The 121,896-nt window shown below is 44.2% G+C and overlaps 3 protein-coding genes across 6 annotated transcripts; 2 read left to right on the forward strand and 1 right to left on the reverse strand.

The window, feature by feature from the left end:
- The first annotated feature begins 35,200 nt into the window (after positions 1–35,200).
- On the forward strand, positions 35,201–56,864 carry ALDH18A1 (aldehyde dehydrogenase 18 family member A1). 2 transcript variants are annotated; one of them, XM_075843103.1, is made up of 18 exons: positions 35,201–35,325; positions 38,301–38,398; positions 39,930–40,147; positions 40,666–40,815; positions 40,905–41,009; positions 43,148–43,306; positions 44,338–44,428; positions 46,097–46,221; positions 47,960–48,104; positions 48,457–48,530; positions 49,418–49,517; positions 49,998–50,218; positions 50,523–50,660; positions 51,909–52,104; positions 52,542–52,663; positions 54,050–54,236; positions 54,363–54,458; positions 56,071–56,864. In XM_075843103.1, exons 2-18 carry the CDS (start codon positions 38,305–38,307, stop codon positions 56,250–56,252), a joined length of 2,403 nt encoding a protein of 800 aa, XP_075699218.1. In that variant the 5' UTR covers positions 35,201–35,325; positions 38,301–38,304; the 3' UTR covers positions 56,253–56,864. The 2 variants fall into 2 exon arrangements, with proteins under 2 accessions (XP_075699218.1, XP_075699219.1); XM_075843104.1 differs by having other exon boundaries at positions 43,148–43,300.
- Positions 56,865–57,746: 882 nt separating this feature from the next.
- TEX36 (testis expressed 36) lies at positions 57,747–63,381 on the reverse strand. Its single transcript, XM_075843105.1, has 4 exons — positions 62,925–63,381; positions 62,051–62,173; positions 59,357–59,437; positions 57,747–58,135 (listed from the first exon to the last, which is right to left on the reverse strand). The coding sequence occupies exons 1-4, from the start codon at positions 62,973–62,975 to the stop codon at positions 57,872–57,874; spliced, it is 519 nt and encodes a 172-aa protein (XP_075699220.1). The 5' UTR covers positions 62,976–63,381; the 3' UTR covers positions 57,747–57,871.
- On the forward strand, positions 63,379–121,345 carry EDRF1 (erythroid differentiation regulatory factor 1). Of its 3 annotated transcripts, none has more exons than XM_075843101.1 (25): positions 63,379–63,586; positions 65,664–65,863; positions 66,451–66,517; positions 67,509–67,634; positions 69,171–69,295; positions 69,375–69,534; positions 76,663–76,764; positions 77,025–77,146; positions 81,062–81,173; positions 83,404–83,551; positions 83,656–83,764; positions 86,052–86,163; positions 87,292–87,564; positions 89,480–89,551; positions 89,641–89,791; positions 91,928–92,113; positions 97,217–97,417; positions 98,155–98,373; positions 99,025–99,251; positions 100,747–100,905; positions 104,528–104,677; positions 105,381–105,534; positions 109,288–109,403; positions 112,544–112,695; positions 114,607–115,658. In XM_075843101.1, the coding sequence occupies exons 1-25, from the start codon at positions 63,518–63,520 to the stop codon at positions 114,716–114,718; spliced, it is 3,624 nt and encodes a 1,207-aa protein (XP_075699216.1). In that variant the 5' UTR covers positions 63,379–63,517; the 3' UTR covers positions 114,719–115,658. The 3 variants fall into 3 exon arrangements, with proteins under 3 accessions (XP_075699216.1, XP_075699215.1, XP_075699217.1); XM_075843100.1 differs by lacking the exon at positions 114,607–115,658 and adding an exon at positions 118,236–121,345 and having other exon boundaries at positions 63,381–63,586; XM_075843102.1 differs by lacking the exons at positions 76,663–76,764; positions 114,607–115,658 and adding an exon at positions 118,236–121,345 and having other exon boundaries at positions 63,383–63,586.
- Positions 121,346–121,896: the final 551 nt, after the last annotated feature.

Raw genomic sequence — 121,896 nt, forward strand, 5'->3', positions numbered from 1 at the left:
ACAGAGAGCCTCTGACGCTGACCTATCAGTGTGAGGCTGTTTGCTTCAGACATTCCTAGGCCAGCGTCATCGTGTGAGTCTCACACAACGACGCTGGCCTAGGAGTGTTTGGAGGAAACAGCGTCACGCTGATAGGTCAGCGTCAGAGGCTCTCGCGATGTTGCTTGCATGGGTTTCCTCTGGGTACTCTTTTTTTTTTTTTTTACTTCCACACTCCAATAAGTACCCTGGTAAGTTAATTAATGGTGTGTTCACGTCAGCGTTTGGTTTCCGTTAATGAGTTCCGTCAGACATTTCCATCGGAGGAACACATCAACGGAAAGGCCAACGGAAACCATAGCTTCCGTTTGTATTACCATTTGCAAATGGTTTCCGTTTGTCTCCGTTCTGTAAAGTTTCTGTAATTTTTGGCGGAATTAATAGCGCAGCCGAATTGCGGAACGGAGACAAACGGAAACCATTTGCAACTGAAGCATTACCATCTAAATCAATTTCCATTTGCCTTTCCGTTGATGGGTTCCTCCGACGTAAAGGTTTAACGGAACCCATCAACAGGAACCAAACGCTGATGTGAACAGGCCCTAACTCCTATGAAACTGACCCAATATGTTAGTTCTATATAAGTAACAGGAATATTTTTTTTTTGCAATTGATATTTGCCCAATTTATATAGGTTCAGTGGTTCTATTACTAAAGCTAAGGCTGCCAATCAGTGTATATATATTAAAGGGGCATGCTTAGCAAAAAATGTATACATTTTGTTATTTCTAGTACAGGGCCTGAGGGGGCGGTGCCTGACACAAGAAATCAAAGAGCAGCATGGAGAGGATCTCTGTGTCATGCTCCGCCCCATCAGGCCCCGCACTAGGTATAACACAGTGTATCAGATTCATTTACATTTGGCAAGTACTAGGGAATCACTGTTCACTTGACTTGTGTTTTAGTTCATAGAAACTTGTGGTTGCTAGAACATGAAAGTTACCAGACTTGGAAACAAGGTGTGCCTATTTATTTGTCAGCTCGGACGAACCGAAACACAATTATGGCATTATTTTTACTATGACAGCATGTTTAACTCATGTTACTTCCTGGCCCAAATCCTCATTGCAGGAGGATATAATTAATGATAATTAATACTTTGCATATATTATGTTACTGTGATTGCAAAATGATAAGAGGAACTAGTTGAAGCTGGGCTAATGAGGGGTTTATCACTGTCATTAAAGGGAACCTATCATCCGTAAGTGACGGATTGTTTATATAAAGTGTTTATGGTAATCATTTAATAAAAATAAAAAAAAGATTTTTTTTCTTTTCCATTATAGTAAAATACACTCCTCAACATTCAAATTTCTACACCAAGAAAGACGAACCGTAAGGTTATGCAAATCGAGGTGTCGCTAAGATCTGCAAATGATCACATTTTCAAGCACCGAGCTCCAACCGGTGGCATGTGGGAGGGACATAAAAGCCAGATTGCATGCAAAGTTTTTTAGCCACTGTAAACCTCAAAAATCGGATCAAGTGCTGTGGGATAATTGTGCGATGCCTCCTGTTCGTCTACGTGCCAGGTATCACCACTTGTTTCAAATGGAGAGGGGCAGAATCCTTGAACTGGGAGATGTTGGCTTATCACTGCGGCAGATCGCTACACGCCTAGGTCAAGATGTCAGCACAGTTTACTATTGTGTGTCCCGGAGGTTGGGAGAACAACAAATGGAAATTACCGCAAGAGGTGCGCAGAGGTGAACCTCTGCAAGGACCGATCGTCTGATTGGAAGAATGGTGCGTAGTGATCCATTCTGTACTGCAAGTGAAATTGGCCGTCACATCCCAAGCCTAGGGCGACACAAACCATCAGAAGGCGTTTGCACGACATTGGGCTACGAGTCAGACGTCCAGCTACAGGTGTTCTATTGACCACACGCCACCGGTCTCAAAGGCTATCATGGTCCACAGCAAGATGGCAATGGAGGCTGGAATGGAGGTCTATCCTCTTCAGCGATGAGTCACGATTTTGTCTCGGACGCAATAATAGACGGAGATTAGTCTAGCGATCACATGGGCAACACCATGAAAAGGCCTTTACAAGGGAACGTCACACCAGTCCTACTCCCTGAATTATGGTGTGGGGTGGCCTAATGTATGATAGCCGGACCCGTCTAGTCTTTATTTCAGGTACACTAACAGCTCGGCGTTACATTGATTTGGTCGTGGAACCAGTGGTACGGCCATTTCTCCAAAGTGTCCCAGAAGCCGTTTTTTAACAGTACAACGCCAGGCCACATGACGCTCGTTCTACTGTGAGCAGGCTGCATGGTCTAAATCTACTACCATGGCCTGCAGTGTCCCTGGACTTGTCTACCATCGAGCACATCTGGGACGTCATTGGTCTGCAAAGAGAGCTACCAGAAGCCAAGCTTGATGATTTGCGTGCCCAAGTGCATTCAGCGTGGCATAACATTCTTCAGACAACTAATAATAACCTCATTGATAGCATGCCATTGATAGCGTGTAAGTGTGTGGATTTCTGCGCCTGGCGCTAATACCCCATACTGAATAAATCAAGATGTTTGGAATATTTTGTTTCCATTTTTTTATCATTCGCATAACATTAACACGTCTATAGATCCTGTGGTTTCCACAATTCCAAAACTTTTTCTTCTTGGTGTTGCAATTTCACTGTTGAGGAGTGTAAATTCTGAAGGCTGACAACTCAGTTGCTCCTCTCTCCTCCCCTTCTCTGCATATCTCACAGAGCATGCTCACTACACTCTCCAATAGAGAGCCAACGTCTCCAACTTCTTACTGTATAAATCGGTAAGGCGACCATTTACACCATCATTTAAACACATATAAACTATTCTGATTATTAAGAAGTTGTCATAATGTACACAATACACTATATTTTTATTTGGTAACCAGTCATTAGACAACTATTTACATGAACCATTAAACGTTAACGACAAAATTTCAAGCAGCAACGATTTCAATGACAATGAATTAATCAACTGTTATTCAATATATTAAAGGAAGACTCTAGGAAAAACGTATACACAATGTAATGATAAGTTCAGGGCCAGAAGGGGCGGTGCATGGCACAGGGATACTCTATTTGATGTTCTTGTGTCATGCACCGCCCCCTGGGGCCCTGCCACAGGTATAACACAATCCGTTCTGTTCGGAGTGTTCCTTTAAAGGTGTTTTCTAATTTCAGCAAATAAAACTCATTCATTGTATATTTGCTGAAATCAATAAATCTGCACATTTTTCCCTTACATTAATTTTTATGAAATAAATAAAATGAATAAATAAATTATTACTAACACTTTCCTGGGAGCTTTGCATCTAGGCAGGTCTAGTAAGGACATTGCATGTGGATTATACTGAGCCGTCATAGGATTACCAATCATGAGTCATTAATGATATCAGCCGCTAATTAAATGTGCTGATATAAAGCAGTCGCATCATATTATATTATATTTAATCTCAGAAATATGAGATATGGGACTCATTAAAGTGAGTCCTATGATTGAAGAATTGGAATAGGATTAGGGGGTCTCCAACTTGTGGCTCTCCAGCTGTTGCAAAACTACAACTCCCAACATGTCCTAACAAACTATGGCTATATGGGCATGTTGGGAGTTGTAGTTTTGCAGCAGCTGGAGAGCCACAGTTTGTAGATCACAATCTTCTATGATCTTTGGGAGGACACAGAACATGTGCATATTATTTATGCCTTGAGGAAGACCTATCATCAGTGGTGCCCAATATTATGGTGGCAGGTTTTGCCACCAAGGACAGAAGAGCCTTATGCTTGTCCCCCCCCCCCCCCCACCCCACCCTTTCCATGACACTTCTCTACCCCCTCGATAACTAACAATACGGTTTCTCTGTAGAGGGGAGTCCTGCACAGATGCTGGCCACCCAATAGCAAAGGGCATGGGACCAATCAGGTTTGGTTCTCTCTTTAAAGACCCCATTGCAGCCGCATGGTCTGTCTCTGTGATTTCCAGTAAAGTAATCCAGAGTCCTTTTAGAAAATTTTGCATAACTGAATGCACATGTGCAGCTTATATGCAGCCCCCTATAGCTCGCCAACTTCAAAAGGCATGGTCGGTCTTATACTACACAACTTGAAGTCCTGCTAGTTATACTTTGCATATGAATTCCTTCTTATGGTTTTCAATAACTCTGCTAGTTATCCTTGAATGGAGACATTCAGTTTTTTTTTCTAGTGGATGATAATCCGTCCTGACCACAGGTACATGGCTTATTACAGTACTGTCTTAACCTGGACATAGCTCTATACAAGAGTCGTCCTAACAAACAAATTTTTCTTCGTGTGACTCAAAAATTATCCAAATCCTCTATCAGATCTAGCGACATGCTGTGAAAGTTTCACCAATAACATTTCATGTAAGGGTATGTTCACACGCAGTGGTTTCAGACGTAATTCGGGCGTTTTATGCCTCAAATTACGCCTGAAAAAACGCCCCTAATACGCCTACAAACATCTGCCCATTGCCTTCAATGGGAATTACGATGTTCTGTTCCCACGAGCCTTTATTTTACGCGTCGCTGTCAAAATACGGCGCGTAAAATGACGGCTCATCGAAAGAAGTGCAGGACACTTCTTGGGACGTTTTTGGAGGCGTTTTTCAATGACTCCATTGAAAAACAGCTCCAAAAACGTCCGTAAAATACGGAGCGAAAAATGTGAGTTGTTAAAAAAACGTCTGAAAATCAGGAGCTGTTTTCGCCTGAAAACAGCTCCGTATTTTCAGACATTTCTGGTCACTGCGTGTGAACATACCCTAATTGTGTCAGAAGATCTGGTAAGAGTGTGACCTTGATCATCTCGATTGCAGTGCCCTCTAGTGGCAGAGCTTGTGCAGTGCTAAGTACCAGTTTAATAGGACTGGTTTATACTTTTGTAGTATAATGTCCCGATTTACTAAGACTGGCTTTTTATATGCCAGTCTTAAACAGGAGCCCGCTTAATTTATCAAGAGACGCTTGCCATCTTGGACAGTCCGTGTGGCACAAACTGAAATCTACGACAGCTGGAAGTGCTGGGGTGGCGCTTGTTTTGTGCATGTATAACTGAACCGGGCACTATCTTTATCGACAAGCTGAGGGGTGCAGTGATCACATTACCTTGGTACCACCTCCTACCATGACCGCTGTTGGATCATATGCGTACTATCTGGTCTCATGGTTGGAGGGCACCAAAGTACATGTTCACACAGGGTGCCGTGTAAAATTCACCCATAGAGCTTCAAAATGTCTTTTAGATTTATTCTGTTCCAAAATTAGGTTTATGATGTGACCGTTATTATATTTATAGTAAATGTGATGACGCAGCACGATTAAAGGGGTTTTCCAGGCAGTAAAAATTGATGCACTATCCTCAGGATAGGCCATCAATAGCTGATGGGTCGGGGTCTGACTTTCCGGAACCCCACCGATCAGCTGTTTTGAAGGGGCCGCAGCACTCGTACGATCATACGATTTAGCGCATCGCCGCTAAATGTGTGTCAACGACTCACTGTGAGTAAGAAGAAATGAAGTGGAAGCAGCGCTCGTACAAGCGCTGCCGCCCCTTCAAAACAGTTAAAAGTCGGATCCCGACCCATCAGCTATTGATGGCCTATCCTGGGAATAGGACATCAATTTTCAGTGGCTGGAAAGCCCCTTTAACATTGCCTCATTCCCCTTAGGACGTGGTTAATATGCTGTTTAGAGTAACAAGGACTTACAGGTCTTACCAAGCTTAGATCAAAGAGCGTGCTTGTCATTGCTGATGTGCACTGAAGAACAAGATGAAAATCTAGAAAGATCGCAACGTGTTAAAATAAATGCATGTTCAGCTTCATAATTCCTTGTGCGTCTTTTCTACATGTACATTACCTTTTCTCTAAATGAGATCTGGGTCTTGCAGCTGGAAACCTCGGGCATCAATTGGCAGTCACACAGGAGAAATGTGCTATTACTGTACACGGCACTCATTCAAATGATTGGGCGACTGCGTAATAGATGGTTGCGCGGAGTCCTGCAGGGCTGGAGCTGCACTTTGCAGGGTGGTGGCGAGCAGGGGACCCCCTTCTATTATATTCATATGTCCTAATACAGCATCTGGACAGGGACTGTCCCAATATTTTAAGTGCCAGAGTAAATTTCTAAACATGATCTGAGGTACAGCACCCTTTGAAAATAGTTTTCAAAGTAAATTTTTGCTACGATCGCACACAACGTAAACATTTTGGATTTTCCACAACAAATTTAATTGGGAAAAATCTGTAGCATATTACAGTAGCAGCAGAGCGGATGAGATTTTAACAAAATTCCTGCACACGCTGCGGAAAAAATCAGCTAAGAAACCGTTTATAAATTGACCTGCGGTGCGTTTTTCAATCCGCTACATGTCAATTTATGCTGCTGAGTCACTGCTTTTTTTTCTTGTGGTTTGTCCCCTTTGAATTTAATGGGGAGGTAATACCCGCAACAAATACCCGATGTTGCGTTTTTTGTGGTGGAAAAATCACAAAAATTGCAAATCAGAATAAAAAAACAAAACTTTTTGGGGTTCAAAATTTATTTTACAAAAAGCAATGCGTTCCACTGTTCTCCGTCCAGCCCGACCTCCTGGGATGACGTTTCATCCCATGTGACTACTGCAGGGAATCACAGGCTGCAGCGGTCACATGGACTGCAGAGTCGCTATGACAACACCCGGGTGATATTAACTTTTTTTTCCAGCAGTGTTTGTGCAGCGGAGATTCCACACCACAATAAAGTGCAGTTTGTCAGATAGAATTCCCTTAGGGTTCCATGACAGAAATGCTGTGTACGTTTACGCAGGGTATCCGCCCCGTGTGAACATACCCTAAGGCTATGTTCACACGGAGCAGATACGCTGTGTAAAAGTACACGGCTGGAAAACCGCACCAAGTTGTGATGCAGTTTTTCGGCGGGAATGTCCACTGCGGAAAACTGCACATAGAAAAAAAAAGGTTGATACTTACACATGGCAACGCGTCCCTCTGCCGTCCTGCAGCCTGAACTCCTGGGATGACGTTTCATCTCATGTGGCCGCTGCAGACTGTGATTGGCTGCAGCGGTCACATGGCATGAAATAGATGAAGTGACACAGAATTCTGAGTAAGTATGAGATTTTTTTTTTCTAAATTTTTCTAAATTTTTTCTACATTTTTCGCTGCTTTTCCGCCGCAAAAAATGCAACATCAAATATTTGTTGCGGGTTTTACCTCCCCATTGAAATCAATGAGGAAAACCCGCAACAAATAAGAGTCGATTACGCAAATACAATTGATCTGCCCAACAGGTCAATTTCTGAACGTTTTTTCCGCTTAGCATTTGCGCAGCATGTGGATGAGATTTGTTCAAATCTCATCCACTTTGCTGCTACTGTATTATGCTGCGGATTTTCCGTAACTAAATCCGTTGCGGAAAATCTGCAGTATTTACGCTACGTGTGAACCTAATAGTGTGAGCTGCAGTAAAAATACACGTTGGCTCAGTGGTATTAGATTTAAGATTGTGAGCCCCAGTAGAACCCAGGGACTGATGGTCATGATGATCATTTATGTACAGTGCTACAGAATTTGTTGGCACTATATAAACAACACTACTGCATGAAAATGCCTGGCCCTGTTATATGGGTTGTCACAGCCCTGTTAGAAAATGTAAACGCCATAGAAGCTGACGTCTCCTGCTCGGGGGCCTCCTTTTTTTAAGCTAGAGTAGAGAACCTGTCACGGTTCTGGGGTATGTGGACCCATTAGGCCGCTCCACCGTAGCAGAATGGCAGCTGGTGAACAACAGTCATTGGAAAGTGTAGCACAAGAGTACCTGTATGAGAATCCAGACATACACGAGTTGTACCAGACACTTTGGTACAGATGGTTTGTGGCTCAGATGACCCTTGGCGTGGTAGATGACACTGGACGTGGCAGATGACGCAAACATGACTCCAACACTAGACTTCAGCTCAGGAACAAACACAGTTACAGAATACAGGAAGCAGGATACGGGAACACTGGGAACAAGATACAACTAAGGGACCATTTGCTACAACAACGCTCAGGCACGGAGAGGAAGGGCAGAGCCCTTTTTATAGTCCAGAGAGAAAGGAGATTGGGTAGGGAGCACCCTAGCGGATACAAAGGAACAGTGCAGCCGCGTGTGCTGGCGTGGCATCTCCAAGGACGGAGACGCCGGAAAGCTCTCAGTGTCCTGCGGTCGCGGCTGCCGGTAAGTGTAACGTGCCGACAGTCAGCGACTGCGGGCACAACAGAACCTATGGAAAACGTGGCTCCATTGCGACAGAACATGTGCAACCATGTGATAGAAGTGAATGGACACCTTGCAATATTATATTTCCTGGGGGGGGGGCTCATTTTAAGGAGGGGTCCCTGTGCATTTACATTTTAATGGGTGTATATGAAAATAAAAAAGGGTCTGCTTTTCCCCCCAAAAAAATATGGCCTCCCTTTTCCATGGGCTATATCTAGTATTGCAGTATTCAAGAAAATGGGGTTGAGTTGCAATACCAGAAACAGCCTGTGCGCGATAGTGGCACTGTTTCTGAAGAAGTAGAAAAAAGCAGACCTTTGTTCTAATGCCATACAAACGCTTTATTAAGTTTGGAGGTGAATAGAGTAACATTTTGTAAATTAAGGTACCATATTTGCCAAAATATTTAACTTTTTATGTAGATTCTAATATAAAAACGTATAATTAGCATTGCTATAGGGGGTGTAGAAGTACATGGGGGGGGGGCTATTACAGATTTTGCATTGGGGTCCCGGTGTTTCATGTTACACCTCTGATGCAGTAGCCAAGAACGGAAAGCACTAATGCAGTATTATACAGTGCAACATTTCAAAACCTTACCGGCCTCAGTGGGCAAAATGAAGAACAATGTCTGATTATACCTATTGGAAAATGAATTGCAAACTGTGATTCCCACTGAAATGACTGACTCCGGTGCGGGGCAGGCTTCCAACGTGAGGATACCGCTGACTCATATTTCGTATACTTGAAAGCCTCCAGTAGCTCCAGTGACAGGATTAATACAATCTTTTTTACACAATGAACGAGGTCTCTAATGTTTCAACATCCCACTAAATGCCTTATTATTTTTAATTAACTAAGCAAAACCACAAGAAAGCTTCATGTGGGATAAAGGCCGGCTCCTTTGAAGTGTCATCTTTGTCTCCTCTTTTACACCATACCCGAATAGTGTGTGTTAAATATGATGCTTACTCCATGACACAATGTTTAAAGGACAAACCAGCCGAAAAGCAGATTCCAGGCAGGAATGATGATTTTCTCCATTTGGTCTTAGTGCTAAGGACATTTTGGAGAGGAAACAATGGAAATGGAATGACGTATAATAAATAGTTGGAAGTCAAGACGACGTGTAACCAAGGTCTGTAAGGAATGGAACGTCTTTAATATGCAGCCAAAGAGAAAGGGCTGCTGTCATGCCAAAATACTGTCATATACACACAATTATAGTTATTGTGACATGGTTCAGGCCAAAAATGAAGGTCATGGAGTACATAGAGGATAGAGGGTCCCAAAGCAAGAACCAAAATAGCACCCCCCTCCTAGGAAAGGATGAATGGCAAAAGGCAGAACCCACAGGATGGTTCTCTCCTATCCTAACATACGTGCCAAGAGTCACGATATTCTGGAGATTGTCCCATGAATCGGACTAGAAAATGGGTGGCATTTATGCTAATATGTATTAAAAGGGGCATTTCTGTGTATTTTTGGGGGCGTTCCTGAGGATGACAGGGTGTGGTGTAAAGGATTCAGATTCAATTGTTGGTAAGTATGTCCTGGATGCAAATGTTCTTGTGTCTACAGGGTTGTCCAAAGTAGTTTCATACCAACAAGGCTAAGACAAGGGGAAAGCAGAGTAGGCAGCCGCCTAGGGTGCGATTGAGATAGGGGGTGCAACTTATAGGGGTGCAGTAGGAAGGGGGTGGCACTGTGAGGGGATTCTAGGAATCTTGCCTTGGACGCCAAGAATACTTGTCCCATCCCTGCTTACTACCAATGAGAAGAAGACACCTAGACTTTAAGCTCAAAGGGATGCTTGGGTGGCAGCCTAGACAGACGCCAGAGCACAGATCGGTTTCCATAAACTTTGGCAAGGGGTGGCCACTTGTCCTTTACCTTTGCAGGTCTTTCTGGCACAGATGGTTGAGGAATGGGTTAAGTGTCCTTTCTTCTTGCAAAGAGGGTTTGTAATAGACCGTTTCCTGGTGACCAATATTTTGTGTGGCACCGCACGCTACATTTTTATGGCACTTGAAGGCATGCTCTCCTCCATTTTGGAAAATGTCAACTAGAAGTGCAGCCATATTGGTTGTCAATTTCTAATTAACTTCTAAAACTGATGGTAGAACTGTCACTTTGTTATTGAAAGAGCATGCTATTAAGATAAAAAGGTGACCTTCAGTTTCTGAGAAGCTTATGACAAAGATGACAACCAATATGGCTGCACTTCCTGTTGATATGGCTGCACTTCCTGTTGATATGGCTGCACTTCCTGTTGATATGGCTGCACTTCCTGTTGATATGGCTGCACTTCCTGGTGCTGTGGCTGCACTTCCTGTTGATATGGCTGCACTTCCTGTTGATATAGCTGCACTTCCTGTTGATGTGGCTGCACTTCCTATTGAAACTTTTGCAAAGACCACTGCAACAAAAAAGAAAAATGTCAATATCTCTGTAACAAAAAAAATATAATGACTAAACTTTGGCTGATGATGTATCTTATGATTTACTAATATATGGATAATTTGATGTTTAAGGTGGAAATTCACTTTCGCTGAAATTTTCTTTTGAGTGTTGAAAACATTTGCTATGACTATGGGATCTTTGCAGGAATAGGTGAAGGTGTAAGTAAAGTTGTTTATATTCCACTTCTGAAGAAACGTGCGATAATCCTCACAGATCATTACCACAATATACAGAGAGCCATTAAAAGGATTCATAAGTCATATTGTTATGGTCTGGATGTCATGAGAGTGTTTAACTTTTCCGTTTTAAAGGTTTAACTGGGGATAGAAATGAATGCGCTATTAGTCACAGGTAAGAAAAAGACCAGAGCAATTACAAAATGTGAATGGATTTACTGAAACATAACATGCTTAATGCTAAAATACCATTTGCATTTATTAATGTGCGTCAATTAATTGCAGCAGTAAAGCCGAATGCCCACAATGCAGAGTACATGTGATTTGCCACGCAGATTTTCCCACGGCAAATCCGCAGCATAATACAGGACCAGCGAAGTAAATGAAATTTCAAGAAATCTACTCTACATGTTGCAGATTTTTTCTTCTGTGCGTAAGTTGACCTGCGGTGCATATTTTAAAATCCGCAGCATGTCATTTTATCTTGCGTTTCCACTTGCGAATTATATCTGTCTAGTGCTGAGCAAAATTGCACCAAAACTCGCAGCAGGAAAGCACACCGATTTACGCATCGAAACATAAAAACCTCACCGAAAAAAAACGTGCGATTAGGTGCGGTTTTTAGCTGAGAATTTCTTGGATATTGCTGCGGTTTTTGTGTGCGTATTTTACGCTGCAAAATATGCGACGTGTGCATGTAGCCATAGTGAGGAAAACGTAGCAGTCGCACCCATATTCATATAAAAAACAAAAATCGACACATGCTCCACGTCCCTTCCTTCTGTCAAACACCTTAGGGGGAGGGGGAAGACATCTAAGGGGTAAAACGGACAGGATCAGAGGTTTCTCTAATCCCGGCCCTTAAAGCGGAAGCCCGGCTGTCATATACCGCTCCTGCTGTTGCGATCTCAATGACATAGATGTATGTTAGTTTGTCTTAAATAAAGGTATTCTATGAGGTAGGTGTACGTCATTACGCAGGAAGGGGTTAATAAAAGAAAATGGTATTCGGGGATTTACTTTTAGGACGAAACACATTGGCTGTTAGGGTATGTTCACACGGCAGCGTCCGTTACGGCTGAAATTACGGGGCTGTTTTCAGGAGAAAACAGCTCCGTAATTTCAGCCGTCATGGCATGTTGAGGCGCTTTTTCGCTGCGTCAATTACGGACGTAAATGGAGCTGTTTTTCCATGGAGTCAATGGAAAACGGCTCCATTTAACGTCTGAAGAAGTGACAGGCACTTCTTTGACGCGGGCATCTATTTACGCCCCGCTTTTTGACAGCGGGGCGTAAAAAAAATGACCGTCGGAACAGAACATCGTAAGACCTATTCAAATGAATGGGCAGATGTTTGCTGACGCTATCGAGCCGCATTTTCGGACATAAATCGAGGCGGAAAATGCCCGAATTACGTCCGTAAATAAGCCGTGTGAACATACCCTTAAGGGGGATAGTTCCCATTAATGCACAGAGGTCTCCTGAACTCGTCATCTCCAGCATTTGTGTCCATATCACTACATTGCAAAGAACACATAATCTAGTCCCTGATAGGTCTAGGGTAGGTACGCCACTGTCAACTCTTATTAACATGTCAACTTAGATGTGATCGGGATTAGGGTTATCATGTGATCAGTATTAGGGTTAGATTGTGTGTCAGAAACACACAGGATCCGTTGTCAGCCGAGCCGTCAGTTCCGCCAGACTGACGGATTCAGTTTACAGTGGTGCTATGCAGCTTCTATGTATAGTGCATACATAGAAGCTGCAGCACAAAAAAGAAATAACATTAACACATACATTTCATTAAAAAGAAAGCTGCAAAGGTTCACATAGGCTTTCAAGCCACCCTCCAGTCTCAGGACAAAATGATAATTGTGATGGGGTATATGGAGTATTATTGCCTGGTGCCCTCCAGTTGCCTCCCTCTGCCGTGGATCCGCTGTTTATGGGTCCCCAATGTGTTGTCTCAAAATGGCTACAATGCTTCTCAGACGGAGTCTAAGACACTCCCTCTGTTCACGGATTGGACAGAACTGCTCACGTGAGCAATTCTGGCCAACCCGAGAACAGTGGGAGTGTCTCAGACTCATATTCTAAGAAGCACTGCAGCTATTTTGGGACAACACAGAGGGGACCCTAAAACAGAGGATCCATGGCAGAGGGGCACAACTGGAGGGCATCAGATATTATTGCTCCATATATACCATCATATTTAAAATGTTGTCCCTTGACTAGCAGGTCGCTGCAATTTTGGTTTTATTTTTGTAGGTGTGAACCCACTGCGGTAAAGTAAAGATTTTATTAAGGTATAGCATTTAGGCATGGCTGTTCCGGTTCTATATGTGCACCTCAATGTCATCAGAAGGGAGATTATTTTTCATTAGATGTTTGACTGCCTTACCTGCTCCGTATAGTGAAGAGCTACGTTCTGGGACAACAGCTTAGCTGCACTGCTTAATGGAAACTGAAGTGGACTGAAACCCCAAACATGTCTTATCAGTGGCTAAGGATGTTGATCTATCCCTCTCACATGCTTTAGGGCAGGGGTCTCAAACTCGGCCGGATAAGTGGGCCGCATATAGAAAAAATGGGAAGTTGACGGGCCGCATTACTTTCAAATTTGATACAATACAAAATTATTGTTAATCAACTAGTTATTTGAACTACTATAACACTATATTACTAGAATAATAATAGTACATTACTATAATAATACCGCTAGGTTTAAAATTTGAAATATTTCTCCAAGTGCTTATTTCAACAATCCAGCTTTCCAGTTTAAGTGTCGCTAAATGCAGTCCGGCGGCTCAGTTAGCACACATGTCAAGATTGGGCAGCCCCTTTTTAGATAGTGCCGCAGTGCCCTCTGTGGATGCTGCCGCAATGCCCTCTGTGGATGCTGCCGCAGTGCCCTCTGTGGATGCAGCCGCAGTGCCCTCTGTGGATAATGCAACACACCCCTAGATAAGGCCACAGTGCCCTCTGTAGATAAGGCCACAGTGCCCTCTGTAGATAAGGCCACAGTGCCCTCTGTAGATAAGGCCACAGTGCCCTCTGTAGATAAGGCCACAGTGCCCTCTGTAGATAAGGCCACAGTGCCCTCTGTAGATAAGGCCACAGTGCCCTCTGTAGATAAGGCCACAGTGCCCTCTGTAGATAAGACCACAGTGCCCTCTGTAGATAAGGCCACAGTGCCCTCTGTAGATAAGGCCACAGTGCCCTCTGTAGATAAGGCCACAGTGCCCTCTGTAGATAAGGCCACAGTGCCCTCTGTAGATAAGGCCACAGTGCCCTCTGTAGATACTGTCACACACCCACTTGTAGATAACGCCACAGTGCCCTCTGTAGAGGCTGCCACAGTGCCCTCTGTAGAGTCTGGCACAGTGCCCTCTGTAGAGGCTGCCACAGTGCCCTCTGTAGAGGCTGCCACAGTGCCTTCTGTAGAGGCTGCCCCAGTGCCCTCTGTAGAGGCTGCCCCAGTGCCCTCTGTAGAGGCTGCCCCAGTGATGTCAGGGGCTTGCCCAGAGCTGGAGTCCCAGGCAGAGCGCTAGTAGGCTCTTCCTGCGACTCCAACTGTGCTGCTGACATCACTGGGACACCTGCTCTGGGGAAGCCCCTGACATCATTGTCGATGTATGGACAGCGATGTCAGAGGCTTCCCCAGAGTCCCGGAGCAGAGCCGATAATAGCGCTCTGCCCGGGACTCCGCTCTGGGGAAGACCCTGACACACTGTCCATATATGGACAGCGATGTCAGGGAATTCCACAGAGTCCCGGAGCAGAGCCGACACCAGCGCTCTGCTCGGGACTCCGGCTCTGGGGAAGCTCCAGACATCGCTGTTCATATGTGGACAGCGATGTCAGGGAATTCCACAGAGTCCCGGAGCAGAGCTGACACCAGCGCTCTGCTCGGGACTCCGGCTCTGGGGAAGCCCTAGACATCGCTGTTCATATGTGGACAGCGATGTCAGGGAATTCCACAGAGACCAGGAGCAGAGCCGACACCAGCGCTCTGCTCCGCTCTGGGCAAGACCCTGACACACTGTCCATATATGGGCAGCGATGTCAGGGAATTCCACAGAGTCCCGGAGCAGAGCCGACACCAGCGCTCTGCTCGGGACTCCGGCTCTGGGGAAGCCCCAGACATCCCTGTTCATATGTGGACAGCGATGTCAGGGAATTCCACAGAGTCCAGGAGCAGAGCCGACACCAGCGCTCTGCTCCGCTCTGGGCAAGACCCTGACACACTGTCCATATATGGGCAGCGATGTCAGGGAATTCCACAGAGTCCCGGAGCAGAGCCGACACCAGCGCTCTGCTCGGGACTCCGGCTCTGGGGAAGCCCCAGACATCCCTGTTCATATGTGGACAGCGATGTCAGGGAATTCCACAGAGTCCAGGAGCAGAGCCGAAACCAGCGCTCTGCTCCGCTCTGGGAAAGACCCTGACACACTGTCCATATATGGGCAGCGATGTCAGGGAATTCCACAGAGTCCCGGAGCAGAGCCGACACCAGCGCTCTGCTCGGGACTCCGGCTCTGGGGAAGCCCCAGACATCCCTGTTCATATGTGGACAGCGATGTCAGAGAATTCCACAGAGTCCAGGAGCAGAGCCGACACCAGCGCTTTGCTCCGCTCTGGGAAAGACCCTGACACACTGTCCATATATGGGCAGCGATGTCAGGGAATTCCACAGAGTCCCGGAGCAGAGCCGACACCAGCGCTCTGCTCGGGACTCCGGCTCTGGGGAAGCCCCAGACATCGCTGTTCATATGTGGACAGCGATGTCAGGGAATTCCACAGAGTCCCGGAGCAGAGCCGACACCAGCGCTCTGCTCGGGACTCCGGCTCTGGGGAAGCACCAGACATCGCTGTTCATATGTGGACAGCGATGTCAGGGAATTCCAGAGTCTCGGAGCAGAGCCGATACTAGCGGCTCTGTGTCCCGCGGGCCGTAGATGACAGCCCCAGGAGCCGCATGCGGCCCGCGGGCCGCGTGCTTGAGACCCCTGCTTTAGGGTATGTTCACACGGCAGCGTCCGTAACGTCTGAAATTACGGGGCTGTTTTCAGGAGAAAACAGCTCCGTAATTTCAGCCGTAATGGCATGTTGAGGCGCTGTTCGCTGCGTCAATTACGGACGTTAAATGGAGCTGGTTTTCCATGGAGTCCATGGAAAACGGCTCCATTTACGTCTGAAGAAGTGACAGGCACTTCTTTGACGCGGGCGTCTTTTTTACGCCCCGCCTTTTGACAGCGGGGCGTAAAAAAAATGCCCGTGTGCACAGAACATCGTAAGACCCATTCAAATGAATGGGCAGATGTTTGCCAACGCTATCGAGGCGCATTTTCGGACGTAAATCGAGGCGTAAAACGCCCGAATTACGTCCGTAAATAAGCCGTGTGAACATACCCTGAGGGTATGTTCACACGTAGTCAACAAAAACGTCTGAAAATCCAGAGCTGTTTTCAAGGGAAAACAGACCCTGCTTTTCAGACGTTTTTTTACCAACTCGCATTTTTCGCGGCGTATTCACGCCATTTTCGCGGCGTTTTTTACGTCCGTTTTTGGAGCTGTTTTCATTGGAGTCTATGAGAAAACAGCTCCAAAAACGTCCAAAGAAGTGTCCTGCACTTCTTTTGACGAGGCTGTATTTTTACGCGTCGTCGTTTGACAGCTGTCAAACGACGATGCGTAAATAACAGGTCGTCTGCACAGTACGTCGGCAAACCCATTCAAATGAATGGGCAGATGTATTTTCAGACGTAAAACGAGGCATAATACGCCTCGTATACGTCTGAAATTTGGCCGTGTGAACATACCCTCACAAATGATAAACTCACTCAGTCTTCCACATTCCACACTAGTTTTGTGAGTTTTGAGATTATCAGATAGTTCTGTACCATAAAGAAAGGCTGGACTATCTGCTGCTGGAATACAAAGTCATTGTTTGCTATTATTGCAAAATCACTTTCACTAAACAATGGGACAAAACCTGGCATCAGTCCTGTGTTAAATACTTAATGGGAAGGAAAACAAAATCTCGTTTTAGCATGACATAGTAAAAGTGGAGCGTACAGCAGAAGACATAAGAATTGGCAAATCTAATGTAGCTGAATTACCAAAAGTGCAGGGAACGGCGAGCATTATTCTTAAGGGGTTGTCTCACAAAGACGACCGTAGTTGGCCCAGGGGAAATGTAGTATTACATACCCGACATTCAAACTAATGACTGGGTCCACAAGAGCTCTTTTTGAGGATGGGGAGTCTGGCTCATAGATGGTGGCCCGCATGGGTCATATGGAAAAGGGTTGTCATCCTAAGACAACCTCTTCTGTGCGCACAGACTCGTTGGCATTCTGCGTAGTGCCATATAATGCCTCCATGAGCATAGTTGCCAATATTTGAATTTTTTTTCCATGGAGACTGGTGTGGCGGCTTTGGTGGATGTGTCTTATGGGGTGTGGCTTATCTGGTGGGTGTGGCTAGTGGGCGTCACTTTCTTTCCAGAATTTCTGAATACAAATAAACGAACAAAAATGTCTGCAATAGTTTGGCTGACAACTACTATGGTGGCCGGTATCTCTATCTGGTTATCTGGTTGTTTACAGTTAGTTGATGTCTCACTTTATCATTAGGACAAGGTGATATGTGCTGACCACTACTGGCAGCGTAAAAACCAGCGTAGATAGTGCCACACACAGTGCCCCTTGTAGATGGTGCTCCACACTGCCCCCAGTAGATAGTGCCACACACTGCTTCCTGTAGATAATGCCACATGGCCCCCCTGTCGATAATGTTACAGTGCCCTCTGTAGATAGTGCCACACATCCCATTTTTAGATAGTTCCACAGTGCCCTCTGTAGATAGTGCCACACAGCCCACTCTGTAGCTGGTGCACACAGCCCCCCTCTGAAGATGGTGCCACACCGCCCCCTCTGTAGCTGGTGCCACACAGCCCCCTATGTAGCTGGTACAACACAACCCCCTCTGTAGCTGGTGCCACGCACTCCCCTCCCTTGTAGATGGTGCCACACACCCTTTCCCCTCCCCTGTAGATAGAGCCATTGCCGATGCTCTATTCGTGTATTCCTCTTCTGGAGGAGCCACTGACGTCACTGTCCATTGTCACTGTCCATGTATAGTGAGGTCGTCAGGGGTTTCCTCTATGAGCGGAATCCCCGGCCAGAGCTTAGTTTCTGATCGGCTTTCCTCGGGAAGCCCAGCGAACGTTGTACGGACTCATAGACTTTCTATTGAGCCCATGCACCGCTCCAAGGAAAGCCGATCAGAAAGAAGCGGCATAGTGCCCAACTTTTCATATGTCAATGACATGTCAAAAGTTTTTTGAAAGTTTAGTTACCCTTTAATATTGATGGCCTATATTTAGAATAGGCCATCAAAGTTTGATTGGTGTCCAACCTCCCTACCCATCAGCATAATGAAGGATCCTCACCCACATCCACTTCATTGTTTACATAGGCATGGTGACTTGTCCGTACGAGCAGCTGAGTCTGGTGCTGCAGCTCGTCCCATTCACTTGACCTTGTCATTCTTCCCCAAGCCAGACAAAGTGATTGGCAGCTTTTACTGTATGGTTTTGTGTATATATAGAGTTGTAAATTACTGTGTGCGAATGGGGGAAACAGGTATCGGATCAAATCAAAGAAACCTATATATCCCTGATCTCACAAAATAACATAGCACATATACAGAGCAAAGGTAAATACACTAAAATGGAAGCTTCTACGAGTCCAATCTCTGATGTCACTTATCCAGATGTATACAGTATGTAAATGGGTTCAGAGCTATGAAGCGTTTACACTCCGATACCACACATAAAAATGTTTAAAAGTTTTGTTCCATGAACCTCTCACCACTCCACATGTATGGTAGGTATAGTCCCTTTTTTTCCCCTTTTCGAGGAGTTCCCAATAAGGAAAGCGTACTCTCCCACTGTTGTCTAAGAATCCCCTCAAGGGTCAAACTTCAGTTATCCTTTGATGTTATTCATCGCAGTTGATGCGTCTTACAATAGGACACTATTACACCTGCAGACAAAAATGTGGTTGTCACAGCACAGGAGAAAGATGTAAAAATACTGGGTGCAAGCCTCAGAGGGACCCAATCCAAAGTCCCACAGCAGGTATCCACAGACAAAATAGAGACAGCACTTCCGAAATACATAGGAATTTATTCACACACCAGTGCGATGTTTCAGTCCAGTCGGACCTTTCTCAAGCTGGTGGACCAACACCAGCAGATGACACGGCTCCCAAACTATCATTGACTGTGGAAACCTCACACTGGACCGCAAGACACTTGGATTGACGCCTCTCCACTCTTCTTCCAGACTCTGGGACCAAGATTTCCAAATTAAATGCAAAATTGACTTTCATCTGAACACAGGACTGTGGACACTGAGCAGCAGTGTTGGTCCACTGTGTTATATCAAGTCCAGAGTCAGCGCAGCGTCTAACAGGACATTTCCCAGCACTTCATGCTTCTCCCTGCTGACAAGCTTTATGGAGATGCTGATTTCATTTTCCAGCAGGACTTGGCACCTGCCCACACTGCCAAAAGTACCAACACCTGGTGTAATAACCACAGTATCACTGCGCTTGATTGGCCAGCAAACTCGCCTGACCTAAACCCCATAGAGAATCTATAGGGTATTGTCAAGAGGAAGATGAGACACCAGACCCAACAATGCAGACGAGCTGAAGGCCGCTATCAAAGCAACCTGGGCTTCCATAACACCTCAGCAGTGTCACGGGCTGATCGGCTGCATGCCACATTGATAACACCTCAGCAGTGCCACAGGATGATCACCTCCATGCCACGCCGCATTGATAACACCTCAGCAATACCACAGGCTGATCGCCTCCATGCCACGCCACATTGATAACACCTCAGCAGTGACACAGGCTGATCGCCTCCATGCCACGCCGCATTGATAACACCTCAGCAGTGCCACAGGCTGATCACCTCCATGCCACGCCGCATTGATAACACCTCAGCAGTGCCACGGGCTGATCGCCCCCATGCCACGCCACATTGATAACACCTCAGCAGTGTCACCGGCTGATCACCTCCATGCCACGCCGCATTGATAACACCTCAGCAGTGTCACCGGCTGATCGCCTCCATGCCACGCCGCATTGATAACACCTCAGCAGTGCCACAGGCTGATCACCTCCATGCCACGCCGCATTGATAACACCTCAGCAGTGCCACGGGCTGATCGCCCCCATGCCACGCCACATTGATAACACCTCAGCAGTGCCACAGGCTGATCACCTCCATGCCACGCCGCATTGATAACACCTCAGCAGTGCCACGGGCTGATCGCCTCCATGTCACGCCGCATTGATAACACCTCAGCAGTGCCACAGGCTGATCGCCTCCATGCCACGCCGCATTGGTAACACCTCAGCAGTGCCACAGGCTGATCGCCTCCATGCCACGCTGCATTGATAGCACCTTAGCAGTGCCACAAAATGATCGCCTCCATGCCACGCCGCATTGATAACACCTCAGCAGTGCCACAGAATGATCGCCTCCATGCCACGCCGCATTGATAACACCTCAGCAGTGCCACAGGCTGATTGCCTCATGCCACGCCGCATTGATAACACCTCAGCAGTGCCGCAGGCTGATCGCCCCCATGCCACGCCACATTGATAACACCTCAGCAGTGCCACAGGCTGATCACCTCCATGCCACACTGCATTGATAGCACCTTAGCAGTGCCACAGGCTGATCGCCTACATGCCACGCCGCATTGATAACACCTCAGTAGTGCCACAGAATGATCGCCTCCATGCCACGCCCCATTGATAACACCTCAGCAGTGCCACAGGCTGATTGCCTCCATGCCACGCCGCATTGATAACACCTCAGCAGTGCCACAGACTGGTCGCCTCCATGCCATGCCACATTGATAACACCTCAGCAGTGCCACAGGCTGATCGCCTCCATGCCATGCTGCATTGATAGCACCTTAGCAGTGCCACAGAATGATCACCTCCATGCCACGCCGCATTGATAACACCTCAGCAGTGCCACAGACTGGTCGCCTCCATGCCATGCCGCATTGATAACACCTCAGCAGTGCCACAGGCTGATCGCCTCCATGCCACGCTGCATTGATAGCACCTTAGCAGTGCCACAGAATGATCGCCTCCATGCCACGCCGCATTGATAACACCTCAGCAGTGCCACAGACTGGTCGCCTCCATGCCATGCCGCATTGATAACACCTCAGCAGTGCCACAGGCTGATCACCTCCATGCCACGCCGCATTGATAACACCTCAGCAATGCCACGGGCTGATCGCCCCCATTCTACGCCACATTGATAACACCTCAGCAGTGTCACCGGCTGATCACCTCCATGCCACGCCGCATTGATAACACCTCAGCAGTGTCACCGGCTGATCGCCTCCATGCCACGCCGCATTGATAACACCTCAGCAGTGCCACAGGCTGATCACCTCCATGCCACGCCGCATTGATAACACCTCAGCAGTGCCACGGGCTGATCGCCCCCATGCCACGCCACATTGATAACACCTCAGCAGTGCCACAGGCTGATCACCTCCATGCCACGCCGCATTGATAACACCTCAGCAGTGCCACGGGCTGATCGCCTCCATGCCACGCCGCATTGATAACACCTCAGCAGTGCCACAGGCTGATCGCCTCCATGCCACACCGCATTGGTAACACCTCAGCAGTGCCACAGGCTGATCGCCTCCATGCCACGCTGCATTGATAGCATCTTAGCAGTGCCACAAAATGATCGCCTCCATGCCACGCCGCATTGATAACACCTCAGCAGTGCCACAGAATGATCGCCTCCATGCCACGCCGCATTGATAACACCTCAGCAGTGCCACAGGCTGATTGCCTCATGCCACGCCGCATTGATAACACCTCAGCAGTGCCGCAGGCTGATCGCCCCCATGCCACGCCACATTGTTAACACCTCAGCAGTGCCACAGGCTGATCACCTCCATGCCACACTGCATTGATAGCACCTTAGCAGTGCCACAGGCTGATCGCCTACATGCCACGCCGCATTGATAACACCTCAGTAGTGCCACAGAATGATCGCCTCCATGCCACGCCCCATTGATAACACCTCAGCAGTGCCACAGGCTGATTGCCTCCATGCCACGCCGCATTGATAACACCTCAGCAGTGCCACAGACTGGTCGCCTCCTTGCCATGCCACATTGATAACACCTCAGCAGTGCCACAGGCTGATCGCCTCCATGCCATGCTGCATTGATAGCACCTTAGCAGTGCCACAGAATGATCGCCTCCATGCCACGCCGCATTGATAACACCTCAGCAGTGCCACAGACTGGTCGCCTCCATGCCATGCCGCATTGATAACACCTCAGCAGTGCCACAGGCTGATCGCCTCCATGCCACGCTGCATTGATAGCACCTTAGCAGTGCCACAGAATGATCGCCTCCATGCCACGCCGCATTGATAACACCTCAGCAGTGCCACAGACTGGTCGCCTCCATGCCATGCCGCATTGATAACACCTCAGCAGTGCCACAGGCTGATCGCCTCCATGCCACGCTGCATTGATGCAGTAATTCATGCAGAAGGAGCCCTGACCAAGTATTGAGGGCAGATACTGTACATACTTTTCAGCAGGCCAACATTTCGGTATTAAAAATCATTTTTGAAATTGAGCTTATATAATATTCTCATTTTCTGAGACTCAAATTTGGGGTTTTCATTAACTGTTACCATAATCATCAACATTAAGAGAAAAAAAATGCTGGAAATAGATCACTCCGTGTGTAATGAATCTATAATATTTATGAGTTTCAGTTTTTGAATTGAATTACTAAAATAAATTAACTTTTTGATGATATTCTAATTCATTGAGAAGGACTAGTAGGTGTACACAAAACAATACAAGATTTTTCATAAAGATTTGTTTTTGCAAAGTTGCTTCATTATTTATTTTAGATGCATTAAAGCAGTAAAATAAAACAACAAGCTGTTGCAAAATGTTTCACATCCTTCAAAACTTTAAGGCCTGATTTACACAAGCGTGTGCGTCTTGCGCGCGCAAAAAACGCTGCGTTTTGCGCACGCAAAAGGCATTTGACAGCTCCGTGTGTCATCCGTGTATGATGCGCGGCTGCGTGATTTTCGCGCAGCCGCCATCATAGAGATGAGGCTAGTCGGCGCCCGTCAATGTCCAAGGTGCTGAAAGAGCTAACTGATCGGCAGTAACTCTTTCAGCACCCTCGACAGTGAATGCCGATCACAATATACAGCAACCTGTGAATAAAAAAAGACGTTCAAACTTACCATGAACTGCCTGCTTCCTCCAGTCCGGTCTCCCGGCCGTTGCCTTGGTGACGCGTCCCTCTCTTGTCATCCGGCCCCACCTCCCAGGATGACGCGGCAGTCCATGAGACCGCTGCAGCCTGTGATTGGCTGCAGCCTGTGCTTGGCCTGTGATTGGCTGCAGCTGTCACTTGGCCTGAATTGTCATCCCGGGAGGTCGGACTGGAGGAAGGAGCCGGGACTTATCGGTAAGTCCGAACTTCTGTTTTTTTTTACACGTATATGTATATTGTGATCGGAAGTCACTGTCCATGGTGCTGAAACAGTTTAAGTCTTTCAGCACCGTGGGCAGTGACTGTCTCCTGACGTCGCGTACCCGAACATTTTTTGCCGGGTTCGGTCAAAACGAGTTCGGCCGAACCCGGTGAAGTTCGGTGCGCTCATCTCTAATTTGACACTCTGTTTGGATGTTTGTAAACAGAAAAGCACGTGGTGCTTTTCTGTTTACATTCATCCTTTTGACAGCTCTTGCGTGATTTTCGCGCATGCAACGCAGTAGCGTCCGTGTGGCATGCGTTGTTTTCACGCACCCATTGACTTCAATGGGTGCGTGTTGCGTGAAAAACGCACGATTATAGAACATGTCGTGAGTTTTACGCAACGCACTCACGCTGCGCAAAATTCACGCATCGTCTAAACTGCCCCTAAGAGTAATATAGGTGCGTACGACACGCGTGAAAAGCACGCGCGTCGCACGCGCGTATATTACGCTCGTGTAAATGAGGCCTAAAACTGAGTCCTTTCTAGTATGTGAAATTAATTCTCATTCCTGTGAGAACCAACATTTTTTTTGCTTATTTATATATTTGACGTTTTGTCTTTGCTTACACGGTCTCCATGCCAATGTAGAAATAGTTTACAGGGTTCTGTTCTGAAACCTCAGCATTGTTTTTACAGAAACAAAAAAACTGAATTTAATTTTTTCTTTTTTTCCCTGTAAATATTTTGTATAGCAATGATGTTGAAAATTCTTTAAATAAAACACACATGATCTTTCTCTAGCTGTGATGATTGTGCAGATTCAATGCCACTTTTATCTACAGAACTTTTTTTTATAATTTTTTCCAGGCACTGCAAAATACCAAATATAATCACGATATCTTCATGTTCTAAAGAGCAGATGTAACTTTTAGAGTTTGTTTAGAGTTTCTTTTATATAATAGGTCGTATGTAAATGTGTATATTTCATGTTTTCATTGTATTTTTTTAATATATGCAGACAATATGTATATATAAAATACAATGCAAACATGAATAATATACATTTACATACGACCTATTATATAAAATAATTTTTCTTAATTTGAGATACAACATAATGTACCGTAAAATTCTGATAATCCGCCATCCTCAGAGCCACCAAGGAGCCGGATTATCCAATATGACAGACTATTAGAATATAAGGGTGTTTGGACAGTCCGGTAGGTTCTAATAATTTAAAATAAGAGATTTGCATAAAACGAATGTAATTATTTACGTAGTTGCCATGCTGGAGCCAACATTAAATTCTACAGGGTTCCTATGGGGTACAGAAATGTCCGCTGAAAACCCCCCTTTCTTAGCCAAAGTAGAGAGCTGCTAACAAAAAGTAACTCGGACGTCCATCTATTACATGGTCAGCCATAAAGGTAACATACCTACTATACTTTTGTCTTTTTTGACATATGGTCAGCCATTCATTTGAATGGCCGGCATGTAATACTACATATACCCTGCAGCAGGAAATGTTTGCTGGGGGTTTCAGACACCGCAGTCAGCTGTTCGTCAGACCAGATTAAATTGAAAAAGGGGTCATCATGAGATAATCACTTTACGGGGATAAGGACCACAACAACTGAAGTGAGAAGGTTAATTGTAATATATACATTGACCTGGCTGAGATAGACAGCAGGGCAGTAGTGGCTTCAGCATGCAGGACCAACTCTAATACAATGAGTATTCTTTTTGTACTACACAATTTACATCAATGATTGAATACTCAGCCGTATAGGCTAGCATCAGGCTGCAGCTTTTTCTGGGGTTTAGTAATTACAGATAGGCTATGTTCACACAGGGCAGATACGCTGCGTAAAAGCACATGGCATATTGTGGTGCAGTTTTTCGGCTGGAATGTTCATTGCGGAAAACTGCACGGAAAGTTTCATACTTACGAAGCCATGGCGACGCGTCCATCTTCTGTCCTGCAGTCCGACCTCCTGGGATGACATTTCATCCCATGTGACTGCTGCAGCGGTCACATGGGATGGAACATCATCCCAGGTGGCTGTTCTGGACGAAGAAGCACAGAAGAGTTGCATTTTTTGCGCTAGAGCCGCAGCTTTTCCGCCACAAAAAAAGGCAACATTTGCTATTTGTTGCGAGTTTTACCTCCCCATTGTATTCAATGGAGAGAACTCGCAACACAAAAGCAGCGATTACGCAAATACAATTTACATACTGCAGATTTAAAAACGCACCGCAGGTCAATTTCTGAGCGTTTTTTCTACTCATCATTTACGCATCGTTTGGATGAGATTTGTTCAAATCTCATCCACTCTGCTGCTGCTGTAGTATTATGCTGAGGATTTTCCGCAACAAAATCCGTTGCGGAAATTCCACAGTATTTACACTACATGTGAACTCACCCAAATGATAGCCCTGCTATAGTGGAAATGATGCACAATTGCTACTTTTATTGAAACATAGGGACAAGAGCAAGCCATTTACAAAAATAAAAAGATTTCCTATGTCTCCATCCAGTGGTAGAAATAGAATTAGCAAGTGATATGGTAGAATCCTGCATAATGGAAACACCAAAAAGCCATTTAACCCCTTGGAGACGCAGCCTTTTTTGGCCTTGTGGCACAGCCGATTTTGTGTTACTTTATGTGGTAATAACTTTGGAATGCTTTTACCTATCCAATCGATTCTGAGATAGTTTTCTCATGACATATTGTACTTTATGTTAGTGGAAAAATTTGGTCAATAAATTCAATATTTATTCGTGAAAAACATCAACATTAAGAGAACATTTGCAAAAATTAGCATTTTTCTAAATTTAAATGTATCTGCTTGTAAAACAGATACTAATATCACGCAAAATAGTTACTAGTTTACATTTCCCATATGTCTACTCTATGTTTGCATCGTTTTTTGAACATCGTTTTATTTTTCTTAGAACTTTAGCAGCAATTTCTCACATTTGCAAATTTCAAAAGACTATTTTTTCAGGGACCAGTTCAGTTGTGAAGTGGCCTTGAGGGCCTTATATATTAGAAAGTCCCAATGAATCACCCCATTTTAAAAACTGCACCCCTCAAAGTATTCAAAACAGCAGTTAGAAAGTTTCTTAACCCTTTCACAGGAAATAAAGCAAAGTAGAGGGGAAATTTACAAATTTAATTTTTTTTGCCGAAATTCATTTGTAATACATTATGTTCTGTATCACAGAAGGTTTTACCAGAGAAACGCAACTCAATATTTATTGCCCAGATTCTGCAGTTAGAAATATCTCACATGTGGCCCTAGTGGATTTTGGGGCCTCCTTTTTTTTAGGAATATTTTTTAGGCACCATGTCAGGTTTGTCTTGTGGTGTCAAAACAGTGGAAACCCGCCAAAAGTGACCCCATTTTGGAAACTACACCCCTCAAGGAATTTATCTAGGGGTATAGTGGGCATTTGACCCCACAGGTTTTTTGCTAAATTTATTGGAATTAGCCTATGAAAATGAAAATCTACTTATTTTCCTGAAAAAACGTAGACCTTTTTCCTCAAAATTTTTAAAGCATCTTCTCCCGATTACATAATACCTAATATGTGGTAATAAACTGCTATTTGGACCCACTGCAGGGCTCAGAAGGGAAGGAGCGTGATTTAGATTTTGGAGCGCAGATTTTGCTGGAATGGTTTACAGTGCCATGTTGGGTTTGCAATGCCCTGGTGGGATCAAAACAGTGGAAACCCCCCAAAAGTGACCCCATTTTGGAAACCACATCCTCAAGGAATTTTTCTAGGGGTATAGTTAGCATTTTGACCCCACAGGTTTTTTGCAGAGTTTAATGGATTCAGGCCGTCAAAATGAATATCAACATTATTGTCCACTAAAATGTTGAATGTTTTCATTTTCACAAGGGATAAAGGAAAAGGCCGCCCAACATTTGTAAAGCAATTTCTCCCAAGTACGGCATTACCCCAAATATGGTAATACATGTTTTTTTTATAAAAAATTAATTAACCCTTTTAGGACTGATCCTTTTTTTGCTTTTTCATTTTCGTTTTTCACTCCCCATCTTCCAAGAGCCATAAGTTTTTTATTTTTCCCGTCAATAGTGGTGCGAGGGCTTATTTTTTGCAAGAGGAGTTGTAGTCTCTATTGACACCATTTAAAGTACCATAAAACGTACTGGGAAACGGAAAAAAAATTATTTGCGGGCTAAAATTGGAAAAAAAACGGTGATTCCTCCATTGTTTTTTGGGTTTTGTTTTTACGTCAACGACAACGGTAAAAACTACAACTTAACTTTATTCTGCGTCTCAATACGATTATGGCGATACCAAATTTATATAGTTTTTTTTATATATTTTAGTACTTTTACAAAGAAAAAACTATTTGTTAAAAAACAAAAATGTTTTGCTTCACCACATTCTGAGAGCTGTAACTTTTTTATTTTTCGGTAGATTGAGAGGAGTGAGGGACTTTTTTTGTCAGGACGAGCTTTAGTTTTTATTAGTAGCATTTTTTGGTACATACAACTTTTTGATCACTTTTTATTACATTATTTTTAGAGCTAAGTTGACCAAAAAACAGCAATTTTGGCGTTTTAAATTCTTTATTTCTTACAGCGCTCACCGTGCACTATAAATGACATTTTACTTTATTCTGCGGGTCGGTACGATTACGGCAATACCATATGTATATAGTTTTTTTTGTTTTGAAACGTTTGCACAATAAAATCACTTTTTTATAAAATATTTTATTTTCTGTGTCACCATATTCTGAGAGCCGTAACATTTTTTTTTTCAGTCAAAAAAGCTGTGATGGGGCTTGTTTTTTGCGGGACGGGTTGTAGTTTTTATTGGTACTATTTTGGGGTACAAGCGAATTTTTGATCATTTTTATTCTATATTTTGAGAGGGGGTGACAAAACAATAGCGATTCTGGCATTGTTTTTCGTTGTTTGTTTTTGCGGCGTTCACCGTGCGGGAAAAATAACATTATAGTTTTATATTTTGGGACATTACAAATGCGGTGATACCAAATATGTGTACAGTTTTAATTTTTTTCCTATAATAAATGACTTAAAGGGAAAAAAGGCAGTGTTTATTTTTTTAACGTTTAACTTTTATTTTTACGTTGGTCTGTTCCCACAAGGCGTAAATTTACGCGTCGTTGTCAAAAGACGGCGAGTAAATAGACGCCCGCGTCAAAGAAGTGGCTGTCACTTCTTCAGACGTAAATGTAGCCGTTTTCCATTGACTCCATGGAAAACCAGCTTCAATTACGTCCGTAATAGACGCAGCGAAAAAGTGCCTCAACATGCCATAACGGCTGAAATTACGGAGCTGTTTTCTCCTGAAAACAGTTTGAGGTGTTAGTGGTATATTTGAAGCCTTCTCCTGAAAACAGCCCCGTAATTTCAGCCGTTACGGACGCTGCCGTGTGAACATACCCTTAGTATGACGTCACAGTCACTCTGACCGTAAGCCTATGAAGACCAGCCAAAGGCTGGTCCCTCTAGGCTTTCGTGCATGGCAGACCCAGAGGCCATTGCCATGACAACCATCGCCAACCCCCACAATTTCATGGGGGCTGCCGATGTGCTACAAACGCCCTAAATGTGGCGTTTGCAATCGATTGCCGCATTTAAGGGGCAGCGATGAACCGCTGATCGGCAATAGTGGAGTGTCAACTGTCGGGGACAGCTGACCTCCCGATTCCCGATGCCACCACGGAACAGAAGACAAGGAGAAGAAAATCTATACAAACCTGTAAGTGAGCAGATCTTCTTCACTTCGTCTTCTGTTCTGTGGCGGCGGGAGTATCATCGGGAGATGCGCGCGCTTTCTGCAGAACGACAAGACTGTGTGACCTTGCGAGAGAGATCACACAGCACAAGCCGCCCTGACACTGTGCGGAGCTAATTGGACAGTGTCAGAGAAATAAGTTACACGCCCCCATGCGATTTAGAAATAAAGAAACGCCCCATTGACAGTTCAGGGGGTTATTTACTTATCGGGCGCCAAATATAACGGTACCGATATCTAAATAACGGAGGATAGTTTTTTTTTTAAGTGAGACAAGTTTCGTGCAGCACTGCCTATTACATGCTGCACTCAGCTGCACACGTATGGGCAGGTGAAAGGTTCTCTTTAACCTTTTATTGACCGCTGTTGACGCAATTATGGGCCAAAATATATTAGACTGAAATTTGTAATGAGTATGTCAACCGATACCCTCCAGTGATTTATCCAGTTTCAAATAATCTTTTATCGATATATCGGAGAGGAATAACACACAGACGCTGCTGCTATGCTCATAATGCTCCAGTGAGGTTTATTGCCAAACTCAATTACAATAATATCATTCAAAACGGGTGTGGGCTTGAGGAAAACCAATCAGAGGCAATGTGACAAGATTTCAAATTCAGCCAATTACACACATACGATACATTACAGAGACATTATAATTCTTCACACATCAGGGTTTGCAGGTGCCTTATCTTTCTTGGCAAGAATACAATAGATCGTTCTTTTAGGCCCCATGCACAAAATGGACCGCAAAAAATGGAACATGCCCTATTTTCGGCCGTTCTCCCGGACGCCCGACTCCCATAGAAGTCTATGGGGCCGGGTAATACACGGCCATCACTTGAATGTGCTCAAAGTGACGGCCGTGTCTTCCGTCGCTCGCTCTCTCCTTCTCACAGTGCGAAGTGCATGTGAGGAGGAAGAGGAGGTTTTGTCTTTTGCTCCCTGTAGGAGTTTCGGCAATGCTGTGACCGGGGATTGGGGATTCTGCTCCAGCAGAAGTCCCTGACTTCACTGTGTCCATATATGGACACACAGTGACGTCAGCGACTTCTGAAGCGGAATCCCCGGCGATATGGCCGGTGTCTCCGCTCCAGGAGAAGTCCCTGACTTCACTGTCTTCATATATGGACATTGAAGTTAGGGACTTCTCCTGGAACGGTGGCGCTATCTACAGACCGGTAAGGGGAGGGGTGCCATCTATGGGGGGGGGGGTGCTGTGTATAACTACCTGCAGGGGACTGTGTGGCATTACCTATGGGGGGGCTGTGTGGCATTACCTACAGGGGGCTGTGGGGCATTACCTACAGAGGGCTGTGTGGCATTACCAACAGGGGGCGGTGTTCCACTACCTACAGGGGGCTGTGTGCCACTACCTACAGGGGGCTGTGTGCCACTACCTACAGGGGGCTGTGTGCCACTACCTACAGGGGGCTGTGTGGCATTACAGGGGGCTGTGTGGCACTGCCTACAGGGGGCTGTGTGGCACTACCTAGAGGGGGCTGTGTGGCACTACCTACAGGGGGCTGTGTGGCACTACCTACAGGGGGGCTGTGGCAGTATATACAGAGAGCAGTGTGTGCCATTATCTACAAAGGAAAGTGTGTGGCAAAAATGTACAAATGAAATTCATCCGATTTTAAAACGGACAGGGAAAAAAACGGATGCAAAATGGGTCAAAATCGGCCATTAAAAACGGCAACACGGCCCGGAACGGAACGGATGCAAACCGGCCGGGAAAAATGGCTGATTTTATTGGCCGACACTCGGACCCTGTCGTGTGAATAAGGCAGGGTTCACACGACCGGGTCCCGCCCGAGCCCGAGTGTCGGCCGGTAAAATCGGCCATTTTGCCCGGCCGGTTTGCATAAAGTTTTGCATCCGTTTCGGGCTGGGCATATCTGGACAGTGACATCAGCGGCAACTCCTGAAGGGGAATCCCCATGTGTTCGGGGATTCCGCTTCAGGAGTTTCCCCTGATGTCACTGCCCAGATATGGACAGAGACATCAAGTGCTTTCGGGGATTCCGCTCCTTCAAGGAGCTAAAGTGGGGCTAGCACATAGCAGAGCGGGGAGATACCTCCCTGCTCTGCTATAGTGGCGTCTCTACAGTAGTAGCAGCCGCAGCAGCAGCAGCTGCTAGCGGTGCCATGGAAGGTGTCGCCGGGCCAGGGCGCTTTTAAAACAAGCAGGGGAAGGGAGCCAGCGCAGTGCTCCCTCCACCTGCTGTACACCCCGGCCCTGCCACACAGTGTACAGCGTACAACCATTCATCCGAATGGCATCAACTCCTCCTCCTCACATGCACTCTGCGCTGTGAGGAGGAGGAGATAGAGCGCAAGCGACGGAAAACCCGGCCATCACTCGGGACACATTCCGGTGATGGCCGTGTATTACCCGGCCCCATAGACGTCTATGGGAGCTGGGCGGCCGGGCACCCGGCCGAAAATAGAGCATTTCCCATTTTTTGACGGCCGGTTTAACCGGCTGTCAAAAAATCGGTCGTGTGAATAGCCCCATTAGGGGTCTATTATTCCTAATGCAGCCGGGTGCCGGCCGATTTATGCACGGCCGGCACCCGGCCGGGAAACCCCGGCCATAGAGTCAGGGATTCCGCTACAGAAGTGAGTGACTTCGCTGTGTCCATATATGGACAGTGTAGTCACTCACTTCTCCTGTAGCGGAATCCCTGGCCATAGAGTCGGGGATTCCGCTGCAGAAGTGAGTGACTTCGCTGTGTCCATATATGGACAGTGTAGTCACTCACTTCTCCTGTAGCGGCATCCCCAGCCATAGAGTTGGGGATTCCGCTGCAGAAGTGAGTGACTTCGCTGTGTCCATATATGGACAGTGCAGTCACGCACTTCTCCTGTAGCGGAATCCCCAATCCCCGGCCGGGGATTGGGGATTCCGACTCCTACAGGGAGCAAAAAAAGACCCTCCTCCTCACATGCACTCTGCACTGTGAGGAGGAGGAGAGAGAGCGCGCGAGCGACGGAATACATGGCCGTCACTCGGGACACATTCCGGAGATGGCCGTGTATTACCCGGCCCCATAGACTTCTATGGGAGCCGGGCGGCCGGGTACCCGGCCGAAAATAGGGCATGTCCCAATTTTTAACGGCCGGTTTTCCCGGCCCGTCAAAAAATCGGTCATGTGAATAGCCCCATTAGGGGTCTATTATTCCTAATGCAGCCGGGTGCCGGCCGATTTATGAATGGCCGGCACCCGGCCGGGAAACCCTGTCGTGTGAATCCTGCCTTAGAGTTTGTGTTGTGCCGTTCCTCTGTTGTTTCTACTGGAAATGTATGAATAAATTGACAACTGAGCATCACCACTCCGCTTGTCAATATGGCTGGGTTCACACGACCTATTTTCAGGCGTAAACGAGGCGTATTATGCCTCGTTTTACGTCTGAAAATAGGGCTACAATACGTCGGCAAACATCTGCCCATTCATTTGAATGAGGTTGCCGACGTACTGTGCAGACGACCTGTCATTTACGCGTCGTCGTTTGACAGCTGTCAAACGACGACGCGTAAATTGACTGCCTCGGCAAAGAAGTGCAGGACACTTCTTTGCCACGTAATTTGAGCCGTTCTTCATTGAACTCAATGAAGAGCAGCTCAAGATATACGAGCGTCACAGACGCCTCGTATATTACGAGGAGGAGCATTTACGGCTGAAACGACGCAGCTGTTTTCTTCTGAAAACAGGCTGTCATTTCAGCCGTAAATGACAGCTAGCGTGTGAACATACCCTAAGGTATGTCCTTACAGAGTCTGACACTGTAAGTACTGGTTGAACAGTATATTTCCAGGAGGAACAACAGTGGAACGGCACAAGCAAAGACACACCGGCATTGTTTTTTTTTAAGGTGGAATGCAAATTTTAGGCAAAATTAGTGGTTTTATTTGCATTTTGGCCACAATCAACATCAGTAGCAAACCTGCAGGACAGCAAAGAGATATGCGCTGCTGGTATATTTGTTTTCCTGAAGTAATATTCTGTTGTAACATTGTAAAGTTGAAGCAAAGTCCATCTAATCAACCTATTCTCCTGCAAAGTTTTAGGTCTGTATGTGGTTGCAGTCTCTGGATGTAAACAAAAATGTTTCCATTTGCTGACAGCAAGCAGAGAGCCCTTTCACGCCGCAGCCCTTTTTCAGATTTTCATTTTCGTTTTTCCCTCCCCACCTTCCAAAGGCCATAACGCCTTTATTTTTCCGTCGATATAGTACTATGAGGGCTTGATTTTTGCGGGACAAGTTGCAGTTTTTCGTAGCACCATTTATTTTGTCGTATAATGTACTGGGAAACGGGAAAAAAAATATTTGTGGGGTAGAAAATGAAAAAAACAGCGATTCCGCCATGGTTTTTTGCGCGCCATTTTTACGGAATTCACTGTACAATTAAAACAACATGTTAATTTTATTCTATGGCTCAATACGATTATGGCGATACCAAATATGTGTGGGTTTTTCTATATTTTACTACTTTTACAAGTAAAAACCTAAGTGTAAAAAAGAACATTTATTTTGTTTAAGCAAAATTCCGAGAGCCGTAACGTCTTTATTTTTCCGTCGATTAAGTGATATGAGGGCTTATTTTTTGCGGGATAAGCTGTAGTTTTTAATAATACCATTTTGGTGTAAATGTGATGGTTTGATCACTTTTTATTTCATTTTTTGCGGGAGATTAGGTGAACAAAAAATAGAGATTCTGGCGTTTACAATGGGTTTTTTTTTACGGCGTTCACCGTGCGGTTTAAATAATGATATATTGTGATAGTTCAGACTTTTACGGACGCGGCGATACCAATTATGTTTATTTATTTAATTTTTTACTATGCTCTAGGGGGAAAATGGGAAAAGGGGGGTTTTTTGAACTTTTAATTTTTTTTTTACACAAAAAAAAAACTTTATTTAACTTCAACCAGCGATCGTTAGATCGCTTGCACGATATACTGCAATACTAATGTATTGCAGTATATCGTGATTCTGACAGTCTCCTATGAAGCCCTCATAACCCGGAAGTGTCGGCTGTAACACACAGCCGACACACTCGCTCTATGGAGCGGACTCAGCCCGTTCCATATTCCCCCACCTGGCGTGCGCCGTATATATAAGGCAGATGTCGGGAAGGGGTTAAGGCTATGTTCACACAGAGTTTTTTGACGATTTTCTTTACGTGGAAACCGCGCCGCAAAACTTGTCAAAAACCGGCTGAAAATGCGGAAAAGGCGGAGGCGTCTTTTTCCTGCGAGCGGTAAAACCGTATCGCGGGAGAAAGAAGGAACATGTCCAATCTTCGGCCGTTTACGCCTCTGACCTCCGATTGACATCAATGGGAGGCAGAGAAAGCGTATTTCGCGGCGTTTTATGCCTGCTGCGCTCAATGGCCGTGGGCGAAAAACTCAGCGAAAATCGGAGTACAGGGAGAGGAAAATCTGCCTCAAACTTCCAAACGGAAAACGCGTGTGGTGCAAAACCACTTAAAAAAACCGGAGCTGATTTTTGCAGGCAGAGTGTGAACATAACGTAAAAATTAAAACATTACCGATTTCAGAATGCGAAGATGAAAAAAGAAAACAAAAAAAATCGCTGGATAACTCCGGACTATATTTATTGTTTTGTTTGGCAACTAAAAAATAAACAGAAAACGTTTAAAAATTGCCATGACCACGTGCCTGCGCTCATATACACTGACTGACACGTTTACACGACCGCAACCAAGGAACTCCCCTCCAAGTCGCACAGCCAGTCACACAAGTGCGTCACCACGCCGCGCATGCTCAGTGAGCGGAACTTGGCAGGCGTGGAGGAAATTGGCCGCGCATGCGCGTCTGGTTTTACGTGTGCACCCTGCGCATGTGCAGTGGGCCATGCCAGCCGGGACAATATTTTGAGCTGGATAAATTGTAGTAAATCCGCGGTTTTGCGGGAGATCTTGGAGTTCGCGGGCAGTGAGGGGTAAGGACGAGCGCACAGACGCGGATTGACTTGCGCCTTTTGCCTATTCATAAATTAATTTGCGCCGTCAGCAAGCGTGCGCCAGATTGTGCTGCGTGTGTTTGGTATTGTCTGCTCTAGTTTGATTGGTCTGCAGAAGTTTATTTTGTGATTTATTTGCGTGCACCTGATCTGTATATATGTATCTAGTATATAGGAAGTTTGTAACATTGTTGCAATTTGGGTATAGATACAACCCCTCTCCTGTCATCTCATGGACAACGTGGCAATAATGTCAGGTCACTGTCATCCGGAATCTTCCGAAATACACCGCTTCATTTAAAGGGGCAGTCCAAGAGAATTTTTATTTATTTAGAAAAACCTACTTCGAAATTAATGGATCCTTCTTTGCAATTTTTTGCTTTCCAAACGCTATGTTACGTGTAGACGCCATGCAAAGAGAAACTTGCCGTCCATGTGATGCTAAACACCCGTTCACATATGCCCCAAACCATGTATAATGCAGTCAGGCGACTGTCACATGTAAGGCCACAAATACTGCGTGTGTGATTTCCAGGATTAGGGTACGTTCACACGTTGCGGTTGAGAAACACATCAAAACCGGTTTAAGAACCAAATGCGTTTTAGTGCGGATTGCGCTGGTTTTGCAATGTGGTCATTGTCCGGGTGGCGTTTAACCTGCGAAAACCGTGCGGCCAATGACCACATTGCAAAATACTGCACACTACCATCACATGTGAACGAAGCCTTAGTCTGTCAGAACATTCCCTTGTGACGAGTAGTGCACCTGTGCCAGCTGTACGTGATCAGACATTCAATCTCTGTTATGTCTCCATTCAGTGAGAGCAAGCAGAGATCTTGACAATAGTGAATAATTAAAGTACAAAGTCTATTAGAAAGTTGCAGAACTTTTCATAAATTTATCTCTACTTCTATAAAACTGGGTTGCACATCACTTGATGATTGTTTAAAACTTTTTCAAGGTCTGACCTGTCCTTTCACTCCACTTTTATTTTCTTCGATGTTGTAGTTGGGGCATGCTGGGAGTTGTAGTTGTATAACCGCTGTAGCCTGTAAGTTATTTGCATCCTTGCAGTTGTATATTTGTGTGTGTGTTGTGTCCAGCACGTTCCACTTTTTCCCATTGTTATTCTTTGTGACCTGCAATCCTGCACGAGGGTTTCATCATCTTCTGTGTTCATCGTCCCTGCTCATTGGTTGCTGCTGAAATCCACGAGACCAGTCACTAGACTGGGGGCAGGGCTCTCTGTTGTGGGTAGCAGGGCACGGTGTGAGAGACTGGCAGGACATGCACATATTTGTAGTTCTACGGCGAGTATTGAGCCACAGACTGGTGTGTGATGTGTTCAGCTTTCTTGGTACATATTTGATTATTTCGTTATTGTCTTTCTCGTTCTAATAATTGTACTTTTTATTTCTTTAAGATCCAAGACCTAAATAATAAAAAAATGACTTTGTTAAAACCTCTGTTCGGGCTTGTCCAGATTTGTTAAATCCTACCCACTATGCTGCTACTGTATTTTCCATTCGCAATTCTAGACGGAAAATACTCCGCAATTCCGTTACGTGTGGACAAGTGACAGCGAGTGACAGCCAATATGGACTTTCTGCAACAAATCTGCCTTATGTGAATTAACCCTTAGGCAGTGAATTGGGACTAGGAGATTTATCATTCTAGGCAGGTTGGCCATCCCCATGGCAGACCTAGTGGCGTCCTCACTGCTGTCCTAGAAACAACTGCGCAGAAGAGCAACATTTTTCTTGTAATCTAATAAATTGTAATCATACGTTTGCTATTTAAAGAGGCTCTGTCACCAGATTTTGCAACCCCTATCTGCTATTGCAGCAGATCGGCGCTGCAATGTAGATTACAGTAACGTTTTTATTTTTAAAAAACGAGCATTTTTGGCCAAGTTATGACCATTTTTGTATTTATGCAAATGAGGCTTGCAAAAGTCCAAGTGGGTGTGTTTAAAAGTAAAAGTCCAACTGGGCGTGTATTATGTGCGTACATCGGGGCGTTTTTACTACTTTTACTAGCTGGGCGCTCTGACGAGAAGTATCATCCACTTCTCTTCAGAACGCCCAGCTTCTGGCAGTGCAGACACAGCGTGTTCTCGAGAGATCACGCTGTGACGTCACTCACAGGTCCTGCATCGTGTCAGACGAGCGAGGACATCGGCACCAGAGGCTACAGATGATTCTGCAGCAGCATCGGCGTTAGCAGGTAAGTCGATGTAGCTACTTACCTGCAAACGCTGATGCTGCTGCAGAATTAACTGTAGCCTCTGGTGCCGATGTGTCCTCGCTCGTCTGACACGATGCAGGACCTGTGAGTGACGACACAGTGTGATCTCTCGAGAACATGCTGTGCACTGCCAGAAGCTGGGCGTTCTGAAGAGAAGTGGATGATACTTCTCATCAGAGCGCCCAGCTAGTAAAAGTAGTAAACACGCCCCGATGTACGCACATAATACACGCCCCGATGTACGCACATAATACACACCCAGTTGGACTTTTACTTTTAAACACACCCACTTGGACTTTTGCAAGCCTCATTTGCATAACTACAAAAATGGTCATAACTTGGCCAAAAATGCTCGTTTTTTAAAAATAAAAACGTTACTGTAATCTACATTGCAGCGCCGATCTGCTGTAATAGCAGATAGGGGCTGCAAAATCTGGTGACAGCCTCTTTAATGTTGTAAACCACCAGGGGTTAGTTTTGCACTGGGGACATAGCTATACGATAACCCTTTATGGACCCCTGTTAAACAAAACTTGACACAAAATTTCCATGTGATCAATGGTGACATTCTGTCAACAGAAAATTCACCCGATTTCCTGTCTACGGGGGGCTGGTGGTTTCTGATGGCCAGTACTTTTATAGACTTTAAGGGTGTGTTGTTGTGTAAAACTCTGTGACTACTAATGCTGCTTCCATTCTACCTTAGCAAAATGTTGTGCCGGGCTGCGCTGAGTTGTCGGGGCCACACCCATGGGCGATCGCTTTTTTCCCGCGTTCGGACTACAGTATCTTCTCATTTGAAATGTAAGTAGCTTTTTGCTTTTTTACTACTTTGGCTGTAGATTTTGTTTTCCTGTTCTTTATGTGGAGCAGTGAATGAAGTTGCACATTAAATATTACCGGCACCCCAATTCTCGAGACATCAGAGCTGCTGGATTCGATCACTAAGATCAGTTCTCCCTGTAGTTAGTTGTTGTAGTGCCCCCACCCTTAAAGGAATTTTACTTTAGGACAAGCCAACAATTTTTTTTATAGTTTGTGGGTTTCGACCGATGGGGCCCCCACAATCCTCGGCGCATCGACTTAATTGTTTGCACAGGCACAGCGGGTCCTACATACTTGTGGGTGGGCCTGGTCCTGCAGCTTCTTCCCGTTCACTTATATAAAAATTGATGCCGAACGTTTACAATTAACACCGTTTTTTGGGTATAACCGATTCATTTTAATTTACAATACTTTTATTGTTGAGCAGTTTGTGTGTTTTATACCTGGTGTACACTGAATATGCCATAAATGTCTGATAGGTCCCCCACCTATTGGAAGAATGTGACTTCCATAAACTGTGTGGCCATCCCCTCTATTCAGTCTACAGATGCATGTGGCCGCTGCCTTGTCTGGCCGATCAGGGGTCAGGGTACCTCCATTTTCCCCATAGGTCAATCACCTGTCTCCTCCCCTGACAAATCTGTGTTGGTAAATCCCTGTATTCCTCATGAAATAACATTTCTGGAGCATCTTTTCTTACAACTCAGTATTGTGCCATTTCCTCTGTTACTCTTACTGGAATTGTATGAATAAATTGATAACTTGGTGTCACCATTCCCCTTGTCAAATGGGCGTGTCCCTACACAGTCTCACTCTGTCAGCACTGATTGGACAGTGGCAGTCTGTGTAGGGACACACCCCCAACTGGTCACACCCAGTTCTCAATTTATTTATACATTTTTAGGAGGAATAAGAGAGGAATGGCACAAAGCAAAGTTAAGAAAAGATGCTCCAGAATTGCTATATTATGAGGGATGTAAGTATTTACTAAATCAGACGTGTCGGGAGAGGTGACAGGTTCTCTTTAAGGCTCATTTACAGTTAATCACAATGGTTACACTTTGTAGATTTCCAAGCTTTAGGAAACCCCTGTAAGACCTGCTGTCTATTACTAAAGTGACAGTCCGGCTGCACGCCTATGACAGCTTACCAAATAGATGTAGAATGGGGAGAGCGATCTGATCACCAGGGCCGCTTTTTTTAGTCGCCATGTAGGGTTGCCACCTCTTCCACCGAATAATACTGGTTGGATAAAAAGAGGATGTGATCTCGGCGGTGCGGCTTCACACGCCGACTATTATCTAATATCTTTGGGGTTCAGGGTCGTGAAGGGGTTAATACCAACATCTCTGGTGGTCTAGGACAGTTAGGAGTTAATGTCCGCGTCGCTGCTGGGATTTGTTCCTAATCTTTATGGATCAACTATTATTTGACTGTACAATAAGTGATATAGGGAAGAAGTTGCTGGTTGGCTGATGGGTGTTGTAGTTCTAATTGGTTCTTATTGCAGATGTTCCAGCCTCCGTCACTGCTCAACATCATGCAAGACAATGGAGCAACATTCCTTTTATGACCATGCCGCTTATCCGCTCGCATGGGAAGCCGTTTGTGCACCGCAGCGAGCTAAAGCATGCCAAGCGTATTGTGGTAAAGCTTGGCAGCGCCGTGGTGACGCGAGGCGATGAGTGTGGGTTAGCACTGGGTCGGTTGGCATCCATCGTGGAGCAGGTGAGTAACGTTGGCACTGTGTGTGACCTGTCTGGATGTCTTACATGGAGAGTGGTTGAAGAAAGTTGATTTGGACTTGCTGCAGATTTTGACTAATCGATCATAAAACTTATATCATGATAACCAGAGCAAATACTAAAGATTATAATATAAAAGGTGACATCATTTTGGGGTGTAGGCAATGTAGACTATAGATGGCCACCCATATTGTGTCATTGTCGGGTTACATAGGGGCAGACCAGCTGTCTACCCAACGTCAGGCGTCCTATTAGGTCTGTAAAGCTCGATCATCAAATCTCCAGCCCAAGCCAAAGCGTCACAGCACCTCTTCTCATATCTTAATATCTGTGGGGGGATTTTGCTCAAGTGCCAGGTACAATACGTGTCTTACCATCACTCTGCAGAGGTGCTGTGTACACAATAGTGAAAATTAAATGGTCTTGTCATATATTCTGAACATGCATCACAACTCTGGTGTGAACAGAGCCTTACCTGGATGTACTATTCTTCTCTTGCAGGTGTCCGTACTACAGAACCAAGGTCGGGAAATGATGATTGTGACCAGTGGGGCTGTGGCATTTGGGAAACAGCGTCTTCGCCATGAAATCCTTTTGTCGCAGAGTGTGAGGCAAGCGTTGCATTCCGGGCAAAACCAGCTTAAAGACATGGTGAGCGAAACAGTCCTGTATCCATTCATGGCAAATAAAGCAAATGTGAGTTCTAATTGCCATTTTTTTAATCTTTTTCATCTGTTCAGCAAGTTCCGGTCCTGGAGGCGCGAGCCTGTGCGGCGGCTGGCCAGAGCGGACTTATGGCACTCTATGAAGCCATGTTTACCCAGTACAGCATTTGTGCGGCCCAGGTAAGTGGTGTCAGAGTTAGGGGTAGTTAACAGAGTATTTCGGCATTTTTTTTTTACGTGGAAACCGCGTCGGAAACGGCACCAAAGAATGCCCGAAATTGCTTCCCATTGATTTCAATGAGAGGCGGAGGCGTTTTTTTTTCCCGCTCGCAGGATAAAGAAGAGACATGCCCTCTCTTCGGGCGTTTCCGTCTCTGACCTCCCAACGACATCAATGAGGGGCAGAGATCGCGTTTTCCGCGGCGGTTTTTGCCCACGGCGCTCAATGGCAGCGGGTGAAAAATGCCTGTGAAAAACTTGGCAAATGTTCTGTCGGCAGGTCGATATTATAAATTCCTCACTCCTCACAGTGATTGATGGCTGCCTTGTATACAGCCAGATACACAGCAGCCTGGTGAGGGGAACGGGGGTGCTCTTTAACTATGAGAGTGCTCTATTATTTTCCAGTTTTAAGTCGTTTGGATTATTAGTGCAGCGGGCCCATCTCCATACTCTACTGTCCCCACTTTCAGGAATTGCATAAAAACTCAATCAGACCCCGAACAAGTGGGATGGATCCAGTACATGCAGGGAATTCAGCTGTTGTCTTGTCAGTCTGTCAGCAGGATGCTGTTTGCAGCAGCCTGTATTCAGCTTAAGATACAGACAGTCTTCTATAATCATGTGGCTACTGTACTGTTTGGGAAGCAGTTTCTCTGTTATTGGATTGCTTCCTTTTGTATATGGAGAATTGTTCTAATAGAATTATTGTAGGGAATTGTTCTACGTGCATGTGTTGGTTCACTGACCGTCACCTTAGTTAAAGACAGTTTAAAAAATTTAGACTATATTTAATTTTTAACTTTGCTCTTATTGTTGCACTTGTGCAGACCTTGTCCTTATTGGAAAGCCGACTTCTCAAGCATCATAATCAGACCTTTGTTTTATTACCCTCCTCTACTGCAGACGAATATGTGATATTTATATTACCATTCTGGCCATGTGATTTCACCTGAAAAGACCCGTTGGCGAGGGAGGTGACTTGGCTCGGTAAATAGAATGGTGTGAAATTTAAGCCTGGGCTTATTGCCATCAGTTGGGTCATGTGTGCTAGGGTATAGTTCACTGACTTAACTACTTAAGGTCAGACTAAGCCAATTTTGGCCTTGAGGGCCCGAGTCATTTTTGGAATTTTTTTCTTCTCTTTGCATCCCAGCGTTCAGAACTTCAATTCTTTTTTGTTCGACTTATCTGTATCAGGCTTTGTTATTTTGCGGGACGAGTTTTACTTTAAGTGCCATTTTTTGGGTAGATATACATTAGCGTTTTATTTAACTTTTTATTTGGAAAAAAGTACTAAAAAAAAAAAAGTTCCGCTGCAGCTGTGTTTATTATTATTTTGTTTTTTTTTCCCATAGGACTATTTTATATGTCGGTATAGTAGCTTGGGTACTAGTAGTACCCTAACAGGGAATATGGTCACAGTCCTGGGGTCCTTCAATGGACGCTCAGCTGTCTGTCCTTATTTGGTATGTCCCTTGATCGCGGCAGAGGGAATCCCTGTGACACGATCAAAGGGGTTCCCTCCTCAGTTTTTTCTTTTGAATGTCATGATCCGCATTGATCGCTGCATTCAAAGGGTTAACAGCAGCAATCAGAGGTTTCTTTGATCTAAGCCGTTATATCAGGGTTGCAGCTGTGTTACAGCCGTTGCCCCGCTCCCGATTGCATGGGCACATTTGCTGCGCCGGCGCGATCAGCATGAGTATGCTAGTCATGAAGCGGTATTGTCCTGCCGCTCATGACGAGCATACTCTTCCACCGTCCTCAACCAGTTAAAGGGATCCTAAAACTTTTTTTTTATAAGTAATGATTTTTAGTCCTAAAATTTGAAGTCCCTTTCTAATATAAATCTGCTTGCTATTTTGCACCGTTCTCCATTCTTCTAAATATATCGAGCAATGTAAACTATAGATTTTTTTCATTCTGATTGTCATGGTTACGTCTTCTCCTCCAGTATATACTAATAAGTAAATAGACTATATTATGTGCGAAGGTTTGCAAGTATGCAGATGTCAGGACCTATCAACCAGAATGAAAACATCCATTGTCTATACTTCTATCTGCAGTTTATACCTGATTTTGTTATTTTCTCTTAGATCTTGGTCACAAACCTGGATTTTCATGATGAGCAGAAAAGACGGAATTTAAATGGCACCTTACATGAGTTACTAAGGATGAACATTGTGCCAATTATTAATACCAACGATGCTGTTGTTCCTCCTCCAGAACCAAACAGTGATCTGCAGGGGGTAAATGTGGGTGAAGTATTTCTGTGGGTTGCGGCTGCATTCAGATTTGCTGTAGTGCTAGTGCATGGCTGACTAACACGTGAGTGCTGAAGACTGGGAACGTAGGTGATGTATACATACAGCCAAGGGCCATTATATAATACAGTATAATGTACAGGACGTGTCTGGCATAAAACGCCATTCTCCTGATCGCACGTTGATGGCGTAGCCTTGTAATATCCATCAATGCAAGGCTGGCTATACATGGGAATTTGCTGCATTGGCAGACCGTTGTCCGCTTTGTGCTGCCAGGAAGATTTACTGGATCTTGGCAGTAGAATCTAATCTGCAAACTAACTACTATGCTTCATGTGTACGATTCATTCTTCAAAGGAGATGCTCACGGATCGATAGTACAGCGATCATGGAAAAGTATGGGCACATGCTGGACCTCTGTGTGCTTTGGATTCTATACATTGCTCGGAGGAATCTCTAGGGGCCTCCGTCACAGATCCGGCCGAGATTACCGGAGATTATAGCGCATAATGCTGCGCTATTGTCTCCGGTAAAACCACGGACACCCTGAAGGAAAGCTGACGGAACCCATTAAAGTCAATGGGTTCCGTCGGCCGCAGGTGGTGTTTATCGTGCACGTTCCTTCCGGCATTCCGTTGTGCTCCTCTGAGCAGAACGGAATGTAACAACGCAAGTGTGAACATAGCCCAATACGTAGCTATATGGATCCTGTGCACCACTGTACAGGGACTTTGTGAGGCCTTATATCTAAAGTCAAAAATTAATACTCAACATCTTACTAAAGAATTTATACATGCAAATCAATGGCGGTATTTCAGCTTGACCCTCTTGATCGCAAATGATCGTGTATTGCCTGTGGGCATCTCCTCTGACCTTCATTTACAAGTTGTGCAATGTTTCTTTTTCAACCATCTTCCACGCTGCTGGCTTCTCGCGCTTCATGTGATCTGTTCCCTCTTTATATCCAGTCTGTTCTCTCATTTGGTACAGGTCGTCTCTGCTGACTTTGGTTTATTTCACAGGTGATCAGTATCAAGGACAATGACAGCCTGGCAGCGCGACTAGCTGTTGAAATGAAAGCGGATTTAATCATCGTCCTGTCCGATGTGGAAGGTAATAGGATTATATAACGGTATTTTGTGCCAACGTTCTACAGTGATAACCGGACTTGACCCCATTTATTTGCCGTAATGTTCTCCTATCGTAAGCCAAGTCATTCTAAAACTTTCTAGGACTAGGAGTCAACCACAACAACTGAGCGTTAGCAATGCTGGTGTTGCGCCATCAGCTGATGAGCTGGTTACAATGGTAGCTGTCGAAGGGTTTGGATATATTCGGCGACAAGTGAACAGTCAGTCCTTGAAGTTGATGTGCTGGAAGCAGGAAAAATGGGCAACTGTAATGATCTGAGCGACTGTGACAAGGGTCAGGGCATCTCTAAATGTTCGGTCTTGTGGGGTGTTCCCGGTATGGAGTGGTTAGTAACTACCAAACGTGGTCCAAGGAAGGACAACTGGCGAAGCAGCAACAGGGTCATGGGCGCCCAAACTCATTGATGTGAATGGGGAGGGATGGCTAGCCCTTCTTGTCCAATCCCGTAATTTTAACTAGCACAAATTGCTAAAAGAGTTACTGCTGGCTATGATTGATAGGTGTCAGAACACGCAGAGCATCGCAGCTTTAATATATTTGGGGCAGTGTAGCGGCACATGGGGCTGGGTAGCTGCAGAGTGCCCATACTGACCCCTGTCCAGAGCCAAAAGTGCTTACAATGGGCATGTGGGCATCAGAACTTGGCCATGCAGCAAGGGAAGGAGGTACCTGGTCTGATCAATCACGTTTTCTTTTACATGTGGACGGCCGGGTGCGTGTGCGTCACTTACCTGGGGAAGAGATGGCACCAGGATGCTCTATGGGAAGAAAACAAGCCGGCGGCGGCAGTGTGATACTCTGGACAATATTCTGCTAGGAAACCTTCAGTCCTGGCATTTATGAGGGTGTGACACCTACCACTTACCCAAACATTGTTGCAGACAAGTATACCCCTTTATGGCAGTGATATTCCCTAATGGTAGCGGCCTCTCTTAGCAGGATAATGCCCCTGCCACACTTGTTCAGGAATGGTTTGAGGAACATGACCAAGAGCTCAAGGTGTTGACTTGGCCTCCAAATTCCCCAGATCTCAATCCGAGATGGCTAAACATTGTCACGTCTCCTGACATGTCTGGTTTTAGTACATAATTATATTCCGTTCCTCTGTTATTCCTCGAAAAAAATTGACAATTGGGTGTTACCATTTGGGGGGGGGGGTGTCCTTGTAAAGATTGACATTGTCCAATCAGTGCTAACAGTGAGGCTGTAGGGACTCACCTCTTTGACAGCAGGAATGGTAATGCCCAGTTGTCCATTTATTTATACATTTCCAGAAGGAATAACAGAGGAATGGCACAACTACGAAAATATGCTCCAGAATTGTAATTTCATGGGGAATACAAATACTTACTAAAATAGACATGTCAGGAGAGGTGAATGGTCCCCTTTTTAGTTATCATTATACCCAAAATCAGTCCATTTACTCTTCTCACATTCAAGAGTTTTGGCTCTCGCCTCCTAGCGCGTGGGTTGATGGCCGTGAGAGAACATTCAGATCCGTCGTTTTTCCTCAGTTGCTTCTAAATTGAGTTTTTTGGATTCTAGATAAAACCAGTCTACTCCATTATGGAAGAAGAGTAGGGCTCGAAAGCATTTTCATTGACCATCGTGGGTTCTCTTTGCTTGCAGGACTTTTTGACAGCCCGCCTGGGTCTGATGATTCCAAACTCATTGACATTTTTTATCCGGGAGACCAGCAGTCGGTGACATTTGGGAACAAATCAAGAGTTGGTATGGGAGGCATGGAGGCCAAGGTACTTTTTATTTTTATTTTTTTTCTTGAGGTATTTTGGTGTTGTGGTCAGAAACATTTGGCAATTTGATCATTTAGCTGAGGTCATGTGGACTGGCAGTGGGTATGAAGAGAAGTAGATGCTCATGGCAACCAATCAGATTCCACCTCTCATTTTTCAGAGGCCCTTTGGAGCATTGACCTGATTGGTTGCCATAAACAACTACTTTTTTTTACTTTGCACAAGTTTTAACCCCTTTAGGACGCAGCCTGTTTTGGCTTTGTGGACACAGATGATTTTTTCAAATCTGACGTGTCGCTTTATGTTGTAATTACTTTGGAATGCTTTTAGCTATCCAAGCGATTCTGAGACTGTTTTCTCGTGACATATTGTACTTTGTTAGGGAAAAAATTTGGTCGATTTAAATTCAATATTTATTTGTGAAAAACTTCAAATTTTAGCAAAAAATTAGCATTTTTCTAAATTTAAATGTATCTACTTGTAAAACAGATAGTAATACCACACAAAATAGTTACTAGTTTACATCCCCCATATGTCTACTTTGTTTACATAATTTTTTTCCACATCCTTTTATTTTTCTAGGACGTTACAAGGCTTAGAACTTTAGCAGCAATTTCTCACATATTCAAGAAAGTTTCAAAAGGCTATTTTTTTCAGGGACCAGTTCAGTTGTGAAGTGGCTTTGAGGGCCTTATATATTAGAAAGTTCCCATAACCCCACTTTGAAAACTGCACCCCTCAAAGTATTCAAAACCGCATTCAGAAAGTATTTGAACCCTTTAGGCGTTTCACAGGAATTGAAGCAATGTAGAGGTAAAATTTACAAATTTCATTTTTTTTGCTGAAATTCATTTGTAATCCATTTTTTTTTCTGTAACACAGAAGGTTTTACCAGAGAAACGCAACTCAATATTTATTGCCCAGATTCTGCAGTTTTTAGAAATATCCCACATGTGGCCCAAGTGTCCTAATGGACTGAAACACAGGCACACAGGCCGCAGAAGCAAAGGAGCACCTAGAGGATTTTGGGGCCTCCTTTTTTTTTTTTTTTTTTTTTTTTTTTTTTTTTTTTTTTTTTTTAGGAATATATTTTAGGCACTATGGCAGGTTTGAAGAGGTCTTGTGGTGCCGAAACAGTCGAAGCCCCCAGATAGTGTCCCCATTTTGGAAACGACATCCCTCAAGGCGTTTTCTAGGGGTATAGTGAGCATTTTGACCACACAGTTGTTGTTTTTTTGCAGAATTTAGTGGAATTAGTCTGTAAAGATTAAAATCTACTTTTTTTTTCTGCTAAAACATAGAATTTTTTCATTTTTAGTAATAAAGGAGAAAAAGCACCACAACATTGGTAAAGCAATTTCTCCCGATTACGGCAATACCCCATATGTGGTCATAAACTGATGTTTGTACCCACGGCAGGGCTCAGAAGGGAAGGAGCGCCTTTTGGATTTTGGAGCGCAGATTTTGCTGGAATAGTTCTCGGTGCCATGTTGCGTTTGCGCCCTGGAGGGACCAAAACAGCGGAAACACCCCCCCCCCCCCCCAAAAGTGACCCCATTTGTCACATTTCCCATGAGGAAAATTTGGGAGGAGACCAATGTGCAAAGTAATTCTGCAGTAATTGTAGGTGCGGGGGAGAGAACTCCTAAAGTTTAGTGACAAAACAAAAAAGTATTTCTATTCATTTCAAGTTGAGTGTCTAGATTATTTTTGTATTTATTTTTTTTTTTTTTTATAGGTGAAGGCTGCACTTTGGGCTCTTCAAGGTGGCACCTCTGTCGTGATTGCCAATGGAACTCATCCAAAAATATCTGGCCATGTAATCAGTGATATTGTAGAAGGGAAAAAAGTTGGAACGTTCTTTTCAGAAGTAAAACCTGCTGGTGAGTTCAATAATATAATAACGTTAAAGGGGTTGCACAGGATTAGAAAAACATAGCTGCTTTCTTCCGAAAACAGCGCCAACACCTGTCCACAGACTGTGTGTAGTATTGCAGCTTAGCCTCAATCACTTCAGTGGAGCTGAGCTGCAATACCAGACCCAGCCCAGGGACAGATGTGGAGCTGTTTCTGGAAGAAAGCATCTAGGTTTTTCTAATCCTGTACAACCCTTTTAATGTGCAAGTCCAGCGTCTGGCATTGCTGTACCGTGTGTGAAATGTATAAGTGTGTCTCTAAAGTATGAACTCCTCTGACTTCTGCCATAAAATTCTGGGTTATTCCTGATCCTTCCAGGGCCGACTGTGGAGCAGCAGGCTGAAATGGCCCGGTCAGGCGGAAGGACTCTGGCAGCACTGGACCCGGAGCAGGTGATGAAAATATAATATTAAAATTCTTTGTACTGTCCCTTTTTAAAAGCGTATTCTATCCTCAGACATGTATGGCATATCCAGCTATGAGACCCGCATCTATTTCTAGAACGGGTCCCCCTAACTCCTGTCCTACCTTGTCCAGCTCCTGCTGCTTCCTGGCCACTGATTGAGGCCCTCCTTGCACACGACCGTGCCTGTAATCATGGTACGTGATTATGGGCGCGGATAGCTGCCAGCAAATGCGTGACGTGCTCCCATTCTAAAGTATGGGAGCACTGTCCGTAAAATTAAAAAATAGGACATGTCCTATCTTTTGCGGAGGCTTTCTACGGCCCGGACACCTTCCCGTAAGTATACGGGAAGGTGTCTGTGGGCAATAGAAGTGAATTACGGTCCAGGTAGTCACGAATATGGAAGCAGCCTAGCACGCTGAGCTATGCCGTTTCCCTAACTCCCATTCACTTCTATGGGAGAACCGGAAACAGCGTATCAAAACGCACTTGGCTGCTCGGATAACCCAGCCACCTCGTAAGTCAGTGGCCAGAGCCCAGCAACAGTGGGAGAAGGCAGGATGGGGGTCAAGGGGCCCCGTTCTAGAGGTAAGTGTGGGACCTGCATCTATCATAAATTTATGGGGATGGGGATAACCCATTTTTAAAAAGTGTGTAAGTAGGACCTGGCTGGGCCATTGGTAACTGGGCAGTAGGCAGTGAATATTCTTACATCAAGCAGTAAGGCCATATTGCTATTATCCTACTTTTTTTTTTTTTTTTTTTTATCTTGACACTATTTTGAGAATACGAAGTTGTTCACGGAGCCGATTGAACTTCATGTTGGATAATATAAAAAAAAATGTGCTAATGTTTTCTCCTTTCCCACAACAGAGGGCAGAAATCATTTATCACCTTGCGGATTTACTGACTGATCACAGAGATGAGATTCTTGCTGCAAACAGGAAGGATATGGAAGAAGCAGAGGAAAAAGGTAAATTATTTCCAAATATCCAATTTTACACTTGATATGTGGAAATGTAGAGCCTAACATTGGTAAGCAAAAAAAATAATTTGAATTTAACATTGAGCAAAAAGGGGTATGCACATACTAAAATAGTAGCATTGGATTTGCATTTAAAGGGGTTGTATGAGATTAGAAGAAAGGTTCTGTTTCTTTCCACAAACAGCGCCACTCTAGCCCATAGGCTGCGTCTGGTATTGCAACTCAGCCATATACAACTTAATGGGACAGAGCTGCAATACCAGACACAGCCCATGGACAAGAGTGGCGCTGTTTCTATGGAAAAATTGCAGACTTTTTTTTTGTTTTTTTTTAAAAAAATCTTTCCTGTGGTGGCTCTTCACTGAGATCTACGGGGTATATTTTCTCTTCTTGATAAAATGTATTAATATTTGTGAAATGGGCTTTTAGTTTTTAATATTGGTTGCATTTATTTTATTTTTTTTGTAGGAAGACTGGCACTTCCGCTATTGAAAAGATTAAGCCTATCAACAGCAAAACTGAACAGCTTGGCCATAGGACTCCGACAGATAGCTGTCTCCTCCCAGGACAGCGTGGGACGCGTTATACGTAGAACACGAATCGCCAAGGAACTAGAGCTGGAACAAATTACTGTTCCTATAGGAGTCCTGCTTGTTATTTTTGAGTCTCGGCCAGACTGCCTTCCCCAGGTACTTTAATGTTCGATGAATTATATATTTCTATCTTGTGAAATTTTATTTGGTCCAAAATTCTGTCATCCTAACATATTTAACAATTGGTGCTCCATTTTTAAGATACAGATCTCAGAATAGACAAAGAGTTAAATGGTAACATTCTCTCTGCCTGCAGCCACCACTAGGGGGAGCTCACTGCATGTTGTGTTATTATTGAGTTTAATGACTGTCCAGTACATACATATCCAGATGCCAGAAGATTTCCCCTATATGTGGTAAATTGTTCTTCTTCTTTCTTGCCTTGTGCCGTTCTTATCAGGTTTCTGCATTGGCTATAGCCAGTGGCAATGGTTTGTTGTTAAAAGGAGGAAAAGAGGCGTTTAATAGCAACCAGATGCTGTACCGGCTCACCCAAGAGGCCCTGTCTATCCACGGAGTAAAGGATGCCATCCAGCTGGTACATTCTCTTCCCTTTTTTTTTTTTTTTCTTTCTTATTAATGTGATGTCATTGAAAATATTTTTGTATAATGTTGAGGATTTAGTTAGGCGGATATACGGCACGTGAGGGTCTGCAGGAGACCCAGGGTGCATAGGAGGGACCAACACTACCGCCTCCTAGTGGCATGGTCCGTTATCCACTAGGGGTTTTTCAGCACTTTAAAGTAGGGTTGTATGGGCCTAAACTCTAAAAATAATAAACGTCAGTCCCTGTTTTGGAATCTTGTGTGATGTCATGTACTGTCGCAGCCCAACGCTGCTGCAAGACGTGACATTACCATAGATTAAATATCATGCAGGATTCCTGGAAAAACCCCCCCCCCCCCCCCCTTTGGGGTAGGGACACACGTAGTGTAAACACTGAATTATTTTATTGCAGAAAATCCCCCATTGAATTCGATGGGATGCTACAACCCGCAACAAAATGGTGCAAAAATCACCCAAAAAATTATACTTACCCAGAGTTGCCTTCTCCAGTCCGGCCTCCTGGGATGATGTTTCATCCCATGTGACCGCTGCAGCCAATCACAGGATGCAGTGGTCACATGGCCTGCAACGTCATCCCAGGACTACGCACAGAAGAGAGGGAAGGGGTAAGTATGAAAGTTTTTGTGTTTGTTTTTTCCTGGCGATGCTTTCCTCAGCGGAAATTGTGGTGCGGTTTTTTGGAACGGCATTCCCTGCGGTGTTCAGGGTGGATACGCTGTGCAGCTCGACGCAAGCGTATACGCCTTGAACACGCTGTGTGCGTGTTCCTACCCTTAAAGTGATCTGCTTTAGACAACTCTTTGTGTAATAGGATATGTTGATGTAATCGAGAAGGTCCATCCCCTTATGAAGTCTACTAGTCTGAGCAGAAAGTGGCTAGAAAGAGAAGCGCTCACTATGGATTACACTGAGAACCAGTTGATTTACAAGATACACGCTGTGTGTAGTGCAGTGCATGAGGGGGTGGAGCATGACACGGATTCAAGGAAACCAAAAAACGAATTCCTTTGTCATGCTCCGCCCCCCCCCCCCCCCCATGCCCTGCATTAAGCAGAACACTATCTGTTATTTCTGGATTGTTCCTTGAAGTCCTGCTTTGAGTACACTTAGGTCAGAGAGTAAAGTCTGTGACCATATTCCTGAGATCTAGATGAACCTGTTTCTTGGTGCGATGTCATTTATTAATGTGCGGTCATTGATCTGTGTGTTGTATTACAGGTGAACACCAGAGAAGAGGTTGAGGATCTGTGCCGCCTAAATAAGATGATTGATCTGATCATCCCACGCGGCTCGTCTCAGCTGGTCAGGGACATTCAGAAAGCCGCTAAGGGAATACCCGTCATGGGCCACAGTGAGGGCATCTGTCACGTCTATGTGGACAGTGAAGCTAGTGTGGAGAAAGTCACAAGGATTGGTAAGTACAGTAGACTTTGAGCCAAAAAAGCTGCCCATACACAATAGATAAAAGTTAGCCGACTACCTGTCTATGGGGGTCTTCCGACTCTCACCCAACTAAAGATGTCGGAGGGGTGGAGAAGGAATGGTGGATTTCAACATACCCGATTCTTTGTAGAGATGGTTCTAGAGCCTTACAGCCGCTTATTCTCACGCATGCTTGGCCTAGCGTGGAGTCGTTCGGCCGATGGCTATTCCTACCGACTCCGCCACAAAACTATACAGCTGACTCAAGTGTGTGGCCAGTTATAACCCACTCCAGGAATTGAATATTTCCATTAATCTAGATGATCTGAAAATCTGGCACCTGTTTGACCCCACTGATATCTGATTAAATAAATGTTACTTTTATTGCCCTTATCTTTCTGGTACTGATGTTATGATTATGATCCTTAGTACGGGATTCAAAGTGCGAGTATCCTGCGGCCTGCAACGCTATGGAGACTCTGCTCATCCACCGCGATGTACTGCGAACTCCGCTGTTTGACCAAATCATTGACATGCTGCGAGTGGAACAGGTGATCTATGGCTCATATACATGTAGATCTATCACACAACGCTCACATATGACTACATCACTATATTTCATGGGGTTATCCAGGATATATATATATATATTCCATAAAAGTCTGGAGTGGAAATACCCCATTATTGCTATACATTTGTGTTTGATACGAAGTTCTTTGATGCATTGACTGTTGGGCCGGATTCACACGAGCATGTTCGGTCTGTGATATGTACAGTCCTCATGTCGGCCGCATTTCCCGGACCGAACACAGTGCAAGGTGTCGGGCTCCTAGCATCATTGTCTATGACGCTAGGAGTCCCTGCCTGTCCGGGAACTACTGTCCTGTACTGAAAACATGATTACAATACAGGACAGCTGTCCTGCAGCGAGGCAGGGACTCCTAGAGTCGTACATAACTATGATGCTAGGAGCCCGGCTCCCTGCACTGTGTTCGGTCCAGGAAATACTGCCGAAATACGGACCGTATATATATCACAGGCTGAACTCACTCGTGTGAATCCGGCCTTAGAAACACCACTGTTTTTGTTTGCAGCAGAGAGCACAGATTTCTCCTATAACTTAAGGGCACATACAAGAGGAGCATTGGCAGCAAACGTTCGCAGCTGTATACACTGAAGCCTATATGAGTTCCGGGCACAAGCACAACCGCGGTTTCCTAACTCCCATAGACTCCAGTAGCGATGGCTGCGCACAAATGTGGCCACATCTACATTTGCTCCTACAACTATTGTGGCTATAGCTTATCCATTTAAACTTTTTTTTAAAAAAGGTTGTCTCTTGAAGACCACCCTTTTTTAAAGGGGTTTGTACAGTCACGGACAACTGATGACCTATCCACAGGATAGGTCATCAGTATATGATCAGTGGGGATTTGACACCCGGGCCCCGCAACAATCAGCTGCTCCGGCTGCCTCCAGGCACCGGATGTCCATACCAGAAGCAGATGTCTCCAGTCACGGGTTAGCGGTGGAGCTCCAGCTCTGTTTCTCTTTAAGTGAATAGGAGCAGAGTTGCAGTTCCGGCAGCTGGAGCAGCAGATCGGTCTGTGTATCAGACCCCCACCGATCATATAATGATGACCTATCCTGTGGCTGGGCAACATCTTTAAAATGAAGCTGGCTGATTTTACCACGTCTGGCTTCTCGTACCCCTCAGTGATCCGCTATTATGGCGTAGAGAGAATCTGAATTTGACTATTCGTTGGAAATGAATGGCCGTCCACATAACGCACCTGTCTGCCAGAGTGCGAGCTGCTCTTCTAGCGGGGGACCCCCTCTGTAATAGAGTACATGGATGGTTTGTTGTTCTAAAACACACCTTTTTATATTATGAAATTTTCATATCTTGTAACTAAATTCAATTCTTATATGTGCAGGTAAAAATCCATGCCGGTCCTAAGTTTGCCTCCTACTTGACCTTTAGCCCCTCCGAGGTAAAATCCCTGAGATCAGAATATGGAGATCTGGAGTGTTGCATTGAAGTGGTGGATGGCGTTCAAGATGCCATTGAACATATCCACAAGTATGGCAGCTCTCACACTGATGCGATCGTTACTGAGAACGGTAAAGCTTCTGCCCTGATACATGCTATATACACAATAAAAATATATATAAAAAGTATATATACACAAACACGTGTTGACCTGATGTGATATAAGAAACCATGATCTCTATCATTTGACTTTACAGAAGCGACCGCAGAATATTTCCTTCAGCATGTGGACAGCGCATGTGTATTCTGGAACACCAGCACTAGATTTTCAGACGGTTACCGCTTTGGACTAGGTACGTTTTTAGATCATTAGACCTTTTATTTGCCACATAGCAGCCAATCAGAGATCCGCTTTAAATTTCTTAAAAAGGTTAGAAAAACATGGCTGCGTTCTTCCAAAAACCGCACCACGGTTGTGTCTGGTATTGCAACTCTGTTCCATTTAAGTGATTGGAGCTGAGCTGCCATACCACAAACAACCTGTGGACAAGTGTGGCACCAGTTTTGGAAGATGGCAGCCATGTTTTTTTTAATCCTAGACAACCCCTTTAAAGAGAACCTTTCACCTGCCCATACATGTTCAGCGCCATTTTTGTGTTCCTAAAGACGTTGCCTTGTTGAATCTAGTAACAAATTGAAGTACAGACAATCTGACAATACACCATAAGCTGTTAATTAGCAGCAAACTGTAAGGCTGTGTTCACACGTCAGTGTATATTTCTTTTTTTTTTTCTACAATGTTTTTAAAAATTTCGTCAAAATGTGTGATTTTGCTAAATTTTCTACAGAAATACTAAAATTGACTGACGTTTGAATACAGCTTTATAATTGTGTTACCACTACATCTAATGGCAACACTTAAAGGCTATGGACACCTTTTGGGGTCTATTGTGTTAAAAATAACGTTTGTAATATTACTTTTATTTTTGCTTTAAATGCACCGTTTCACTTCTGCAGCTTCTATGTATCACAGAACATAGAAGCTGCAGAATCACGTTCTGACGGCTCAGTGTGCAGCGGCTCCTGAGCGATCTTCTAAGTTCAGTTCTGATCAAGTCAACATAGATCCACTGACTGATTCGGCTATGAACGGGATTCTGCAGCTTCGATGTATTATGATATATAGAAGCTGCAAAAGTAAAATACTGCGTTTTCTTAAAAGTAAATGACAAAAGTTTATTTTTAACACACAAAATAAATGCATTTTATTAGAAAATAACCAAAAGGCATCCATACGGAACCCTGAGTAGGGGTAAATACTAATGACACAATGGGATATTCACACAATTAGTGTCCTTTTGGCCTCCCGTCGGGCTGGTATACGGTGGATTCCTTTTTTACCCAACTGTATGGAATAGCGCAGTCTTACACCGACTTACACTGCAAACGCAGCGTGAATAGATTCCTAATGTCAATTGATGGCTGAAGATCTTTAATTTAGTATTTTTTAATAATGATATCTTAACAGGTTTTTACCACAAACACAAGTATCCCCGATCTACATGTGTGATTTCAATGGGTCTGACCGCTGGGACCCCCAGCAATGAGAACTGGGGACTGAAAGTCCACAGAAGTGCCCCATGAGAATGGAGCGCTGGTGTGCATGCTCGACCTGCGCTCTATTCATTTCTATGGGGCTGCCGGAGACAGCGGTCCCGAAAGTCCTATAGAAATGAACGGAGCACTGGCCGAGCATGCACACCAGCGCTCCATTCTCATGGGGCACTTCAGGGAACTTCTGGTCCCCCTTAATCCTCATTGCTGGGGGATACCAGCGGTCAGGCCCACAGCAATCACACATGTAGATAACTTTTGGTCCCCTGACCCCCAGCGATCACACGTGTTTTGTGGGAAAACCTCCTCTTAAGGCTCCCTAAAGATTTTTATGTTCCTCTACTCTCCTAGGAGCGGAAGTTGGCATCAGCACAGCCAGGATTCATGCTCGGGGACCGGTGGGGATAGAGGGACTACTTACCACCAAGTGGTTACTGCGGGGGGAGAATCACGTAGTCTCCGATTTCTCTGAACAAGGCAGTATGACGTATCTACACGAGAATATTCCCGTACCACAGAGGAACAGCAGCTAGAATCCAGACCGACCTCTGCCAGTACAGACCTTATCTAGTGTCAGGGTTAACCGGACAGATCCGCAAAGTCGGAGTCCTCCTACGTGAGAAACTATGCAGAGACCCCCAGTTTATCCAGAACCTTCATCAATGCAGTGAATGTACGTTCCGGCTACCGATGATCTTACGTTCATTCTGCACAATCCTGGTATTGGTCAATGAGTAGCACTTATAATACGGTTCTTGGGAAGTTCGCGGCGTAGAGCTCCTGCTAAGTTTTTAAAGTTAAAAATTGAAGCCCATAGAGATTTCAACTTGAAATTTATTTTACATGTCTCCAAATTCCTATATTAAAATGCATTTAGTTTAACAGCGATCTGTTTATAGACCAGCTAAGAGATTACTGAAAGTCTAAATGAAGGGACAGGCGAATACAAACTAGATCCCTCAGTGCTGTACGGACATCTGAAGATACCATTTCATTGTTTTCAATTCCTAAAGTATTTTTGTTCCTTTTTTTTTTTTTGAAATTTCTAACTTTGTACAGATGGTTCTTGGTGACCGACCGGTTAAGACAGAAAATTATGAAATGTTTAATTCCACTCAATAAATTTGTCAAAAACTTTAAGGAAATGTTCTTTCTTCTATCACTGCCCTGATATATAGTAATAATGTTTGGAAGTAACATTGAAAGTTTCTTATGGGAATATGATAAGAGATGTCGACCTGATAGGGTTGTTTAATCATCTGGAGAGAGAAAACCCTCAGGCTAGGCCATCAATATCTCATTGGTGGGGGCCTGACTTTTGGCACTGCTGCCAATCAGCGCTGTGGTGGTGTCATGAGTCGGACCTCCGCCCATCGGATATCTATGGCCTATCCTAAGGATAGGCCATCAACGTTATCTCTCCAGATAACCTCTTTAAAGCACAGCTTCTCAATATTATTCTACTTGGGCCTCACCAACCAGAACACGCTGACGCCTGGTCCTCATCATTGCCCATGCTTACATTTTTGAAAATGGCTTTAATTTATCTTGGTCTCCTGAACCCAGTAAATCTTTAAAGGGCTTTCTGGGTGTTTGAAAAGTTAGCCTGACAGTAAGAAATAGATTGAAATAAAAAATAAAAAACTCGCCCCTTTGTTTGCTTGTCCTGCAGTGACGACGTTACGTACATTCATGCTGCAGCCAATTATTGGCCTTGGCGGGCTTTTGCCATGAATGCAGGCGTCACCGATGAGGCCGGTGATTGGCTGCAGCGGTTACGAGAATGTATAGCACGTCCTTGCTGCCGCAAAGTACACAAAGATCGATGGGCACCACCACAGCGGCGGGGGATTTAATAGGTGCATTTTTTTGTTACATTTCCTACGGTCAGGCTAATTTAACTCCCAAAAAACTAATTTAAAATAAGCACAGAAAAGGCGTCCATTCTGTTTCTAAATCTAGGCCTGTGCAACATATGGTCTCCTGTCAAAGTTCGATCTATAGGCAATAACACACATAATCATCACAACTGGACATACAGTTTATTTTCTAATAATTATATTGCAATGTTTTGATAGTACTAGTAACTGAACAGGAGTAGATTTTGCATCCTTGATCGCCTTATTAGGTCTCATACTGATACATTGTATCCTTACAAAACATTGCGGTAATCTGCAAACCACATGAAGTGGTTCTCCGGGAGGTCCCTCGTGTAAGCCGATCTCTCTTGGTGGTGTTTTGGGAATCTTCTGCTGAACGGCTTCTCGGTGTCTTGGCTTCCTCTGTAAGCGGTTTGATAATTTGTAAAACCGTCCCAATAACTTGTCGCTCTGGGTGGTTGAGAGTGGCATGAAAGGTTAAAGTTTCGAGAGTTGTACTGTCTTCTTTCCATTTGAGTTTTCTTTCGCCCAAGCCCCTAAAATATTGAAGACTTAAATGACTACTTTATAATGGAATAGTTCTAAAACTTTAAAGATGGTTACAGGCTCAGAGGTAAATGTATCTGTCCACAGTCCCAGAATGAAGATTAAATGGGTTGCCCAGGATAAGAAACGCATGGCGGCTTTCTTCCAGAGAACCTATTAAGAGGTGTGGCGCTAAGTCTGGAATTGCTACTCGGCTCCATTGAAATGACTGGGGTTGTGCTGTAAGATCACACACAACCTGTGTACAGGTCTGACAATTTTTTTTGAAGAAAATTTTTTTTTCTAAGACTGGACAACCCCTTAATTTTTGTTTCTTTCGATATGTGATTTGAAGTCAAATTTTTTTTTCTTTTCTTTAAAGATAAGCCACCAGGACATACCCATTAATGAATGCCCCAGTGAAAACTAAAAACTTCAGAGCTTGCAGATCCTCTTTTAAAGTACCTTTTGTGAAGCCTTTCCCTTTACAGCTCTGTCGTTTGGTCTCTAGATTTCCCATTTTTTCTAAATAGTTCTAATTGTCTGCTATGTTACAGATATAGTAGAGTTGCAGCCCGGTCCCAGTCACTGTTTCTCCGAGCCTTTTAACTCTTTACACTTATCACATCTTTCACTCCCTTATTAGTACATTCTTCTTACACAGCAGAAACCACCTTCTTGAATCAGTGCTGAGGCTGCTGTGATCACAGGACTAGCAAGTTCTTTTTGAAACACACATAGTTTGCCTATATAAAGTGCTCATAGAGAAACAAACATGTAAGTGGATAATTCACCCACTAATCCCTTTGATGAACTCCTGTTCGGCACGCCAGCAGAGGGTTTGCACAATATCCAAAACGAGAGCCATTTTTAGGCCTAATAGGCTGAGCGCAGACCACGTGGGCCCATCCCAACTTTCTGAAAAGTTGCCGTTGGTAGAAATTTTTGATAATTTTGTATTAATGAAATTTAGTATGCCAAAACAAACAGTCCCCCCAATAAAAAGACCAGTAGGCTGCTTGGTGGATGCGGGTGTACCCACAAAGTTGCATTTGTTAAAGCATCGCCTCGATGACCCCATGGGTCCTGTCCAGTGATAGAGCACATTTTAACTCTAACTTTTTGGAACGTGAATTGGATAAATGTGCAGGTTCAGTACTCCATTTTATTAATACGTTTTGCAGCTCAACAGCAGAAGACATTATAGTAAAGACTTGCTTGAATATACTTACAGAATCCAGGTATTCTCCTGCGCCTTGTATTAGATTCCGGTTATCATGTGCAGAGAAAGGGAATCCATTCTGCATTTCATTCTGCAAAAATGACATCACTTAGTAAAGTCGACAAGTAATTTTAAAAGATTTTTCATCTTTAATCTTTTGGAGTCTGTTCCTATTATTGGTTAAATACATTACTTATATTGTACTGATCCGGAGTTACCGCCTGTATTGTACTCCGGAGCTGCATTCACAGTCCTGTTAACGTCAGAGATTAAATCTGAATTAAAATGTCTGAGGTCTTGGCCATACATAGACCCTCCAAGTGCTGGCGCAGGACATGGAATGCAGCATTGCATGTATTATGTAAAAAAAACAATTGACCATTTTTCTTCTGCAACTTTCATGCATTACAATACACTGCAAGTTGCTCGATTTCAGTTCAGTCTCAATCCCGACAGTTGGTTCCCTCTCTGCCCAGTCATGAGCCCCTCTTTTCTTACCATGAACGCACATCTAAGATCAAATCTGATGTGATTTGACCTTCGATGTGCATTCACGAGAACATTGTGTTATCATGTAACCTGGAGGGGAGATGGGTGACCGTGGTCTGTTTTCCAATCATGTGCCTGTAGTCTAGTCCATACACAATTCCGCTGGGGAACGTTGGTGTGTCAGCAGAACAGAATTTTAACGTTAAATCTGTTAGGCTAAGTTCACACCTGCATTCGTTTTCATTAAAAAAAAAACACTGACGCACCTGATCCATTGCATAACGGACACCAACTGAGCTCAAAGGAACCTTTCGACTTTAATGGGTTTAGTCTGGTTTTTGTCGTGGTGTCCATCGTTTTGCCGGGCAAAATAGCGCGGCATGCTGTACTATTTTGTCTGGCATTTTTGATCTAACAGCCGCCAATGCAGATGTGAACCTGGCCTTAGCCATTTTTTTTTTTATTTGTTTTTCTTACAGGTTGATGCTATTAAGTCCATTTGTAGCACTTGGTACCATTTGACCTCCCTCCCATCTAGGTGATTACCATTTGAGTTCAGGCCACTATAGACACCGAAGAGACTTCCACTCCACGCTACACAGGCTTTTTTAAGCAGGCATTGAGAAGATTGCACAAGAAATGAAGCTGGTTTAGTTGTAAAAAGAGCAAGCACATAGAAGAAAGGGAGCAAGTATACAAAAGACTATATATGCTCTCTGTATACTAGATAGGTAGGTATGAGATAGATTTGGATAGATAGATCCTTTACCTCAGGGATGGGGGAAACCTCCGGCCCATGGGCCGTATAAGGCCCACAAAATCATTTGCTCTGGCCCGACCCCACTCAGACCGCGCTGCTGCCGTGCCATTCGCGTCTTGGCTCCGGACGCCCTACTCACGGAGGAGGGCGGATGAAGGCAAGTAAGGCGGTGGCGGTCTGAGTGAGGTCAGATGACAAGTCAGGTGACTGGGCTGGTCCACTCCCGTCACAGCACGTACCGTCCTTATTCTGACCGCCGATGCGGGTTTTGTGCTACAAATGTGACAGGACCTGTTTTAGAGGGGAACACAAAGTCAGGGCTTTTCGCATCAGAGACATTTAGGACATATCCACAAGATATTTTATAAATGTCCGATGGATGCGGGTCCCATCGCTGGAACCCGCTCCTATCTCTAGAATGGGGCCTTTAACCCAGTTCTACCTCTCCGTGTTGCAGGTGATTTCCGACCATGAATAAGAAAACAGCATAGCTGTTTCCGGAAGTCCCACAGAACTGGATGGTAGTTAGGGAAACAGAGTAACTCGCATGCAACGCTTCTTCCGTAACTGCCATTCATTACTATGGGAGTTATGGAAACAGCGCAGCTCTGTAAGCTACGCTGTTTTCTTCTTCTTCTTCATGGTCGGAAATCATCTAGAGATCGGAACTGCATCTATGTCATAAATGTCCCTCATGGGAAAACCCCTTTAAGGGCGGATTCAGACGAACGTGTGCGTTTTGCGTGCGCGGAAGCAGCAGCGTGTCAGCTCCGTGCGTCCTGTTCATATAGATGCGCGGCTGCGTGCTTTTCGCGCAGCCGCCATCATTATGACACTCCGTTTGGATGTTTGTAAACAGAAAAGCACGTGGTACTTTTCGGTTTACATTCATTCTTTTACTGCTGTTGCACGAATACCGCGCGTCCCACGGAAGTGCTTCCGTGTGGTGCGCGTGATTTTCACACACCCATTGACTTCAATGGGTGCGTGATGCGCGGAAAACGCCTAAATATAGAACATGTCGTGAGTTTTACGCAGCGGACTCGCGCTGCGCAAAACTCACGGACTGTCTGCACTGCCCCATAGACTTGTTTAGGTCCGTGCGACCCGCGTGAATACCACGCGGGCTGCACGGACGAAAATCACGTTCGTCTGAATCCGCCCTAGGTCAGAACAACTTACTGCTGCGACTATTTCTTTTCAAAACTTACCGTTGCAAAGAGTCAACCGCTCCAGAATGACCGACGCAGTAGTAACGTCATCAATACCGGTGAACATCACACGCCTCACCAAAGAGAAGCCATTCCAGCAATCACATTTGGGGTGAGTTAATTAAATGTTTGACCAAATATAGCAGGCTCATTTTTAAGCTGATAATTTTGTATGGCCCCCGAATGATGTTATAAATATCCAAAGGGCCCTTTGCAGAAAGAAGGTTCCCCACCCCCGCTTTACCTTATTACAGGTTGTACATAGGTGAGGTAGTCTGGCCTCTTTCCATGAAGTTGTTCTTGCGCGGTAGATCATATCTTGAGTGCTGGTCATAGGCAGTTTATTATTGATGTCAATGTGGGGGAACTACAGAAATACAACCAGGAATAAGCTGAATGTATAGACGTGTTTTTTTTTTTATACAGGTGTAAAATACAAAAAAAAATCTCCAGCAAATATAAGCCACCCAGCTTTCCCAGGAACAGATAAAATAATAATAAAAGTGGTCCACTTTAAACAAATGTTATTTTTTGTATGATTAAACGTTATACAATTTTACAGTATACTTTCTGCATTAATCCCTCATGGTTTTCAAGATCTCTGCTTGCTGTTATCCAGTAGGAACATTCATTGTTTACCTCCAGTGGATAAGATTCTGTCCATTATCATGCGATGGACACACAGGTGCTGGGATAGTTACAAGACACAGCTCTGATACACATAATGTAACAAGCCGTGCACCTGTGTGTCCATCACATGACCATGGACAGAGTTTTATCCACTGGAAGTAAACAATGAATGTTCCTACTGGATAACAGCAATCAGAGATCTTGCAAACCGTGAGGAATCAATACAGAAAGTATATTGGAAAATGTTATCACTTTTCATTATTCAGAAAAATAAATAACATTAATTGGCTGAAAGTGGACAACCCCTTTAAATGCATTCAAATAGTTAAGAATCAAAGTGAAAAAGCGCTGCTTCAAGACAAACGGTCATGAAACTCGCTGATTAAAATGTAGCCTTTAATGGGGCGATGCGTTTCCCCATTAAATTACATGTATTAATAATTTCAGTAGTAAAGAGTGTTATTATGTAATCTCAACACAATTCTTACCCAGATACCTTCCTTTTCAACGGAGGGATTGCACAGCCTCCCTTTAGGCATTGTCCCCTACTAATCAGACTTCAGATCAATGAATCAATAAGGAGTCATACACCCATGGGGAATATCCAAGTTGTCTCCCTGCAGATAAACCCTGTGTGTCCTAACAGCTGTCTGTCTCTAGGGAGTGTCTGAAGTTTCTATGTTACTATAGCAACCTTGACATAAATTATATTTCCGGTCGGAAAGCTTAAATAATTTTTACGTCTCCAAATCAGACGCCATTTTTTCGTAGCCAATACACTGACAGGGCTATTCTACGAACGGTAGAGGCAGCGAAAAGAAACCAAGTGATGGCGAGCTCTATAGTAAATTTCGTGTTCTTGTCTGTACTAGAGCTCTCCTCTCTATGGTAATAGCAGGCCCTTCTATCGGCCGGCCTCCAGCGCTCTATGGTGCAGCGGCTGTCTGGTCCTCCAGCTCTGTGCTGCGTGTGGTAGGCGGGGCTATAACGAGACCACTTCCGGTTATTGGTGGCCGGTCTGGAAGTTTCCTGTGTTGTTGTGGTGGGACAGCGCAGGGGACTTGTCTTGGATGGGGACATAATGGACGGGGATACAAACCTCACGAGCAGTGAAGACGTAACGAAGTCTCCCTGTGAGGAGACGGAACAGGTAACGGCGTCACGTGACAGCTGCAATGTTATGTTTACCTCTGCCTACATATGTACATAGGTGTATACAAGCCCTCCAACCCTCTTGTCAGCAATAACAGGGGCACCCCTACTATATGCATACATGCACACATTTATTGGGTGCCCCCATAACAGTGGCAGCTAAAGTTTTCCAATAAGTGCCAACCAAGTGTCCCCATAATAGTGTCCGTGCCCCTTAACCGCAGGAACAACAGTTTTTATAGGTGTGATTTCCATGCACATCTCTAAATAACATATATAGTTATAATGGTGTCATGACTGAAGTGACGAATCCGTTCTGGAATTTTTGATGACGGTAAGAGTAGCACTTTTTGTAAAAGGGGCTGTACTGATGAGACTGATTTAATTGATTGTTTTGGCTTTTTTAGGTTTTTACGTGTGTGTGTATATATGTATGTGTGTGTATATATATATATAATTATAAGTTATACAATTTTCCAATATACTTTCTGTATTGATTCCTCATAGGTTTCAAGATCTCTGCTTGTTGTTACTCAGTAGGAACATTCATTGTTTACTTCCAGTGGATAAAATTCTGTCCATGGTCATGTGATGGACACACAGGTGCACGGCTCGTTACAGTATGTGTATCAGAGCTGTGTCTTCTAACAATCCCAGCACCTGTGTGTCCATCACATGACCATGTAACAAGCCGATCACCTGTGTGTCCATCACATGACCATGTAACGATCCCACCACCTGTATGTCCATCACATGACCATGTAACAAGCCGAGCACCTCTGTGTCCATCTCATCACCATGGACAGAATTTTATCCACTGGAAGTAAACAATGAATGTTCCTACTGACTAACAGCAAGCAGAGATTTTGAAAGCCGTGAGGAATCAATACAGAAATTATATTGGAAAATTGTATAACATTTTTTTGCCCAAACCAAACAAACTTTAATGATTATCCCATGCCATAAATGTTTGATAGATGGGGGTCTCCCACAGATAACTAGACCGCTGGTTTAGTAAATCCCATAGACTTGATCGCCCAGATGTGCAGCCATTCGGTCTACGTCTAGATGCGGCGGCCCGCAGCTGCTTCACTTAAATATGCCATAAATGTCTATGTTGGAAACACTCCTTTAAAAGGTATTTCTATCTTAGATTGTTATGGCATATCGCTGCGGCCCCTTCATTCAGAGGATCTTGGGGTTCTGTCAGTCGGTCCCCCATCTTTCAGGAAATTATGGCGTATTGTAGCGATATGCCATCACTTCTAATAGTTGGAAAACTTCTATAAAGGCTACGTACACCTTTTAAAAAAATGTTATTTTTTAAATGTTTATCGGTGTGTTTTGCTGCAATTTTGTCATTACATTTTCTTACAAATTTATTTTTACTTTTTGAGATACAGCTGCTTTATATCCTGTATACAGAGCAGCTGTATCTAGCGCTGAAACCTGAATCCATCAGGTCAGCGGCACTGACGAGTACAGTCTCAGCGGGTCTCTGACGCGCTACATCCACCTGTAATCGATCACATGTAAGTTATGAACTTGGATGTGATTGGTACCAGCTCGACCCGCTGTCACTGAACCCGTCAGTGCCGCTGACCTGACGGATTCAGGTTTCAGTACTAGATACAGCTGCTCTGTATACAGGATATAAAGCAGCTGTATCTCCAAAAGCTAAAATAATTTTTAATAAAATGTAAGTACAAAGTTGCACCAAACACACTGATACAAATTTATATATATATATATATAAGTTTTAAAAGGTGTACATAGCCTTTAAAGTCCATCTTATCCCCATTGCTGTACAGTTAAATGCAATCTTGTCTTACCTGTTATCAGGCAGGAGAGGCGGCAGGTTGCGCGTAGTGTCCATCACGTCTGACCGGATGTAACAGAAAAAAAAAAATCTTCTCCTTCCTTGTGATCGCATATCTCCAGGGACGTTTATAGACCTATAGGAGGAGCTGCTTTTATTAATTATAATAATGTACTTTTAAAAGCTACAGAATGTTGGTTTTGTGGTCCTATGACAAACCTGACTTTGTGTCTAATTCTTTGTCCTTGTGTTGCAGAAATCCATGGCGTCTAATGGGAGCAATGAAATCAAGAGTCGCGCTGTAGTGAAATACTCCTCTGCTCCACCGGCCGCTGCGTTTTCTCGCCTTCAAGAGAAAACTGATTTGAAGCTGCCGCCTGCTAACTGGCTGCGAGAGAACGCCAAGCTCGGCCCCACCATCCTCGGAAACAGCAAGAAAAGCAAACAATTTTCAAGGTATTCTATTTACCAACCTGTGATCTGGGGTCCACTGTGGACACTTCTGCGTGCGTTTGGTTCTCCGTCTGCAAGGAGCATCACAGATCGTTTAGTGTAAAAGTCTACCAGCTAATTTCCATATCTTCTATTAGGGCTGATAGATGTCATAGCAGACTGAATAACCCCTCTATGAGTGGAGAGCCGCTAACAAACAGCAGCTCTTGCTTGGGCGGACCTGGTCCATCCATGTATTACAAGGCAGGCCATTTATTTGAAAGATTGCATGTAATACGACATTTCCCTAGTATAGGCCGTTGCAGGGGAAATAAAAAGCTGACCGCACATACTATCAAGGTCCTGCGGTTGTCTATGATGAGACAACCACTTCAACGGAAAGTTCCGGGTGGGGTTGCATTCTTAAGGGGTCACCCACTTACCCCACTAACTCTGGAGCGCAGTTCAATACATATTTAAAGATTTAAAAAAATAAAATAAAATCCAGCTTGAACGCGTGTGGCCGTCTTTGTTGTCTTCTCTCGTACCTAGCCCGCTGAGGTTACCCCGTCCACATCTCCCAGTCTGACTGTTCATCTTTTCTCTTACAGCTTTGGGATGGCCTATGATTTTATTGATTCTGTCGGGAAGGAAGTGGATGTAGTGGCAGATTCTGAAGTAAGTGTCATTTATTTAAAATGATCTATATTAATGTTCCTGATAATAAAGAGCGGGGTTGGACAAATCCTAGTCACTAGGTCGACTTTGGTGACAAGGTTTTACACCTCACATTTCATGTATTGGGCGGGAGTTTTTTTAGGGCTGCTGTGACCACAATGGAAAAAGGGGGGCTGCTGGGATTACTAGAGGGTTTGTCGGCTGCTGTGACCATTGGGGAAGGGGGGGCTGCCGCGAGCACAAGGGAGAGGGGGGCTGCCGTAACCACTAGGAAAATGGGGGCGAGGCCTTCTGCGACTACTTTGGAATTGAGGCTGCGCTTGCTGTGATTACTGAGGAAAGGGAAGGTATAACTACTAGGGAAGTGGGGGCTGCTCTGATGACTGAAGAAGGGGAGAACAGCATTTTTACTAGATGGGGGGACACAACTATGACTCATTTTAATGAAGAGGAGGGTGGAGAAAGCCTTGAGTAACGTTTTGTACATCCCCAGTTACGGTGCGTTTGAGGACGTTTTTGGTTGCCTGGACTCCATATGTTATAGCTGCCTCCTGGGCCCAGCTAAGATTTGTCCAGACCTGATCGCATATGTAACCTAGATAATTCATTATTAGGACCAGACCATTGAGAATGTTTCCCTCCACAGCGCCTGGATGGTATACAGGTCGTACAGATGTAGCCGTCTTTACCTTGACTTTTAATGCATAAATTAAACAATGGCTTTATCTCTTATCTTGACTTTTTCAATGGCTTTTGTTGTGTGATATCACGCTGCAGCAAGTTATCGGAGTCAAGTTAAAGATGGCTACATCCGTGTGTATAGCCGACATGGCTTTCATGTATTTTTATAGCCTTAGGGTTGTCTGTGTCAAAAGCTCAAATTGCTCCTTTTTTCAGTTATAGTTTTTTTTCATTTAGGACATTTGGCGTGTTTTTATAAGAGCTGGGGTTTTGCCCCTTTGTCATGATTTTCTTCCATTTGACATTTCAGAACATTAAGAAGCTCTTGAAGATCCCGTACAGTAAGTCACACGTCAGTATGGCCGTCCACCGCATCGGGAAGACTCTGCTGCTGGATGAGCTGGACATTCAGGAACTCTTCATGAGGTCATCTCAGGTAATGGAGGATTGTGATTTCATCTCCTTTTGGTCTAGTGATTTGCTTTCATGCTTTGCAAACGTAAGGGATTCTCTAATTTCATGTAAATGAAACTTTATCGTGGTGTAGTGAAGTTATACAACTTTCTAATACAGTTTGTTTCAAGTCCACACCGTTTTCATGATCTCTGCTTGCAACCAGTGGATGGAAATTCAGAGTCTGTAAATCTAAATGATTATGGTCAACTGCCATGGTTAAATATTAAGCCCTGCTCACATCACGTTTGTGATATACGTTACAGAAGACCTCCAGTGGAAACAAAACTTTCCATGTCTGCACCCGCCACCTGACTATATACCACACTTTACACTTCTTTTATGTATTCTGTACTTACTTTTTAAACTGCTGGCTTGTCAATGCTTTAAAAAAGCCTACATCTTGGTTCTTAGATTTCCCCAGCTTTCTCTTCCTTTCTGCTTTGCTGTCAATCCCATGACGCTTCAGCGCAGCATCACATGACCAGCTAAAGACCATACCATTTCTGCATGCTGGGGGACACTGTGATTATCATTCTCTCTATTTTCCTAAACAAGCTGATAAACCAAAAGTCTACAGACAGGGAGGCTGCACTATATTCTTCTACATTATACCTGTGTGACAGGAACCTGTCTAAGTATCAGTGGCAGCTGATGATAGAAGTTTTTGCCCCCCCCCCCCCCCCCTGTGTAATGCTAGTGTGATAGCTGAAGCCTGTGATGGGTGACACATAGATCTCCATAGACTCCAGTAGAGAAAGTAGTCACCGAGCCTGATTCACACTGCGGCTAAGCAACCGGCCCAGTCTGATATATAGAGATAGAAGCAGCAAGAAAAATAACAGGTGAGAGACTTACACATGCAATACTAGAATGGTGCACATGGGAAGGTTTAGTTTTGGCTGGAGTGTCCCTTTAAGCGTGTATGCCAGAAAAGTGTCCAATAGGGCTCCTTTAGCCTGACGGAGGCCAAAACCGTGTCCTTTAGGCCTCTGTCAAGCTGGAATATGTTGGTATACTTTTTTTTTCTTTCTTTTTTTAAGGTATGGAATAGCGTAGTAGACTATGCTGTTACATACAGAGGGATCCCGCCCAAAATTGTATACCGTCCAGTATACGTTTTATTTAACATGGTAGCCCATGGTTGACACAGGTCACTGTATGCAAACGTCACAGGCGTACATTTAAGGTCATGAGCTTTTCATGATGTGTACGTTTAAAAGGATGTCATTATATTCTGTCTGTGATGGATACCTAACTGTGGCGTCTGTCACCCATATGCTATCTATTGTATCCATTTAATGTATACGTCATAAAAAAAAGTCTTAAAAGTTCATGACGGATACTTTAAATGTATTCCATAATAGTTTATGGGTGACGGATGCCTCTGTTAGGCATCCATCACAGCCTATGCTTAACGTATACATCGGCAGCTTTTTCCCTGGCGTAGAAGTTAAACGTCATGTGTGAAGAAGTGTCTGACTTTTGTAACAGTTGTGCCTTGTTTTCCACTTTGCAGACAGGAGACTGGACTTGGTTGAAGGAGTTTTACCAGAGACTAATGGATCAAAAATGGCAACGAAAGAAGAAAAGTAAAGAGCATTGGTACCAGAAAGCCATACTCTCCAAATTTCTCTATTACAGGTATTGTACCGTCTACCTTCAGCTTTAGGGCTACGTTAATAACCGTATGTCATGTTACCAGATTTCTCTTTCCTTCCAGTATTAATGGAGACGATCCAGCTGAACCAGTACCATCCACTTCTCATCAACCCGGAGACGAGCAGAACCTTAGGGAGCCATCCGGGAGTGATCACGTCGCCTGGCCTGCTCCTTTCGAGACATTAAGTTCGGTGTCAGAGGACGGTGGGACTTCCAACCAGGTGAGTCTCTTAAAGGTTAACTAAACGTATGAGAAACTTCTGACATGTCCTAGTGACATGTCAGACGTTTTGGTGGGGGTCCGAGCACTGAGACCCCCACCAATCTCTCAAACGATGCGGCAGAAGCGCTCGTATGAGCGCTCAGCCGCTATGTGTCCGGCTTTTTCCGGAAAGCCGATATATCGGGATGCGGGCCCATGGACTTTCTATTGAGTCCTTACTCCGATTAATTTATTTCCGGAAAAAGCCGAACAGACACGAAACGTCTGAGCGCTCACACGTGCGCTTCTGCTGCTTCGTTTGAGCTATAGGTGGGGGTCTCAATGCTCGGACCCCCACCAAAACTTTTGACGTCACTATGACGTGTCAGAAGTTTGTCAAACGTTTAGTTACACTTTATCGTAAATACTTTTTCTACAATACTTTTGAATGCCGTTATGGTGTTTTTTTTTTTTTAATGTTATTGTTTACGAGAGCGCTCCTATTCTGCCTTGATCATTACGTAAATGTATCTTGATAATTCTGTTCATTGAGGTCTTGCAAGAATTCATGAGAAAATATGGTTGATGTTGAACTTGAAGTGTGTTTTATTATTTTATATATATATATATATAGCAAGTTAATATATTAAGGTGAAGCTCCACCCTTTACACATCCACCTTTATCACTGCCTTTATAGTCAGCAAGTATTCACTTATTTTTTATTTTATTTCTAGAAAAGAATTAAAATGCTACCTGATACCATTAACAAGCTGCTGTTGACTGATCTTATTTTTGTGTGTCTCGGTTTAATACTTTTAGTATATAATGGTATTATGCGGTGATTGTGCTATGGGGCTGAATTGCTTAACACATTAATACCCCCACTTCCTGGCTCATAAACACTTGATCACCCAAAGCAAAAATATTTTTTTTTTAAGGCTTCAATTACATCTGCGTTGGACTCTGTTCATGGGTTCCATTGGGGCTTTTCATCAGGGGATCCCATGAACAGAATCCAAACTGAAACCATAGGTTTCCATTTGCATCACCGTTGAATTCAATGGTGACGGATCCTTTGCAAATGGTTTCCGTTTGTCACCGTTACATAGTTACATAGTTACATAGTTAGTACGGCTGAAAAAAGACACACGTCCATCAAGTTCAACCAAGGGAAGGGAAAAGGGAAGGAAACATTTCTACACATAGGAGCTAATATTTTTTTGTTCTAGGAAATTATCTAACCCTTTTTTAAAGCCATCTACTGTCCCTGCTGTGACGGCTCCTGCGGTAGGCTATTCCATAGATTCACAGTTCTCACAGTAAAGAAGCCTTGTCGCCTCTGCAGCTTGAACCTTTTTTTCTCCAGACGGAGTGAGTGCCCCCTTGTTTTTTGAGCGGGTTTTACAAGGAACAGGATATCACCATATTTTTTGTATGTGCCATTAATATATTTATATAAGTTAATCATGTCCCCCCTTAGTCGTCTTTTTTCAAGGCTAAATAGGTTTAATTCTTTCAATCTTTCCTCATTACTTAAATTCTCCATGCCCCTTATTAGCTTCGTTGCTCTTCTTTGTATTTTTTCCAACTCCAGGGCATCCTTTCTATGAACTGGAGCCCAGAACTGAACTGCATATTCTAGATGAGGCCTCACTAATGCTTTGTAAAGTGGTAATATTACATCCCTGTCCCGCGAGTCCATGCCTCTTTTAATACACGACAATATCCTGCTGGCCTTTGAAGCAGCTGATTGACACTGCATGCTGTTATTGAGTTTATGATTTACAAGTACACCCAGATCCTTCTCAACAAGTGAATCCGCCAGTGTAGCGCCCCCTAGGACATATGATGCATGCAGGTTGTTGGTACCAAGATGCATAACTTTACATTTATCTACATTAAACTTCATTTGCCAAGTGGACGCCCAAACACTTAGTTTGTTTAAATCTGCCTGTAATTCATGAACATCTTCCATAGTCTGAACTATATTACATAGCTTGGTGTCATCTGCAAAAATAGAAATAGTGCTATTAATCCCATCCTCTATATCATTAATAAATAAGTTGAATAATAGTGGTCCCAGCACTGAACCCTGGGGTACACCACTTATAACCGGTGACCATTCAGAGAAGGAATCATTGACCACAACTCTCTGGATACGGTCCTTGAGCCAATTCTCAATCCAATTACAAACTATACTTTCTAAACCTATAGTCCTTAATTTACCCATTAGATGTCTATGGGGGACAGTGTCAAATGCCTTTGCAAAGTCCAAAAACACTATATCCACAGCGGCCCCTCTGTCTAGGCTTCTGCTCACCTCTTCATAAAAACAGATTAGGTTAGTTTGACAACTTCTGTCCTTAGTAAAACCGTGCTGGCTGTCACTTATAATGCTATTTATTGTCACATAATCCTGTATATAGTCCCTCAATAGCCCCTCAAACATTTTCCCCACGATGGATGTTAAGCTTACTGGTCTATAATTACCCGGGGAAGACCTAGAGCCCTTTTTGAAAATAGGCACCACATTTGCCCTGCGCCAGTCCCTTGGCACTATACCAGTCACTAGAGATTCTCTGAATATTATGAAAAGGGGGACAGAAATAACTGAACTAAGCTCTTTAAGAATTCTAGGGTGTAACCCATCTGGTCCCGGGGTCTTGTGCACATTTATTTTATTTCATTTAGCTTGGACCATCTCTACATTCATCCAATTCAGTATATCAACTGATATATTAACAGCACTGGCACCGGCTACATCAGCTGCTCTTTCTTCTGTTGTATATACAGAGCTAAAGAACCCATTTAGTAACTCTGCCTTCTCTTGATCCCCTGTGATCAACTCCCCATTACCACTATCTAGGGGTCCTACATGTTCAGACCTTGGCTTTTTTGCATTTATATGCTTGAAGAATTTTTTGGGATTTGTTTTACTATCCTTGGCCACCTGCCTTTCATTTTGTATTTTTGCTAATTTTATTACATTTTTACAGATTTTATTAAGCTCTTTATATTTTACAAAGGCTACAGCTGTACCCTCAGATTTGTATTTTTTAAATGCCCTTTTTTTGTCATGTATTGCCCCTTTCACAGAAGGTGTAAGCCATGTGGGGTTTAATTTGAGTAGTTTATACTTATTACCTGTAGGAATAAATTTTGCACTATAATAACTCAAAGTAGATTTGAAAATCTCCCATTTATCATTTGTACTATTATTTGACATTAGTTCTTCCCAGTCTATATCCTGAATTGCAGCCCCCATCCTGGGGAATTTGGCTTTCTTAAAATTAAATGTTTTTGCCCTCCCAGCCTGCGTTTGTTTTTTACAGTATAGGTAAAATGTAACTATATTGTGATCACTGTTACCGAGGTTTTCACGAACATTGACATTCCCAACAAGATCTGCATTATTAGAAATGACCAGATCCAACAGAGCTTCACCTCTAGTCGGGTCTTCCACAAACTGGCCCATAAAATTTTCCTGCAACAGGTTGAGGAAATGTCTCCCCTTTGCAGTTGAAGCCGAACCATGACACCAATTAATATCCCGGAAATTAAAATCTCCCATTATCACTACAGTACCCGCCTGTGCAGCCTGCTCCATCTGTTTATATAGCTGACCTTCCATCTCCTCAGTTATATTGGGGGGTCTATAGATTACACCAAAAGTAATTTTTTCAGTGTTTACCTCCCTTTCTAGTTCCACCCACAAGGTTTCAACCTCCTCACAGTCTTCACCCACTATTGTCTCTTTCACACTCGCCTTCATATCACTTCTCACATACAGACATACACCACCACCTTTCCTATTTGTCCTGTCTTTACGAAAAAGTGTAAAACCCTGTAGATTTACAGCCCAGTCATGTGAAGAGTCCAGCCATGTTTCAGCAACACCAACTATATCTATATTTTCTTCCAGTATCAAGGCCTCCAGCTCCTCCATTTTGCTTGCTAGACTTCTGGCATTTGTGAACATACACTTTAACTTGCCTGTCAGTTTTTCACTTTTATTATCAGAAATGTGATTTGACATTAATCGGTCCTTTTTATTTACACTGATGTTTTGTAACGAAAGGATCTCCTTATCCTGTTGTCCAGTCCTCTCCCCACATTCTGTTTCTCCCCCCACCAATATAGTCTGACCCCTCTCTAACCTGGCTACCCCTTTTTTTTCTACATTGACCTCCCTCCTTAGCCCTAGTTTAAATACTCCACCAGCCCAGCTAGAATTCTCTCCCCCAGCACAGCGGACCCCCTTCCATTTAGGTGCAAATCATCTGCAGAATACAGTTTGTACCCCAATGAAAAGTCAGCCCAGTGCTCTAGGAACCCAAATCCTTCTCCTCTACACCAAGACTTCAGCCATGCATTTAACTCCCTAAGCTCCCGCTGTCTTTCCTGTGATGCGCATGGCACAGGCAGTATTCCTGAGAATACAACCTTGGAGGTCCTTCCCTTCAGCTTGTAGCCTAGTTCTTTAAAATTATTCTTAAGGCTCCTCCACCTACCATTTATTCTGTCGTTGGTACCCACATGGACCACGACAGCTGGATCATCACCAGCCCCTCCCAGCAATTTGTCCACCCGTTCCACCACATGCCGAACCCTGGCACCAGGGAGACAGCAAACCATTCGGTTGAGGCGGTCTTGGCGACAAATAATTCTATCAGTCTTCCTGATTATAGAATCCCCTACGACTATCAATTGTCTTGGCTTGCCTGCATTACCATCCCGCCGACTACTAGCTGGGCTGTTCTCCCGGCTGTTAGGGAGATCAGTATCCACTAGGGCTGCCATTTCTGAGACTGACACCCTCGCATCATCACCCAACTTGGCAATTTTGCCTGGAATGTCAGAAACCGGATCGGCCTTCCTTGTCTTTGACCCCTTTCTACTGCCCCTAACTACATTAACCCAGCTACTTACCTGATCCTGCTCACCCATGTCTTCACCCTCCAGTTGTAACCCACTAACTGCATGCTCTGTGAGCAGCAAGCTCCGTTCAAAATTGTCTATCCTCCTCAGTGTTGCATTCTGCTCCTCCAGATCTCTAATACGAGCTTCCAGGTGAACAACATGCTCACATCTGCCACAGAGATATTCACCCTGGAACTCCGGCTCCAGTCGTGTATACATATGGCAAACTGTGCACCGAAGAAAACCTCCAATCGTGCTGTCCATTATCCCAGTTACAAAAAAAACAGCGAACAGGTGTTAATCAAAAAGATAAAGAAGTAGAAGAGCACTTACTTGTGCATTAACTCCTCCTTTGAACTCCGGTTTTTGGAACTCCACTTGCTATTCAAGCCACAGAGCAGGCTCTACAGAGTAGTGAGGCCTGATTTATACCACCTGGTAGCAGCTAAGCCCTCCCCCTTACTCAGCTACTCAGGAAACTGCAAAGGAAAAATAGTTACTAATTATGTCACTTTTGCAAGGGTTCCATTGTTTTGATGGAATCAATAGCGTAGCGAATAAGGTATTGATTCTGTTGTGTTTATGCGGTAATGTGTGAAACAAGTAGCTTTGTATGTACGTTGAATTACTTATAGTGTAATGATGTAGTTAGGCCGGATTTACATGAGCGTGTGCATTTTGCGCGCGCAAAAGGCACTTAACAGCTCCGTGTGTCATCACCATAGGATGCGCGGCTGCGTGATTTTCGCGCAGCCGCCATCATTATGACACTATGTTTGTCAACAGAAAAGCACGGGGTGCTTTTCTGTTTTCAATCATACTATTTACTGCTCTTGCGCGAATCACGCACGTCCCACGGAAGTGCTTCCGTGCGGTGCGCGGAATTTTCACGCACCCATTGACTTCAATGGGTGCGTGATGCTCGAGAAACGCAGAAATATAGGACATGTCGTGAGTTTTACGCAGCGGACACCCGCTGCGTAAAAATCACGGACTGTCTGAACGGCCCTATAGACTAACGTAGGTCCGTGCGAGGCGCGTGAAAATCACACGCGTTGCACGGACATGTATATCAAGTTCGTGTAAATCCGCCCATAGTCTGTATTATAATATAGAGCTGCATTCACAATTCTGGAGGCTTTAGAGCTGAAATCTCTGAGCATTCCTTTCTGGCACCATGTCTGCACAGGGCTTGCCCAGTCCACCAGGCACTTTACAGGTAATGGTCTTACTATATTATAGCGGTTAGGGGTGTGTCTGCCAATTTGTCAACTGTTTCTGATGGCCCGCAGAATTATGAGTGCAGCTCTGGAATATAATATAGGTGTAACTCAGAATTAGTACAAGATAAGTAATGCAATGTTTTGTATAGATCATACCTGTATATAAGCTGTAAAATGGTTTTCAAAATGGATATTCACTTTAAAGGGGTAATCTGATTTTTCGAAATTGTCAGCAGGGCATGGTATAAAATAATTAACAAGCAGATATTCACCCCCTGAATTGCCCCTAGCTTCAGCGAAGAGACCCTGTTCTCCAGGTCTTCTCTTCTTCCGGTCCCAGAAGCTCCTGCAGCGGTCACATTCCATTGCAGCCAATCCCTGGCCTCAGTGGTCACATGCCGTTTATGGCAGCATCACCGCTGAAGCCAGCCATTGGCTGCAGTGGCACATGAAAGATGAATGGCACGTAATCCTTGCAGGAGCTTCTTGGACCAGAGCCATGAAGAATGGGGTCTCCGATCTGGAGCGGAGGGCACTTCAGAGGGTGAGTATCTGCTAGTTTATTATTTTACACCATGCCCTGCTGACGATTTTGAAAAGTCCCAGATATCCCCTTTAAGCTTTAAAGGGGTTGTCTGATTTCAGTAAATGTAATGTTATTTTTTAAGCCGTGCTCCTGTGTCCATCACATGACCATGGACAGAACTTTATCCACTGGAAGTAAACAATGAATGTTCCTACTGAATAACAACAAGCAGAGATATTCAAAACCGTGAGGAATTAATACAGAAATTATATTGGAAAATTGTTTAACTTTTAACAATACAAAAAAATAACAAATTTGTTGAAACCGGACAACCGTTTTGACGCAACTTTAAACAACCAAGGTAAAGGATTCAATATTCGGGACATCTATGGGTATTAATAGGATTTTAAGCTGTATCAGAAGCATCTAACTGGACTCTCCCAACAACCAAATCTCATGTTCTTGCCCTCTTTACAGGGAAATGTGACCACTGATCCCTCACTGCTAGTGGGGCACGTGGCCTCTGCTGCTAAAGAACACAGTCTCCCCAGTTTGTTTATTGACAGGGAGAACAGTCAGGTATGAATTATGTGAAGCCGCAGAGTAAACACATAATTCCCCAGCTCAAAAAAATCATTGCTACTTGAATGAAATCAATCCGACATCTGTAACCAATCACAATAGTTGTAGTTCGACACATCTTTTTATTTCATTTTTTTTTCATTTACTTTTTTTTTTTTCTTTGGTTTTATCTTAGCTCGAGACATTTTCATCCATTTCTTTGCTCACACTTTTTATGCTTGTCTTAACTTGTTTAAATTGATTCTTATCGTTCCCAGGGTCTTAAAAATGACTTTGTTAGGAATATCCTTTGGACATTTGAGGACATCCATATGCTGGTGGGCTCTAACATGCCTATTTTCGGAGGAGGGCGGTATCCAGCTGTCAGTTTGCGTCTACGGTAAGCTTCAAAGGCTGAGGTGGATATATAATTATATTAATATAACATTCCTACAGAGCCGGGGTGGGGAACGACCGACCCGCGGGCCATATAAGGCCTGCAAAATTATTTGGTGTAGCCCTCCGACAGTTACCAAGAACAAAGGGCCACAAGTCTCTTTCAGTCCAGAGAATTAGCCGTGTGCATGCAGCCACTGGGGGTTCCCATTCACTGTTCTCAGTAATGGTGGGGGTCACAGAGGTCGGACTCCCACTTACTGTAATCTTACGACCTGTTTAATTGTCGGACAACCCTATAAGGGCCACAGTTCTGTTAAAGCAGTACCTGCATGGATGTAGTATTCTGCAATCTGACCACATATTCATGGGATTGTACACTCCATGTGAGGCGTCATGTACCCGGCCGTAGTCACTCCACGTACCGCTACAGTGACGTGTGGTCAGGTGACTGGACTCGTCCACTCCCGGGCCAGCACGCACCGACCTCACTCAGACCGCCGTCGCACTACTTGGCTCCGTCCGCCCTCCTCCTGCTCCTAAAATGTAGAAATTTAGCTGAGGCCTCATGTAGAGATGGGACCTAAATTAATTTGCTGCGAGCCGTGGCCTACTCTTAACACGCCTCACCATAGAGAAGCAGTTCCAGCCATCACATTAGCGGTGAGTCCATTAAATATTTGAACAAATATATAGCAGGCTCGTTTTTAAGTTGATGATTTTGAATGATGTTATAAATATCCAAATGGCCCTTGGCGGGAAAAAAAGGTTCCCCACCCTCGCTATAGAGCGGAACTTACACAGTGGAAATTAAGGGCCTGAGATGGCAGTGCTTGGCACAGGGGTTCAAAGAACACCAAAGAGGGAATCATGGTGTCATGCTCCGCCTCCTCAGGTTCTTAACTAGGCATAACAGTGTATCCGCTTTACCAAGAGCGTTCATTTAACATTAAGAGACTAATAAGAAAAAGTCTGTTATGAGCAAACACGTTTTTTAAAGGGGCTTTCTAGCACTGAAAATTGATGGCCTATCCTCAGGATAGGCCATCAATAGCTGGTGGGTCGGAGTCCAGGTCCTCTGCCGATGAGCTGTTTTGAAGGGACCGCAGTGCTCATACGAGCGCTGCTTCCCCTCTTCTTGCTCACTGTGACTCGTCGACACGCGTTTAGCGGTGATTCACAAATATTGCAGCCTTTTCTCCCATTCACTTCAATGGCAGATCGGATAGGCCATCAATTTTTAATGGCTGGAAAACCCCTTTTAAGTCTTTTTTGATCAAAATTATTTGTTTTTCCCCACAAAACCAGCAACATAAAAAATGATCTGGTTTGTTTTTCTAATATTCTTGATAAGCTTACATTGTTCTTTATCCTTAGTAAACTGTCTGCAGCTACAGTATATACTGTTCATATTGACTTTAATAGGGACTGCATAAAAACTGACGTGTAGTGACCAGTATGGAAGAAGGGGAAGGATGGAAAGAAAAGGAGTACCTGAGCCTTATCAAGTATATTAGAAGATCCAAATGATTATGTTGCTAGTTTCATGGGTGCACATTAAGGAGGCTCTGTCACCAGATTCTCAAACCCCTATCTCCTATTGCATGTGATCGGCGCTGCATGTAGATAACAGTAACGTTTTTTTTTTAAAAAACATTCATTTTTGGCCAAGTTATGAGCTATTTTATATATATGCAAATGAGGTTTGAAATGGACAACTGGGCGTTTTTTTTTCGTTATGTCTAACTGGGCGTGTATTGTGTTTTTAACTGGGCGTGTTTACGTGTATGACGCTGACTAATCAGTGACCAGTCGGCGTCATACACTCCTCTACATTGATTTACACAGCAGCGATGTGCAGCCACATACACAGAGATTAACGTTAATCCAGTGTCCTGATAATGAATACACATGAAATCCAGCCTGGATGTCATGTATATTCAGAATCCTGACACTTCTGAATCTTTTCTGTGAGATTCCAGCAAGGGAAACGAAATCTCGCGAGATTACGGAGGTAAACGAGATTTCGTTTCCCTTGCTGGAAATCTCACAGAAAAGATTCAGAAGTGTCAGGATTCTGAATACACGACGTCCAGGCTGGATTTCATGTGTTTTCATTATCAGGACACTGGATTAACGTTAATCTCTGTGTATGTGGCTGCACATCGCTGCTGTGTAAATCAATGGAGATGAGTGTATGATGCCGACTGGTCACTGATTGGTCAGCGTCATACACGTAAACACGCCCAGTTAAAAACACAATACACGCCCAGTTGGACAGAACGAAAAAAAAACGCCCAGTTGTCCATTTCAAACCTCATTTGCATATATATAAAATAGCTCATAACTTGGCCAAAAATGAATGTTTTTTTAAAAAACAAAACGTTACTGTTCATTGCAGCGCCGATCACATGCAATAGGAGATAGGGGTTTCAGAATCTGGTGACAGAGCCTCTTTAAAGAGTATTTTACATTTACATAAAGGCTAGCTTTTATATTCTGGCTTGGGCTCCACAGTGACACGGGGTCTAAAAAAAGCAGAATTACTTCTACCTTAATGCTTCCTTTTTAAGCGGTTATCCAGGTTGGTACGTTTTTTTGTTTTTTTTTTACAAACCGCTGCAAATGAAATCAGTACTTACCTCTTCTTCCCCCGGCGAAATTGCTGCTGCGATCGCCCCGTGTTTGTTTACATGCAGCCAGCATGTGACCACTGCAGCCAATCAGAGACCTCAGCGGTGACTTATATTCCTAGCATTATGGTGCCCATCACTGAGTGTTCGAGGTGAATGAGGAACGGTTGTAGTTCCCTACAAAGCGGATGACCGGGAGCGTCACTTTGCAGGGAAAAATCAATGGAGCTGTTGCCCCTTCATAAATGACATCTCTGCACTGTAATACAGTTTGTAACTCCGGATCAGTACAAAATAAGTGAAGTATTTACAATGTTACAAAACTTTTTCTATAGATTATACCTGTATATAAACTGTAAGGTTGCATGGTCATTGCAGTAACGCTGCCAATTTACCATGGTCCATGTACCCTACGGGCAACCAAATTTGGAGTCTTGCACAACGAACTGCAAACATCATTGTACTTATATTATAAGATGAAATGCGCACTGGAAATGTCGACTTATCTTTATTTTGGTCTTGCAGCGTTTGATATTATGCAGCTTGAGCAAAAATGAAATGAAAATGTGGCAAATGACTAAAAGCCAAATATGTGCTCACAAATTAAAGGCGATGCGCATCTTTTAAATGTATATCAGTGTGATTGGTGCTACTTTCAAAATACTTTTTATTTTTTTAGATTCAGCTGCTTTGTATCCTGTATACAGAGCAGCTGTATCCTGGCAGAGACCTGAATCAGTCAGGTCCTGGGGACACACACAATCAGTGTGTTTTTGTGCAACTTTATAAGTAGTTTTTATTAAAAATTTGTGTTTACTTTCGAGATATAGCTGCTCTGTATTCTAAATACACAGCCTCTGTATTGTGCGCTAAGACCTGAATCTGTCCGGTCCGTGTGACTGATGGGTTCACGCAGGATCCACCAGATCGAAGTGCAGAACTTAGATGTGATCAAACACATGCGGAGCCTGTGTCAGAGACACGCAGGACCCACTGACCCTGAACCCCGCGGACCTGACGGGTACAGGATTCAGCGTAAGATACGTCTGCTTTATATATAGAATACAGAGCAGCTGTATCTCAAAAAGTCAAAATAATTTTTAATAAAAAGTATTTACAAAGTTCCACAAAACACACTGAACTTTTTATTTAAAAAAAAAAATAGCTTTCAAAGGTTTACACAGCCTTTAAAGTTCCTGTGACTGGTTTGCAAGTTCTGTCTTCTCTGTATTTTACATTATTATTTTGCAAACTTATAACGTCCACAATTTTATTTTATAATTTAGGGACAACAACAAGCCGATCAATGTGCTGACCGGCATTGACTATTGGCTTGACAATCTGATCTGTAATGTCCCGGAGCTTGTCATGTGTTTCCATGTGAATGGAATTGTGCAGGTAAGAAGTGATGTGTTCTGGCAATGTACTTTCTCGGCCTGTGACAGGTTTCTACTGCTCTTGATGTTTTGTGCCTCTTGCTGTTGGCAACCATGTATAGCCACATACATAGGGTTTCTTGTAACCGGAACCCATATTAACCCAGGTATTAAGGTGTCAAAGGGGTACCCCCATGTTCTTACTTTTAGGGCAACGCTAGGATATGCCAAAACTGCCAATGTACCTTCTGCACTTTTCCTGCAGAGCAGCGCTCTAAGCTAGGGAACTGCAACAAAACTCCATTAGGCTGTGTTGTAGTACTCTGCACAGCCTGTCGCCTGGATCATTGTTGTGCAGGGAAAATAGGTGAAGAAGCCGCAGCGCTTAACTAACACTGGGGCCCCATTTATTGTTGAGTCGGTGGGGATCCTAGCATTAGGATTCTTTTAATTAGGAAGTGATGGCATATCCAAAGGACTTTCACATCAGTACTAGAGGCACAGAGTAAAAATGTACAAGTCCATTAATATCAGCTTATTGACCATTTCTTACATAAAAAGGGTAAAACAAACACAAAAAATGATGGATGTTACATTTGCTGACAATTTAGGAATGAACTAATTATTTTGCTTATACATAATCAGGTTATTATTTGACGGCTATTAGAATGAATTGGCAAATCAATTTATTAGTGTTAAAGAGGCTCTGTCACCAGATTTTGCAGCCCCTATCTGCTATTGCAGCAGATAGGCGCTGCAATGTAGATTACAGTAACATTTTTATTTTTAAAAAACGAGCATTTTGGGCCAAGTTATGACCATTTTTGTAGTTATGCAAATGAGGCTTGCAAAAGTCCAAGTGGGCGTGTTTAAAGTAAAAGTCCAAGTGGGTGTGTGTAAAAGTCCAAGTGGGCGTGTATTATGTGCGTACATCGGGGCGTTTTTACTACTTTTACTAGCTGGGCGCTCTGAAGAGAAGTAACATCCTCTTCTCTTCAGAACGCCCAGCTTCTGGCAGTGCAGATCTGTGACGTCACTCACAGGTCCTGCATCGTGTCGGCCACATCGGCACCAGAGGCTACAGTTGATTCTGCAGCAGCATCAGCGTTTGCAGGTAAGATCGACTGTAGCCTCTGGTGCCGATGTGGCCGTAGACTTCTTTAGGCAGCATGTAACCTGATCCCTCAGTGAGCTTATAGTCTGCCTCGTCACTCGACGACTGATTTTAGCAGTGAATTGAAAGTGCATGAGGAAGGGGAAGAAGTGGCTCCTAAGTGAGGGGAAAGGCATTTTTCTTGAATAAGATATAGCACAAAGGTACTTGTATTTACTTCTATTAGTTTTATTGAAAGGTTAGTGGCCATTTAAGACTGGCTTTTGGGGAATTTAAAGAGGCTCTGTCACCAGATTATAAGTGCCCTATCTCCTACCTAATCTGATAGGCGCTGTAATGTAGATAACCGTGGTTTTTATTTTGCAAAACGATCATTTTTGAGCATTTCAAGTTATGAACAATTTTAGATTTATGCTAATTCATTTCGTAATGCCCAACTGGGCGTTTTTTTTACTTTTTACCAAGTGGGCGTTTTAAAGAGAAGTGTATGACGCTGACCAATCAGTGACCAATCAGCGTCATACACTTCTCTCCATTCATGTTTAGCTGTACTCACAGCACAGCGTGATCTCGCGAGATCACGCTGTGCTGTCACATACACCCACATTAATTTTACCGAAGTGTCTTGAGAGTGAATAGACATCACTACCAGCCAGGACGCGATGTCTTTTCACACTCCCGACACTTAGGTAACGTTTCTGTGGAACTTACTCGCACAGCACATCGTGATCTCGCGAGAATACAGCTAAATGTGAATGACGAGAAGTGTATGAAACTGGTGACTGAGCCTCTTTAAGAAAGCCTAGGCCAATCAATTCTCCCCCTGTATTCTTTGAACGAGTGAAACCGTTAATGAGGCGAAATTATTTACTTAACATTGACTGTATAATCGGTATAGATAATACAAAAATGGAGCGTCACTTAACGGTGTTTTCCTATTAGGGCATATGGACATAATAGAAGGGGTCACTTCTATTAGCCAGAGCAAAGAGAGGCCGTGGGTGTCCTGTAACACTAAATTTCCCTGCAGCAGCCAGCTAGTCGCTGAGGGTTTCTACAGCCAGACCTATAGCGAGATGTCCAGCATAAGCAGCATCTTTTCAAGTCCTCCTCATGCTGTTTGTTTTTTCTCTTTCAGAAATATGAAATGATTAAAACTGAAGATATTCCAAATCTGGAAAACTCCAACTTCTCTACCAAGGTGATTAAAGACATTGCACAGAATATTTTATCATTTCTCAAGTCAAACTGCACGAAGGAAGGCCATACATACTGGCTCTTCAAAGGTAATATAGGGCTGCGCTGGTTATGTGATATTTTTATTTCCATAGGTGGATTTTTTTTTATTTTTTTTTAATCCCTCTCTTGCTTGTTGTGTTCGCTCCTGCAGCCAGCGGCAGTGACATTGTGAAGCTGTACGACCTTACTACTCTGTGTGAAGAAACTGAGGACAAGTACCAGAATCCTTTCACTATGCCGGTCGCTGTGTTACTCTACAAGTAAGCATCCATACTGTACCGTCCCCATACCACCACTTTATTATACCAGTGCTACTTTATTTGAATATTTTTGGTAATATCGGCAAGAAAATGGCGACCGCACTCTGCGAACACCAATACATATGCATTACTGCTGAATCTACTTCTAATAGGGTGCAGGGTTCCCTTGGGTATTGTTTTGCAGTCACGGGCGTACTTGCACTTGTATACACGTTTTTTTCATTTTGCTGGAATGTGCTGATCAAACGTTCTTGTTTTTTTTTTTTTTACGTTACCGTAAAGTGCAGGCTACTAGTCTTTTATGGAAACCCCAAAAATTATTTATTTTTATAATGTAAGTCAATGGCAGATGGATCCAAACTAATATACTGGCTGGGTGCCCGGTTCATTCAGCTTTGTTCAGATTTCCTTTGCCAACACAAGAGCTGGTCCCCTTGACAAAATTAGTACCATGTACCTATTGTATTCCTCCTCCTGTTCCAGATTGTACACTCTTATGTACCGGGGCCTCTCTCCTTTATCTCATTGTTTGTGCATTTGTTTTGATTAAATGTTGTTTTATCGTTTGTTAGGCTGTATTCACACCTTGTTACAGCCCTATGCATGGCGTACGCACCAGGAACGTTTGCAGCGTACATGCCAAATGTTTCCATAGGCCCCCATTTGTTTTTGTTTTTACTGTGAGAGCTTATTGGCGACGTATGCCTATACAGCAGCATACATCGCAGCCTTCTTTTGTAGGCATACGTCGGGACATACTTTGACGTAGGTCTGTAACGTGATGTGAACAGAGCCTGAATTCCCAAATGTACAGATTAATAGAATCTGTGTTTGAAGCCCTTTCTATGTTCACCTATTATCCAAGAGCCCTTCTTTCTGTTAGGCCCCATGCACACGACCGTAAAATCGCCCGTAATTACGGGCCCATTCATCTCTATGGCCGACTGACACCTTCCCATATGTTTACGGGAGGGTGTTCGTGCTGTAGAAACCTGCCGAAAAAAAATAGGTTGTGGCAGTCCCCGGGAATCCCCGGCGAAGTCCCTGACTTCAATGTCCATATTTGGACACAGTGAAGTTAGGGACTTCTGCTGGAGCGGAATCCCCAATCCCCGGCCGCAGCGTTGCCGAAGCTCCTACAGAGAGCAAAAGACATCCCCCCCCCCCTCCTCACATGCATTTCGCACTTAGAGCAGGAGAAGGGGAGAGCGAGCGACGGAAGACACGGCTGTCACTTGGAGCAAATTCAAGTGATGGCCGTGTATTACCCTGCCCCATAGACTTCTATGCGGGCCGGGAGAACGGCTGAAAATAGGGCATGTCCCATTTTTTGACGGCCCGGTTTCCCGGGCCGTCAAAAAATCGGTCGTGTGAATAGCCCCATTAGGGGTCTATTGTTCCTACTGCAGCCGTGTGACGGCTGATTTTTGAATGGCCGTCACCTTGTCGTGTGAATAAGGGCTAATGGATGAGCTTTATTTGCATGAAGCTAGAAAACTCCTTTTGTGGCAGATTTGACTGATGTGGAGATATGCAGCGTTACATTTGTTAAATACCCTATTGCTACATGTAATATAATGCATGTCTTTGACCGTCTGTCTGGCACAACATCGATCGTGTATGAGCATAATCTTCTGCGCATAAGTTATCTATGTGTCTATATTGATCTTCAAATCTGCTCTTCTGAAAGTCTCTTATCTCTTACCATGCTAATGTAATCTCCTATACATGGAACGTATTACCGCCAAGAGTACTGCTATCATCCCTTATTTATTCTGGCTTAATTTGCTTCAATAAGTCTCCCGTTCACGAACAGGTTATAATATTCATGTCTGCGTACGAGTAGGAAATTGCCGTGAGTTACGGAGCATTGTGTCTCGGTGGGACATTAAAAGAGCCACTCAAGAATAATTAACTGCTGATGAGTTGAGTAATTAAAACCCATCCCTCAATCCCTTCCTACTAATAATATCAATATAAGCCTGTATCTTTTTGAACACTTTTGTGTTTTGTAATCCATGTCAATTGTGATATTTCCCTGGAGTGCACTTGTAAACCAAAGCCGTACTCTCTGCGGAGTTGTTCTCTGTACAATAACATTAAATATTTATCATGATGCATTAAAGCTGTAAAGTTTTTGTACATTCTCGGGAGGCAGCGGAGGAGCAAAACGGGACTAATGGCATCTGGGTGTGCGGGAGTCACCTGGTGGCAGCTTGTGGTACTGCGATTCATGGATGCTGACACCTGACCTCTGCATTCTTGTATTTTTGTTTTTTTTATATAGGGTGGCTTGTAACATGATGATAAAGAAAACCCAAAATAGAAAACATTACGGAACTATTCGCACATTGTTATTAAACTGTCTGAAGTTAGTGGATAAAGGAAGGCATCCACAGGTACGTAACATGAAGACCTCTCCTTTTTAAATGGAAACTGGCTTCTTTAACCCTTAGTGATCAGCTGTTCTCACTGAGAGGAGCCATGTCTGGCCAGCAGCCACTGCGGAGGAGATGTAGTTGTACATGACGACCTCCCTCACAGCCCTATGAGACAACTTCTGACAAAAACTGAATTGCACAGTTCTTTGTTCTACATTCTGCCAAAGTCTGACTTATAAAAACACCAGGGTGACAAAAATCATAGGGCTGATCTGGAGCAATGGGCCAGCGCAAGCTTCAACGACGGCCTAATAGAGCACAGAGGAGTATTTCTGGAACTGTGGCTTTCAGGTAAGGGCTGTTCACGTCTGCGTCAGAGGCTCAGATTGGCAAACCCGTTGGAACCCATTAAAGTCAATGGGTTCCGTTGGTTTCCGTCATGCGATGGATCCGGCGCTTATGTTTTTCCCATTTTATTATTTTCCTCTGACAGAACAGAATAAAGAAAATCATAGTTCAGACGTTAACACAGCCTACGTCAGACTTTGTGGGGTCGTTGAACCTCCTAACTAAGACTTCGTTCACATCTGCGTAGGGGGCTCCCTTCATGGGTTCCGTCAGACCTTTCCGTCAGGGGAACCCATGAACGGATCCCCGACGCAGATGTGAACGAAGCCCAAGTCGTGTTTGTCTTGTCATATTTGGTGAAGAAATATTAGTTATTGTTATATTTTACATTTATTTGTAAATGCTCCTTTATGGACCTTAGAAAAAGGTTATCTATTCTACCAGTATTATGTATACGCATGTCGTGGGATTTTGTACAGTGAAGAACATTTTGTGTATATTGCTTACTTTTAAAGTAAGATAGCTGATCAATGTCTGATCGAGGTGGTCCCTACCAATAACTAGAATGGGAGTCCCAAGGCCCCCGGTTTCTCATCAGTGCACGGCCACAGTGAGGAGGAGTTTGAATGGAGTGGTGGTCAAAAATCTGCCCTACCGCTCCATTCAAAGTCTATGGGGTTGACTAAAACCGTAGTAGTGATTGGTGGTTCCCCCAGCAGTCAGACATTTAACCCTTTGTCCTGTGGATATTGTTGAAATAGCAATACCGATTTTTATTTTTTGATTTTCTTATGTAAGATCATTGCATCCGCCAACTACATGCTATCAGAACTATTTCAACTTGAGCCGAAGAAAGAAGAAAGTGCAGAAGGATCCTTTAATGGGAACTCTGATGAGAGCTACAGTGAGGATGAGGAGGAGGATGAGGAAGAGGAACCGCCTGATAGTGATGAGAATGGGTCATACGGTTGTCCTCCTAATCCCCCAGAAGACTGCAAAGCTATAGCCATCATTAAATCTGTCCGGGAGCTGTCTGTTCCAGAAAAGTACAAGTCCACTCATCAGATTAGGGTAAGGAGACAGGTGCATGGACAATCACTTTTAATGAGAATGTAGATGCAACCATAAAGTCTATGAAGTGACCATAAATTCTGATCGTTAATGGTTAATATCTTCCGTAGTGCTGTATGGTGGTGATTGAAGGGAATGGCTACATGATTGCACTAATACCATATTCAAACCGACAGGAACAGACCTAGCAGTGACACTTAATATAGGTGAAAGCCCTTCCCAATCAAGCTTAATGAAATTTTACTACTGTGTCACCAGTATCGTGTTACATGGCAGCAAGTCCCAAATTCTAGGCTCTGTTCACACCACGTCTCCTAACGTATACCTCTGGCAGGAAGGCTTCAACCTATCCTGCTCAATCACCATACAGTGTAAAACTTTGCCAGTAGAGCCCCCCATCCCCTCTCTTGGCTAAGACATCTGCATCCTACAAACCTGAACACCCACAAACGCTGGCGCTCTTGGTAGTGGAGGTGCTCGAGGGTTCCCCGGCAGTAAAGTGAGCGGAGCAGGGGAGCTGTGGGCTCTGGTCTACTTGTCCCCTCCTTCTTCACTTCTGATGTGATTGCTAATAACCCCGTGTGCCAAAGGCCCCGATTTGGCTACAGCGCCGTGTCTTGCCCTGCCCGGGGAAACCTTGGTGATGTAACTGTCCATATATGACTTGCGTCACAGGAGCTTTCTCAGATGGACCTAAAGCAGCCGGAGTCCCCAAACAAAACATTGGGATACAGAGAGGGGATAACCTCTGACTCCTGATGCTCTGTCCAGGCAGTCCGTCTGCTTTCAGGCCCAGGTAAACCCAGACTATTGAGTGCTCTGCAGCAGATCCAAGCGTAGAGCCAGTGCTACACTCCTCTGCCACGGACTACGGCTGCTTTCTCTACTTGTGGAAACTCCAGTGATCATATACATTAGTGGACAGTGACGTAACTGATGCTTCCCGAGCTAGGTTAAATGGAGGCCTGTGACGGATGCCATGCAGTGACATAGGCTCCCATTGTAAGCAAAAATAGTATACATTTAATGCATACGTTTTTTTACTGGACTCTGCGGAATGCAATAGCGAAGTCTACTATGCTAGAGGGATAATCCCAAATTGCATGCTAAACGTAGGGCCAAAATACGATCTGAACGTGGCCTTACTGCCACTGATTGGCTAGCCTGTAAAATATCAGCTACTGTCCTTCGCCTGTGTGCAGAGTTCGGCTTCTGTGCATCCACAACCTTCCTTCCTATCACTTAACGTTTAGCTCCAAACTGGGTGATGCGGATGGGGGAAAGGGTTGTGTAATGTGTGAATGCTTGGCAGTGTAAACGCACGTCCAATATGGAAACTAATTGCGGTTCATATGGTTCAGTAGTGTGTACTATTTATCACACCATATTACCAATGCCCTCACTGATTCTAGATGGGAATATGATCAGATATATCGAAATATAGTCGTATGATTGCCTTCATAGGAATGAATTACCAATTTTGCATTAATCCTTCGTCATATCCACCAAGATACTGGAACAGCAAAAGTCAGGTGCTTAAAGGGGTTGTAAAGGATTAAAAAAAAACATGGCTGCTTTCTCAGAAACAGCACCACATCTGTCCATTGGTTGTGTCTAGTATTGCAGTTCAGCCCTTTTGAAATAAATACGGCTGAGCTGCAATACAACACGTGGACAAGTGTGGCGCAATTTCTGAAAGAATACAACGATGTTTTTCTAATAATGTACAGCCCCTTTAAGTTCTAGCATTCACACCTTATCCCGGGCTTCTAGAGACCATTTACTTTCCTCCGTAAACGCTATGATTCTCATCACTCTCTTCAAGCATTTAAATACTATTCTTAGATTTAGACGTTTTACACTGTGCATGTTCTGCTGTAGTAAATCCCATTCTCTGCCTGTACTTTACCTCCAGCCTAGCTGCACATTCCCAGTTTGCAGTGACACAGAAGAACGCTGCCGCTTAGTCCTCAGTTATGTCCTAGAAGTAAGTCCTCTTTCACGTTCTCAAATCAAGTTTTAGATCAGTTATTGTCTTCTGAAAGGGCTCATCTTAAAGTTTTGCATTCATTTTAGGGTTTAAAATCCATTGACAGCAGTATTAAAAAGGAAGGGGAACTGCCAGCCGCTGACCCGAACACTCCAATCCCCTTAAAATATGAAGACGAGTCCGCCAACGTGGTCTCCGAGTGCCTGGAAAAACAGATGGCCCTGTTTCTGCAGAAAAGTAAGACTTTTGATGAAGTGAACTGTTTTGCTTCATCTTATACTGTGTTTTTAAAGGTACCCTTCAAGAAGAAACATGCTTTTCACTTTTTAAGGCTATATTCAGACGAGCGTAGCTAACCTCGGACGTGAAACACTGCAGTTTTTCACGTCCGAGGTGCACCCGTGCGGGCGCGTTGTTACGGATCCCCCATAGACTAGAGTCTATGGAGTGATGCATGACACGCCGTAAAATAGGACACGTCCTATTGTTTCATGGACCCTTCACACGCTCCGTTGAAACAACGGTGATAAATGTGTTTGGCGAAACCCCTTTAATGGAAAGTTAAGGGCCTTTTATAATACAACTCCTTCTATGCTGAGATAAGATCCCCTGAATGCTACAGATCCAAAGTCTGAAGTGAGAATCTGATCACATCATTTCCCCTTTTGATTTCTGTCAGTCAGTGTTATCAGGAGACCTTGTGTGGATCCAAATTGCCAAGTACAATCATGTTTCTTCATATACACGCATGTCAGAAGATATTGATTGGGGGCTGGGCACGTGTGGCTAGAATGAAGGTGCTGCAGCGCTTTTCAGAGTCCATTGCCCTCTCCTCTTCACCAAGAGACACTGCCTGACCATAGGCTATAATATGTGTGTGCAGCAGCTTCTTTCCAAAGTAAAGCTGAGCAATGCCAATGGGAGCTGAAGATCATGGCGCACATGTCACGGCTTTGTTTTGTTATTTCCTTGGAAAGTGTGTGGTCATATGACTGGATGGACGTAAGGGTGAAGGCTATATATAGCCGCCATTTGTAAATTGTTTAACAGAGAATTGTGGTTTTTGACAGATTTTTACAGGTAAACCCTGCGGCCAAAATAACCGTATTGTAAAACCGTGGCAAAACCACAGCGCAGCCTCACCATAATATAGACCATTAAATAGAAGTTCATTCAAGTAATTGAAGGTTAGCATCCCACGTTTGCTGGAGGGTGCGTGGGGGAGGATCCATCGAGCAAATAAGACGATCGAGGAGGTCCCACAGATGCTCAATTGGGTTCAAGTCTGGTGAATTAGAGGGCCAGGGAAGTATTTAGAGGTCTTGTTCGTGCTCTTCCAACCACTGTCGGAAATTTCTAGCCGTCTGACATGTCGCATTGTCTTACTGGAAGTTTCAATCGGCCCCAGGGAAAACAAACCGCATGTATGGGGGGACGTGACCTGTAACGATGGATTCATACCCAAATCGGTTCCGAGCCGTCCACATGGATGAGTGGCCCAGAGATTGCCATGAAAAAATACCCCAGACCATAACGTGGCCGCCACCAGTTTGTGTTCTTCCAGCGATGGTTGCCGGGTATTTGTTCTCTGTTTCTCGCCTGACACTCCGTCATCTGTTCAATGAAGCCGAAAACGTGACTCATCAGAGAGGCCAATCCTTTGCCAATCATTGGTGGTCCAATTCTGATACTGCCGTGCAAATTGAAGCCTTTTTTTCCAATGCATCTTTGTTAGCGTAGGAGCAGTGACCATCCGTGTACTTTGGAGCCCCATACACAGAACGGTTTGCTGAACTTTGGTTTTAGACACACGCCTGGTAGCCCCCTTGTTGATTTGCACGGTGAGCTGCTCCACTGTAGAGTGTAATTTGGCCCTCGCGCACCTTCGTAGCCGACGTTCACCTCTCACATCAATGGCACGTGGGGCTCCATTTATTCCAGTTCTTCACAATGGTGCCGTTTGTCCACTCACGATACACTCTCACCGCAGCAGCACACAAACCGTTCACAAACTGCGCTGTTTGAGAAATACCGCCACCCTCGGCCCGAAAGACAATAATCATCCCTTTTGGCATCTCTGATAAATTGCCCCTTTTACCCATGGCAACAATGAGTGATATGTGTTCTTTCGACGTCGAAAGTAGAAGGTGGTCATAATAATGCGACTTGACTCCGTGTATATGTCTATATATATATATATATATATATATATATATATATATATATGTGTGAGTGTATATATAATGTATAAGTACAAAATTATATTGAGGCCACTTACTATTAGGGCTTTCAATCAGAAAAATTGTTGCTGGTCATTTTTCGCTTGCAGTGTAAAGTATGGTGACGACTGTTTTCTTTTCTTATACTGTCTAGTGGAATGCTCTGATAACCATTGCTCCAGTATATCTGGGATTGTCCCTGGCTCCTGGCAGTTCAAGATGAAGCTACTGCTGATTATTAAAGCCTCCAAAGCATATTATGTGCTCTCAGATGCGGCAATGAGCCTCCAGAAATACGGCCGAGCCTTGCGATACGTTAAGCTGGCCTTACAGTGTTATGGTAAGTTGCTGCGTATTACTGACACAGGGACACGACTCCACTTCTCTAACAAATGGTAGCAGTTTATTTTTTCTTTACCATAAATATATCAGGAACCTTTATTACCGTTCAGTTGTAACATAACACAAGTTTGTTTCTATAATATTCCGTTGAGCTTTCTTAGTCTCTGTTCACATTTATGTCGGAGGATCCGTTGCGGATTCCGTGCTGCGTTATTCTTCCCATCAAAACTACGGAAACCAAAATGGAACCTGACAGACCCCATTACATCTCAATGAATCGCCATTGGTATCTGTCGTTCGACGGATCCGGCATGGCCTCGTGATTTCAGTTATGAATAGAAATTACAAAAACACACGTGAACAGAGCCTAATCCAAGTAGCCAGTGTATTTTTTGACTTGCTCTGCAAAATATTTAATTCAGGAACATGTATCCTTTACGTTTGTACATTGTATTTACACTTTGCTGTTTTGTAAACTGCTTCAGCTCTTTGAGTATTACCCAAAAACAGAAAAAACAGCTTTTACCCAGCGTGGCGGCACCCACACGTTCATTGACTGATCTGCCTCGTTATACAGCCAAAAATATGGTCGCTAGCAGACAGCACGTCTCCCTGTGTAAATAGGGAGATGTTCTGTCGACATAATGGAAATGTCTGGGGGCAAGCGATCGGAGCAACTCTCACTCGTCCCCATACATAACCGATCATTGCTTCTTGTAAATGGAGCAAATGGGCGCCGATCGACGAGCTGTTTCGTTGATCGGCGCTCGTTTTTACAGGCCATATAAGGCTGCGTTAAAGGACCCTTAGACACCAGATTTTCCAGAAATCCAGAATCTAGTATGCGATGAAAATTGCTCAATGCCAGATTAAGAAAAGTTCAACACATAATCTAACTCTTTAGATCTTTGGCAGAATTGGAGACTCCAACTTGCTGACACTGTCCAAATGCACTTCAACATTGGCGTCACCGTATTGGAGCCCGAGAAGATGAAATGTAGCGGGGAGTTATTTATATATGGTTTGCGGCTCCATCTTGCTACGCACCCACTGCGTGAAATCTATGCCAGCTAGGAGCTGGCGTAGGTTTTCACTATAATTTTTAGAATACATTTGTCGGCCTGTTGTGGCCCCCGCCCCCTTTAGAAAGCCATGCCTCCTTTTCACAAGTGTGACAAAGGCAGCGTAAAAAGGCCAAAACTGGGGGGGAAAACAACCCAGAAAACTAACATAAAAATGTTGATGAATTCCCCTCTGTCTACGCAGGGGTGTCTGAGCACTGTATCAGAAAAACTGAGCTTTTAAGCACTATAAAGATTTATTAAGAAATTCATAAAAGAATTTTGGATGAGAAAAAAAACAAAATGGTGGTAAAGGTGAACATTCACTTAATATAATAATAATAATGTTTATATAGCGCCAACATATTACGCGGCACTTTACAATTTTGAGGGAACATGAAACAAACAATATCAGACATTACATAGTGACTAAGTTAATTTACAATTCAAACCTGAGGAGTGAGGACCCTGCTCGCAAGAGCTTACAATCTATGAGGAAATAAAGGAGACACAAAGTGTAACAGTGTTTGTTCTGTACAATGGTCCGGCCATTTTTATACACATTCGGTGGTAACATAAAGCTGCATGAGCCAGTCACCAGCCAGTATCCGTGTATGACGGACATGAAGAGAAGGAGTGTGAGGGAATCTTATTCTGATGACTAATCTAAAAGGAGGGCCATGGAAAGGAGTCAGATTAGGGAATGTTATAGGCCTGTCTAAATAGATGTGTTTTCAGGGCACGTTTAAAACTGTGGATGTTGGGAATTAATTGGATTGTCTGGGGTAGCGCATTCCAGAGGACGGGTGCAGCACGAGAGAAATCCTGGAGACGGTAGTGGGAGGTTCGGATTATGGAGGATTTTAATCTAAGGTCGTTGGCAGAACATAGAGCCCGAGTAGGGTGGTGGACAGAGATGAGGGAGGAGATGTAAGGAGGTGCAGCACTGTGGAGAGCTTTGTGGGTGAGAGTAATAAGTTTGAATTTTATTCTGAAAGGGATGTGCAACCAGTGCAGTGACTGGCACAGGGTAGAGGCATTGGTGCAGTGACTGGCACAGGGTAGAGGCATTGGTGCAGTGACTGGCACAGGGTAGAGGCATTGGTGCAGTGACTGGCACAGGGTAGAGGCGTTGGTGCAGTGACTGGCACAGGGTAGAGGCGTTGGTGCAGTGGTTGGTCATAAATATGAGCCTGGCTGCTGCATTGAGGATAGATTGGAGAGGGGAGAGTTTGGTGAGGGGAAGACCGACTAGTAATGAGTTACAGTAGTCAAGACGAGAGTGAATCAGAGCAACAATGAGAGTTTTGGCTGTTTCCTCCGTAAGAAAAGGGCGGATTCTGGAGATGTTTTTGAGGTGACCGTTGCAGGAGCGCCAAAGTGATTGAATGTGAGGAGTAAAGGAAAGATCTGAGTCAAAAATAACCCAGAGACAGCTGGTGTGCTGCCTGGGAGTTATGATAGAGACAGCGGTTATGCTGCCTGGGAGTTATGATAGAGACAGCGGGCGTGCTGCCTGGGAGTTATGATAGAGACAGCGGTTATGCTGCCTGGGAGTTATGATAGTGCCACACACAGAGATGGAGACATCAGGTTTAGGGAGGTTAGTAGATGGTGGGAACACAAGGAGCTCAGTTTTAGAAAGATTCAGTTTCAGATATAGGACATGATGTTAGAGACAGCGGACAGACAATCACTGGTGTTCTGTATTCGAGCGGGGGTGATGTCACGGGACGAGGCATATTCTAAATAAATCTATGTCATTTTGAAGTGATACTTCTGTATTACGGCTTCTACTAACTCGAGGTTGAGGAAGGAGTGGATGAGAAATGTTTTTGAGGTGGATGTGAGGTTTGAAAGAGAGGACAGAATAGAAGGTTATCTCGAGGCAGCGAACTTGTGAGACTAGGGAAAGTACGGAGCCGTTTAACTGTGATTGATAGTTATGGTAAGGGGGTTGAGTGAGATATGGGCAAGATTATGACCTCGGGTTTCTCCATGTTGAGTTTAAGGAAGCTGGAGGAATAGGAGCACATAGCTAATGGACACTCTGGAAAGCAGAGAGGTGACATCGGGGACAGAGTGGTAAATTGTGTGTCCTCTGCATAGAAGTGGTACTGAAAGCCATGAGATTTTATGAGCTGTCCCCAGGCCATCGGTATAGGTGGAGAAGAGCAAAGGTCCAAGAACAGAGCCTTGAGGGACACCCACAGAGAGAGAGAGAGTGAGATGAAGGGGTGTTGTGGGATACGCTAAATGTTAGGTTGGTGCGGTATGAGGAGATCTGGGAGAGGGCCAAGTCTGTGATACTAAGAGATGAGAGAATTTGTAACAAGGAGCGAGTGGTCGACTGTGCTGAAGGCAGACAACAGGTCTAGAAGGAGGAGCAAAGAGTAATGTAGAAAGCAGAGGACCGGTATAAAAGGAGGACCACAGAGTAATGTAGAAGGCAGAGGACAGGTCTAGAAAGAGGAGCAAAGAGTAATGAAGGCAGAAGACAGGTCTAGAAGGAGGAGCAAAGAGTAATGAAGGCAGAAGACCGGTCTAGAAGGAGGAGCAGAGAGTAATGAAGGCAGAAGACCGACCTAGAAGGAGCAGCAGAGAGTAATGAAGGCAGAAGACCGGTCTAGAAGGAGGAGCAGAGAGTAATGAAGGCAGAAGACCGGTCTAGAAGGAGCAGCAGAGAGTAATGAAGGCAGAAGACCGGTCTAGAAGGAGGAGCAGAGAGTAATGAAGGCAGAAGACCGGTCTAGAAGGAGGAGCAGAGAGTAATGAAGGCAGAAGACCGGTCTAGAAGGAGGAGCAGAGAGTAATGAAGGCAGAAGACCGGTCTAGAAGGAGGAGCAGAGAGTAATGAAGGCAGAAGTCCGGTCTAGAAGGAGGAGCAGAGAGTAATGAAGGCAGAAGACCGGTCTAGAAGGAGGAGCAGAGAGTAATGAAGGCAGAAGACCGGTCTAGAAGGAGGAGCAGAGAGTAATGAAGGCAGAAGACCGGTCTAGAAGGAGGAGCAGAGAGTAATGAAGGCAGAAGACCGGTCTAGAAGGAGGAGCAGAGAGTAATGAAGGCAGAAGACCGGTCTAGGCGGTGAAGAGTAATGTAGAAGACAGAACACAGGTCTAGAAGGAGGAGCACAGAGCAATAAAATGATGCTTTGGCAGTTAAGAGTTCATTTGTGACTTTGGTTAGGGCTGTTTGAGTACAGTGCTGAGGTCGGAAGCCAGGTTGTAGATGATCGAAAAGAGAGTTGGATGAGGTGAACATTTTGTCCAAGGAGTTTTGAAACAAAAGGGAGTAGTGAGATGGGGCGATAGTTGGCCAAAGAGGAAGGGTCGAAGAATAGCATCTTAAGGATGGGTGTGATGGTTGCATGTTTTAATGAAGGGTAGACGCCAATGGAGAGTGATGGTTGAAGAGGTAGATAAGGGCTGGAATAAACACCGTAGAAAGGTTAGGGATAAGGTGAGATGGAATTGGGTCAAGTGCAGACATAGTGAGGTGTGATTTGGAGGGGTGGAGTGCTTCCCATCAGTGATGGTGGAGAAGCATGTTATGGATGAAGAGCACTGAGTAGCTGTGGGGGGGGGGGGTTGTGGGGATTGTAAATTGAAGCTTTCGCTAATGTTTTCGATCTTGTGTTTTGAAATATGTGGCAAATTCCTCAGCTGAGATGAGAGATGTGGGAGGGGCAACGGGGAGAAGGAATACTGAGGTAAAAGTGTTTAAAATGATGATCCTATATATGAATGAGAATAATGTTTGCAATATCCTCACCGCCTGCATTTGGAAGGAAGCGCTGGAGGATCTCAGCATGGAGATTTCTTGAGGCAGCGTTCAGAGCCTTCTCCATACAGGCATTATTATGAGCTGCAGATGGCAAGTGTTCGCCTTTTGATGGATCACATCTCCCTTCTTGCTCAGTCGGGTATAGATGGCTTTGTCATTTAGGGACAGGACTAATAAATACCACAATCTTGTATGGGAACATAAATTGACACGGATGCAGCTGCTCTGCTACTTGTATTCTCTCTCCTCCTGTGTAGATGCTTACAGCTGTCTGTGTACCAACCAAGTTCCTGAAGTGATGCTGCTGCTGTGTCAGTACCTCGCTCTCTGCGGTGACATCCAGCTCATGCTGGCCCAGAACGCAAGCAATCGAGCTGCATATTTCGAGGAATATAATTACCAGACAAGAGATGATCAGGAGATTCTGCACAGTCTGCACAGAGAATCCAGCTGCGAAGGTGAGTCCTGCTCATGTACTCCCCATTATTTTCAGCGGAAACTAATTGCACCTAATAAATGGCCCATCAATGGGCAAATGCAGGGACAGAGATCTGCACTTACTTTAGAAGACGAGACATAGCCTTGTATAGACAATGACGAGAGAAAAGTCCTGGAAAATCTGCAGCGCTTCTACCTCTTGGCAGCGATTGATCGGATACTGCACCGACTCTTGCCTCAAGGACATCTACATGCCAATTTGAAATGTGGGGCTTTTTCATAGGAGCCGCTGGAAGCTCATGGGCCCCAATACAAAAACCATTGCAACATAATTTTATAAAGAATATATATCCAGCTGTGCTTTTATATGGTCATGGTGACGTCTTATAATTTAGAGTACAGTGTTTAAGTCATAATACACTTCTTAGCTGCTGCAGAACCTCTTCTTTTTATTTTGAAGAATGAGGGGAAGGTTCATTTGCACCTTTGGCTGACCTGTCAATCAATCAGGAGAAGAAACTTCTTGCAGAATCGTTCTGCGACAGACTGCTTCTGCAGGAAGAGATCAGCATGTAAATCAGATATGTAGCGCCACTTATCTCTGCATAATCTATAACTATAGAGAGAGATTTACTATTTACCGATCATGTAGACTATAGATATATCTAAATACAGTAGTGCTGCTGCTGATGAATTGTCTTACAATTTGTGATGCTGACTAATAACCATGAATTTGCCTATACCTTGTTCCTCTCAGGGTTTTACTTTGTAACCGACCTGATCACTGACTTGGAATGCCAACTCTCCATCAGTTGTAAATGTTATGAAGCCGCCAATGATGTCCTGTTTGTCACAAACCTTAAGAACCAAAACCCTGAGCAGCAGACTCAGGTGCTGAAAAGACTGGGCAACATCCGCAATGAAATTGGAGTGTTTTATATGAACCAGGCAGCTGCCCACCAGACTGAGCGATCAGGTGAGTGCTCCCTGCAGGTCTGGAGAAGATACATATTCATTTTGGGTGTAATCTAGGCAAATTAAACCTTTTGCTGCCAAGGACGTATTTAATACGTCATAACTTTGCAGCGGCCAAACTATAGGGACCAGAACTCCGATGATACCAAGCTCATGGCTCTAGGTTTTCCTTCTGCAGGGGTGAGAACATGAACAGCTGCACATATAGTCACCCCCTCTAGCTAATCAGACCACTTGTCGACTCTGTAGCTACAATTGAGTTGAACACCACCCGTGTCGTTATTGTCTGAGTTTTATCCCCTACCACCCAGTTTTGGCGCAGAAGTTGCCAGCAACCATTTCACCTTACCTTCATTCCTTAATTTTAATAATACCCGGATTGGACAAGGGTGCAACTTAATGATACACACCATATCCCATTTCTGCTTCTCTACACCAGGGCAACAACGAGGTAATATTCTGGAAGTCTCATCCAGGTAGATTATTTCAGTGTACGATACAGTCTTGGCGCCTTTACACATTGGCGCGCACTTCCTTACATCTGTCCTGCTGCAACTTTTCCCTTCCCCCGAGAACTAAGCGGCTTCATTAAGTTATTCGTGTAAGATTACGTTATTTTTTATTTTTTTTTCCTCTCTCTTCCATCTTCCAGCAAACAGAGGTGTCTCTAGCACTGAACAAGACTTGTGGAAGAAAAGCTTCTCTAGTTTCGAAAGAGGAATTACAAGCTTTAAATCCATTGAGGACACCACAAACTCTTCACTATTACTATGTAACATGGGGCGGCTGATGAGGATATGCGCGCAGGCTCACAGCGACAGTGGGAACGATGAGAGGAGCGGGGAGTTTTCCCCGGAGGAGGCGTTGTACTATAATAAGGTGAGGATTCCTTTTGTGTAGATGACATTGACAATTAAGTGGTATTTCCCTTACATTGCCATATTTATTTTGCACTTATTAAATTATATGCTGTTTTATACTCTTCTTCTAAATATCATTTACAATACTGGTGGATGACATTGGAAACCATCAACAACTATGTCTACAGACAGTGATACAACAGAGGATAGGCGATCCCGCGCTCTGTGTTTGCGTGGTCTACTGCTTCGTGGCTGAGCTGTTGTTACTTTTAGACCCCTCCACTTCACAATAATAACACTTAGGCCCCATGCACACTAATGTGTTTTTGCGGCCGCAATTCACCCGAAAATCTGCAGGTGAATTGCGGTCCCATTCATTTCTATGGGCCCATACACACAACCGTGGTTTCTGTGGTCCGGGCTCATTGAAATGAATGTACACGGCCATGTGCACGGCCCGTGATTTGTGGGCGGCCCGCGGGTGACACTCTGCAGCCGTCCGAGCCGCAAATCACGGACCGTGCACACCACTACGGTCATGTGCATGAGCCCTTATAGGTGACCGGGGCAGATCAGAAATGTCACAAACTGACTTGTGACGAAGGTGGCATCCTATGACCGTGCCAGGTTTTAAGTCACTGAGCTCTTCTGTACGACCCATACAACTACCAATGTTTGTCAATGTAGCCTGCATGGCTGTGTGCTGGATTTTATGCTCTGTTTGGAATGGGTGTGGCTGAAACACCAGAACTAAAGCATTATGAGGGGTGTCCACATACTTTTGTCCATATAGTTTGTGAGCTCTAAGGCTGGGTTCACACGACCTATTTTCAGACGTAAACGAGGCGTATTATGCCTCGTTTTACGTCTGAAAATAGGGCTGCAATACGTCGGCAAACATCTGCCCATTCATTTGAATGGGTTTGCCGACGTACTGTGCAGACAACCTGTAATATACGCGTCATCGTTTGACAGCTGTCAAACGACGACGCGTAAATGGACTGCCTCGGCAAAGAAGTGCAGGACACTTATATACATTATATGCAGGACACTTATATACATTATATGCAGGGCACTTCTTTGCCACGTAATTTGAGCTGTTCTTCATTGAACTCAATGAAGCACAGCTCAAGATTTACGAGCGTCTCAGACGGCTCGCAAAATGCGAAGAGGAGCATTTACGTGTGAAACGAGGCAGCTGTTAACAGTCTGTCTTTTCACACGTAAATGCCTCTCATCGTGTGAACATACCCTAAAACCAATAGCCTATAATACAGGCTGTAACTCAGAATCAGTAAAAGATATATTTACATAGATGCATTTTGAACAAAATCCGTAAAATTGTGTTCATAGGCGGCCATAACACCTAGCAATTTATAGAACTATATAAAGTAATCGTGGCGTGTGACTTTAATGCCAACCATTAAGTTGCCCCTGTACATCGTTACATACAGTCTTACTTATCATACTGCTAATGGGGGAGTAATTGGGTGTAATCCTTCTTGTCTTTGCAGGCCATTGATTACTATCACAAAGCGTTAAAGTCGCTCAATAAAAGAGAAACTCATCAAGCTGTTTGGGATTCGGTTTACTGGGAGCTGTCCACAACATATTTTACAATGGCCACTCTGCTGCAAGACTACGCTCCCATCTCCAGAAAAGCACAAGAACAGGTAATTAAAGGCGACTCCTTGACTCTGCCTACGGCTTCTGCTCCGTCCCCGAACATGGGGGGGGGGGGGGGGGAGAGTGTTGCTCTGGGTGTACATCCGACCAAGATCAAACTATATCGTGTGTAAACGGTCAACTGACTGTCTCCTTTGCCAGATCGTGTATCTGACCTGCCTTAAAAAAAGAAATAAAAATTCTCCATCTAATGACATTAGTAGGGTGTGAAGGGTGATCTGACTGACATCCATTATTGAGAATGAGAGAGTAATATAAGAGAAGATGAGCACCATTACTTCTGTAAAGATTTGTTTACATACCAAGAAAACAACCCTGAGTGTAAATCGCAAACTGAGATAAACTGTCCAGATGTTATTACTGGTCTGTAAACTGTGTGTTTAATCCCAACCTTATACCTTCGTTTCTGCACCTGCCCCCTACTTGTAACCTACTGAATGTAAACTACATTAGCTAGAAACGGGATTGGGAGTTTAACTGCAGGATCAGACTACAGTGTTTGTTTGTAGTCTGTTACTATGGAGACAGGCACAGGTCTGAGCTTTTTAATCAAGACCATTCGCGAATGCATCGAAACAATGAAAAGGATTGGTTTCAAAGGCATACGTAGCCTTTAATACACATTAGATAAATGTCGTCCGTACCCACAGCTCGTCAGTCCCAAGACTTATGCTAATAAATACATAATTTATATTGTGGGACAAATATGTTCATATATAATACTAATTCCTTGACAGGTTCTCAATAATATATATATATATATATATATATATATATATATATATAATTATTATTATTATTTTTTTTTAAATCACTGCATCGTCAAATTGAGGAAACATCATTTTAAACGTATGGCCAGCTTAACGCAAGACCTCAATAGAGTCTTGTGCAGTGTTTCCAACCAGTGGCCTCTGGAACCCTGGGGCTTCTTGGAACGTGGCTTGGGGTTCCCTAAAAGACGGCAACGGCAAAAGCTGTCACCGTTTTAAGTAGGCATGGGTTAGTTCTGAGTCGGTGTGTTGACGTGTTTTCGGTGGCGTTATTTGCTACGGCCAGATGTTGGCATAAAGTCTAAAAGTGTTTTTCTGGTGGTTTTCTCCATAGACTTCTCTAGAATTTCAAAAACTCCTGGAAAAAAGAATGTACAAATTGACACTAAATAAAAACAATACCACCAAAAACACCATGTAAAAACCTTATTAAAAAATGCATTTTACATTTTTAAATTTAAGTTTGGATTTTCATGTAGTTTAAAACGCCAAACATGAACCCTTTGTGAAGGAGGTCTTTAAGAGGAACCTGTTAGCGACTATATTCTGCATAAAGTAGTGACCGAGATGCTGATTTCAGCGGCCTGGACTTTGTGTAATTAAGTAATTTTTGTGAACTTCGTTTAAAAATTAATTACTGTGCATAGGGAGAAAGCTATCAATCAGCGGGGGAGTGGCGGCAGCTCATGGAAACAGCGCTTGCATCGCATTGTTTTGGTTTTTTTTGTTCTAGTTTTCATATTCTTCATAAAGTGCCCAGCCTTGTGTGATCAGTGTAAAGTTTTATCATTTGCATGTGGATCGTCTTCCCGCCCTGTAACGTAATAGTACGTCGAAGTAAGCGGATTATTCCACTGAACCTCCATACTGTTATGTCGCAAGCTTTGCTTCATAACCAGAACATCTACAATCACTGAGATCAGAGTATGAGAAGCCGATAAATGGGACATTGGCCGAAATAACCATAAAGAACATGAATGATTTCGGTGATCAGAGCAGCTCGTTCCTTCATGTCCTGATTATGAGGACCATCCTGATTTTACTATGAAATGCCTCAATCAAATGTTTCCGAACTTGCTCTCTTTGATTTTGTGCTCGATCATTTCCTGAGTAATGTGCCCTGCAGAGGAAAGTGCGTAATGCATCTTACGAGGACATCACTCCCACCGATATATCCGAGGCGTCTAATGTCTTTCACTCCCCCGTAATCAGAGCCCCCCTGATATAAGCCCTGCGAATTTGAGGGGGGGGGGGGGGTTTGTTCTATGAGGAGCTTATATTCATGATTCTCTGTAACCTGTAAGAATCAGCTGGTGGGACTGCATTATATTCACCTCTTCATCTTTGATGCTCGTGTAACAAATCAGACTATTGTATCAATGGCGGCATCTTCGCTTCGGCTTCCCAACCATATGTTGCGTTTCAGAATGGGATTTCATATTTCTCTGAAGATATTACAAATACCAGTATCGGCAACTCGTGTCTCCACATTGATTTCCAACCAGTATCTTGTGTCTCTACATTGATTTCCAACCAGTATGTTAGAATCAATACCGATTGATATTTGCACATTCTCATAAGATCTCTCAAGGCTATTTAAATGGGTTTTGCTTTAGACAACCCATGTCTACGTGTCCTATTGGGGCATATGTAGGTTTTAGTGCGAGAGAGCCCCAATCTTCTAGTCATAGCGGAGAGCTGATTCTAAAGTGGAGGTCCCAGCTCGCCCAAGCATTATGCAGATGGACCATTGATTTCAATGGATGCCACATTTTTCTCATCCATGTCATTGGGGGACACAGATGACCTTGGATATAGCTGCTACAACTAGAAGGAGGACACGAAGTTATAAAAAACAAAAAAAAAAGCTCCTCCTACAAGCTATACCCGCTTCAGACACTGAGCTAATCAATTTCCCCGCAAATAACTTGACAAGAACTGGATTTTACGGTAAGTGATATCCAATCCCATTATTTTTACTTTTCATATAAAGGAATGGAAGTGACCCAGCATGAGAGAACTTAAATATTTTGATGCTGGGGCTGCATGGAGACTTTTTGACAGCTGCGTTCCAGAGGGGTGCACTCCGTTGCATTGTACTCCTGTCTAGCTTATCATTGGAAATTCTCGCTACAAAAAGTAAAAGTCCAGACCGGTCACCTACGTCATTCCACCATTAGCTCGAACTATTAACATCTCTCCCCACCACGTTGTGTAGTACGAAATCTATCCATGATCTTGGCAGAAATTTTGTTTTTGTTTCTACCAAATATTGTTGGTTTATTCTACTCTGATCAATTTGCTTCGTTCAGGACAAATCCCTTCTGTTCACACTTGATTTTTAGCTTCCGTTCCATAACGGACAAGTTACGACCCTTCATGATCCATTCTTAACATCCATCGTGATCTGTTATGTCCGCCCCTCCATCCTAATAAGACATCAGTCAGGTTTCTGCTAAACCGTGGAAACCTGACAGAAAAGAACTAACGCAAGTGCAACAGATAGAGAAGGACGCATTGGTACCAGCTCAGAGCAAACCTGCAGCACAGATAATCGACCAGGAGACTTGGAAACACTCGAGATGCACATTTCTCTATCTGCCATACGAATTAGATTCATGCGAAGACGTTCTTCAGCACTCGTGCGTTCTATCGTATACATTATAATATAGCTGTATACATTATAACGTAGCTTTTTGCACTTCGTAGACCACAGGTAAGTCACAGTTGTCTGGCTATATTATTAGATTCTTTGTGTATATTTGGGAGTTAAAGCTGCAATCCCCCTCCCCATGTCTCAGTATGTGATCAGCGTTCTTTTCTGTTCTGTATTTCATAGATTGAGCGAGAAGTCACTGAAGCCATGATGAAGTCCTTGAAGTACTGTGATGTGGACACTGTGTCTGCTCGACAGCCCTTGTGCCAGTACAGAGCGGCGACCATCCATCATAGACTGGCCTCCATGTATCACAGCTGTCTGCGCAACCAGGTAGTTGTCTCCGTTTCTTGAAGGAAGCATCTAGTTCTCATTTTCACATCTGTTTTACTTCGCTTTATAGCCGTTTAACAAGTCAAGACTAATGTTTCATATACAGTCGGCCTTAGGAATTAATGTGTATTCAGATTCACCGTTTTTCTCCTTCCAGTCTTTACTGAAGGAGCCGGACTGCAGACTGTTCAAAGGCATGAAGAGCGGCTCCTACAACTGGAAGCAAATGTCTATGTCCACTTTTTAGGTCCAGAATTCTGTGCTGATTAACTTCATTATACCTTGATATTCCTTTAATCCGGCATCTGATGATCCAGAACGTCTATAATTTAATCCCTAGGACAGCATGAATTAGCAGACGTTCTGGATGTCTGCAGTCCCCAGAATTAGGATTTTAGGCATTTACCGCATGGAGTATGGAGCTGAATAGGATAAGTATGTATGCAGCTCCCCCTAGTGGTGGCCAGTCAGCTAGAATTTTGTCGATTAACTCGATGACAATACATGGGAGTTTGGAGCTCTGTAACCGCTAAACTGAGCTACAACCCCTATAACAATTATATTATGAAATTAATCGACACAGACTTTTAGGCCTATTTAAATGGAAAAAAATATATATATCAACAGCTACGGTTGGATGATTAAACAATCAAGAGATGTAGTTTATTCCTCTGTCACCTCGTTGAACATGGTCTCATTACAGGTGGGCGATGAACACTTAAGGAAGCAGCATCGGGTCATGGCAGATCTTCATTACGGCAAAGCAGTGAAACTCTTCCAGCTTTTGAGGGATGCTCCGTGTGAACTGCTCAGGGTACAACTGGAACGTGTGGCCTTTGCGGAGTTCCTAATGTCCAGTAAGTTCACCTTCTGCCGTTTAACACTGATCTACCTGAAATACTTGGCTGAGTGAAGTCTACATAACACAAGGGCTGGGTTTGGTATTGCAGGTCAAGTGATTGGGGCTGTACTTCAATACCAGACACAGCCCATGGTCAAGAGTTGAGCTGTTTTGGAAAAAGACCACTCCTTTTAGTTAAAACCTGTTTAATTTACTAATAATTATCAGACAAGACGGAGGTGGGATTTACTTAACGTTGAGGTGTGATCCGCAGTGTTAAGTTGTGCGTTCATATAGTTCTCATTGCAAAACGCGTGACTCGCATCAAAATGTGGATTTGTTATCCCCCCCCCCTTTAATTCAGCTCTGGTAGCACGATGCAGTTATTGTCTGCAGTGGGTGACCTGCCAGAGGGTATTAAACTGGCAGATGCACAGGCAGCATGTGTGGTACATGCAAACAAAGATGCTCATTACGATAAAACCTCCGCACATGGGCGGCTTCTGACCCTGTGTATTATAAACCCGCAGGCTAAAATTACCCAAAATCTGCAAATCTGATTAATTCAACTGTAAAGTGCTGAAAGGAAAAAAAGAAAGAGGCTTTTCTACCCAACCTTGTTCACACTTGCTGCCAAATCGTGTCAGTAGCGCAGCGCTGGTCTAATCCACAGAAACAGTGACAGCTCCGGATATGATATGTGCCGCTATAACGCTTTGCTAAGTGGATATACAAACACTGGGAAAATGCTGAGGGCTTAAGCTGGAAATACAGAATCTGTTACAACACAGAGCGGGGTGAGCCGCTCACAAGTTAATGGAATCTTCTTTGCAGCTGACAATTCTCATGTATTTTTCTGCTGTGCTCGCTCCATCAGCGGTCTTCCTCCCCCCGCTAGGTCGTTCTTTAAATCACCCTCTTGTACCGGTGCCCCCTCCTAATTTCCCCCCATTCTGCACCACACTACCTGTCCTGCTGCCACTTACATGTACTGTTTACTTAACTTCCATCTCCCTTATCCCGCTGTCTTGTACCCCTGTTCTGTCCCATTTTCTCATGCCATTATTCTCCTTTTTTTTTCTCTTCCCATTGCATCTCTTCCTCGCTCCTGGTGTCTCAGTCCTGCCCCCTATACTCATCCATTGACTCTTCTTATTGCTTTCCCATTTCTTCATCCGTTTGCCGCTCTCTATTGATCCCTATTTTTCTCACCGTGCTCCTTCTCTTTGCTGTCCCTCCATCAGACTATCTCTGTCCTCCGTCTTGCTGTCTATTTCATCGGTGTTGAATCTTCTCACCCGGCTGCCTCTGCTCATTGTCTCTGTTCCTCATCACTCTGTACCCCTCATTTTCATATCCGCTCTTTCCCCTCCGTTCTCTCCCCTTTCTCCTTAAACTCTGTGTCACTAATCGCACAGAGATGTATCAATAATTTCATAAGATACATAGTTTTTATAGACTGTGCACACTGCGCCAAATTTATCACATGGAGCGCACCGTATGATGAATTTGTCCCGGCTCGCTATACATGTTACACGGTTTTCTCTTTTCTAGGCCACCTCATGGCTGAAATACTTTACTGTAATATTTTGCCGCACATCGGTAATGCATTTGAAACCTTTTACCACTCCCCTTTCTAGACGCTTTTTTAAACTGTTGACGTAGGCGCAAAAAGTGTCTAAAACAGCTAATAAGTTTGACGCACACCACATACTTTTTACTCTTTTGGTGCAATTTGTGTCTCCACTTTACACATCCCTTTTGCTAATCCGTGTTTTTCTGTCCCAAACTCACACTCTTTGTCAGCCTCCTGTCTATTTTTTCTTTCCTTTCCTATTCTTTTCCTTTTTTTATTTTTATTATGCCCTGGTCCTCCCCCGTTTTTCCCATTTTGCGTTCTACTATGACGGCTCATTCCTTTTTTTTTTCTTCTTTGCGTATCCCAATGTCTTTCCTCAGCACTGTCCTTTTTTTCCTCATCCTTGGCCCTCTCTTTGGGCCCCCTCCTCTCTACTGGACTATTTTTGGGCCCCCTCTCTCCTCTGGACTCCCTTAGGGCCCTCTTTATCCTCTAGACTCTCTTAGGGCCCTCTCTCTCTCTTCTGGACTCTCTTTGGGCCCTCTCTCTCTCTCTATTCTGGACTCTCTTAGGGCTCTCTCTCTTCTGGACTCTCTTTGGGCCCTCTCTCTCTTTCTCTCTCTTCTGGACTCTCTTAGGGCTCTCTCTCTCTCCTGGACTCTCTTAGGGCCCTCTCTCTCTTTTCTGGACTCCCTTAGGGCCCCCCCTCTCTCTCTCTCTCTCTCTCTCTCTCTCTCTCTTCTGGACTCTCTTAGGGCCCTCTCTCTCGATCTCTCTCTCTCATGTACTCTCTTAGGGCCCTCTCTCTCTCATGTACTCTCTTAGGGCCCTCTCTCTCTCTCTCATGTACTCTTTTAAGGCCCTCTCTCTCTCTCTCTCTCTCTCTCATGTACTCTCTTAGGGCCCTCTCTCTCTCTTAGGGCCCTCTCTCTCTCATGTACTCTCTTAGGGTCCCCTCTCTCTCTCTCTCTCTCTCTCTCTCTCTCTCTCTCTTAGGGCCCTCTCCCATGTACTCTCTTAGGGCCCTCTCTCTCGATCTCTCTCTCTCTCTCTCATGTACTCTCTTAGGGCCCTCTCTCTCTCTCATGTACTCTCTTAGGGCCCTCTCTCTCTCTTAGGGCCCTCTCCCTCTCTCATGTACTCTCTTAGGGCCCTCTCTCTCTCTCTCATGTACTCTCTTAGGGCCCTCTCTCTCTCTCTCTCTCTTAGGGCCCTCTCCCTCTCTCATGTACTCTCTTAGGGCCCCCTCTCTCGATCTCTCTCTCTCTCATGTACTCTCTTAGGGCCCTCTCTCCCTCTCTCATGTACTCTCTTAGGGCCCTCTCTCTCTCTCATGTACTCTCTTAGGGCCCTCTCTCTCTCTCTCTCTCTTAGGGCCCTCTCCCTCTCTCATGTACTCAGGGCCCTCTCTCTCGATCTCTCTCTCTCTCTCTCTCTCTCTCTCATGTACTCTCTTAGGGTCCTCTCTCTCTCTCTCTCTCTCATGTACTCTCTTAGGGCCCTCTCTCTCTCTCATGTACTCTCTTAGGGCCCTCTCTCCCTCTCTCATGTACTCTCTTAGGGCCCTCTCTCTCTCTCATGTACTCTCTTAGGGCCCTCTCTCTCTCTCTCTCTCTTAGGGCCCTCTCCCTCTCTCATGTACTCAGGGCCCTCTCTCTCGATCTCTCTCTCTCTCTCTCTCTCTCTCTCATGTACTCTCTTAGGGTCCTCTCTCTCTCTCTCTCTCTCATGTACTCTCTTAGGGCCCTCTCTCTCTCTCATGTACTCTCTTAGGGCCCTCTCTCTCTCTCTCTCTCTCTCTCATGTACTCTCTTAGGGCCCTCTCTCTCTCTCATGTACTCTCTTAGGGCCCTCACTCTTTCTCTCTCTCTCTTAGGGCTCTCTCTCTCTCTCTCTCATATGTACTCTCTTAGGGCCCTCTCTCTCATGTACTCTCTTAGGGCCCTCTCTCTCTCTCTTATGGACTCTGTTGGGCGCTCTCTCTCCTGTCTCTATTGTACCATGTACACTCTCTGACATAAGTAGGCTAAGTTATTTATTTTGTTAATATTTATTTTTAATCAAGCTTCTTGTATTACAAGTCTACTCTCGTAGTGGAAAATGTTGCTCATTTTGATGATTATGTCCATTCTGAAAATATTTCTCTACTTGTACTATGTCATTTTGCTGACGATTGTCCGTTAATTACAGGCCAGAACAGCAGTGTGGGGAAACTGAAGAGCCTCTACGGAGCTCTGGAAATTATGATGAAGACACGTTGTGCTTTTGTTGTTCTTCAGAAAGAACTTGAGTGTGAAAGTGATCAGGTAAAAAGTTCTCCAACCCCCGAGAAAGTGCTGACGCCAGTTTTCTGACCATATATAATTAGGACTCCAACTACTAATGTGTCCCATCTGTTCTCTGAATGGAGAACCCTGCCCGTTGTAATACATCCCTGCACTGCTTGTCCACAACTGTTCAGTACCCGGCACATTGCATTAAAAACAGACATGTCCTTCCAAGGAGTCCTGTGCTGGGGATCTCAAGATAAACAAAACTATGGACGTCATAGTAAAGGATCCCCCGCTTAGGACGCCACTAAGAGTCAGTTCTAATAAGCAGTGGCTCTCACATCTGCGGACTCATGCCATCCATGTATCACCTTGACAACCATTCAACACTACATTTCCTCTGGCCTTGGCTTCCTCTGGAAAAATCGTCTTTCTCTGAGGTTTTCAGAACGGGATCCACTCCAGTATTAGAGGGGTCGTCTCTCTCTCTCTCTCAGATTGGCAGCTGATCCCTCTCACCGTCATTCCAGCCAAATTATAAAGGGTCACTCCAGTTTTATATGCTGCTTCAGCTCCTTCCAGCAGTTTAAAAGTAATTCAGCCAGGGGATTGGGTGAAGGTCCATCAAACAATGCTAGACGCCTCTTTCAACATCGTACGGTTGCCATTGCAAATCGACCATCGGCTCTACCTGCGGTGTCTCCGGCCGTCACTTTTTTATACTTCTGGTGGGAGATGAGTAAGAATACAGAAATGTAGTGACCCTGTACCGGGCTGCGTATGTAAATTAACACTGTCCCTCAATTTAAATGTTTTCAGTTCTATATATATTTGTGCTATTATATTACATTTATATCTTAAATAGCACCTTGTATAGAAGTAATTCTTTTTTTGCACCCCTGCCAGCCCAATCTGCCACTCTGTTCTGTAAGTCTAATCTCCTGGGTGGGCAGATATTACTGCAAGATATCCCACGCAGCTGTATGTGCAGGACAAGGATAGTACAGCAGTTTGGACAAAGGACCATTAAAAGCAGTCGACCCCGCCCCCCCCCCTCCCCTTTTCCAATTACATGACCGAGCTCCATCTTAGTATCCAGTTAAAAGTACTGACAGGCAAGTTTCTATATAACAATGGTAGGATCGCAGCCCTACAGCTCGAGGACCTGGGAAAAACTGGACAAATGACGCATAAGTCTAAGTATATTAAAAGAATAGCGATTTCCAGCAAGCAGCTAGTGAACCGCGTGTAGCGTGCCACCCCCAGCTGTGTGGCTCCCATATGGGCCCTGTGTTATGACGGTATGCACTGACTACAATTGGACTACCTGGCATGGCTGTCCGTGTGCGTAGATGAGCATTGTGGCCTTATCCGAGCAGTGTCAGCAGGTGAATTACACTCAGCACAATATGGGTATTATCGGATTGTTGCTTGCTTGGCTCTTTCTGTAACTCCCATAGAAGTCCATGAAGAGAGCCACGTGCAAAAGCAGCCACCTCTCCATTGAAGCCGATGCAAAAAGTGGCTGGTGGCGTCCACTTTACATTAGCAGACGGGGTTAAGAGGATCCTCGTTCTTCCAACAGGTAGGGGTCCCAGAGTTGGGAGGTCGGGCATCGGAATACCCATTGAAGGGAACGCAGAAGCCTACATTGTGTGGGGTGGTGTATAAGACGGCCGGTAGTAACCTGTTCTTATTCTGCCTCCAGGCATGACTGTTTATGGTCCCAGACAGCGTGGCTGATTGTCTCTATCGCAAGGATAACGGTGTTGATTTTGCGGATCCTCTCAAGGGCAATTTTGTGTAAATGATTGTGACGCGTGTCTTGGGTGGCTCCAGTTCGGCTGCATTTACCCGTCGCTGCTGTTCTGCGCTTGATCAGTGTTTGATCGGCCTCTGCAGTGTCTCAGCCTATTTGTCACTTTCCTCCTTGCCTCTGGGAACAAGTTCATGAATTTCATTTTGCATCTCTGTACTCGTGACTTCCTCATCAAGTATATATTGTGGGCTTTGTATGCTCCAGCAGATGCAGATACGTAGTGTGGAGGGCAATCGCCGATCATATACCCCCCATATACCCTTTAAGCTAAGGGGAATAAAAAATGGCATGCTTTAAATCCAATGTGACCAATCCTTGTTCAATCTGACAAAAAAAATATAGGGGGATGGTCAGGCTGCCCCCCCATACACACTAGATTGTTGGCGATCCCACTGCGGCTGGCATGTGGTAAACCAGCACTCCCGGCTGAACTGATACCCTGTTATGCCTGGTGCGTGGCATAACTTCCATATTTAGTGTACCTTGAATCTGAGTCATGCTCTTCACCCTTAGGGTCCATTCACAGTTTTTTGACGCAGAAACCATTTTGGAATTGGAGCCACAAAACACCCCAATTCGCCCCCATTGAATTCAGAGATGTTTTTTTTGTCCGCTTGCGGAAAAAAAAGGGGCATGCTCTTTCTTCGGGTGGTTTCCGCCTCTGACCTCCCATTTAAATCAAACCCTGTAGGGATTTTGAATCAGATTTTTTTTCTGCCTGTCAAAAAAAAAACAAAAAAAACTGTGTGAACTAGACCCTGCTCTAGGCATGGCCGGGAGGGTTTCTTTAATCCTTTAATGACTAAAGCCTTCAGATGCCTCAGCAGAATTTCGCCTTTTGGAATGACCCGTGCTGAGGAAGAATATAGAGACGATTTTTTTTAATTTGGTCAAATATAAAAGTAAAGCCACAAGATCACAATACTATACATGCCACAGCTTTGTTGCAGCAGCTCCACTCCCCTACTGCCGGCACTGTTGTTTTTATAGTGATACAGAGACCATGATTATCTGGACATGTGAAAAATCGAAAATGACTACATCGGAGGTTCTCTTTCAGGTTCGCATTGTGTTTTACATTCACTCTGTGCTCAGAAATCCTGTAGCAGAAAATAGCAGAGGAACGCATTACATTAAACGGCATTTTGAGTTCATTGATATTCAGCAGCAGAGTAAGAAGCAATAGTCACTACCTGTTCATGCCGGCGCACTCATTCAATGGGTATTCACAGTTTTTAACACCAGGGGGTATTGTGATCGCTGGATTGAGAAAGGGCAATCAGTCTCCAGCTTGTGTGTCTGTAAAGTGTGACACGTGAGGTGCACATTAGCTGATGAGGTGTCTTCTCCTTCACAGGGGCCGGCAGACCGGAAGGAGCTGGCGGGCAGCGATTCCTCGGGTAACCTCCGAAAGGAAGAAGTTGTGAAACTTGTGAATATATTTGAGTCTCGCTTGTCCTTTGTTCTCTTACAATTTGTGAAGCTTTTATCTTCAAAGAAGAAGAGCAGGTGAGCGGCAGCATCAATGATTTGTAGTAAGATCTGTCACTCCATAAGATAAAGGGAGCAGTGGTTATAAGATGCCATCGATTGCAAGCTGTGCGGCCGCAGAGCTTAGAAACTCCCCCGTTCAGGGAAAATCTGCTCCTGCGTAAACTTTTGGAGCTCTCCACTTTGAGATCAGGTAGTGCGTTCATGAAACACTCTGCCCGGCCATAGAGAGAACTTTGTGGCTGCAAAGTCCTTTATATCCTCTCCCTGCAACGATCCGTGTTCAGCCTCCTGTTACAGGAACAGCGCTGGAGCCTGGAGAGGTGAGTAACCCACTGGACACCAGGAATGATGGATTAAACTCTACACTGCCCTAAACCACCAGGGATCCTGGCAATAAAGAGTAACTAAACTTCTAAAACAAACTTTCGACATGTCAGAAGTTTTGATTGTTGGGGATCCGGGCACTGAGACCACCACCAATCGCTAAAACGAAGCGGCAAAAGTGCTCGGGTGAGCGCTGTGCCACTTTGTTTCTGATCGCCTTTTCTCGGAAAGTCGAGCGAGCGGCGTACAGACTCGTAGAGCGGCGTACAGACTCGTAGAGCGGCGTACAGACTCAATAGAGAGTCTGAGGAAAGCCGATCAGGAACAAAGCGACAGAGCGCTCACCTGAGCATTTCTGCCGCTTCATTTTAGCGATCGGTTTGGGTCTCTGCTCGGACCCCCATCGATCAAAACTGCTGACATGGCAAACGTTTTTCAAAAGTTTAGTTACCCTTTAAGCCCTTCTCTGCCCTAGACCACCAGGGATTTTGACATTAACTTCTTCACTGCCCTAGATCACCAGGATTTCAGATACTAACCCCTTCTCATTTGGCTAATTATTTGACGCTGTGCAGCAATATTTATTTGCTGCTGTTTTGGATCGCCCGGATTAGACTGAACAGTGCCCAGGTCCCTGACTGTCCCGCTCACAGGCTACAAAGGCTTAGAGGGAACATTGCTTATAACATGTTTCTGAAATGAGCAATCTTACAGAAATCTGGCAAAACAAAGAAAACAGAGATACAGCTACCATTGGGTTTGCTGTTTGTCTGGCTTGAAATTTGGGGCTTGGCCTTGCTCGGTCTCCATTGCACAGACAACAGGTGGGAAGGTTTTTGTTGCAGCAAGCTGGCACCATGCGGCAAAGAAGCTTAAGCCCCTCTATTCTATTGATCAAAGCTTCTCATTCACATGCACTGACAATGAAGGATTTTCTTGCACTATAATAAGACCAGGCTCCTTAAGAGAAGGACATTGGTAGGTGATCCTAGTATTTTTAGTAGACCTTTTAGGATATGTTTACACAGAGTTTTTTGCAGACGGAATTTTGAGCCAGATTTTGATCTGCCTGCATGCCTTTTTCCGTGTTTTTCTCCCGCGGCTATTGAGTGCCCCGGGCAAAACCGCTTTCTCTACCTCCCGTTGATGTCAATGGGAGGTCAGAGACATAAACGCCCGAAGATAGGACCTGTTGGTTCTTTTTCCCGCGAGCCGGTTTTACCGCGCGCTGGGAAAAACACCCTCCGCCTCCCATTGAAATCAATGGGAGGAGTTAGCACTGTTTGGACAATGTGAGACTTCGTAGGGGCACGCACCATTGATAGGGGAATGGTAACATCTAGTTTGCTTTCTATTTATACATTTCCAAGAGGAGTAACAGAGGACCGGCTCAATGCCAAGTTGTAAGAGAAGGTGCATCAGCATTTTTATTTCATGGGAAGTAAAGTATGACATCTGACCGGTCCTATTTAAGCTTTGATTATCTTTATGAACGTGATTTCCAGCATATGGTTTAGTATTTTGCCGCCCATAAGATCATAAGCTTCCTTGCAATATCTCTCATTACCAGAATGTGTTTTTTTTTGTTTTTTTACTATCCAGGCTGCCTGTAATGCTGAGACGAGATTATGCACACGGTGTCTCCTGCCATTCATTGACAGCATGCAGCAGTGTCCAGCCGGGATTATCACATAAAGGAGCCACATTCTGTTAATCAGATATATTGCGAAGAGTACACTTTTTTTTTTTTATTTACTATTAAACGCTCTTATTAACATTCTTTTACATAGAGTTTACAGGGGCATAATTATCAAGATGTCTGCTTGCTATCATTGAATGGAAACACTTTGCATGGTAAAGAAACGCTGTACAGTTTGTTACATTTTTACCTGCACTGATACACTGTATCAGCTTGAAGTCCAGTTTCTTAAAGGGAACCTGTCACCAGCATTTCATCGATTTGAACTCTACTCACCCCTCACTGGCCGCTGCTGTCAAAAGATCATTGCCATTTTCCCCTCTCCTAAACTTCTCCTTCGACCGTAAATAACGGTCTGCAGACATTTCGTGCCTTTTATGGTAATAATCCGGTGTCCCTTTGTGCGCTCACACCAGAACATCGAGGCGCAAGTGCGGGATTTAGTGTGTGGGGCAGGTGAGGAGCTGTCAATCAAAAGTAAGGAGGCGGGGTTAACTCGGAAAGGCTTGAGGAATGAAGATATGACACTGCTGCTCATTAGCATACGGCACAGGAACACTAAAATAAACTGAATACTAAAGCTACAGATCCGACTTAGAAGATAATTATGGGTTACATAAAAATTTATTTTTCACCCACTACCACCAGGTAGTGCTGGTTTAATAGGTGAAATTCTGGTGACAGGTTCCCTGTAAGCTCACAGAGCATTGCCTGGACATGAGACACTGTCCGCTATATGAGCAATGACTAGGTCAGGATAGCTTTCCAGCCCCTGGATGTAAACTCGCATTTCCATTCATTGACAGCAAGCAGAAATCTTGAAAATGGTGTATAATAAAAAAAAAGTGCTGCAACTTTCTCTTTATATATTGATACTTCTATTTACATAAAACCTGAAAACTCTTTATATAATGGTGTGTTGCAAGCAATAAACATGCCGTTGCATCACTTGTCAGCTACCATTGATCAGTACAGCTTATTTCTCAAAATACCAAAGTACCCCCCTTGTGAAGCAAATTCACTGACCATTACAGGGGAACTTGTAGCGGCAGCACATTTACCGGAACTTGCAGCGTACGATCCAAGTCGTCTCCTATAAGATTTATAAGCTCATTAGCCGGGTTTAAACCGTGCCTATAAAGCATGCGGGCAAGAACTATCCACAAGATGGCAATAGAAACACGCCATATATCACCCGGCCCGACGCCGCAGCCTAAAGACATGCTTGTTTAGTGTAATTGTCCAAAACTGGTAATTGTTTCTGCTCTCTGGTGTCGTGATATTTCATCAGCTTAAGGCTTTATCCTGCGGAATGTAAGGAGACCTGCACGTCTTTATCTCTTTTATATACACTGTATTTGCTGCCAGGATCGCTAATCTGCAGAGGTAAATTAGTTTTATGTACAGGACTCGATCATCAATTCTAAGCAGCGAGCGCTCCGTTATCCGGGCACCTGGAGGAATCGGCTTCATACAGAACCATTGTGTATCCCAAAAGCCCCTCACTTCACGTGTAATCCGACCAGTGACCTCCCCCACCTAGTGATACTTGGGGCAACATGGAACCCACATAGGTTTATACTTCGGCCCCATGCACACGACCGTAAAAATCGTCCGTAATTGCGGACCTCCTTTACGGACCCATTCCCATCTATTGTCCATGGACACCTTCCCGTTTATTAGTGTACATGTCCTATCTTTTGCATTTTACAGGCCGTGCTCCCAAGGCCTCATGCCCACTTCAGGTTTTTTTCGTCAGGGTGCTGTCCGTTTCTTTTAACTGATCGCACCCGGACACATTCATTTCAATGGGGCCATGCACACTTTCGTTGTTTTAACGGAACCGTGCGGCCGTTTAGTCAAAAATAGGACCGGTCCTACTCCTGCGCGTTTTTGACGGAACAGTCTCGGCCTTGGCATTGATTTGGTCCGTGAAAGAATGGACTGCACATGGATGCCATCCGTGTGAGGTACGTGATTGACGGAACGGTCATTAGCGGCCGTACAACGGCACACGGAAGTGTACATGAGGCCTTAGTATGGGAGCACGGGCCGAGAAATGCGGGCAACTGTCACCGGCCGTGCCCACAATGGCGGCCCGTGATTACGGGCATGGCTGTGTGCATGGGGCCTTAGTGTGATTCTTCCATCAGGACTCGGAGGCATTATTATCCTGCAGAGATATAACGCTGGTCATAGGGAAACTGCCTGACAAAAGGAAATCTATGGAGGGGGAGGGGTGTGCGACTGACTGGAGCATTAGAGGGTTGGCTGGAACCCTTTAAGAAAGCGTATCCGTCATAGACTGTTATAGCTGCCGGATGACGTATTCGCCCCAACTTCTCAGTAAATATGCTCCACTGAATATACATGTACTTATAGGGGAGGCATTATACAGCGAGTGACGTCATCAGATTCCCTAAGTATAGGTTGCCTTATCAGACATTAGATTTCTCTTGGCAGATCCCATGGCCAAATTATGTTAATGGGGCAGTTTAACCGGTTGTAAGAATAAATGGGCTTCCACTGGTCATTATAGTGTGGCTACCTTAACCCTTTCACGGTCAAGGATGTATGGAGTGACCTAAAACAAGTGATAAGAATATCAGATACACGGCTGATGACAGGACACCGCTCTACATGTCCTGACCGGGATAGATTTGTATCCCCTTGGAAGTAAACAATGTAGGTTCCTATTAAATGACGACAAGCAGAGATATTGAAACCCGTGCAGAAGTAATACAGAAAGTATATTGGAAAATTGTATCACGTTATAAAATCAATGATCTTTATTTGCCGAAACCCTAATATCTTGTTCACGCTTTCCGTGTCTGGAATAATTTGGTCATTAGTAATTAGAGATCAGACTGGGGGAGATTTATTAACCCCTTTTGGGACGTAGCCTAGTGGACCAGTTGTTTTTTTGTTTTGTTTTTTTTGGGGGGGGGGGGGGGGGGTTTGTCTCCTTGTTCCAAAACTTTTTTATATATATTTTTCTGATTACGTAGCCGGATAAGGGCTTGTTTTTCACGAGTTGTATTTTCTAATGGCGCCATTATGGGGGTGGAATAGAAAAAGAAAAAAAAACAGCATTTCTGCCATTGTTATTTGGGTTTTGTTTTTACGGCGTTCACCATACGGTATAAATGACATATAAATTTAGTATTGCTGTAATCATTCGATTTCGCAGGAATGAACATAGGTTTTTTGTTTTGTTTTTTATGTTTTAGTACTTTTGTACAATAATATATTTTTTCGAAATAAATTGTCGCCATATTTAGGTTTAGCGTAAAAAGTGTCCACCAATTTTTTGCCACAATTTGCTTAGTAATTCTCCCCCACATTGTGTCCCCTGCGTCCAGGGATGAGCTACTTGTATCAGTTCTGGAGAACAGGTTCTCTCTCCATAACTAAATTTGCTGTTCGTGGCCCCAATGGTGTGACCCAGCTTTCCCAGAAACAGATCAGCCGTTGACTTTCCCGTATAACATTTAATCTAAGCATTGACCGTTGTGTGATTTCTGTCCCCCAGTAATCCCCCTGAAGAGGAGGCCTCCCTGAAAAACTACAAGCAAGTTTATTCCAGTCTCTTACGCGCTTCGACCAACAAGATCGCCACCCTGCACGAGAGACTGAGCGTGCTCCTAAATTTACTGGATCAGCTCACGCCAAAGAGCGAAGCAAATGAGACGGTCATTCAGTGACACGTGATTGATCTTGGGATATAAAGCGGATGTCGTGCCTTGTTAAACCCGGGATGGCTGGTCTGTGCCACTTGCCACGTCGTTCTTGCCATCATTGATATGTGTGAGATTTTCAGGGAAACCTTGTGTAAGTCGGTCGTCCCATGCCCTGCCCGGCTGCCATGCGTCCTGCAGGGGATTTGGGGTAAATCAGGTTTTCCCTCTGATCTATTACATGTTTATTCCTGTACTGCTTACCTGTTGTTTTGATACACAGTTCACGGGTAGCTGCGCCAAGAGGAAAAAAATCAATAGCATCTGTAGACCTAATAGGGCTGCTGCGGCCCCTTCATTCTCAAAATCGTGGGCTTCCAGGCAGCCAGACCCCTACCGATCAGAAAGTGACTGCATATTCTAGCGATGTACCGCCCGTGTCCGTGATTGCAGAACTCTTTTAAGCTTTATTTTAAAAAGACTCGAAAACCCTTTATTTTCATTGGAAAGGGCAGCTTGCTCATAGCAAGTGAAAGAGAAGAAAGGTTTGTCCCTTCCTGGTTCCTGTAGACTTGTCTACATAATAGATTCCTGTAAGATGGCCAATCACACACGAATCAAATGCCGGACAAGTATACAAAATGAATTTATCTTAAAGGGGTTGTACAGTCATAAGAAATTGATTGCCTATCCCCAGGATCGCCATCAACATCTGATCAGTGGGGGTCCGACTCCCTGTACGAATGCTACGGCACCCTCAAAACAGCTGATTGGTGGGGCTGCCGGGAGATGGACCCCCCACCGATCAGATATTGTTGGCCTATCCTGAGGATAGGCCATGAATTTCTTATGACTGGGCAACCCCTTTATAAGACACAGTAACTGAATATTTCATTGTTTTGTTAAGAACAACAGAAGTTCATTTTGCTGCACTATTATATATAACACCCTTGAATACAAAGTGCCATAGTTTTGTGCCAGAATTCCTATTTCTGCTTCTCACCATGTTCTTCCAGTTTTATTGATTTTTTTTTTTTGATTTTTTTTGATTTTTTAAGTATTTGTTCATAATTCAGCAGTAAATGAGACTGGCAAAGAAAAAACACATTGCTTGTTTAAAGGGGTTCTCTGCTTTGTACAATCCCTACATGTTAGAAAGTTCCCTTAACAATAAGCTGATCACAATGTGTCCCCCTGCTGGTACCCGCAGCGATCAGCTGCAATCTGTGGGGAAACTTGGCAATAAGTGTTCAATATCCCTGCAGCGCCACCACAGGTATTATTAAGTATTACACTGTCAATTGATATCAAGGGGTTGTCTGCGTAATGCAGGTCAGGACAGGTCCTCCAGAGCCAGAGACTCTCTTTAACCACTCTCCACTCTGGCCAAGAGACGAGGATCCTTAACATGGGACCCTCCTATTTTCCCAGAATTCCCTTATGGGGTATATAGGTATTATAAACTGAACAATCCCTTTAGCTAGTCCTAACGTTTTATTTCAGTTTATAGTGTCATGAAATTGGTTCTGCTCACACAAGTGACGATAGTAAACTCTTTGGTTATCCTAGGATATGTCCTATACGTGTCTACATAGGGGAATACAGTGATGTGGATGTAAGACAGATTGCAGCAGATTTACTAATACAATTACCCCCGTTTTGTGGTACTACTGTAGTGTATATGTGCCGCCAACATGGCATCTATCAAAGTGGCACCTTCCATGTTGGAGAGATACGCTCCACTGTAAAATGTGTCTGGAATATGCTGCATTGTATAATGTATACCAGAGAAGACCGGTATATCCATACAGTGCTTCCTCAAGTTACAATATTTGTTTCCTGGTGACAATTGAAGTTGACACCATAAATCTATGGAATTCTAGTAATTGGTTCTCAAACCTATGAAGATTAAAAAAATAACATACACTGCAAATGCAGTTGGATAAGACCCTTACTTATACTGTAGTCTGTAAGGGGGCCATTTTGCTGTCTCCACTGTGGACTCCAAAGCGCGTGGGAACCCCCCCAAACATTAAATTGAGCCAAGTGTCCAAAGGAGCAGCTCCACCTGCCACAGATAGAGGGCAGTATAGTTCACAGCATCGGAAAAGAGCAGTGCAGCACATGTGGCACAGGACGAGGGCAACGCAGCACATGTGGCACAGGAAGAAGGCAGCGCAGCACATGTGGCACAGGAAGAAGGCAGCGCAGCACATGTGGCACAGGAAGAGGGCAGCGCAGCACATGTGGCACAGGAAGAGGGCAGCGCAGCACATGTGGCACAGGAAGAGGGCAGCGCAGCACATGTGGCACAGGAAGAGGGCAGCGCCTCACATGTGGCACAGGAAGAGGGCAGCACATGTGGCACAGGAAGAGGGCAGCGCAGCACATGTGGCACAGGAAGAGGGCAGCGCAGCACATGTTGCGGAGCACTTTACTGCAGAGGCGCACTGCTCACGCACTTCAGTAATACAGCGCCCACTGATTGGCTAGATCCTCCAACTAGTCACGATCTCTACAGATCAGTTGGGAGTTAATTGTGTTTTCAGGTTACGATGGTCCAAGAAAGACAATTGAATGTGAAAAATTATTATACCCGGAGGTCAATCTTCACTGTATGCAGGTAGAGGGCAGTATATTCCATATGACCTCCCTGTATAGGATATCTCCTAGGACGACCAAGTAGTTTATGTTCATCTAAAAACCTTTCACAATAATCAAATGCCAGATACTTGTTATGTGTTGTATTGGCCCAATGATCAGGGAAATCATTGACGGGAATAGATGGATGATGATGGAGGGTGAGAGTGATGAGTCTCAGGGACAGCACCGGCCCCCGTCTTCATCGCACAAGGTACGTTCTGCAGACGGCCGCTCTGCTTTTGTTACAACCTCTTTGTTTTCTCAACCTGAAAATGTGAATAGCCTGTTTATTAAATAAAGTTATAATATTTTATTTATTAAATCCGTGGTGACGTGTAAATGTATGTTCAATCATCAGCGGAAGAAACCGAATGTGTCCGCAAGATCTGCGGTGTAGGATCTGGATAAGGACTTTCTGCAGGAGGTTTGTCATTTTATACGATTACTATAGTGGAGATCGACTGTAGTGCACATAGCAATGGAACAACTTCCTGGCTGATCTATATACATTGCTGAAAAGTTAAAGGAATTGTCCAGGATTAGGAAAAATATGGTGGCTTCTTCTGGATACAGCACCACACCTGTAGCTTGGTTGTGTCTGGTATTGCAGCTTCGCTCCATTAAAATATATAGGGCTGTGCGGCAATACCACACACAACCTGTAGACAGGTGTGGCAGTGTTATTGGAAGAAAGCAGCCATGCGTTTCCAATCATGAACAACCCCTTTAAAGAGCTGCTGCCAGGTCTTGCTGTGTATTCTATATGAAATAGCAATTCTAGAGCGACTGTCTTGAGCCATTCCTCTTTTATTCCTCCTGGAAATGTATGAATGAATTGACAATTGGGTGTTACCCTTCCATTTGTCAGAGGCT

This window comes from Rhinoderma darwinii, chromosome 11, assembly GCF_050947455.1.
Source record: "Rhinoderma darwinii isolate aRhiDar2 chromosome 11, aRhiDar2.hap1, whole genome shotgun sequence".
In the NCBI taxonomy this organism is placed as follows: domain Eukaryota; kingdom Metazoa; phylum Chordata; class Amphibia; order Anura; family Rhinodermatidae; genus Rhinoderma; species Rhinoderma darwinii.

What these genes read in the sequence shown, in the direction of transcription:
- EDRF1 (XM_075843100.1), top strand. Translation starts at nt 63,518, where the DNA reads ATGGACGGGGATACAAACCTCACGAGCAGTGAAGACGTAACGAAGTCT. An exon ending in ATGTAGTGGCAGATTCTGAA is followed by an intron (nt 66,518 to 67,508) that starts GTAAGTGTCATT and finishes TTGACATTTCAG; the next exon opens with AACATTAAGAAGCTCTTGAA. An exon ending in CAGAGAATCCAGCTGCGAAG is followed by an intron (nt 97,418 to 98,154) that starts GTGAGTCCTGCT and finishes TGTTCCTCTCAG; the next exon opens with GGTTTTACTTTGTAACCGAC.
- ALDH18A1 (XM_075843103.1), top strand. Translation starts at nt 38,305, where the DNA reads ATGTTGTGCCGGGCTGCGCTGAGTTGTCGGGGCCACACCCATGGGCGA. An exon ending in TGGGAGGCATGGAGGCCAAG is followed by an intron (nt 46,222 to 47,959) that starts GTACTTTTTATT and finishes TTTTTTTTATAG; the next exon opens with GTGAAGGCTGCACTTTGGGC. An exon ending in GGAGAAAGTCACAAGGATTG is followed by an intron (nt 52,105 to 52,541) that starts GTAAGTACAGTA and finishes TATGATCCTTAG; the next exon opens with TACGGGATTCAAAGTGCGAG.
- TEX36 (XM_075843105.1), bottom strand. Translation starts at nt 62,975, where the DNA reads ATGCCTAAAGGGAGGCTGTGCAATCCCTCCGTTGAAAAGGAAGGTATC. An exon ending in TTGAAAAGGAAGGTATCTGG is followed by an intron (nt 62,174 to 62,924) that starts GTAAGAATTGTG and finishes GTATTTCTGTAG; the next exon opens with TTCCCCCACATTGACATCAA. An exon ending in CAGGAGAATACCTGGATTCT is followed by an intron (nt 58,136 to 59,356) that starts GTAAGTATATTC and finishes TCAATATTTTAG; the next exon opens with GGGCTTGGGCGAAAGAAAAC.